At 46.3% G+C, this 144,179-nt stretch overlaps 1 protein-coding gene and 2 long non-coding RNA genes across 4 annotated transcripts; all 3 read right to left on the bottom strand.

The window, feature by feature from the left end:
- Nucleotides 1–33,900: 33,900 nt before the first annotated feature.
- On the bottom strand, nucleotides 33,901–40,820 carry LOC140217175 (uncharacterized). Its single transcript, XR_011893691.1, has 3 exons — nucleotides 40,772–40,820; nucleotides 36,822–36,855; nucleotides 33,901–34,028 (listed from the first exon to the last, which is right to left on the bottom strand). It is a non-coding gene; the product is annotated as an uncharacterized lncRNA (long non-coding RNA).
- An 8,790-nt stretch (nucleotides 40,821–49,610) lies between these two features.
- Nucleotides 49,611–130,435, bottom strand: LOC126530673 (sialin-like). Its single transcript, XM_050177936.3, has 10 exons — nucleotides 128,613–130,435; nucleotides 97,139–97,458; nucleotides 72,509–72,775; nucleotides 71,834–72,008; nucleotides 69,044–69,180; nucleotides 67,891–68,094; nucleotides 65,719–65,851; nucleotides 62,903–63,058; nucleotides 53,383–53,468; nucleotides 49,611–51,600 (listed from the first exon to the last, which is right to left on the bottom strand). Exons 1-10 carry the CDS (start codon nucleotides 128,653–128,655, stop codon nucleotides 51,379–51,381), a joined length of 1,743 nt encoding a protein of 580 aa, XP_050033893.2. The 5' UTR covers nucleotides 128,656–130,435; the 3' UTR covers nucleotides 49,611–51,378.
- On the bottom strand, nucleotides 110,866–118,776 carry LOC126542420 (uncharacterized). Of its 2 annotated transcripts, XR_007601809.3 has the most exons (3): nucleotides 118,204–118,647; nucleotides 116,996–117,086; nucleotides 110,866–111,112 (listed from the first exon to the last, which is right to left on the bottom strand). It is a non-coding gene; the product is annotated as an uncharacterized lncRNA (long non-coding RNA). The 2 variants fall into 2 exon arrangements; XR_008614925.2 differs by lacking the exon at nucleotides 116,996–117,086 and having other exon boundaries at nucleotides 118,204–118,776.
- Nucleotides 130,436–144,179: the final 13,744 nt, after the last annotated feature.

Here is a 144,179-nt window from a genome sequence, read left to right as displayed (position 1 = left end):
GTGGTCAAAATCAATGCGGAGTCCCCCACTACGGCGTACCTCATAATCAAGCCTTAATTCTCGACCGTAAAACCTCAGAATTCGTTCGTTCGTTCGTTCGTTCGTTCGTTCGTTCGTTCGTTCGTTCGTTCGTTCGTTCGTCCGTCCGTCCGTCCGTCCGTCCGTCCGTCCGTCCGTTCGTTCGTTCGTTCGTTCGTTCGTTCGTTCGTTCGTTCGTTCGTTCGTTCGTTCGTTCGTTCCTTCGTTCGTTCCTTCCTTCGTTCCTTCCTTCGTTCCTTCGTTCGTTCCTTCGTTCGTTCCTTCGTTCGTTCCTTCGTTCGTTCCTTCGTTCGTTCCTTCGTTCGTTCGTTTCGTCCGATGCCTGAGCACTCATTGCCGATTCGGCCGTTCAAATATTTTGTGCACCAGGTAGTAACACGAAATGTTCATGCGTACGAGGGCATGCTATTGGTGATATGTCGGCCAAGTTTAAAGTGTGTAGGCTGATTGTGAGATTTTTTTTAGAAAATTACTATTACTTGTAAGCTTCACACGCGCGCGCTTTACGTACAATCACGTACGTACAATCACGTATCACGAATTACGAATCACGTACAATCTTTGCCCAGTGCCCCGGAAAAACAATATGTGGCGCCACGTTCAAGACTTTCAAATGGTATTTAACGCATGGAATCGGGGTAAAATTTGTGGGTTAATTACGGGTTTCAAAAATTGCCAATAAAAGTGCTCGAAAGCACCAGCTTTGCTAGAAATTGCATTGTTGTTAGGCAAGGTCCCTACGCTTTCTGTGCTTTTCGCAATCGGGAAAAAAGCTGCGATCATGTCAGACAAGATGTACTATCTGGGGACAGCTGTGTTGTACTTGTGTTGACAAGCCAAAATGAACAATAACCAAGCAACCATGGCGTAATTGAATACCAGAACGGGGCAACACTTGGTCGTTGGTTCGATACCACGCGGGATATCTCTTTTTCTATTAAGGCGTGACGCACCTGACCAAACGCGAGATGAAAGACTGAACACAGTTGGGTTATGTTATCGAACAATCTTTGTGTTGACGGTAAAATGGGATGCTCACCTGAGCTGCCGCCATGGCTGCGTTGGCGTCCCACATGCGGAAGATGGCCTTCATGCGGCTAGAGTTGATGGGCACCGCGCGATTAACCTCGACTGGCAGGCTCCCCTTGGCCTCATCCTTGCCTTCGAGACAGACCGAAGGATCAGAACTGTAGACCACTGGGTGCGCCGGGGTTCCCGATTCCACCAAATTCACTGCGCCGAGACGTTTGCACGCGGTTGCGTTGAGGCAAAGCGGTCTATTGGGAAGCACTGTCCTTATCTTTCATTCATCAAGCTGTGTTACTGGGTGCTTATGATGATGATTGTTGGCCGAGGTTTTCATATGTTGCGTTTTTTACTTGAATTTCAACGTCTAGAAGGTGTAGATATTCTATGCTCAAAGGAAGCCGGTGCGAGCAATTACAGCGCTACTACAACGGCAGTAGATATAGCTGCAGAGACAGTTCACTACACTTTTATGGCATAAATAATGCGCTTGAAAACTTTAATTCTGAAATTTTGCAACTTTAAGTTCCAGTGGGAGATGGCAAATTAGTACAGAAGCAGTCCAGTTGAGCCTTTCCAGCGTTGGCAGCCATCACATTGCACCTGCGAATGTCTAATCTCAGTCGAAATCATTTGAATCTGGAAGTTACCACAGCCGGCTGAGTGCGCGCAGGCAACACTGTGCTGCTGTTGCCAGATTGGATTGTTGCCAGCTTAGCAGCGTTGCTTGGATTACGACAGCGTGTACTGTCGTCAAACAATGAATTTCTGCGTCACTCGGATGAAATATGAGGTGCTGCATCGACGATGCGTGTTACGAAGTATTACAGGAAACTGAAATTGTAAGAACTGGCGATCAAGTTTAATGCAGCGAGACGGGTGATAGGACGGCCACTCGAGTTCGCGTCCTTTCATTTATTCTCCCTCCCATGAGTTTTGTGTTCGCTTCGGAACTATCAGAGGAGTGTATTAAGTTAGTCAACAACGGGCTTAACCAAGCAGCTTTACTCATGTTTGACGTATCTTCTAATAGCCGACCTGCGGCAGCCTCGCTTTTACGGCGAACGCCCGCCGAAATATCAGAAGTTACTTGGCACATTGCGCAAAGCGTGAAAACTCATTTTCGCAATCTGTAGCCGTGTTTCCTTGAAGAAGGACGTGATAGTTACAAGAACGTACGATATTGAAGTGTTCAACTCGGCCCCATAGGATCTAAAACGTGAAGCGAAACGGGTCAGCGCGTCATACAGGCACTCCTCGCTCACTAAGAATCAAGCTTTGCTGGCGCTCAAAACGCTTTATAATGATCCACTTCAGCAACGATAGTAACAACCCGTGGTTTGTAAATGGCGCAATAAAACTAATGCCCAATGAAAACTATCGGGACAATGCTCACTTTATTTTAGGTAAGAATAAACTGGCCACGCACGATCCGTTTAATCTTGCACCGATTGACACGACATGTGGCTATATGGTAAATATGACTGCTTGGTCACAGCAATGTGATATTACGCCTGAAGTGTGGAAACAATTCCTGCCACGCTGGTCAACTTCGGCTTAATTCTAAACTGATCATTTACAAGATAAAAAGGAGTGTAAACAGCACTCGAAGAAACACATATGTACTGCTATAGTCTTCCGAATAGACCGGCAATTTGGTGCTCAACAAGCTGTCACAGATTTCTCTGCTACCACGGCTTTTGAACGCTTATGACACGCGTTACCTCTTCTCCTTACATCGTGCTATTGCGAAAAGAAGTTTCCCAAATTCGTGGTGGCTTCTGTACGCGAGAGTGCAATACACGGCCCATCGTTTTCGTTTTTTGGGTAAGTCCCAAGAACGTGTGCGCCTTAAGGAACCAAAATACAAAATTTACCCACGTCGAACGCTGGCGTATGCGCGGATTGTGAGCTGTTGCTTTGTCCACGCGTTCGCTCCGTTGCTGCGAAGAGCATTTATGACGGCAAGCGATCGTGTGACCGCGACTGCCCAATCTGCAGAATTTCGGTGAAGCAAAAGGCCGCGGTACTTTGGTAAGTTCCAAATTATTAATTTTAGTAATTCATCTGGCCCTCAGCTGGTGCTGACCTCGTATTACAACGTTTAATGTCATCTCTATTTGAGGCCCGTGACATTAGCGCATGCCAGTAAGGCGTGACATCTAAAGGCATAACCGAGCTAACGTCCTCTCTATTTCTGCTAGAATATATCGCTATAGCGCTATATGCTACATCGCCAGGTTTGGGTTTGTCCTATATTGCCGGGTTTACTCGCTTCAGTCTCGTAACCACAACGTTGACCGGCATGTTGGCTTCATGAGCCATATCATATACTGTAACGCTTCGGTTTTCGAAGAATTCGCTTTGCGAGCAGCGACTGGCCGCCACCTTGGTGACGCCATCGCCGCGGAGCGCGCAGACATATGTTGACGTCACGCACACTTCACTGATGCGGAAACCGAATCCGTCGTCTGCTACGAAGCTACACTGTTAACGAAGCGAAGTGGCGCGAGGTGATCTTGTTTGATCCGAAGGCGCCGTGTGCCGTGTGCAGAGCCTCTGCATGCCGGGTGAACGGGCGAGATCAGCGTTGGCGGCGGTGGTGAGCGATCCCTGTGGCGCCTGTGTTAGTGCTTTTAGTGAGCCTCCATGAGAGACGACGACGACGTCGGCATCAACAAGACGCACTTGAGATGGGAGACGAAGAATTCAGAAGGCAATTCGGGCTCTTCATAGAGACACTGCGCCGCCTGGGCGAGGAGCTTGAGGTTGTTTTGGGGCCGCAACGCACTAGCAGCATTGATACTGTGGCCAAGGTGCTGTGCGCATTGCGATTTTCGGCGACTCTTAAGTTTCCAACAGAGCGTGGCCAATGAGGAAACTGTCCCTGTCCCAGGTGTCAGTCTGCCGCATACTTCTTTTCTGTTGCTGAAGCCATAACAACCGTCGGCAAAGAAAAGGGATAGGTGAAATTTCCGAAGATGACAAATGAGAAGGTGGCGGTGAAGCAACGGTTCTTCGAACGCGGCACGCCAAGTTAGCGTACGACGTCCCACCTGGCGGCATAAATGGGTCAACCGCAGTAAAAAAAAAGTATGCGAGAACGCTCACCGCCGGCATGTGAAACACAAGTTTCATAATGAAGAACATAAACTTCCTCGATAAGATCAACAAATTATTTTTGTATACCAAGAAGAGTTCCTAATTTGCTCTATTTTTCTGCGGTTTGTGACGTTCACTTCTAGTAAAAAAAAGAAAACATGCCAGCTGATTGGCCTCTGTCCTCACTCTGGTTCTCATTACGTCAGCGTACCCCACGGAGGTGACGCCACCGCAATAACTTATTTCTGCGGAAACCAAATCGTTACAGAATAAGGCTCCAGGACGTGGGATAAAGAAGAATTACAGAGAACACAGGGAATAACTGAATTTCCTGCATGAAAAAGTGTTGCACCTATTTTTGTTTTTCACTACTCCTCGAATAACAAAATAAGGCGGTGGTCTCTGCCTGACACCAATCCAACTGAACGCAGATATTCGGCTCATGTCAATTCTCATGATTTGCTGCTATGGGCTGGATGTTCCACCGGGATATGACAACATTTCAAGCCACATTTTACCCTGTGGCCGCTTTGCCTATTAAACGCGCGTTCTTGGCTGAAGAAAGAGCTTCAATGGGACAAGATAAGATGACAGACATGATCGAGCACAGACAAGCAAACATAATGCGATCAAATTTGTATAAAGGCACTGTTTCTTCGCCAAAGTATGCACCAACCGACCGAAATGAGCACACTGTTAATACGCGCCCCGGCCTATTTGTGACCCAGAATCACAGCCTGCTAAGTAATTGTCGCTGTTAGATTGTGCCACTCTTTTCTCAAAAGCCGCGGCCAGTACAGTTGGTCATGCTGTGCAGCGATAACGCTGCGGTAACGCATGACTACCCGTGTGAACGCGTTCTCTGTCACTGCGTAAAGAATGAAATTGGTGATGGCTTTATGTATGTACATTCTTTCTGTCTAGAGGCTTTGTCGTCTTCTGCTATAATGCTGCCGGTGTATACCTAACAAAGCACTGTGGGCCATGCCATAGGAAAGGGGCGGGGGTGTTGGTGTTGGTCTGCAATTGTACGCTGAATTAACCTAACCTCTTCATGCTTGCTTCGGCAAGACTGATTTGTTGTAAGCAGAAATACTGTGAAACGCTTGACGTCACCGTTACGTAATGTGCATTGTGGCTTGTTGCACATGATTAAAGGCGCAAATTCTGAGCATTGCCTCTTCTGGAATCAACTTCTTTTTTGCGCCAGACTGCTGAAAATAGATTTTATAGAATACGCTAACCGCAAATACCAATCTTATGACTGTCTTATGCTTTAGCTCTGGCGAAACCTCGAGGTAAAAGAAAGGCTCAGAAGAAACAATGTTTCCTAGCTAACACATGGAAACGGAGAAATCGTTTTTCTCGGCACCCATAGCAACGAATTTGACGAGGTTTGTTGCATTTAAAAGAAAACTTTAGATCTAGTGATTGTGGCAAGCCTACTTTTCATTGATGCCGTGAATGCTTTAATAAACATTGCTGCAAATTTCGAATTTCAATAAAGAGGCTATCAAGTTTACAACGTTCACTTTCAGCAATAAAGTTGATGTTGCAATTCTTCAAAGTGCACATCATAATACGTCTAAAGCGAACGAGATTGCTGTAATATACACCACATTGAAATGTAGTACTAGTTTGCTAGCAAGACGTTTGCGAATACCTCATAAACATTGTAAGAAATCGCGTGAGCTGTAAATTTGTCCTCTTTGGATGCCCTAACGGATATATCTTAACTGCAATACCTGTTCTCAGTGCATGGTTACGGATGCGTAAAGATCGTGCTGCTATTTTTTTTATGCTTAGCAATTTTTGGCAACTTGTGTAAAACATTCCATAGACTAAATTAAAATTCTGCCTAGTGAAGTTATTAGAGGTTATCTTTCTTTCTCAAATTCAACAAATTTCATTGAAGTCGGTCCAGCAGTTGTCTCAAATGCCTTTTACATCCATTGAATAGGCGGCGTCGCAGTTCGGAGAGAAGTTGAGCTTCCTCTTAAGTATTCCTCTAATATAGAAGTACTCACGGGAAGAAGTGCCAGCCTGAGACTGGGTGATGACGTATTTGGCGAGGTTGGTAGTGGAGTAGCTCGTCGACTCCGGGAAGGTTTGCTGCACGTGCACTCGGGTTCCCAATCTCTCGTAGGTCGTATTCCGCTGCAGGCGTCATGATTTTGCCTTTTTAGTTTTTCGTTGGAATCGTCAGGGGGTTTCGAACATGCTTCGAGCAATATCGACAGGTTCCAAAATCATAACTCGCTCGCCACGCCAACTCCTGTGACATTACATGCTGACCTTCGTAATACAGAGAAGTATAACTCGACTTTCAACTTCAGGTGGAGGCAACGGTTGGGTAGAATCAAATACTGCTGATAAGTGAGCTAAAAATCTTTTACTAAATTTTTTTTACCCGAAGAAGGCTGAGAGTGACGTGACGGACCAACGTATAGAAGGGAAGAGGTAATTAGGTTCAGAAGTGATATAAGTTTACGCTAGGTTTCACCTTACGTAGAAGCACTGTAAGTTTGTCGTAGCATTTTGAAACAATAATGGCTGAACTAAGTCAATCCCAGGTATAATCGTGGTTATAAGGGGAAATGAGACGTCCACCCAAACGTAGCAAAGTGTTACAAAGGAAAACCATACGGGTTTCTCGAAAGAAAAGCCTCGCAGGTGAAGAAAAATTCGTCCTGGTCCGGGACTCGAACCTAGGACCACCGCCTTTCCGGGGCAGCCGCTCTATCATCTGAGCTAATCAGGCCGCTAGCACATGGCAGGGCAAAGTCCACCCGAACGGGCGAAGCTACGTTTGGGGGGACGTCTCATTTCCCCTTATTAATTACTTCTCTCCACCTTGCGGGTTTGTGCAGAACTATTAGGTCAAACTCTTGCCTTTGCCTCGAGTTGTTGACAAATTCAACTTCGCCTTGCCATATTCTAGCGGTCTGCTTAGCTCAGGTGGTAGAGCGGCTGCCCCGGAAAGGCGGTTGTCCCGGGTTCGAGTCCCGGACCAGGACGGATTTTTCTTCAAATGCGAGGCTTTTCTTTCGAGGAACCCGTATGGGTTTCTTTTGTAGCCCTCAGCCACGTTTGGGTGGACGTCTCATTTCCCCTTATTAATTACTTCTCTCCCCCTTGTGGTGTTTCCGCAGAACTATTGCGTCATAATCATGGTTAGTCAAGTCAGCACTAAAACAATGAAGTCAATTCGGCGGCCAGTAATAGCCGTTGTTTATGACCATTATATCTTAAGCGTTGTTGACAGTCAAGGACAAACACACTTTACGGGACATTGTATATGTGGCCACATAAATATTTATGCATACACACTTTGCTTGCCAGCATGAACAATGACTGTCTGAAGGCGGCACTGTCGCGCCCAAACTTTTCATGCGTTGCCTATGAACACTGCGCTACAGTGGGCGCGTCACCTTTTAGTGGGTAGGCAAGATAATTACGTACGCGTTTAGCAGAGGGCACATACCGATCGCCATTGCTTATGTGACGCGAGCTTGGTAGCGCACGAAGCCAATATAGCGAAAGCAAAGTACACTGCAGCTGCTGCAAGAGTCTAGAGAAATCAATTTCGTTCAACTAACTTTTACGATGTGGCACCCATTTTGCACCATAATGTTATAGCCGAAGCCATTCACCCAGACAACGCCGGCCGAAACTTATTAGCACGCGTCCTTTGGCAGCGTGGCCTATTTTGCAAAATGATCATTGCAGATCGTGTCTTCTAAAATATTTTGCAAAAACATCGAGGGGCAAAACACGCAGCTAAAAAAAAATCATGTTGCGTACTCCGGCACTACCTGCGCTTGTGGTGCGAAGTGGGCGATTTCGTTGAACGAAGCCATTATGACCGCCTGCCCTGTTGTGCGCAATTGTCCTGAGTGAGAAAAAATGCACCTAAAACTACCTGTATAAGCTTAGAAGTTCCAACAGTTAGTGTCAAATGATTTGCGAACCCATATGGTGAAAGTTGTGGGCTTGAAGCAATAAAGCAGAAACCAGATTCTGGTGTTCAGTAATGCTACTTTTGCCGTTCGTTTTTTTTTCTTTGAAGGCCCTTCACACTCGGAGGGCGAAGCGTCTTGCATTCTCTGGCAGCATGTAAAAACAGTTGTCATTCAATGACGACGACTGCAACATGTGCACCTGAATGGATGCGATCGTAGAGGTTTCTCGTAGCGTTCCGCCTCGTTGAGAACTCCCTATGCAGAGTATCGTTTTCTATTTCAGAGATGAGGAATCATTGGTTGTTGATTCAAGATTCTGTCTTTCTCTAGCATAAGCATTCTGTTCCTGTGGAAGATCTCGAGAACAGGTATGCCATAATGTCGCGTGAACCAGCTATAGAAAAGTTCATGGCAGTTCGAAAAGAAAGTACGTGTCTTTTTCACGTTCTGCGAAAATGTGTCTGCCAGTAACATTCAGTTATGTGAAATTAGGGAATTCTCAGCTCTGGATGCAGCATAGTGCGCGATGCTAACGGAGTCGTACCCTTGTTCGAAGGGCACTCCCAGACTTTGGAGGGCACTCCGGCACTCCGAATTAGAGCATCGTTTGTTGCATAGACTTTGTGACAGTGGTTTATCACTCGAACTGCCGCGCGACTGGCCGCTCGAGGCACATTACGTGTATTTACGGGCTTCTTTCACACTCGGAAAGAACCCTGTTATGTAGCTTGTATTGAGCAACGTAAAGCTGCATCGGGAGTTTTTCATGTTTCATTGACGCTGTTAATCTAATTATAATATTAGAGAAGTTGAATAATTATTGAAGTCTAATTAAGTAGTTAGGTGGAATGCAAGAAAAAACCTGAGTATATCAATGCGATGGCAAACAACATTACCTTGATTTTGTCCAGCTACGTGGCATTTGCACATTTTTAAATCTTTGTGCATGATAGCTGGGACCCCTGTATAAGCCCATTTGTTGGTACTTGTACTCGGCGAACATGAGTATATATATTCACTAATATATCCATCAAGAAGCAGCAGAAGCCGGGTAGGCAAAGAGTGCTTCCTTTTATTAGTGAACGTTATTGATTGAAGATGACACTTAGCCTTATTCACGAAGGACAGAATAATGGGTGGTTACAGTTCGTAACTCGTGGAGAATATCAATCTCCTGGATGAAACTCCGCAAGCTCAGGAGGCACCTGCGCACAATGGCGGCAGACAGCCTGATTCACTCTTGGAACTCGCAGGGGTCCGACCGCAAATATCCAAACCGGGGCAGTTCGCGATCAGGTGCCGCGCATTTGGAGGCAAGTCACTACTGCTGCGGTATTTTTAATTCTCTCTCTCAGATTCGATCCCTGCATGTGCTCCCAACACATCTACTAACGCGGCCCGCCCTTCAGTGGTCAGCTGTCCTTCTCATGCTTTCTTTTTCTCTTTGACGTATACATACGCATCCACGAGTCTCGTCCTCGCGCAGACCGTATTTCCTGTTTCAAATGATACTTCGCGAGTTGCTGGTTTGATTTATGATGCAGTGCACACGGTTCTCAGGCGTTGGACCGACGTTCAAATAACGAGGAAACCCAGACTTCAGGGGTAGAGTTCACGATGCATCTCGTATTTTAGCGCTCTTTATCACGGACCAACCACTTTCGCTAATATGTCCCGCATTGAGATGGACTGAAATTCTCTGTTGAGAAGAAATGTGGCGTAAGTGCTTCTTGTGAGCGTGGGACCAGCGCTGCTCTGAATTACCATCTCGACTTCACAAGTAGGAATAAAACCGGAATTCGTGAAACCACTGGTAAGGCTTGAACGTACATTTTGTCCCTTCATCGCTCCTGGCGTCGGCGGCACGTCTTCGCTTGCGAAACCGGCTCTCACGGCCGTGCTGACCGGAGTGCCCTGGAAGAAATGCATGTGTCGCACTACGGCCTCGGCCAGAGGCCACAGAAGCAGCAAACACAGGGCCTCGTCCAGGAACAGCGTCATCTGCGGGAGAAGGCGGCGTCGAGTTGTTCGAGTCGGTTCGTGGCTGGACGCTTCGGTAACGGAACCAATGAACGGATGTTTTAACATCACGCAAGTCAATCTTGAGTGATAGATAACGTTTCTGCAAGCCCTTCCTGGGCCCTTAAGTCGCGATATATTGCTTAATCGTAGACTATTAAAAAACGCATTTTAAAATTTTCATGCATTTGCGGTGAAACATATCTCTTCCCTTGAGATCGCATCAATCGGGGCTGCGAGTGAATAGTTTTGATGTTTCGTACACTGGCGCATTGCAACGCTGTACCCGATTATGTCGGGATGTGTTTCGGGATTTATTTTTGACAATGACTACTGCTTCATGAATGAGTTGAGCATAGCTATCTTGTCGCCGCCGCGCTTCACAATCACCCGAACTGTTCTTACAACTGTTGCGCCGTGTCGCACTAATCCTCCTAAGCATAGCCACAGTGGTGTTAGAGGTAGGTAATGCGCATGCGGTATTACTGCGTGTCGCACAACGCTTTTGCTGTAACCTGCTTGCTTGCCAGGCGAGTCAGTTTATACGAGTTTTATAGGTTCAATAGGACGTGAGACAATATGAACTAAAAATGGGGCAGGAAAGTGTGTTCCTACCGCGTGGGGTACCTTGCAGAAGTCAAATGCACTACCAACGGAAAAGGCGCCGTTCAGAACCGAGCAGGAGAGAAAGCAGGGTACACTATACAAGACACGCACCATGTCAATATTTGGTGTACTAGTTGGTTCATACTTGTTATGGCATAATAGGATGTGAAGCAAGATGATGAGCAGTACTCTTGTTAATAGTTCATATTGTATCGCGTATTATGACACCGCAATAAATATTCCTATACATATTCTTTGTTGTCTACGTAACGCCTGAGCAGACATGTTATCATCGTGCAAGCTCACGTAGTTTTGGGTTTCATTTGAGGCAGTTTTTCTTCTTTTGTGTTTGACATTTCGCAATTTACTAAACATTGGTTAATGCGTACCTGTAAGCTCTGGAAGCACTCGCAAGACGTGTAAGAAAATTACCTATGTCCACGAAGTCCGTAGCTGCGGTGGGTGCCTCCGTGGAGGCTGTTCAAATGATTTTACAGTGAAGCCGTTGTTGGTAGTATAACCACTAAAAGATGATATACGTCAGCTTTCATAGTTTTATTTAAAAACTAAATCACTCGCGAAGTCTCTGTATTGAAAATATGTGGAGGTTGTTAAATTCGATGAGAAGGCAAATGCTGAAATATGCGTGTCAGTTAGCGGTCGAATGAAAATAGGTAAGCACTCTTTTTTGGCCCATATAAAAACATTGTATGAAACGCATAAATTTTTCTGGAATCTCTGTGGGCGGACTATAAATAGCATAGATTTCGTATTTTGAAGAAATGAGAGAAATTTCGTGTGTGACGGGTGTCGAAAGTTTCAAGTGTCTAAGGCATCATTATGTGCTTTAAACATAATTACGGAATACCCGACTTTTCTCAATTTTTATACTTTGTACAAGGCACGTAGTTGCTGTTCCCCGGTCTCATTTGTGAACTTTGCGAAGCACGAGGTTTATATTTTGTAGAAGTAGCTAGCGTGCTGAACGCGACAAACGATAAATGTTTATTCTCCAGCTTAATTACAGCCTTTGTAGAAAGATCCTTGTCTAAGCGTCCCAGAGGGACATACTGCAGCAATTCATTAAGACAACTGCACAAGCCACAGACTTCAAATTCGATTAAATTATTTGGAATGTTAAGTGCAGTGCGTTCAAAACTATGGTTTTTCTACTTAAATAGAAACGTTACAAAGAACTGCAGAACGCTCGTTTATTTTTAGGTTTATGTGTCATACCAAGTTTGCATTTGGTTTTTCTGTTGCCCTCTGTAAAACAGACAACTTGCTTAATTCTTGTGGAAATAAAAGGCAAGCTATGGCCAATGGGTTCGCGAAATTGGAAATATGTGGATCAGTTGCGGTGTTTGGACAAACTTGCGCATGTAAGTGCTGCCGAGGGTGAGGAGTTTTTTACGAGCGGTGAAAAACTTTGCCTCTGTCGTCACGTAACTACGTGGTCCATTGAGATAAAGCTTAGCAAACATATGTAGACCATTATGCAAACTCTGTGTGCGAGGTTAAACGCGTATGCATCAAATAAAGCTCTTGTAAAAAAAGTTATGAGAAAACTGTTCCGAAATATCATGCTCCCGTTAGTACTTACGTTTCACAATGCACTGAAAGAACAATGTGCTCCACAATCTTTATCTTTGCTATAAATTTGGGGCATCCTAAATGCAATGTGTCCCGAAATTTTATCTTGACTGATCTAATCAGCAGCGTTACGAATTATTCATGAACCTTCGTCTTTTTCTGGATTTTGATACCTTGTACGAAGGTCGCCTAGTCTCCTCGGAGAACTAAGTGTGCCACCTTGTCTCTGCTTCGTGAAAGTAAGGGCCTGACAAAGGGTGACGATAGGCAATGTTCAAAGTGGATTGGTTTATTGCAGTTGCTGCAATCAATTACGAATGCAAGCGATCTAGAGCATTATGCATGTATTGCACGAGCGGAGCAACATTTAGCCCACCGCCTTGACATAACTGCAAACGCTACCAAAATTTAATTTATCAAAGATGTAGGGAAAGCTTTGGCGTACTTTTGTGCGAAGTGGAACGTCTGTGGATAAAATAGAAGAAATTATAAAAATATTTTTGAAACATTTGTTTTAAACTGTTATGTAAACTCTTCATGATATGTTTCTCAGTGTCCCAAGGGAACCCTATGCTACACAAAGATTACATTTAGTGAAGATAAGGGGCAAGCTATGGGCAACGGGAACGTAACATTCATGGTGTTTCCGCTTGGTTGTGTCTTCTGCAATAAATTGCGTAATCGGGCGTTGCAGAGCATATATATAATGAAATTTTATGAGCGGCCCAAAATTTTTCAAGCAGACGTTGCATAACTGCAAGTGCTAGCAACATAAAGTTAGCAATAATATGCGGAGTTCAATGGTAAACTTGTGTGCGACGTTCAATGTGCGTGCATCAAATACAACATTTGCAATAAAAGCATTAAAAAAGTGTCACGAAATGTCACTTCGCCGTTATTAGCTACGCTTCCAGATGCGCGGAAAGAACATTGTGTTGTACAATCTTCATATTTGAAAGTGATGAGGGGAATTTTATTATGCAGTGCGTCCCGAAATTTTAAAGTTACGTGCTTAAGTTAGAACGTTACAAAAAATGAACGAATCTTCCTTCTCAAGCTATTTCGATGTGTGATACCACGTTCGCTCGATGTCTTCGGTGAACTAGAAGAGACACCGTGTATCTTTTCAGTGAGAATAAGAGCCAGGTAATGGATAATCTGTCGGCGAAGCTTTAAAGCGGGTGGGCTTATTGGGAATATTGCAATGAATTATGTATGCATGCACTCCGTCCCGTTGTAACTGCATTACGAAAGCGCAGAATTTAGCCCTTTTGACGCGCAAAATGATAGACGGCACCAAAGTTAAATTTAGCGAAAATGGGGGAAAGGCTATGGCAAATATTTGTGTGAAACTGAATGCGTGTCAAATAAGTACCTTTGCTGAACATTTGAACAATTATCCGAAAGTGTCCTACTGCCGTTATGAGTTAAATATTAAATGAAATTAGGGGCAAGCCGTAGTGGCACGCCGTAATAATTTGGACAATCTGGAGTCCTTTAACGTGCACCTAAATCTAAGTACACTGCTGTTTCCGCATTTAGCCCTCGCCGAAATGCGGCCGTCGTGGCCGGGATCCGGTCTCGCGACCCCGTGCTTAGCAGCCCAACACCAGCCATTATGAGCTATTCTCCCTAATACTCCGAGATAACTCTACTTGTCACTAAGGTTATCTGGAAATGGGTGTCGTGTTGAGCGCAATGCGTGGCGAAACTTTCCTGGGAATATTAGAAGTGTTGCGAATACTTACTGAACACTCCCGTTCTTTCGCTTATTTTTCCATTAAACCAGGTTAGAAGTAGATTTCTCGGTTGCCTCGATAAACTACTGTGGTGGGCACGGCTACGTTCGTCCGCGGCGTCAGCCGCTCAGGCCAGTCCGTGGTAGCAGGGTGTGTGATGGCGATCACTGCTACTGCAAGGTGCGATGGCGAGCGGCTACGAGTAAGGCTGGATGTGACGCTCCATTGGATATCGTCGCCGCTGACACTGGTGGCACGACTTCCCCGTGACGATGGCCCCTCTTGTTGTTGGTGGAACGAAAGCGTGACAAAAAAAAAAAAAAAAACCTAGTGCCGCGCAAGGCGGGCTGTGCTGAAACGATGGCTAATATATGGCTTCAGAGTAGAGCTCGTCGTCTATATGGAAACAAAGCGCTGCATCAGCACAGACCTGTCTGCGGCAGCTGCTGTGAATCGCACCCACGCCTCACCCATGCGCTGCCTCTCGCTATCTCCCGGTGACCACTTTTTCACCGACTAACAAAAGGTAAACGTTATCGCACGGGGCACGATGCGCCTGAATGTATCGGAAGGTTCTCGAATGTTGGGGATGATTCTATCCGTTGTCTGTTGCCACCAAACCTTGTGTAACCTGATCGCATGCACGACGTGAATTGTGGAGTACTTTCTGGAAGACACGCGGGCACCAGCAACTGCGCTGGAACATTCTACGGGTCATGTATAGAAGCCGACCGGCTTGACCCGCTGATCATATTTTGTGCTTTCAGTTTCACTGGCTTTTGTGGGCACACGTTCGCCTAGTAAACGGTTCGTTTCGTTATTCATAGTTTTGCTACTGTGTCCCTGTCACTACGAGGTGACAATATCAAGGTAGGTTAGAATCAGAGCAGTCATACAGGAGCAACGTTTTAGAACGCAACTCTTGGGCGCCGTTCCTGCGGCGAGCGTCGGCTTCGACGCCCCTCGCAACCGAGCGAACGAGCACAGCGAACGATGAAAGAGCGAACGCGAAGCGCAGCGGGGGTACAAGAGGGCGATAGCGAAGAGAGCGCGAGGAATAAAGCGGAGGAGGAGGGTATGGGGAAAGCGTGAGAAGAAAAGCGTAGTGCCGCGCAAGGCAGGCTCTGCGGCGTCAATAACGACGAGATGGCGCCAGAGTAGCGCGCGTCGTCTGCTCACTGATGACGGCACCGATACAAAATGTGGAAACAAAGCACTGCATGAACGGAGGTCTGTCCGCGGCAGCTGCTGAGAATCGCACGCACGCGTCACGCACGCGCTGCCTCTCATGATCTCCCGATTAGCGAGGCAGTTCCACACTTCGCTCTGTTTGCAACGTGTCGCACGAGACTGACTGTCCGTACTAGCCAATATATTGCGAAATATTAGCACGCATAAAGCTGCACTTTCAAGTTTCGCATTAAGGAGCATCGTATACGTTAGTGAACATTAAAATTTATGATTTAATTACAAGCAGCTGGTATTTTTAATGCAAAGGCTGGAAATAGAGAGAGAGCTTTGCTGGAAATTGAGTTGCGATTCTGCAGGGTTTCACAGGTCTTCAGTATTTTAATGCCTTAGTATTCTATTGGTACTTCACGTACATTATGGAATCTATCTATCTATCTATCTATCTATCTATCTATCTATCTATCTATCTATCTATCTATCTATCTATCTATCTATCTATCTATCTATCTATCTATCTATCTATCTATCTATCTATCTATCTATCTATCTATCTATCTATCTATCTATCTATCTATCTATCTATCTATCTATCTATCTATCTATCTATCTATTCTTGTATCATGCATGTTTGTCTCTAACCGTTTTCTCGCATACGTGGGTCGCTGGGCAGTCTGTGATCTAGTGAGTAGTGCAACGGGCTGTGGTCCTGAGTAAACAGGATTCGAAACCATTAATCTGACTAACCTGGGTTACTGAGTACGCGCTAATGTGTACAAGCGTGCCGCTCTCTAGCGAACCTGCTTCAGGCCGACATGGGTCACTGAAGATGTGGAACCAGTGTTACGTCTCGATGCCACAAAGGAGTTTATGGGACGTTTGCTACAATGCAAACACCCACGCATCGATCAGCGCCTATCCGAACGCCAAAAGCAGCGTGAACACCGTAAAGTGTCGCGAACGGCCAGTCGCGCGGCAATTCTGCGTTCATTTGCGGGCTTCTTTCACGCTCGACAAAAAAAAAAAAAACACTTTTATGAAGCACGTCTTGAGCAAGAGATGACTGTATCGGTAGTTTTTGATGTCGCTCTGCAATGTTCTCATTGACGCTTTTTATCTAATTATAATATTTTAGAAGTTGATTAATTAAGACTATTTATCTAATTATGCGGAATGAATACAAATTTGAGTATCTCCAAGCGACGGGAAACAACGTTACCTTTTCTGTGTCCAGGTATGTGGCATTTGCGTATTTTTAAGTTTGGCTAAAGTTAGCTGGGACACCCTGTATATGTGGATGCGTTAATGCAATCAGCAATTTTAGGCTGCTTGTACGTTATTAATTCGAGGTTATGATACATCCTTCGTTAATCAATATGAAACATTAGGAACACCTAAGCAGTTCTCAAACTCCCTTCAGAGAGCGTTAAAACTTCCTAACCGATCTATAGTGAGCTCCACTACGGAAAAGTTATCGTCTTCAATGTCAATACGCGTACTATGCCCAAGGGAATGAATTTTATTGTAGTTTTGTTTGTTTTCCATCTTTAATTGCGCTCAATGGCCGCTTCGAAGTATTCAAAAGTTATTCGAAAAGCTTACGTGTTCACGAATAGTGACTATTCGATTCAAAGTCTGAACCCAACAAGACACTATTCAATGCGTCATCCGAAACTTTGAAATATTCACACACCACCAGTATAAAAGTTCTCTGCACTGTTCTACAACACCTAGAAACGCCAAGGCCGACGTACGCGCATGCATGAAGATTCTCCACAGTTTACATGGGGACGTATTGTGAAACGATCACTTTCGGCGACAGTGTCGCATCGGCGATGCTAACGCCGTCATGCCCGCGCTGAATGTCTGGTTGAGCAAACTCGCATGTTGTAGCGCTCAGTCAGCTTATCCGCTTTTGCTCGAACAGTCAATCAGCGCGCGCCGATGGCGGAGTGGCCAAGGTGATAGTATTGCCGAAAGTGATCGTCGCAGAATACAACCCTTGGTTCGTGGACCCTTGCATGAGTTCTTATGAGCGCGAAGGTAGCCACAACGGAATATTCTGTATACCTACTTCACATGCTTACCCGCCGTGGTTGCTGTATACTTACTTCACCCGCCGTGGTTGCTCATTGGCTATGGTGTTTGGCTTCTGAGCACGAGGTCGTGGAATCAAATCCCGGCCACGGCGGCCGCATTTCGATGGAGGCGAAATGCGCAAACACCCGTGTACTTAAATTTAGGTGCACGTTAAAGAATTCCAGGTGGTCAAAATTTCCGGAGTCCTCCACTACGGCGTTCCTCATAATCAGAAAGTTGTTTTGGCACGTAAAACACCATAGTTTCTTGCTTGTTATTATATTGAAGAAGGAATTCAAATAAAGAGCTCAGGTGGCGACAAACTTTCTGAACATTGGTGCAGGCGTTTTAAATGCACTTGAAGATCTTAAGAAATACTCGAAAAAAAAAAGCAGCTGACAGTTACAACAATGGTGGTCTTAAAGACTAGTAAACCGATGCTGTTGCAATTAGTGGCGGGGCCAGTTGTCAACTGTGCGTGAGCGACCGTTCTGAGTAAATATTTGAGGACGCTTAATGATTGGCCTTTAAGGGTGAAACGCAATAGCATCCAAAAATCCCTGGCTGCTTCGCACGCTTCCCAGCAAGAGTAGCTTCAACGCTGGCGGCGAACGCTTTGAACGAAGGCGAGCTTTCCTGCAGAAACACGGCCTCTTGCGTGGGCTGATCCCGTAGGCATTGCATAACCGCGCCGAAAAACCAAAATCATTTTGAGGTTTCTCTTGTTTCGCACTTTTAATATTTCAGTCGGAGAAGATTTAACATAAAAGTCAAGCACTGTCGGTGTTTTGTTTCATGACATTTGTTTGAGGGTTCTCAGTCACAAAATTCCGCGGTATACAATTTAATTTTCTCGAGAATGTAAGACAGCGTATGAGCGACTTTAGTGATGGTGTGGCAATATAACCCGCATATACCGCATGTCATATACATATACCTAAATATATATACGGGAATTTTCGCTCACGGGGAAGCAGCCACTGGACGCCGACGCCAGATTTTCTGCCACACGGTGCCCTTATAACGCTATCGCATTCATAGACGTATCTACCGGCGTGGGAGGCAAGGGGGGCTCTTGCCCCCGCCCTTGTCAGAAGTGTATTGGGGGGGGGAGGCAAAGCATTTTACTTGCCCCTCCCCCACTTTTGAAAGCGGCCACTTCCGGCTGCGTACTGGAAAGTCCAACGAATGTACAGCTGAAGAGCAATTTCCTTTCTTAATAAACAGCGAGAGAGAGGGAGATACAGAAGTCGTAAGTGAAAAGCAGAGTCGCCACATAAGTAATGCTTTTGTTTACTACGCTTGGAAAGCGAGGATTGCCTATTGCGCTTTCTTGAAAGGCCCAATGGGAACGCCCTATAGCGGACGACGCGCAGGATTCGCCATACAGGCGTCGCGCTGGGCAGTTCCCGCCCCAACAAGTGTCAACTTGCGCAACTTACATCACGCCCACTTCTTCGGGGCCGCCCTATCCGTATTAGAAACAGCTTGCTAAACTCAAACTGCGAGCGAAGGGGAGGTTCGGATAAAGCATTATAATCAGTTGCGCCCAACGATTGAGTGCCTTACGGCATGAAATCATTGGATTATCAAATGCTGGAACTATTTATCTGTGTCCAGAGATAGCCTACATAGCGTTGCAGTCTCAGTACTTTATCATCAAAAATCTAAACAAACTCTTGCAGGTGTAAATGTCGAATTTCATTGTGCTATCGCGATTTATCCTAGATATGTTCGTGAAAATGACCTTGATCTAACGTGCAGAGGCATTCAATGCCAATAGAACACTGACTTGATTTTTTTTTCTAAAGGCACGTGTCACTTCTGGCTTTCATGATTTCATAAGGGCTACACTATTACGTGTTTTCAGACAGGAGGAAAAACAGCAGATATCTCGTATCTTCAAAAAAAAAAAATAATGAAGGCCACTTTTTGGTGACGTGTACTCAAACTTTGTAAATTACTTACGTGCTCTGAAAGCAGTGACTGAATTGTCGCTTTTTCCCAATTTTTATGCGGTATACATGTCAGTTAGTTTTCTCCCTCGGTATCCTCAGTAAAATATACAGGCCACAATGTATATATTGATTCAAAGTACGCAACAGTGTTCTGAGCGACCAGCGAGATATGCTTATCTATGTAGGTTCATTACAGCCTTCATAGAAAGTTACTCATTGATGCGTTCTAGGGTGTCATACTGCCGCTAATCGAAATGTTTCCCAGACTCCTAAAACAACAGCGCAAAAGACGATTGAACTCCCGTAAAAATAGGGATAATTTTAGGCGCAGTGCGTTGCGAAACTTTCATTTTCCTGCTTTAAATGCAAGTGTTGCAGATAATTACTAAGCCCCCGATTTTCCATGTGCTTTTTGCGTCATGCGAAATTCATTGTTCGCTCCTCCAGTGACCTCGATGAGCTAAACAAGGCACCTTGTTTATATGTGGCGAAAATTATGGCCATGCTACCGTCAATGTGTAGGCAATATGTTCCAAATCAGTGGGTTAAATGCACATCTTCCGGCACAATATGTATGCAAGTGGTCCACAGCGTTATTAGTTTGTTTTACGAAAGGTGTAAAACAATCTTACCCGCGCTGACATAACTGCAGCTACAATTGAGGTCGAATTTGCGAACATAAGGGGAACAATCCGCCAAGTTCATGGGCGATGGTAAATGCGTATTGATCAAGTAGAGCGTTAGAAAAATTGCAAGCAAGCGTTCGAAAGTATCACGCTGTTGCTACTAGCTAGGTTTCCAATGTCCCAAGAAAACTCCACGTCCCAGATATTTTATACTTCGAAGGAATAGCCAGTATATTAAGGGCAATGTGTCGTGTAGATTTAACGTTTCTGGATCATATAGAAGCGATGCGAATAACTATTGAACCATTAGTTTACCATGCACTAGTTTCGTCTGGTGCCCTCACTGAACTAAAGGAGGCCGCTTCCTTATGTTTGGTGACTGTAAGAACAAGTTAGTGAGTGGTGCGCAGGTGAGGTTTAAAATAGATGGGTAATTGGCGCTTTCCCTATAAATTACGTATGCAAGAACACTAGTGTGTCACAAGCGTGTCAAACGAAGCAGGAAGAATTGAGCCCGCTGCCTTGGCAGAACTGTAAAAACCATCAAGAAACAATTTATTGAAAATTGGTAGTACGCTATGGAAACTCTGTCCGAAGTTAAATGCGCTTAGATCAAACATAGCCTTTGTAAAAAAATCTTATTCAAGTGTTAGAGTGTGTGATATGGCCATTATCAGCTACTCTACTCAACTCAATGTCCCGACATAGCTGTTGGTTACACCTGGTTTCGATATTGTGCTGAAAGGATGGCGGACATGGTAACTGCAGTGTGTGAAAAAATGTTTATGTTCCGGGTCTTAGAAGCGTTGCAAACAATTTCTAAGCGGTCGTTTTTCCCTCCCTACTTTCAGGTGTCATAACACGTTCCGACTTGGTTTTAGCGATGTCCTCGGAGAACTAAACAATGCATTTTGTTTATATTTGTCGAAAATAAAGGGCGCCTTATGATAAAAATGTAAGTAAAGTTCAAAGACAGGACACTAATTGACATTTGCAGTAACTGATGCATGCAAGCGACCTAGGACATCAATTATGAATGTTTTGTGAACAATTTTATGCCGTTGCCTTGAAGAACTCTGAATTCAACCGATATCAAATCTAGCCGGAAGTACGTGAGGTCCGGGCACGGAGGGAGGGAGCGAGGAGACTATGGTAAATGATCAAGCCAGCAACGAACTATCCCATGTTATAACCTAAACATGGCAAATGCTGTGGCGAGGTAACATATGTGTTGATGATTTAGTGTTTTTTTTTTAAATTATATATATATATATATATACATATATATATATATATATATATATATATATATATATATATATATTGCGTATATTATAAATTTGATGTTCACAAGTGGTACGTTACCAGATGAATTGAAGATTGCTCGTGTTTGTCCTATATATAAAGGAGGAAATAGAAATGTAATCACAAACTATCGTCTCATCTCCGTGTTACCAGTGTTATCGAAGGTATTTGAAGGAGCCATTAATAGTAGATTAGAAAAGTTCTTTAGCGTACTTAACATTATTAATCCTTCTCAGTATGGTTTTTTTGAAACATAAATCTTCTGAGCAAGCATTACTCGCCGTTAAAGAAAAAAATCATTGACAACATTGAATCCAGAGCATACACTCTCGGTCTGTTCTTAGACCTCCGGAAAGCTTTTGACTGCGTACAGCATGAAATTCTTTTGAGTAAACTGAACAGTTACGGGATACGCGGAATAGCTCTAAACCTGCTGAAAAGCTACTTAAATAACAGAATACAATACGTTAAATGGAATAATGTTGTTTCGAACCGTTTGCGCATTACCCAAGAGGTTCCGCAGGGGTCTATATTAGGTCCACTTTTGTTTTTATTGTATATAAACGACATCTGTAACATACCTGATTCTCCAGCTTTGGTTATGTACGCTGACGATACAAATATTTTTTCACATCACGTACGCTGCCGGAATTAGAAACTATCGTGAACGCTTATTTGGTAAAATTATACGCTTGGATGCAGGCGAATAAGTTTAGCTTAAACTTGTCAAAAACGAGGTGCATAATTTTCAGACCTATTAATTCCTCTGTTCATTACACACTTAACCTAATATACGCCAACACAAAACTGCAACAGGTAACAACTCAGAAATTTCTTGGTGTCTGGTTTAATGAGCACTTATCATGGAACACACATATTTCAAAATTCTTACGGACCTTAGTAAAACTGTAGGTTGTCTTTACCGGATCAGCGATCTCTTGCCCGTTTCCCTAAAGGTGTCCATATACTATGCACTATTTTTTTCCAAATTGTCCTATTGTGCACTGGTCTGGGGCACTACAACAATAAGTAATTTGCAGAAGTTATTGCTTTTGCAAAAGAAGGCATTGCGGGCTATTGAGGGTTACCATGGTAGGCCCGAAAACCTACCAACATTACCACTCTATCATAAGCATAATTTACTTAAAGCAAACCATGTTTACATATATCGCCTGTTACAGCACATCCATCGTAATCGTTTGTATTCCATTGCTCCAAACCGCCCTCCTTCTAAATATCCCCTTCGGCAACACAGAAACTTGGTCCCTAAAACGAGGACAAATTACGGCAAACAAAAGCTCGATTACCAGATTACAGTTGTTCTCAATAACCCATCTTTAAGCGTCATGTTTGATCTCCCTAAGAACAAATTTAAAAAAGACATATAAAGGTTACTAATTAGCACTGACTCAATATAATTTCAGTTTTTTACTTAGCGAAGCATCTCTTGTTTTCGTATCAATAACCCATCTTTAAGCGTCATGTTTCATCTCCCTAAGAACAAATTAAAAAAGACATAAAAAAGTTGCTAATTAGCACTGACTCAATATAATTTCAGTTTTTTACTTAGCGAAGCATCTCTTGTTTTCGTATCAAGTTGTTTATGTGTGTGTTTTCTTTATCGACCTCATGCCATGTTTATACACTGCCTTTGATTTATGGTGCACTGTCTTTGTATTAAAAGTAATATTTTTCACGGTAATACTGTCGTTTCATGAAATCTAGTTTGTTCACTATCATACTATGATGCAATGTACTTGATGCAATGTAAATTAAAATTAGGGGGTTTTACGTGCCAAAACCACTTTCTGATTATGAGGCACGCCGTAGTGGAGGACTCCGGAAATTTCGACCACCTGGGGTTCTTTAACGTGCACCTAAATCTAAGTAGACGGGTGTTTTCGCATTTCGCCCCCATCGAAATGCGGCCGCCGTGGCCGGGATTCGATCCCACGACCTTGTGCTCAGCAGCCTAACACCATAGCCACTGAGCAACCACGGCGGGTTTGATGCAATGTATTTTTCACTATCATACTATGTTAATATTTATTTCTGTGTTGCTCACAGCTGTATCGGCTGTTTTGGGGAACTGTGACCACGTCATGCTTTACCGCCATTTGTCGCAGTTCCCTCTTTCATCTTTCAAGGAAAATAAACCTCAACTTCAACTTCATATATATATATACATATATATATATATATATATATATATATATATATATATATATATATAGCAGCTGTATATGTTATATAACTGCTACACAACAGTATATAACAGCTGTAGTGTGTAACAGCTGTGTCTTACCAGTACTCTCGTACGGGGCAGAAACCTGGATGCTTACGAAGAGGGTTCTACTTAAATTGAGGACGACGCAGCGAGCTGTGGAAAGAAGAATGATGGGTGTAACGTTAAGGGATAAGAAAAGAGCAGATTGGGTGAGGGAACAAATGCGAGTTAATGACATCGTAGCTGAAATAAAGAAAAAGAAATGGGCAAGGGCAAGACATGTAATGAGGAGGGAAGATAACCGATGGTCGTTAGGGGTTACGGATTGAATTCCAAGGGAAGGGAAGCGTAGCAGCGGTTGGCAGAAAGTTAGGTGGGCGGATGAGATTAAGAAGTTGGCAGGGACAACATGGCCACAATTAGCACATGACCGGGGAAGTTGGAGAAGTATGGGAGAGGCCTTTGCCCTGCAGTGGGCGCAACCAGGCTGATGATGATGATTATGATTATTATGATGATGATGATGATGGATATTAATGCTTCGTAGAGTCAATATTGCTAAGAGAAAGAAATATTTATAATATTTGATGCATGTTTTGCCGCTCAGAAGTAGTCTTCCACTCGGATGAGCATGCAGCCTGTAAGTGAGAAACAATTAGTTATCTAGAGTTTTGTGTCGCAAAAGCAACTACGACCATGACGCGCGGAGACTGAAATGTGATTGTATAGCTGATGCGTCATGAGAGTTAGAGTAATGTATCTCTAGTGGAGACGTACGCCAGACGTTGCGACCACGCTGGCATCCCTGCGCCGAGAAAAAAGGTCGTGGTGTAACAGCCTCGACATGTTTTGCGGAAACGCTGCTCTCCACGGTTGTTCGCTAGCCTAACAAAACGAAGGATCATGACAAAGCGTGACGTGTAGACACAAAAACGGATAAAAAATAGAGAGGCAGAGAAAGAAAATAAGTGACAGATATTCGACACCTCTTTTCTTTTTTTTATTCGTGTCTCTGCGCTACGGTTCGTATTTGGTGTCGATCTACAAGCCCAAAGAAAAGAACCTCGGAAACAAAGTAACCATGCATGAATAGATAAACGTAGTGTGTTGTGTTCGTTAAAGGAGCAAAATGTGATACTACAGCACCGCAGTCTTATCTATGGTTATGTATAGGGAGGTATTTCGAAAGTGATAAATCACTCGGCCTAAACCAAACTACATCTCTGTAGCCTGCCTAAGGACAGAGCATCCTTGAGCATAACTTATTGAGCAGCACTTACTAGCTGCATGGACTCGCTCAAAAACTAGGGCACTGCGCAAAGCTTGTGATGCTCCTATAGACCCTTTCCACGGGGATCCCGTGGACGCCGCCTTATTTGAGCACGTGGGGATGCGTCCATAGTTTGTCTCAGCTGCCTTTATTACCTTCTGGTTTACGATGGATGTGTATGACGCCAGTGCGGCTAGGGAAATCTCTGATTCGGCGGATATTGTAGAGGGTGACTGAGTGGACGGCAAGAAGCCCTGGCCCCAGCTTCAGATGGTGTGTAAGCGATCCCGGGACTCATTACGCCTTCTTCAAGCAGCGCGAGCAGCGTATGCGTTTCTTGTACTGAAAGCGGGGCTACAAATGTATTTTAAGCTGTCCATACTTTCTAATTATGAATTAAATCAGGATCAGCGCGTTTTGTTCTTCGTGTTTCATTTGGCAAACACACTGAACCAGTGCCTTGTCGTGTTTCTGACTCAGTACTAAGTTCCTCGGTGCGGTCACTATCTGACAGTTTATTTTGTGCCTGATCGCTCGCGGGTGTGCTTAGTTGCGATAGATTTCTTCCTGCTGCGCACAAGGCTTGGAATGTAGATACTCTGTACATTGTAGTAGCTTGTAGCGAAGGGATATTATCGTTAGTCACTCGCTTACTCTGTGGACCGTCACGAAACGTCAAGCTTCGAACACTCGTGTGTTGTCAGTGCAGTCGCTGCGTACCCATGTTTCGGCGCATTAGTTCAAGAGTGCACCCGTTCACGTATTCTTGATACGCTGGCTCTAGAATGGGCGTAAGTTTGCATGTGCGTTCGGATAGATGCGTGTAGATAACGTGCGAGAAACTTGCTATGCCAGGAAGTGTGCGGCTACTCAATTTGTCACTGTGTAACGAGCTGTACTCGCGCTTCACGATGCTCCGAGTTTGCAGTCCATTCTTTGAAGGATAGCGATACAGAGCTGACGGATCAGTTATTTTCTTTATTCTGGAGGAAAACCGTGAATCGCCAAGGGCCGGCCAGAGGCAGTGTTTATGGAGCAGCGGGCCGCACAGGTTCATTCCGTTTCTGAATATGCCAGTTGCTATTTTTGTAGCGAACTACTACAGATATCTTCCCTTTACCGCTCCCCATTTTGTAGCATGAATGGAGGAGAACGCGTCAGCGAACACTCAGTTGCGTTTCCGACAGCTGATTGCACAGTAGCAGGGCAGAAGAGGTAATGGTTTTGTATTCGTGCGTTTTCGCTGAGGCAACATGCGGTGCGCCGCCGAAAGCGCCATCTCGTTCTACTGCAGCACACTGGTCTGCGAAAAGTGCCTATAGCCAAATCGTTCGAAACAGTCTCTACTTGCACCAACTTCATCCCTGTAGACTCTTATGTGTTATTAGGTCTTGTATTCGAAAAAAAATATAAATTTAATTAAATAATGGGGATTTATACGTCCCAGAACCACGATCTGATTATGAGTCCCGCCGTGGTGGGGAACTTCAGAAGTATGGACCAGTTGGGGTTCTTTAATGTGCACCTAAATCTTAAGTACACGGATGTTTTCGCATTTCGCCCCCATCGAAATGCGGCCACCGTGGCTTGGATTCGGCCTCGCGACCTCGTGCTAAGCTTCCCAACACCATAGCCTCTAAGCAACCACGGCGGGTCGAAAAAAAATTGAATATTTGATATCTTGAATACAGTACTGTAAAATTGATTACGACTTAAATAGCAATTACACTTTGATTCATAAGAAACATTTTGCATGTTCGCATATCCCTAACTATTAGTATTGCTGTCAGTTCAGTTATGTATACGGGCGTGCGAATGTTCGAAATTTTCAAGTAACGAATCGAATAGTCTCTATTCTTATGTGCGAATATTTTTCGAATATTTCAAAACGTCAAGTGCACCCAAATGAACTTAAACCCGGACCAAACGTGCGGGTACTTTTAACCCACGCGGGCATAATATAGACATCGTACATGGTAACTTGCGTAGTGGAGCACGCTACGTCATTTAGGTTGCCTTACTTTTCAGGCTGTATAGCAATCATTCGCACTCTCTGAAGAGGCCTGTGCACGCGAAGAAACTACGTGTTGTTTCTGGTCGTCCATTTGTGCCTTTAATAAACAACGCTTCGTAACATATTATATAATGACAGAAACTTGCTAACCTTAAGAATACTCGGATACGAACATAATTTTATATTAATTGTGATAACGGCTATTCATTATTAAAAAATCGAAAAATATTAGATATTAGATGCGATTCGATTCGCTTAGGGCCCTACTCGAATTGCATTTGATTCGACCTAAAAAATCTCTATTCGCGCGCCCCTATAGTTATGTATATTACCTCGAAGGTGAAGAGCACGATGACGGCTAGCAGGTTGCGGAAGCTCCCTCCGAACAGCTCGACGACGCGGCTGGCAGCCCTCAGGGTCAGCGCTGACGTGTCCACCACACTGACGGCCAGGTGCAGGCAGAGTAGCCATAGGAATCGGGGCTGCGCCACCGAGGAAATGAAGTCGTGAAACGAGGGAGGCGGTCAAGACGGGCAGCGTCTCCCGGTTGATTTGTTATTAAGCACGTTTGTTGACCTCTGCATCAGACAGCAACTGATTTTGAGGGAGGGACAAAGGATGGCCACGCGTGGACGTGAGAACTTAGAACTACAATATAGACATTCTGGCCTGGCCTGCCTCCCGATGTTCATTAGCTGTGAGGTATCCCGTATTCTGTAATGTTTTACTTCACTTTCATATATTTTATTCTGATCATTATGGCTGGTTGCGGTGATACACGGTGGTGACGCGGCCAATTACGCAAGAGGAAAACAGCTATAAGTGGAATGGCTGATCGTGAAATACGACCATAGACCCATTTTTCAAGAATGTCCGGCTAATACTATGTAGCGCACTACTACGTGTAAAAATGTTACGGTCACAAAACACGACGAGGACAGACCCAGCCCGCTGACGGTGCACGAGCCGTGCTGGGTTAAAAATATAACTTGTTGACACCAGGCACCAGCGTCTGTCTGGTTTTTCTCCACCCACAAATTGGTGACTCCAGACTTCGCGTCATCGCTCTCAGAGCCAGGTGCATCAGCCGCTTCGCTGGGCCTACAGCCGCAACGAGCTCGAGCCCGGCTGTCTTCGCCGTCCACCTTCAACCCAGTCAGTCATGGCCTCGGATTCTCCCGATCAAGGAGTTCCTCCAAACGCCACTACCCCGCAATCTCGAGGTCTCCGCTCTCAAGCTCCCGGAGTTCTTGTCGTCGGATTCGGAACTTTGGTTCCTTAACATCGAATCCTTGTTCCATCTCCACTGCCTCAACTGACAGTTGACCATGTTCGACCACGTCGATGGAGCGCTTGCACCTACTACTGCTGCGATTGTTCGCGATGTTCTACGCTACCTGCCCGTCGACCGTTCCTATGACCACCTTAAGGCGACGCTCATGCAGCGTACCACTGGGAGCGGAATTGATTACAGCAACTTCTTACATTGGAGGAGCTCGGCGATCGCAAGCCTACCGACTCATTGCGTCGCATGCAAGCCTTGGCTGGAGACCTGGTTCCTTCAACCGACCGCGCACTTCTCCGGGAACTTTTGCTGCAGTGCCTTCCACCGCAGGTGCGCATGATCCTGACCACGTCTTCGTTCTCTACGCTGGAATCTCTTACTCAGTTGGCCGACAAGATTATGGATGTCGATTTTTCCTCCGCGTCCAAAGTTCATCGTCACCTGACCCTCCATCCCACGGCACAGCCGCTGGCGACAGCTATGCGCGTCTCCTCGAAGCTAACGAAGAGCTTACACGGCAAGCTCACCCTCCATCCCACGGCACAGCCGCTGGCGACAGCTATGCGCGTCTCCTCGAAGCTAACGAAGAGCTTACGCGGCAAGTAGTGCTACTAACAGTTGAGGTCGCGGCCACCTGAACACGCCAGCCGCGTTCTTCGTGACGACCTCACCGCCCCAGCCCCGGTCACTCTGGAAGCAGTTCTCCTCCTCCCGCTACGCTTTGCTGGTAACAAACCAGGGCCAGCGGCCTTGTTCCTACGCGGAAACGGTGGGGCCGAACACTGATGGAAACCGCTGTTTGCGGCCCCAGGTCCAGTCGCCTTTTCCACGTCACCAACCGTGTCACCAAAGTCCGCTATCTCGTCGACAATGGCGCCGAGATTTTCGTCCTTCCTCCTACGTTGGCTGAGCGCCGCCGTCCTCTCGACTCGCCTCCTCTCATCGCGGCCAGTGGATCGACCATCCCGAACTACGGCTCAAAGTCGGTGACTCTTGATATCGGCTTCAGACGTACCTTTCACTGGATCTTTGTCATCGTGGCCGTGCACCAGCCCATCATAAGAGCCGACTTTCTCTGACACAACAAGCTCGTCGTCGACATGCTGCACAGCGACATCTTGGATTCCGAGACGAGCTTGACCGTCCAAAGTGGTTCCTGTCGCGCTCCACCACTCCGGCTTCTCCAGTCGCACATGGCCGTTCCCGACCCTTGGCCAGCCGTCATTGCCGAGTTTCCAGACGTCTTCCGACCCCCTCCTTTTTGCCCTCGGTCGCTCACAGCATCGCACTTGATATCGTCACGACTGGCCCTCCCGTGTTTGCGCCGGATCGTCTAGCTGTCGCCAAAAAGGAGTTTGAGCACATGCTTGACCTTGGCTTCATTCGTCCCTCCTCCAGTCCTTGGGCCTCGCCACTCCATGTGGGGCTCAAGAAGATCGGTGACTTGCCCTCCTGCGGCGATTGCCGTGCTCCCAACAAGACCACTCAGCCGGGACCGTACCCAATATCTCACATTCACGATTTTACATTGCCACTGTACGGCTGCACCATTCTTAGCAAGGTCGACATGGTGAAAGCTTACCACCATATTCCTGTGGAACCCTCAGATATTCTTAAGACAGCCATTATAAAACCGTTCGGCCTGTTCGAATATCTGCGCATACCTTTCGGTATTCGTAATGCGGCCGAGACCTTTCAACGTTTCGTTGACCAGGTATTACGTGGCTTGACGTGCTTCTTTGCCTATCTTGAAGGCATCTTCGTTTACAGCACCACCGCCGAGGCTCATTAGCTCCATCTACGTCAAGTGCTCGCAAGACTTAGCAAGTTTGGTCTTGTCGGTAACGCTCTGAAGAGCGAGTTAGGCTTTACGGAGTTGTATTTCCTTGGCCATCGCGTCAACGCACACGGCTTTCGTTCATTGCCGACCCGCGTCACAGCCATTCGCGAATTTCCTCAGGCATTCACTACTCTAACTGCGCGAATTTCGTAGCCTCGCCAACTATTACCGAAGCTTCATTCCTCGCTGCGCCAATATACTACAGCCTCTCCACGACCTTCTCTCGGGCATCAAGACACGGAATGCACCCGTGGCTTAGAACGACAACGTTGACCGCGCGTTTATAGAGGCATCAAAGAAGCCATTGGCTGTGCGACGCTCCTCGTCCACCGCACATGCAACGCCCCGACATCTGTCATGGTTGACGCATCAGACACAGCTGTCGGCGCTCTCTTCCAGCAGTTCGTTGCTGGTGCTTGGCAGCCCATCTCATTCTTTTACAAGCAGCTTATGCCTCCTGAGCGCCGCTACAGAACGTTGGGCCGATAGCTCCTCGTCATCTATTTGGCTGTGAAGCACTTTCAGCATTTTCTCGAGGGACGCTCCTTCCAATGTCCTTACCGACCATAAACCACTTACTTCCGCCCCAGTGTCCAGCAGCACCTCCTACGTGCCCCGCGAAATCAGACAGCTCGCCTAATATACTAGCGACGTTCGTCAAGTCAGCGGAAAATCCAATGGCGCTGCCGACGCACTTTCTCGCTCCGCCATCCCTGCAACAGACCACGTCCAACCGGTCATCGACTTCACGGCCATGGCTACCGCCCAGAGTCTGGACGCCGAGCTGCAGCTGCTTCGCTCACGCGGTACCTCGCTGGTGTTTGAAGACATATTGCTTCCTCACTATGGCGTGCCCCTAGTTTGTGATACGTCGACAGGACGTTCTCGTCATTACGTGCCTCGCCCATATCGACAGGTTGTCTTTGATGCCCTCCATTCTTTGGGTTATCCTGGCATTCGTGCAACACAGCGACTCCTCATTTCTCGTTAAGTGTGGCCCAGTATGAACGTAGACGTTCGCCGCTGGTCACGCGCCTGCCTCAACTGCCGACAGACTAAAGTGCATCGCCACACTGCGACTCCTCTTGGCACATTACCATCCCCGGACCTCGCTTCAGCCATCTGCACGTCCCCCTTTCCATGGGCCCCCTTTCGTCCCTGCTGGAACCATCGCTATCTGCTAACCTGCATTGACAGGTTCACCAGATGGCCTGAAGTGATGCCCTTCCTGGACATAACGACGGAGTTGGTAGCTCGAGCACTTATCACACTCTGGATTAGCCGCTAGAGTGTTCCTTCCACGATTACGACTGACCGTGGTCGCCAATGAGATTCAACATTGTTTGCCAATCTACCTCGGTGACTCGGCGTCAATCGCATCAAGACTACCTCTTACCACCCGATATAAAGTGGAATCGTCGAACGTTTTCATCACCTACTGAAATATTCACTTTATGGCTTGGACTTTTCTTTCATCATAGATCGAGCGCCTTCCTTTCGTTATGCTTGGCGTCCGCACCACTCTTCGCAGTTACTCTTCCACCAGGGCAGCCAAGCTTACGTTTGACACCACTGTACGGGTCCCTGGCGAATTCTTCAATGACTCGCCCACCATACCTGCTGACGTTTCCGACTATGTCTACCGTCTACGCAGCGCTATGCGTAGTGTCGTTGCTCCCCAATAACGACGTTCTGGCCGGCGTGTATACGTCAACCCTTGCCTTGAGAACTTCACGGACGTATTTGTACGCCACGACACTGTGCGCCCTGATGGTCCGTTCAATGACTCAAGCGTGCACCTGAACACTTTCTACTGCTCATCAACGGGCGGCGAAGATACGGTCTACGTCGACCGTCTGAAGCCTCTTACTTGGACTCTGACGCTTTTGCCACTTCTGTTGGCAAATTCCCTCCCGACCAGGCCATTCCTATTCACCGCGTGCGTTTCGCACCACCGCCGTCCGTGCTTCGCCATTCGTCCAGGTCACGGCTTCTTCGCTAGAAGAGGGGATCTTTAGCGCACTACTACGTGCAACAATGGCCCGGTCACAAAACGCGACGAGTGCACACCCAGTACGCTGATGGTGCGCGAGCAATGGAATCGGCGGATTCAGGCTTGCGCCTGACTGAGCGGCCTGTGCTAAAAATATAGTTTGTGGACACCCGGCACCAGCGCCTGTCTCATTGTTCTTCCCACACAGCTACCCTCCTTAATGCGATATTTCAGCGCAGCTGTATATGTGTTTTCATTTCGCGATGCATTGAGGCAAAGAATTTGAGACCGAAATCACCGCACCGACTGACAGTGGCCAGTAGCGTCAACGCCTTCGCAGGAGGAGGAGTCGTTTAGGAATCCTGGCATGATGAGTGGCGCGAGCTGTGGCATGAGCGCGAGGGTCAGTACGAGAACGCTGGCACGACGAATGGAATCGGAGCCAGCTGCGGAAGAAGACGATGAGGAACGCGCGAGCAGTGCAGCGGCTCGAGCGCGTTCGCGCAGTTACACCGAGAAGCGCCGATGCTCAACCCAGGGACGGCCGCCTAAGAACTGCGCTCTAACGGAATCGATTGTTAGACTAATGGTTTTGCATTTCTGTTGAAAAATTAGTGCAACAAAAAGACAAGGCACATAGGAAGGGAAGACAATGAAACCCTTGTCTTTATCTTCCCTTCCCGTGTGTCTTGGGTGTTTGTTAACCAACTTCCTGTGCAGCATGATTGCGGTAATATATATATATATATATATATATATATATATATATATATATATATATATATATATATATATAAATATATATATATATATGCAAGAACGCAACTAGCGCAGAGTCGTCCGAGCACGTGCAGCGACGTGATACCCGCGGTGGCTGCGGAACTAGGACGTAATTCCCAATATTCATCAATAGTTTTTTTATGCCAAGCATAAGGTCCTGTGGAACCGGGAAGTTCTCTGTGCTTGAAGGTTGTTACAAACCCCACCGGCAAACTCGAAAGCGCCGAAAGTATCGCGAACTCACACTCAGGAACCAGAAGGCCAGCTGGTCGCAGTCAGCGAGGCCGAGCAGAGGCTGAACCACCAGCGGCAGCGAAGCTGTCACCGCCAACGGCAGCGTGTCCAGTATCCACAGGCACGTCATCAGTGCGATGCAGAACACGTGCTTCGCGTCCTGCGCACCGCGCAGCCAAGGATATCGGTCAGCTGTTCTTGCTGAGACCAAGACTGCATGTGGAAGAGCGGCCTATAGCCACCAATTCTGGCACCATGATCGCTCAGCTGTATCATGTAGACTATGGGTGGTACATGGATTTGTCTAATCTGGGTGCTTGTGGCCTCAGATTCGTTCGTGGCCTTATTACGCTTGATCCGTTCAAATCACGAAGGGATCGCATTTTTTCCCTAAACACGTGATGACAATAAGTTTCAGGACACACGCATAGTCATAGCAATTTGACGCAATTCACACGCTATATTTTGTTGAAGATGATCGATTTACAAGGTTACAAAGCCGTTCGAAGCCAGGAGGACGGAGCCTGAGCAAGTCACTGCAGTGCCCACCATTACCCTGCTGCCCGAATGGCCACACTTGCGATTCCTGTAGACATAGTCACCGGAATAGTCCTTCGGTAAATTTTGTAGGAAACATCTTATGATACCACCAGCAACCCGTGTACCGCACGTAACGGCGCCCATGAAAGACAGGGCTATTGCTGATGTTGTCTCTTACCAAGTTTACGCTGGTTCCGATGCCAGGTTTAGGCATTGGTCTCGGGTCGTGCCATGGGTGTTTACAACACTCCAGCTAAGGAAATCTATAATCAGTACTCGGGCACTTCCTTCGCGAAGCTTGCCAAACGGTTTCAAACAGTTGCTCACAGTCGCGCCAGTAAGCCACGAGCATGCGTGCGTTCCGAGCGCACATTCGTTCAACGTGCAGCTGACACGCTAAGGTGAGAGCAGCTCGGTAGTAATCTCGCATCGTTATCAGCCACACTTGTCTTCGTTCTTGACACACTACCTGGATGAACAGCGCCATGAATGTTGCTGCGATGAGGGTGCCGTCGGCGGCGCATTTTCTGGCTCGCAGCGACGGGACACCCGGTTGGGGGCAACGACATCGGATCCGTCTGGCTAGAGATCCTAGCTTTCCGCCTTCATCATGCAAACAAGGGGAAAAAAGAGATGCGGTCTAAGCGCGTTTTAAGACACTTTGGATAATTTTCATAAAAGTGTAGACGATTTAAACATTGTTGGTCACGAAGAACAATTTTTTCGCATTACGCATCACATGCGTTACTCGAAGACGTGGGACGTTCCCCATCTGCGGCAAGTTGTTTTTTCATCTACTTTCATTGCCAATAATTTAACATTTCTTTAATTCACTTAGTAAGTACATGTAATTTCCCCTATGTTTTCCTTGGTGTCTTTGTTCGTTGGCTTTTCACAATATAAGACACAATACAGGTAGTAAATAATGCTCCTGTTTAAAAAGCAATAATAAGTACTTTGAACAGCTCTATAGCTGAACAAAGATATTATAGGTCGACAATTCCGATTATTTGCCTTGGGCCCTTAATTAGACGTTACACTTACCACTAATATTACCATGAACGGTTCCCAGCCTGGTATTGACAAGTACAGCGACATCTTGAATAGAGCAGTGATTCAAAATTGCTGAACAGACTGAATTCCTAGCTTATTGACAGAACATCTATATAGAAGCATTTTTATAGCGATACGCATTTTTACAGTTTATAATAACCTACAATATAATGCATCATTTACTGCAACGTACACTGAATATTTGCAATCTGATATGACGGTGAGTGAATATGAGACCTACAGTAATGTGAGTTCTAAAGAAGGCAGTCGAAGCAGAGTATAGCATCCATTATATATGGGATGTTTCTGCGAAGATTTTAACCAATCTAAAAATTAGGCATGACAAATAGCACGATTCTAATCCTTGAGCAGGACTGCTAAAAAAGGGTCGTTGTTTTAACAAAAAAGTTCAAAAGCAGAACTGAATGACCAACAAAAATTCAATACTTAGGCGTATAATTAATAATCTTACGGCAAATGTTGCAATTTACAAATTGTAGCCGAGAGTTCACAAAGTGGATCTGCTTAGAACGAATTTTCAGAATGACACCAGTTTCCAGGTATTAATTCCCTAACTTTACGAGCAGATACATTGGCACCACAGTTACATTCGCGCTTCTGCGCATAAAATGGTGCTTTGTTAAAAAAGTAAGTGGGATAATTGTGCCTTCTCACCGTACGTTTGATGACGCATATCTTGTAGATGGTGTCATCTAGAAAATTCTATTCAAATGCGTTTGCCTTGCCGTCTCACCAGCTGCAATTCGTAATTGCAATGCATGCTGTAAAATTATAAGTTAAAAGTTAATTCGTGACTTTGTTGTTAATTAGCCAATTACACATTTTCATTTCCCGTGCAATTAATATCCGCCTCACCGAGTGCATCAGCTCAAGGACCATAATTTTGCTACCACAGGCGGTTCTTAAAAATTGCCTGAAGTCCTCGCAGAAACAACTCGTATGACTGCGGCGCGATAAACGATGCTTCAGCATGTATAGCATATGCTGTACATGCTAAAAAACGGTACTTCGTGCCTTGCGTTGATGTTTAGTGTATTTTCGCGGCGCGATTTTTCGTAACTGCGAGACTGCATTAACGTTTATTCAAAAATAACGAAGGCGTCTAAGACTGCGCCTTTTCTGTCAATACTTCAAGGAAAATAGCTTCGCTTACATGCACAAAGTTAACTGGGCTCTTCTAGTAGAAGGCCCTATAACGTAGTATTATTCCGATATGTTTTTATTCCAATCTCCTGACGTCAAATTTGCGTAACCGCAGACGCAAGTATCGGGCGGTGATCCGCAGGGTTTTCTGTACAGACCAATCAAACGCCCTCCTTGTTTATAGGAGGTCACTTCTATTTGTTTAAAAACGAATAGCATTGCCTACAGTGAGTGGCTTGTCTTATCTAATTGGCTGACAAGAGGCGAGGAGCACGCTCAAGGGGAGAGGAATTCGATGGGGCCGAGCCAGGGCACTGAAAATCGATAACCGCATGCAGAGCGTGGTGCCGGCGTCAGCGATTGGTCCCCTTTCCCTTACTTGGCTTGAGGTGATTGGTCGAAAATTGCTGTGGCATGCAATGAAAGGTTACGTAAACGGGCCGAAAGTGCTTGAAAACGTTACACGGCCACGCAAAAAGGTTTATTGTATGCAAATAAACCCATTCTCTCCGGCAGGTGTGAGTAGCCAGTGCCTGAGGGATCGGCGGACGCCATCTTTTATTCCTTTCGGAACGGGGCAGCCTGCGGCTATTCAGAAAAAAATATTTCTTGTTCGGCATATTAATGTATCTTTAACGCGTACACGTCACCTTGACGCGCTGAGCTTTCACGGTTTTATGACGTAGCGTGACAAGTAGGTTTAGTGGGTGCAGCCCGAAAATTTTTGACCAATACCGGAGGGTTAATGGCGAAAAGGCGTCGAATCAGAAATAACTTTTTTCTTTTGTTCGGTCCAATCATGCATAATCAGTGTGTGCACGTCATATCAAATGGGGAGCTACCACCGTTTTCGTGACGTCGCGTGACAGACAGGCGAAGTGGGGGTGGTCCAAAAAAGCTTTTGACCAATCGCGGAGGGCTGATTGCGCAATTGGAATAGAACAGTTTGGAATAGCTTTACGTTATAGCGCCCATAGACACGCTCCCAGTGAAAATTTACATACAACTTTTACAAGTTCTTCCTGTATGAAAATTTTCGTAATTTTTATTTCTATTTCCACGACCCGAGTGTTCCGACCTCCCTTCTGTGTCACAGTCAACGCAGTCAACGCCTTACAAGAACGCCGAACAAGGCTTAAAAGAAAAACCTCGGTGAGCAGTAAAGCCTGCAGGACTTACCGCCTCGTCGAATCACGGCCGCCACGCGCTTCATCTGTGGGAAAGAGAAACGTAAATGGCAGTCGACGATTACGCTTCTTAGCACGACTCGCATGTGGTGCCATATGGAGCAACTACATTCTTGTGGTCCGTTTTCTCAGATATGACCTATACGGGGTCATCATTAACACTGACGTGGCCTCGGTGCTGAATAAACGGACATTTCTAGCTTTCTGACATACCACAACTAATACGACACACGCTGCCATTTATTCCACAAACAGTACTCCAATCTGACGGAAAAGTCTTACCAGACGGCGACCTGCCCTCTCACGACAGGCACATGCACGGACACCGTCCACACACACTTCCGTCTTGAGTGGATCATAGACACCCACACGCTGACGTGTCACGATCGTGAAACCGCACAAAATTACATTGACCTAGTTCTTAAATGTTACCCCCACATCCATCCATCCATCCATCCATCCATCCATCCATCCATCCATCCATCCATCCATCCATCCATCCATCCATCCATCCATCCATCCATCCATCCATCCATCCATCCATCCATCCATCCATCCATCCATCCATCCATCCATCCATCCATCCATCCATTCATCCATTCATCTATCCATCCAGCCTGTCCTGTTGGTCCTGTGCTCTTTCGTCGGGCTGTCTGTGATTCCTGTTCGGCCATGTCGGTCTTGTAGTCTGTATTTTCTTTCCTGTACTGTGTCTCTCTGTTTCTATGTCTATCCTTTCTCTTCTGTTCTGCCCTGTCTGTCCTGTCCTCTCCTTTCTGGCTGTCCGTCATTTCTGGGCTGTCCTGTCTGTCTTTTAGTCTGTGTTTCCTGTTCTCTCTTGTCTGTCTGTCTGTCTGTCTGTCTGTCTGTCTGTCTGTCTGTCTGTCTGTCTGTCTGTCTGTCTGTCTGTCTGTCTGTCTGTCTGTCTGTCTGTCTGTCTGTCTGTCTGTCTGTCTGTCTGTCTGTCTGTCTGTCTGTGAATGCTTGACCTCCACAAAAGGCTCTTTCGCTAGAGTTGTATGAAGCGCGAATTCCTGCTATTCCTAATGCTGGACATATTAGCACGTCGCTTCAACACATTTCTTCTGGTCACAAAACTCAGCGCAATGCCACATAAAGCGCCCACAGTGGACGCACGGTGTCGCTGCCGCAAGTTGAAGGTCATCGGAGCAGACGCCCGACCATGGATGAAGGAAAAAGGTAGGATAGAGCAACACGTCACGCAGCCAGCCTTGGCAAGGGAACAACGCTCCGTGACGCCAGCCCATTTGCTCAGTACATTGCTCGCTTGTGCAATGCTGGCCCAACACGTGACCTGTTGCGTCGAGATCACGGAATCGAGATTTGCCGAGACGTTTGGCGCCCGGTAATGGGTTCCTTATTCTATGGCTAGTTTTGATCGACGTGTGCTCGGTCACTAGCTGCTTGGCTGCTCTGCTTCTATCTCTCGCCACATTTTGCCTTTATCTCTGGCCACGTGTCGGGATGACACCATTGGTTTCAATAGCTTCGTGCGATATGCTTCCGCCTATCTTTTTCTTTCCTCCATGTGCCCGACGGACGCCACAGGCGTTCAACGCGTGCGACCGCTGTTGGGCAGGGGTACACTACCATTATTAGCGTGTGAATATTGTCGTGACAACGTGTAAATCGCCGCCCTGGTTTTTCTCAGTGTTTAAACATTTAAACATGAATAATTTGAAAACAACTACAATGGCGTGTTTCATTTCCAGCCTCACCTGCATTTGTAAAGGTGACCCACTTCGTAATTGAAAAGGTACAGTTTGAACCTCTCCACCGTTAACTGGTGACAGAGCAATTTCACGCCACCCTTTTATGTAATTACACGTAAGAGGTTTGCGTTGCTGCTGTTAGCCGCTGTTGTTTCAGTTATTTCACAGTCCATCTCTCTCCGTGAAGAAACAGCATGCATCATGATAGTGACAATGCCTACCATTTCTTCTGTTCCTGCGTGTGGCCAAGTTACAAGGGCAGAAGTAACCTTACAAAGCACACTAATTAATAAGGTACACGTACTACTCAACTAAATAAGGGTATATATATTATAAAACAGCTAATTAAACTAGGTTTTTAATCGACTAAACTCACTAACAGCGAACTTAATTAACGCAAGTAGACAATTCACAACAAAGCTAACTGAACTAATTAACTGATTATCCAGCTAATAACTGACTAAGCTAACTAAACTAATAGGCCAACTAAACTAGCTAAGCTAATCAACCAATAACTATCTTAACTAACCAAACTTACAACTAAAGGAATAACTAACCTAATTAAAATACCTATAAATAACTGACTTATGCAACTATAACTAAAATAAAGCAACCAAACTAAAACTAATTACATAACTAACTAATAATCAAACTGATTGCTAAACTAACATAAATTTCCAACCAATTTAATAGCTACATTAACTAACTAAAGTCAATAAAAAATCATGTATCAAAGTACAGCAAAAAAAATAACCGAATAAAGTAAACAATATTGCTAAATGACTAACTAAATAAATAAGTAACAAACTAACTGAACTAATTACCCGACTAGCAAACTAGAAGTACAGTTTTTGGAACTAATAAAAGCAATTATCAATAACAATAACAATAACTATCAATAACAAAGCTAAGCAACTAATTGATTATGTTATGTAACTAAACTAATAACCTAACTATATTTACTAACGGAATGTAATTAACTAATTTTACTAATGAATCAACTAATAGCTAACTTACTAAACAAGCTAACCAAATATAAATAAACTATATAACTAACTAGACAAAGTCCAAATATAGACAACCGACTCAACGGCTTGTGCAAGGAAAGCCGCAAATTACAGAGGAGGCCGTCTGTAATTTAAGCACAAACGCATCACAAATAAATTATTTTGCGAAATCTTGTCACTTCATGTTTACTCTGGAAACAAGCTGAAATAAATGTTGCAGAGACGCCTCTCTTCGTGAAAGATTTGCATGATCGTGTAGCCCGGCCATTCCCCTTTCTACTTAAACCAGCGCCTCTGGTGCCCCCTCCGGTCCATATATAAACCTTTCGGGGAAGTTTCGTGACCAGAAGGAAAATATAGAAGGCCCCTGGTATTAGCGAAAGAGGGTAGCCAATGGCAAAATCACCTAATAAAGAAATCCTTCTTATATTCGCCTTTGAACGCGACCATCATTTGATTCCTTTAGCACCAGAAATTACTTTGGAAGTAACATAGTACAAGAATCGCCTGACGTTCACCTAAGCCTTTTCCGATTACATGCAACTTCAACTTGCGTTCCAGAACAATTCAAGGAGCGCATCTTGCAAGCCCCAAGCAAGAAATGCATTGTGCGATAAAAATATTCTCGAGAATATCATTCAGATAGATAGAAAACGGAAAGGTGAAATTTCCGGCATTTTCAACCGCGTAATTTTTATGCTGCCTGCAATACAAAACACTTAGGGGAAACGCAGCCTAACTAGTTTCAGAAGTGCCAAGCTTACATGCGTTCCAAAGTTATCAAGAACTTGTGGCCGTTGAACGTGATGCTAGTTTGTGCTATGCCAGACTTACTTTTGCACCACAAAACTAAAATCTACTCGACACTATAGCGGTCGCTCGCGATGGCCACCAAGAAAAGGACCATCGGCTATGGGCGTGAGTTGACTGAGGACGGGAACCCTCAAGGCTACCGGGCGAGAAGGGCTGCAGTAACTAAAGGTAGAGGGCCTGCGTGCACAGGCCGCCTGCAGCACTGCTGCTGTACTCCGTGTTATGGATACTACGAAATAACGGGAAAATTGCTTTACAGTTGGTATGCCCAGGAAGGCCTATAGCTGCATAAACTAGTGCGCTAAAGCACAACTCGGGACAAAGCCAGGGCCTATGATGTGAGGTTAACAAGTTTACCAGCGGCAAAATAGTCACCGCATTCTATTTACCTTGTTAACGTGCAAAGGCTGAACTCGAGGTGTAGAAAGAGGGCCGCACACTTTGACCCCGGGCAGGTGAAATGGAAGCCGCTGGACCTCGATGATCTTCTTCTTGTTCTTCTTCTATAGAGCGTGAGCAAAATGGCCGGAATGGGGCATAGAGTTTCCGACTAACGTTTGTAAATTTGGCGCGGCGATTGTTCACATACTTAAATGACGGCTAGTCATTTACAAGTACGGGAACTATAGGCTAGTTTTCGCCTATAGTTTTCGTGCTTGTGGCTTTAGACGTTATTAGGGCTTTATTTATCAAGCTTGATCTGCTTTAATTAGGTTAATTTCGACGTAGACCTACTTTTCTAAATGTTTAAGGTAATAAGGTTCTGCACTTACCTAATCACTCTGAATTGTGGCGCTTATAACCGAATATATAGGTGAAAATTAAACATCAAGATCACGAAGTTCTTTGAAGTTAAAAGGACGAAGTTTAGGGAAATCCATGCACTAACCATCATTTCCATCTTGGCCATCCGTGTTACTCTACACTGACTATCTTATTACACACTGTTTTATTTCATTTATTATCGGTGTCTTTCACCCAATCGACATTTTTTTTTTCGTATGACCACCTACTTCGTTGGCCATCTCCTACTGTGGGTTTGTGCCATTATATAAGGAATCATCAGCATTGTCATGTTGCCCGTACCACAGAGCTTGCGGCTCGCATAGACACTAGGGCTAGAGTTGCCTCTGGCGATTTTTTGTAGGAAACTCAATGCAGTCAGGTAAGTAACTGTTTACTGCAGCATTTAGCTAATCACGTAGCGATTTGGCAGTTTTCTATGAAGACGTTGATGACGATGAAAAAACCTAAGGTAAGAGAGAAGCCAATGGTCATCCAGTACAGAGTGGAAAAAAAGTCTTAACAAGGTTAAGCGGCCCAGTACCATCTGACCGGAGCTTCGATAAGTGCAGCCAAATTTCATCAAATTACTTAGTGGCGTGAGCGATGATGTTCAGTTAATGGAGGCGCTGGTGTTGTAGCGTCGGAGACACGGAGCGAGAGGGACAGAGTAGGAGAAAAGAAACATTTTATGGAAAGCCTTCGAATTGCAAAGGCGCTAAGTGCTTACTTAGCCTTGCTGGCGAATTTCTTGAAAGACGACTCCGTGATCTTCGCCAGGTTCCCTTGATGTTCCGATAATGTGCTTGAGGTAGCCACTCGGTGTTGGGGGCAAAGTGAAGTGAGAGCTGGGAAAAACGCGCTAAATCGCTGCAATGGGCGCCATGCCAACGTATGGCCTACCAAGCTTCCAAGTGAGGTTGCGCATTCATCAATGCTGTTCCTGGAATAAACTGGTGTTCACGAGGCAGCAAACGCCATTGCGGCCCCAGCTTTTTCGTACAAAAATAACGCCAGCGTCGAGGAAAGCTCTTAAAAGTATTGAAGTGGTTGGCTTTTTTTTTCTGGAAGGTGATTTGGCGGATGCATCACGTTTGTGGTTTTCTTCTCCTTTCCGACCTTTGATCGCTTTTCGCCTACACTAGCCTCAAGAAACAGAGAGATTGTATTGGGAGGTGGTTTCTCGAAGGCCGCCGAATGTTTAAAATCGTCTCGACGGTGTCACAACCTTTTTTGCATCAAAATATGCTCCTATGTATTTATAAAATGCCTATAAGAGTAAGTGCAGCACCGTTTAGATTGGCTGCTGTGACGCACTATTTGCTTCTCTCCACGGCCGTCGAACAGCAACCTCTCCCGACGCTCCACCCCGGAAATGTGTAGATGTAGGTAGATGTAAAGCCTAGTGGTTATTGACACATGCCTACTAATATGCCCACTACTCCGGGTGCCACCTGAAACCCACAGGTTTTCTAATGGGCAGAGATGGGCCACGACCTTGAGCTCGATTGTTTATATGAGTTGTCATTTAGAAAGGTAATCCTATAGAGATTGTGTGCGCGGTCTCTGGGCGCCAAATGTCCAACCACAGATGGCCTCTTTGAAGAGCATCCGCCACACCTGTGAGTGGCAGACAAGAGCTGCCACCCGGTTCCGAGTGGTGACATAGGTAGAAGTGCGCACCCGGCCAGGTGTGTGGCCATTATGGGAACTTGACGCTTTAAATGAGGTTTTTGTCCTCCGCCAGAGAGCGTCCCCACCCAATAGGTGCATTGGGACGCCACATGGTAAATGGCCGCCATCAGAGAGGCCCAAATTACGCTTTCTTTAGGTGGTCCTGAGGGCTTCGACGGGACTTTATGGCACAGGCTACTTTGCCAAGCGTATCACCCGTGAAGAAAACCGAGCGCTAGGCCGGAGTATACGCATTTTTGAACGAACCAATGGGTGCCCGGCAGCAGTAAGAATCGTACCTACGACATCTCGAAGCCGAGGCGTGTGCTCTACCGCTAGGCCATATTTGCGGTGTACTTTATCCTCATACAGACTGGCAAGTGCGTGACAAGGTGCACGTTTTTCTGATATGGTAGGCTTCTGCTAATTCTCGAGTTAGCTGATTGTTACTTTCGAAGGCAATCTCCTTTGCAGTTAACAAGGGACAGCACCCACAATCTCTACAGTTAGCGGCCAGATGAGACGCCCCCGATGATTTGATTGACGTGTGGTGCACTCATAGATGCATGTTGGTACAGTGCCAAGATTGGTCTACATCAACGTTTGGTCACGGTGCTTCAAGTGTCCTGTGGCGTCGTTTATAGAAAGTAATTTTGTTCACCTCGGCGAAGGAATTAAATACCATTGTTGCTAGTAGTCTGTGCGTGTCAATGTGCCTTCCTGTATTGCCTTCTTTTCTTCAAGCTCTTTGAAGACAATACATTCTTTGGCGAGTTAGGACTATTTTCCCTTTTATAATTTGTCTGTTGCTAAGGTCTGTTTCTAGCCGCGTTCATCGGCCGATCCCGAAATTGTGCTGTTAAATTATTGTGATGATGTTGACAATGACAATCACAAGGTTGACAATGTTGTTGATGATCACTGATGACAAACGTTGGCAGACCATTCAACCTCTAGGTTATGTCGATGAAACTTCGCTCCAGCACGGCTGTCAATTAATTATACGGTTCACAAGGCACCCTATTCACGCCCCAACTCGCCCAGGAAGGCATGGTCTTTCATCGACTTCAAGTATGGGCTGAATCGGCTTGCAACTATTTTTTTTTATACGGGCACATGCCACATTCTCCCGTCTTCCTTTGCAGAATTATATGGCGCCAGCGTCTCCCTGACAGCCATTGTTTCGCCAGCTAGAGTGAGGAACGACCTAGACATATGCTGCTATTGTTCTCGCTAGCTTCATAACAGTGTTTACTCGTTATAACAACGATAAAATTAATAAAAACTATTTGTGCAAAAAGAAGTTTGTCCCACTTTTATTTCACTGCAAAGTTAATGCCGCTTCTTGACGCCGACATACGTGAAACTGCTCTGACGTAAAGTCCCATTCGGCGCCCCTTACCACTCCGCGCCAACTTACGTTTTGGTCCCCAGAATTTAGGTGCCGATAATGTGAGTTCATAATCACCGTGATTATCGCTCCTTTACCTTTCATGTAGGAACCTTTCGTTTCGAAAATTCACGCTTCCAGCAACAGTGCTACAGCGAAATCTACGAAGCGCGAAGTGTAAAAATAGGAAGTTTACGGGACACTCGCTGTGGTTCTTGTCACATTACAGGTGACTACGTGCTAGGAGAGAACCATGCAGTAAAGCGTCGCTATTAGAAACCCGGCATAGAGAGAGAGGGAGAGAATATTTATTTCTAATGAGGCGTGGAGACTTCCTCGTATAGTTGGAGCCACAAGTTCAGGGCCCCATTGGCTCGCGCCACTCCGCGTGCCGGCCGGATCAGTCATCGCTGCTCTTGCGTTTCTATGCTGGTCAGCGCAGTCTCCCGGGAGGAAGGTGAAGATGAAGAAATAGGGGAGTCTACTGAACCGTTTCGATTTTCCCTCGCCTAAATTCATGTAACAAAATTTTAGATTTTTACCTCCATTTTCTGAACACATAAGCAAAGTCTGCCCGAGTTTGCAGGATTGTTTAGAATGAAGTCACGTAAGACGATTTCAAAGGTCCCTTTGAGATCCAACGCTAGAATTGCTTTTGTTTCAGCTGTACTCGGACAATCCACGACATCCTCCTTAGGTTGTAGGAGTATGTCCTGCGCAGACAGGCCTGGTCAATACCAGAATAAGGTATTGGGGAAGGATTGGTTCACTTCGAGGTCAGGCTGGAAGTGCATAAGAACTACGTACTGGAAGAGTTCGGCGATGCACGAAGTCAGGGAAATGGGTCGGTGATTTTGGAGAAACAATGGTTTCCCGGATTCGTAATTACGGTAATAACGGCGTGTCGTCATTCCTAGGGAAGCGCTCCGTTAATCCAATTGTCTTTATGGTATGCAGTGAGTTGCCATACGACCTGATCGTCGAGATTGTGTAGCAGTGCGTGGTGAATGCCATCTGCTCTGTTATATGATGTGTAAGACTGCGCTCACTTCTGTCTCTGTAATATCGCTGTTTAATTTTGTTGTTTCCTGGAGTGTATAGCCTTTGTACTATGAACGGTGACCTGCAGCAATGTATCTCTGTGTCAGTGTTTGGAGGAGAGCGCCATCACCCATTCGTTCTTTGTGGATGATAGCTCAGACGGTGTTGGTTGTGTGCGCTTTTGTGTGCGTTGTGTTAAGTAGTGGTCTGAGGAGGGACAACGTTTTGGATGTACTTAGTGTGCAAGTAAGGCGGTCGCAGACGTTGTGCCAATGATTACTAGTGAGGTTGGTGGGGTATTCTTCCGCTTCTGCTGGGCGATTCTTTGTTTCAGCCTACGGTTGTGCCGCTGCCCCTTCCATCGTTTGGTCAGGACTCTTCGAGCATCCCAGAGGTGGAGCAGATCTCCGTTCACATACAGTGTCTATGTTCTTGCAGCGAGTTTCTTGGTGGTAGCTTTAAAATCTGCTTGAAGCTGTTTTGTCCACTCGTGTAGAGATAGCGTGTCGTGTTGATGAGACTTGATTCCGTTGCGCCGAAAAGCGTCCATGTTCGTTATTTTAATTGCACGTTCTGGGGGCGCGTATGAACCCAATTGGACTTCTGTGGTTAGAATGCTGTGGTCACTGCCCAGGTTCTCCATTAGGTTGTTCCAGCTACATTGAGTAAACTCCTTGAGCATTGTTAGGTCGGTGCACGTATCCCTGCATACGCTGTTCCCAATTCTGGTTGATGTGGCAGGTTCTGTCAGCAGAGTGAATCGATGAAGGCTTATGGCGTGGGGTATACGGCGGCGTCTTGTAGCTTCTGTTTGGTACGCCCGGGATGAGTTGGACGCATTGAAATCTCCCAGAGTAATGAATTTTTGTCTTGTTTTCTGGCGGCCGAATAAAAGATGTCCGAATTCGTCTCTTCGTCATTTAGGTTCACTGTATATATTAGGTAGAAGCAAGCTGGCTTGATATCGATTCCCGGCCACGGCGGCCGCATTTGGATGGGGGCGAAATGCTAAACCCTCGTGTACTTTGATTTAGATGCACGTTAAAGAACCCCAGGTGGTCCAAACTTCCGGTGTCCCCCACTATGGCGTGCCTCATAATCAAAAAGTGATTTTGGCGCGTAAAACGCCATAATTTATTTTTAATAATATTGATTCCTGGGTAAAATTTTTAACAGCACATGCGGAATATGGGAACTGTCGAGCGTATGCTCGATCACTGGGGTTTGTTTGGACACAAGTGTGGCAGTTAGTGGTGCTTTGGTGGTGTCGCACTTGTCTCTGTAGGCATTGTATCCAGTGAGTGTGGGTTTGTAATGTACTGCAAGGCACAGAGCTTCTCAGTGAGTCAGGCACGGCCCCATTGTGACCATGCTTACTGTACGCCATCATGTCGCACAATTGCAAGAGCTACAAAGGTGGTCAGGCGGGATAGTTGGTTGCTGGAACTCGCATGATTAGTTCGACCGGCACGAGTGATTTCTTTTTATTTTCTTGTGTGCATGTTCTGTTCCTAATTGCTCCCTCTATGCCTTGCTTTACTTTCGTCTTTGTGGCCTTTCCCCCCATCTCGCTGTTTCTCCTTTACTTCCCTGCTCCTCATTTTCAACTTCCTTTTCTATCCTTTCCTAAGAGTACGCAGGCTCTGTGCCCCTCTCGGTCGCAGTTGCCAGCCTGCTCCTTCCCTATCTCCCTCTTCTGTGTGTGTATGTGCGTTTTCATGTTTAATAATAATAATAATAATAATAATAATAACAATAATAATATTTGCAGCAACAATTGAAGATACGCACACAATAGAGCGAAATAGGCAGGATGACCGCTTCACATGCATTACAATGCGCCTGACTACACCACATGCCGTACAAAAATACGGAAAGTTGTAAGACATAGGACAAATCATAGCAAAGAGATAATTGAAAATATTTACCGAGCTTATGAAATTATATAAATGAAATGGACACTGATATTCGAAAAGCGAACTCTCCAGAATTTAGGGCTTGTCTATGTTCTTACATTTCGGAGTTGTTATATGAAATGTCTCATATTTCTCCTTCAATATTTTTTTGAAATCACTTAGCTCTTAAAACTGATTTGGAAACCTTACATTGATTTGTTTACGGGGTTCTGTTATCTTTTTTTGTGTTTTGTTACGAGTGCTTTGCCAAGTGTATAGGATGCAGGGCCGGTCAAGCCTTCTGACAGCTTTTTACCTGCCGTCCTCAACAATGCATTTACCTTGTTATGTTGGAATTAATACTTCGACTTTGACATCAACTGAATTTATTGTACTTTAAAAACAGGCGCACAGGCGCCATATAATAAACTAAGTTGATATACAGCTCTGCTGCCATCAATATTATTTATTTGATTATTAGGTCTTGTTGAATTTCAATCTGTTAATACGAATGTGAACTGCAACAAGCAATTGCAATAGTCTTCATTCGCCGGTCAGTGAGTACGTTTAAAGTACAGCGTGCAGCGCACAAATGGTTAGTCATCAATTTTTACACTCATAACATACAGCACCGTTCTAATACGCTGCGTCATTTACTTTGCGTAGGTGGCAGCAGTCACGTTTCTTGAGACGAGGATTACATTCTGGACAGCGGTGGCTGCGACAAGCTTAAGCCATTCGCATGGCCGAATACCCCCTAAAAATGCGAGGCCGCACCTCTGTCTCGATCGTTCTAGATGACCGTGCAGGGTGGCTACACCGCTACATAAGGCATCACAGCATGGAGCGCGCGCTTCCTAATTTGCCCCCTTCTTTTCGGTGTAGCTCACTCTGATGGACTCCGGCATGACCTTAGACTCGACGAAGGAGTTGTAGCTGCGGCAGTCAAGGCCGTCGCCGCTCCCGGTGTCCATTTTCACTGTGTAGTAGCGAGCGACGTGTTCCTATGCAAATGTCGGGACACGCCAATATCGCTTTGCGGGGAAACCCGGCTTGTGTTCGCACGGCCGGGATATACCGCGAGCACGATATGTCTACGTGAGAACAACACAGCAAACTCAATGTAACACGCATCCGAGCACGCGCGACCCACGCCTGCTTCAATGCGTGTACTGAGCTCGCACGCAAGTCTATCCTTCACGATGGCGGCGAAAATCCAATCTAGCTTAGTTTACGCACAGGGCTTTTGCCATTATTAAAAAAAGATGCACATGCGAGCTTTCTACATCGAAACGCGCCCGCACGCTTCACTTCGGCAATGTCGGTACTGTCATCTAGAATGCGGGGAGGCAAACCGCTCCTACGGCCATATAGCGGTTCATCGCTGCAGACCGAGGGAGAGAGAGACAGGAAGCTCTTTCATGAGAAGCAGAGTGGTTAGCCAGAGTATATTCACCTATATGCTGGGGATGAGAAATTGGGGAAGAAATAACCTGGGAGAAGGAGGGCAGTATAGAATGGAGAGTGCAGATACAAGCGTTGTGATTTAATTGGCAGCAGAGTAAGTGTCATACGCGATGAAGCTTGCCACTGAGCCATCAAGCAACTGACCCACAAGAGTTACGTCAGTGCTTTACGTAGCAAACGGCACGTGTGGTACAGGTCTGCCAGCCACGGTTGTCGGTAGTAAAGCACTCGCTTCACACTTACCTGACCTACAAACGTTTTGTGAGAAAACACTCTTTATTTGCTGGAAGCGTGTTTTTTTTTTTTTTCACTCGTTCTGGGAGATTGGTGGCGACGGGTGTATTCGAAATTATAATTTCTAGAGGGGAACAGCCCTTACGGGCTGCATGCGCCGATAACTTTCACCTTATTGCAGAGTACCTTTGTAATGTCGTGTTTTAACAGCACTAGAATTTGAAAAGGAAATGAGCGTGTTGAATTGGTGCATATCAACTCAATAAAAAGAGAGGACACGCGGAAGAAAGAGGACCAGCTCCTGTACTGACTTTTTGGTTTTTCTTTTTTGGATGTGTGATTACTCAATATATATTCATTTCGCCATCCCAGCTCCTCACCAACCGTTTTGTTCTATATGGTGCCGCCAACTAACGTCATATTCAATGACATGAAGAGTTCCTCGAGTGTCCCGCGGCGTTTTCCCCAGATGGCTTTCCACACGCGCGCGCGTTTTCCTCGCTTCCACAAGGAACGTTTGAACGCGTCAGGAATAGAGAATCGTGTCGCGATTGCCACTTCCGGCATTTCGCTGTTAGATGTCTATCTTCTACTTCGCGTTGCTTCGGTCGCTTTTCACGGGAAGCGGGCTTGCTGCGACAGGCTAAATTTGGCAAATTGCGAAATCCGTTTGGGCACGTCACTATGCTTCGTACTTTGTATATTTAGAAACCGCGTTATTAATTCAAACAAAGAATAAGGTCATAGCATTTGAATGAATGTTTTATTGCACATACGCTTATTGTCGACGTTCGGCTTAGAGGCGCCACAAACAAACAAACGAACAAGAAATACGGAATACATAAGCCCCTCGAATAGGGAGAACAAAGTAAGTTGTAATGATTGCTACATGAAGGAAAAGTGAGTAGAGGCCTGCACAATACAGATGTGAACAAGTGACATTTGAGAGTATGAGACATGATGCTCGAGTATTTTCGTGATCAGTGACGGAATAAGCGCGGCACAAGAGGCTTCATCAACGTTATTTGCTCTAGCAGGCGAGATAGATCGAAAATATTTCTTGGAAAATTGCCAGACTTCGTTTAATACACTTTAGTGTGATTCACGTTCCTTGCTCGAGTGTGACAGCCCGCTGGGCGGGCTCTAACGCCACAAGCACAAGGAATAAGCTAAATGAGGAGATTCCAATGTCAGCATAAATAAAGTCAACACATGGCGGTCAGTTAACCACCAAGGCGATTATAGCATGCGCGGTATGATGATAGTGAGTGAGTAGATGAGGTGATTGGTTCGGACATGTCAGAGGTGACAAACACATCGGAGGGGGGGGGGGGGGGGGGCAACGAGCAGCTTTGACGACCGCGATTGATCTCCACAGTGGTGCTAAAATACGGAGGAAAGCTCCAGTCTATCTTGGCATTCGAACGCAACTGTGGCCGATGAAAGACCTTGGTTGGACTCAAGTCGAATTTTGCGCGAGAGCGTCCCCTAGTGTTTTTAAAGTTAGACAAAAGGACAAGTCGGTGGAAGAAACGAGCAGTTAACGTCAACGCAGCGAGAAGGTCGTCGTCAAGCAAGCGACGGACGTCGAAGTCGAACTTCTGCGTGCGCTGCGACCGCGGGGCGTGCGAAACTGTCACGTGCTTTGTCTTCCGGTGTTCACGGTCTTCCTGCGCACGCTCATTGACAGATGCTTTTCGCGTCATCACTAGCCTGGAAGACTTCTACAAGACACGAATAATAACCACGTAGGTACGTCCTCCAGGACATGTTTCATGCCCTCTCGTATGACCGCTCCTAATGCAACACGGATTTCTTCACATGCTGGGTCCGTCGGGTACGGAGCACGGCACACAGCAAGCGGCACTTTCAAGTTGCCATTGGATTTCCTCCTGGATGCCTGCGTGCGAATCGTACAATTTGCACCAGTACTTTAGTGATCCCAGATGCCAGCAATTGTGGTGGCTTACGGTAATGTCGAGTGCCAAACAGAACGTGCATCCGTCACAGCTATCAACAGAAGTTGATCTATCATCTTCATCACGGCACAGTGGATAACAGCAGCAGTACTTTCTCATCACATGCTAAATCAGTGATCATACGACTGCTAATATTACGCGAAGAACTAAAAGTATCGAAACTAGCTTGAAGAATATTTTGACTGTAACGCTGCGGTCACTTCACCGTTCACCGAATATTCCGGCTGAAGCGTCATTCTAAAAAGAACGAGAAGAAGTTGGTATCGACCGGTAGTGTGCCTTTGACGATAATGAAACCGCGAGTCTCCGACGACATCGAGAAAATTGTAAGGTTGTTGAGGTGCTTAAATGGAAAATGTGTTGGCAGTGCTCTTGGCGCCGGTGGTGCCTATCCACTTCTGCGGTGGTCAGATGTCGCAACGCGATAGCCGTCTGTTGTGAACGGGGGGCAGCGCCGTCGCCTGCATAGCGAGGTGCTTCCCCTGGCGCAACTATGCAACTGGCCCGCTCGCGTCAGCGCCAGTGACGTTCTCTTAGAACATGTGGAAGCTCTCGGCGAAGCTGGTGGTGAGGTCGAAGCGGTGTGCGCCGTCGGCGTGCTGGTGCTCGGCGTGTGTCGCGACGGCCTCCGGGGGCGGCGAAGGCTGCGCCCAGGGCTGCAGCTCTGCCGAACCGAAGACCAGAAAGGCCAGCGCGCCCAGCAGGAAGATGCCGCACGTCAGGTAGAACACCATGGCCCAGTTGTCCAGAGTGGGCTGCGCACAGGCAAAACAGCGCGTTGCATACTGGGTGCACGGCGACCGTGCGTACTCCGACGGGGTACGTTTTGCTGCGCTTATGACAGTGTATACAAGTATGGCACGGTATCCTCGATGAAAACCGAGTAAACTACCAGAATGGTTTATGGCGAGCTTAGTTTCAGAGATTTAGTTTCGATCAATCAATCAATCAATCAATCAATCAATCAATCAATCAATCAATCAATCAATCAATCAATCAAACAATCAATCAATCAATCAATCAAATTAATGCTTATTTCTCCTTTGGAGAAAGTCTTAACAGAAAAATAAACGGGCTGAATGCACCGCAGTACAGCAAGATATGGCCAGGGGATTATTCGCGGGAATTCCGAAATTTTGCTGTATAACAGTTTGAGGGAATTACAGCTTCGGCACATAATTGGTACGCCTTTAGATGACTAACGCTCAAGAATTATAGCCACGCTCTTGGTTTGCATACATTTGGCGTGATCGAAATTCATGCAGTTATCGATTACTTGAAGCTCATTGGGGCAATACAAATAACGCCCTTCGGTTGAAGCGGCGTATTTGGGGGTCAAATAACAATGAGACGTGACGTCCCTACTGTCGAACATGTTGCACTAGAACTTGCTTACTCCCTTCCATCGCTCAGATGTGTATTACAAACACCTTGCTTCGTGGTTACGGTGTTCCTGTCAGCTCGGGGAGTTTTAGTGGTGGTTCAGCATTGCTGCTCCATTTGGGATCATATAATATGTCCGAGTAAATCAGCTATAAGCCGACTCCGAGCCGCTATTCAATAACGCCTAAACAGTTATTATTCTCGGCCAGGACGACGCACAGTGGCTTAAGCAGTATAATATCCATGGATCACCCTTTCGTAACCTGCAGCTTCCATGCTATGGAAGGAGCGCGATCATCGCGCGGTGATTCAAGGGTAATCTTTGATTACTCATAAATTTCATCGTGCTTAACGCATTCAAATACTTATTTGCGGATGTTCTTTGTGAAGTGATGTCTCTTAAACGCAGTCCGCAACTTTCATAAAATAATTGTTGCGATGTCATTTTAAGAGTTAGCATTACCTCGGTAGCACGTATGCACGGGAACAAAAAGAAAAAAAATTGTTCCCCTTGGCATTCAGTGTAGCGAACTTGACGGGGCTTGTTAAACCGCTCTAAAAACTTAAACTGTACCAAATATCAGAAGTAGGTTCCTCACTTTAGCCATAAACGTCTTCGGTAAATTTCCCTGAAATCTCAAAAATAGAAAGCTTTTGCGTGAAGCTCGAACATTTGTTTACGTAGCGATCAAAGAAGACATCATAATACCTAAAATTGCATAATTTGGTATTTCTGAACGATACACCGCCCTAATAGCATCATTCTAGAATCGGATTTATGCCAAACCCACATCAGCAACGTAACAATTTGTCCGCTTCCGACAATATAAAACATTAGGTTCACATAATTGTCATCCCTCTTATTGATGCCGTCACGGAGTTGTTAGTTGTTAAATCGGCGGTTGAATTTGTTTGATATTTATCGATAGCTTTTTTAAAATAAATCTGGTCATAAATCAAGAATCTACTTTCTACATTCGGCAGAATTGGAGTTCTCATCTAAACTAAACAAATGGCGCTCAAACCCGTACTGCACTTGGTTTATCACAATATTTATGCATTAATTCACGTGTTTCTGAATAGGCAAATCGTAGTTGGTCCCAAACTAAAGCTTAACAACTGCCGCTGACAAAGAAACAGGATGATATGCTTACCATTGGTGAAGTGACCACGCCAACGACCATGGGAGCTAGAAAGCCTGACACGTTGGATACGGTGCCCGCGATGCCGTACAAGATACCTGCAACGTGACGGCACCGTGGGCATAATGTGAGCACTTGTTTCGGCATAGGCGACAAGGCATCGTTAAATGTAAAGATTTACGTGAATGACAAAACAGCACACCTACGTGGCCAAGTGAGGTTAACAGTGAATAAATAATTCATTAGCTTAAGCTCGGAAGTACAAGGAAACAGGGTTCTCCTGATAGTAGAACATGTAACGTGACGTCACGATCACTTCATGAACTTAGAGTGGCCGTCATGAGCGAATGGGAAGGCGTACAAAATATATATAACTGCGGGAGGGGGGGGGGGGGGGTAGAGGACAGAAGTAGTCAGAATCTGCAAGGACATGGAAAAAATCTTCATTGATATATTTCTGTCATATCTACGTTCTGAAGATGTAATTCAAAGGGCCTGCGATTAAAGAAACGCTAAGAGAGGATTGATGTTCGAGCAGCTCACAGCGCTCCGCATCATCATCATCATCATCATCATCATCTTTTATGTCCACTGCAGGACGAAGGCCGCTCCCTGCGATCTCCAATTCCCCTGTCCTGCGCCAACCAACTAGCGTCCGCGACTAGCGCCCGCGAATTTCCTAATTTCATGGCCCCACCTAGTCTTCTGCCGTCCTCGACTGCGCTTCTCTTGGTACCCATTCTGTCACCCTAATGGTCTAACGGTTATCTAATCTACGCATTACATGACCTGCCCAGCTCCATTTCTTTCTCTTAATGTCAGAATATCGGCTATACCTGTTTTCTCTCTGATCCAAAACGCTCTCTTTCTGCCTCTTAACGTTATGCCCAGCATTCTTCGTTCGATCGCTCTTTGCGCGGTCGTTAACTTGTTCTCGAGCTTCTTTGTCAGTCTCCAAGCCTGTGCCCGATATGTCAGCCGCGGTAAAGTCCACTGAGTGTACACCTTCCTTTTCAGTGATAATGGTAAGCTTCCAGTCAGGAGCTGACAATGTCTGCCGTATGCGATCCAACCCATTTTTATTCGTCTCTCAATTTCCTTCTCATGATCAGTGTTCCCTGTGATTAATTGACCTAGGTAAACGTACTCCTTCGCAGGCTCTATAGGCGGACAGCCAATCCTAAGCTCTTGCTGCCTTGCCCAGCTATATCTTTGTCTTCTGCATATTAAGCTTTAACCCCGCTCTTACACTCTCTTTGTTAAGGTCCTCAATCATTTGTTGTAACTTGTCTGCAGTGTTGCTGAATAGAACACTGTCATCGAAAAACCGAAGGTTGCTGAGATATTCACCGTTGGTCCTTACTTCTAAGTCTTCCCAGTTTAATAGCTTGAATACTTCTTCCATGAACACGTTGAAGAGCATTGGAGAGATCTTGTCTCCTTGTCGGACTTTATAGGTATCTTCCTACTTTTCTTGTGTAGAATTAAGGTAGCTGTGGCATTTCTGTAGATATTTTCCAAGATATTTACCTAACTGGTGTGTACTCCTTGATTACATAATGCCTCTGTGACTGCTGGTATCTCTACTGAATCAATTGTCTTTTCATAATCTATGAAAGCCATATAGAGAGGCTGATTGTACTCCGCAGACTACAATCAGCGCTCCGCAGACGCCAGTGTAAAGACGAAGCCTGTGCAGGAGGCGTGACAGAAGCGAAGCAATGGATAACAAGCTCTTCAAGATTGGTGCGCATCGCGCTGAATTATTCGAAGCGGCAAAGAGTGATATTGAAGTTATCGAAAGCAGCTAGATGCGTAGTGGTACAGTTACAGATAGCCTGCTTCTATGTCCTCTTCGCCCGCCGCTCCGTGCAAGGTGGAGACATTCTTTGAAGGGGTCGTCGTTGCCGCGTCCGCCAACGAGTTTTAGCACCACCGTTAAGGTGCTGCTTACTGCGGCCAGGCAGGTGCGCGTGTTGCAACAAGTTCTCACAGTCAGGGGGAGGAAGACGACGACGACGGTGCAGTGCGGACGTGCGTCGCATGGGCTCCGCCGAGTTTTGACCAACCCGGACCTTTTCGACCCATTGGACCTCCAAAATTTTGGTTGGAGCCTAAAGAGGACCAGAAGCGGACCACCAGGGCACCGAATTCAAGACGGTGGGACGATTTTTCGTTTTTTTTACCGGACTTTGAATTTGCCAGGTGGTCGGGCGAGCGCTAAGCCTCGTTGTGCCTAGCACGACTACGGGCGCTCGTGGGCACCCCGGCCTCGTCCCGTGGGACGATGCAGCCTGGAACGGACCTCTGCCCCGACAACCGACCCGATTCTAGACGGACAATGGATGGACAACCCAGGGACTTATTAGACGCTCAAGAAATGGAGGAAGATTACCTCGACGCCGCCGAACCCGAGCTTTTAGCGGGCAGGGGCAACGAGGAGGCCGCCATGCAAGACCCACAACGCGGACCACAACGCGAAGAAAACCAAAACTGGGAATTAGCCATGAGTAAACGCCAGAGGAAACGCCATAGAGAAAACGAACGGAACAACCCCGGAAATTCTCCACCGGCCGCTCAGGGGGACCTCGGCGGAAAAAACCTGGCCAACACTCCGATAAAAGCTGGCACGCCAGCTGCGTCAAAGCAGTGCGAGAAGGAGACGATGCGGCAGCCCAGACTGAGGCTGCCTCCGCTCCCGAAAGACGACTTTAAGATAATTTTGAGACCGAAAGGACTCATTGTGAGATCGCTGCAAACCCACCAAGTCGCCCGGGCCGTAGTGGCGGCAACCAACTCGAAATGTAAAGGTGAAGACTTGATTATCAGACTTCGCAACGGCTCGAACATCATTATTGTAAGCACAGATAACGAGGAAGCGGCCCAATACGTGAGACGCATCACTTATCTCACGTTCGGGGAACGCACCCATGAAGTAAACGCTTACGTGGCAGTCCCCTAGGACACCCAACGAGGGGTAATTCACGGCGTAGACCCCGGAACATCGCCGGAGGAACCCAAGGCCAACCTACGGGTGCGGACTCAAGGAGCCACGATCCACAGCGCCCGCATGCTGGGAAAATCAAAATCCGCCGTCATCACCTTCGACGGCCCCATAACCCCAAGGCAAGTCCTATACTGCGGAGGAGAGATGTGGTGCTACCCGTACCGTCCAACGCGGCAGATTTGCTACATTTGCTGCCAGCAAGGACATCGATCGGACGTTTGTCCGTACCCGGAGACCAAGGCCTGCAGACTATGCGGGACGCAGAATCCGGCAGAAGGACACCAATGCACACTCAGGTGCCTGGTTTGCGACGGCGATCACGCAACCGGCACGAAAGATTGCAAGCTGCGACTCAAGACGGCCGGAGAGCTGCGAGGGCGACCCCCTCAGAAAGGCCAGCGGCAGAGCCGGAGCCGGAGCCGATGGCGACGCCCGAGATGGTTCAGCTCGGAGGGCGACAGGGGCCGATCCCAGAGCCACAACGGGGCCGGGTACGAGGACCAGTCGCGGAGCCGAAGTAGGGGCCGGAGCCGAGGACGGAGTCGAAGCCGTGGCGGACCCAGGGACGAGTCCTTCCCACCCCTGGGGAAGCAGAACGGCAGCCCGGGGCAGCAGAAGCAACAACAACAGAAGAAAGGCGGAGTCCAGGTGAGCTGGGGAGCAGGCCCTCCCAAATCATTGTTTCCGCACTCGGATCAAAACAACCAAACAAACAACGAAAAGAAACTAGCTGAGGAAAATAGAGCACTCAAAAACGAACTTGAGCTCTGCCGAGAAGAAACGCGGCAGCTAAAAAAGAGAATAGACGACCTAATAAGGGAAATGCAGTTGCAGAGGCAAGGCGGGAACTCACCGAGGCGAACGCCGAGCCCACCAGTAGAGCAGACCACACAACAATCAGAAGAACAGAGTCTTAGAAACGAACTAAAAAGCTTCATGCATACAATGGAGAATCAAATGTTACAAATGCAACAGAAAATAGCCTTGCAAGAGCAAAACTTCCGCAGTTACGTAAAAAACCAAAACACACAGAGAACCACTAATGACGCCAGAGACAGGCTCTTTAACGAGAGAAGATTTGGACCAGAAAGCCAAAGTAACAACAACAATACATCATGGCAGGACAAAACAAACTAGAAATATGGCAATGGAACTGTAGGGGATACCGGCGAAAGCAGGGACTCCTACAGCAGTACATAAACACTAGAGACAAACCACCAGACATTATTATGTTACAAGAAACTAATACAACACCCACCCTAAAAGGATACACGTGCCGGCAGAGCGGACGCACCGCAACCCTCATTAGCAACAAGATAGTCACCATAGCACACAAAGGAATTGAGAACACGAAAATCGAACACATAATAACCGAGATAATACCCAAAAAGAAGCACAAAGCTAAAGCACATTTATAGTCAATCTATACAGTCCCCCCAGGCAGAAAGACGGCGACTTCGGCAAACTCTTTGCAGAAGCAAACATGCTAGCCAAGTCAAACACCCTAATAATTGCGGGGGATTTCAATGCTAAAAGCCCGAGCTGGGGATACCAGAAAATCGAAAAGAAGGGGCAGCAAATATGCATTGCGGCAGAAAACACAGGCTGCGACCTCTTAACGGACGAAAATCAGCCAACGCGCCAGGGTAATAGCGTTAGCCCAGACACCTGCCCAAGGAGCAAAGCAGGCCGAGTGGGAGAACCTGCTAGAGAACCTAGACAGCGATCATTATGTACTGAAAACTACAATCGAAGCGAAGAACGTAAAAAGAAAAATCGGCACAGCCCATATCACAGATTGGCACGCCTTCCGTAAGCACAGCGAACAACTAAAAAGGGAAATACCTCGATAGAGGAATGGAGCCAACAACTAAAACAGATACAAGAACTCTACACACGGGAAATAGATAGAACAGAACAAACACCGGAGGTGGACCCGCGGCTACTCGGGCTATGGGAGGCGAGACGCGGGCTCACAAAACGCTGGAAAAGACAAAAGCTAAACAGGAAACTCAAGAAGAAGATAGCAGAGATCACTAAGAAGGCAGAAGAGTACGCAACACAGCTAGCCAGGCAAGGGTGGCAGCAGTTCTGCAGCTCACTGAACGGCACGCTTAGCACAGCCAAGACGTGGCGCATACTAAAAGCCCTCATGAACCCAACCAAAACGAAAACAGAAAGCGGCAAAGCAATCCAGAAACTGGTCCACCAGCCCGAAGGCTCCGACGAGGAACTGTTGGAGGCAGTGCGTGTAAAATGTTACGGCAAAGACAATCTCAAAGGCTACGACGGGGAGTATCTGGGGACAGAGAACCCCCACATGGACAGACCGATTACAAGAGAGGAAGTTTACGCGGCAATTAGAGCGACAACCAAAAACACAGCCGCGGGCGCCGACAAGATCAGAAACTCCCTAATACGCAACCTCAGCGACGAGGCGATATATCAGCACACAGCATACCTCAACACACTGTGGGCACAGGGCACGATACCGAAGGAATGGAAGCACGCTGTCGTGGTGATGATACCTAAACCCGGCAAAAAGCTTCAGATTGAAAACCTGAGGCCCATCTCCCTCACCTCGTGCCTCGGTAAACTCTACGAAAGGATAGTCACCAGAAGAATCCAACACCACCTGGAGGACAAGGAGCTATATCCGCACAGCATGTTTGGCTTCCGGGCGAACCTGTCAACACAGGACATCCTGCTACAGATAAAAGAAGAAGTCATAAACACGTCACCCAGAGCAGGCGAAAACGTTATCATGGCCCTAGATATCAAAGGGGCCTTCGACAACGTTAGCCACGAAGCCATCATGGAAGGACTGAACCTCGCCAACTGCGGCAAGAGAATCCACGACTACGTGAGGGCCTTTCTGACCAAACGCACGGCAACGGTGGGATTGGGGGATCTGCGAAGTGACATCTTTACCACCCCACGCAAAGGCACGCCGCAGGGCTCCGTGATCTCACCAATACTCTTCAACATCGCAATGATCGGACTGGCTCGACGACTCAGCAAGATTGATGGCATCCAGGATGCAATATATGCTGACGACATCACGGTCTGGGTCAATCGAGGCTCCCTGGGGCATAAGCAAGAAAAATTGCAGGAAGCGGCCGAGTGCGTGGAAGAATACGTCAGAGCAAGGGGCCTGGCGTGCTCCACCGAAAAATCAGGAATCCTGAGAGTGGGAAGAAACCCCACCAAGGAAGAACTAATGGTAAAACTAGACGGACAAAACATACCTGAAAGGAGCATGATACGCGTCCTAGGCATGTGGATTCAAGGAAGCAAGAAATGCAGCCACACAATCAGCTTACTAAAAAAATCGACAGAACAAGTAAGCCGAATGATAACGAGGGTATCTCAAAGAAGAAGCGGAATGAGAGAAGAAGACACAATCAAGCTGGTCAGAAGCCTAGTGGTCAGCAGAGTCACGTACTCGCTCCCGTACCACAACATGACCAAGCACGAAAAAGAACAGACGGAAACGCTACTAAGGAAAGCGGATAAGACGGCGCTACATCTGCCTAGAAACACGCCCAACGATAAGCTGTTACAGATGGGCCTAAGCAACACTTTCGAAGAACTCGCGGAAGCGCAGCTCATTGCACAGATCGCCAGGCTCCAGCAGACTGCCACCGGCCGCAAGCTCCTAAAAAGAATAGGGCATAACACAGACGGAATAGAGGATCGGGCTGCTAGCATCCCAGACAGCGTTCGCCAGACACTGGAGGTTAGCCCCCTACCGAGAAACATGGACCCGAATCTCCACGCCGCCAGAAGGCAGGCACGAGCAGATTTCGTGGAACGAAACCTAGCCGCACTAGAAAACACAGTATACACAGACGCGGCCGTATACCCATGGGACCGCAACACTAGAATGTTTAGAGTCGCGGCAGCAGTGGTAAACCACACGGGAGAACCAATTAGCTGCGCGACCCTGAGAAACTGCACGGTAACGGAGGGGGAGGAAGTCGCCGTAGCTCTAGCGGCGGTTGATGGTTACCGCAGGAACAAATCTCTGATAATTCTATCGGACTCCAAAGCAACATGCAGGAACTACACACAAGGCAGAGTTAGTAAGGAAGCACTGAGAATCCTCCTCAAAACAGAGCCTCCTAACAAAAAGATAAAACATAGGATCTTCTGGATACCGGCACACCCGGGATAGAGGGCAACTCAAGGGTGGACCGCCTAGTTCGCGAACTCACGCACCGAGCAGGGCAGTCGGAAACCCTAGAGGCCCCCTTAACGGTGGAGCCGACGTATGCAGAAATACTTAACTACTACAGAGGAAGGAGACTTAAATACCCCCCACCTCCATCGCTCACACAACATGAGGCAGTAAGCTGGCGAAGACTGCAAGCAGGTACGTTCTTCAACCTGCACACATTACACAAAATGTTCCCTACCCAGTACAGGGATACATGTCCGTGGTGCGGAACAACCCCCACGTTATACCACATCACGTGGGAATGCAAGCGTAATTTCGCATTCCATAAAGTAAATAACCCAAGTGCGGAACAATGGGAGGGTCTGCTCACCAGCAGCGAGCTCGCAGCCCAACGGGCAATTGTGCAGCACGCCTGCGAGGCAGCAAGACTCAGCGGTGCCCTGGAATAGGGGCGCCGACCTTGTGAAGCGGCCAGGACTCAAAACATGGACACCGGCCCACCGCCAATCTCTCTGAGATATAGAGAAATAAAGTTTTTCCATTCCATTCTCACAGTCAGTCGGTCTCTGGCGTCCGAGAAAGATGCCTTGATGGAGCGTGCACCAGTTCATCAACTAGTTCATCAGGAATGGCTGAAATGCGTTTCCGTTTTCCAAAAAAGGCCGAAAGGAAGGCTCTGGTGGGTGGTGCAAATCAAGAGGGACATGTGCTAACCAATGAAAGGTGGAAGTACTAGAGGTGGAACAAGAAATCTCAACGTGGTTCTTTCTTAGTACTTATTGAAAGTGGTACTTATGAAACCCTTCAGTCGTGCTCAGTTTCTAAGACATGGAAAAACAGGTGGCTTTGGACACACTGCGCCTGACTCCAGAAGCCATTCAGGAAATGAACAAGGGAAGTACTTCCCAATGAAAACTATCGCAGTCTGGCTTGCCGACTGCCGCAGTTGTCGTTTTTCGTTGGCGAGCTATTCCGTTAAACACTGAAAGTTATAGGTTTTTCCTCACAGTTGCTGATGCATGATTGTCTGTAAAACCTGCTTCAAGTGGTCCGGCTGAGGAAGCCCGTAACCAATGCCTTTCAAACGAAGTGCGCCCTGAAGCTGGAGCGTGTACGTCCGTTCTTTCACACATCAACGACTTCAAGGCTGATATCTTATCGGAAGCCATGCAAATAAAATGTATGCACAGACTAAATAGGACTGAGAGATGACTCGGTGGTGGCCATTCCGTTTCACATAGGCGGATTTCTTTTGGAGGGAGCCCTGAAGAGGATTGATCAGTGTGACCAGTGCACGGCTTCGCTGAGCAAGCTGGTTTGTACAGTCGTAAAAGTTTGCTAGCTATGCAGAGACAGACGATAAGCTTGTTATCTGTGGTTACGGCAGTCAGGCTGCACATAAATGCATGCGGCAAATGATGTCGAGATCTGTTGTCAGGCACGGCAATAAGAATTGCCCTTGGCTAGTCTCCAATGAACTGTTGTCTGTTGCATATAACTACGTCTTCAGCACTTGTGCACACTGAGCTGTTGCATCGAGCACCTTACGACAGATTAAACGGTGCACGGTGACGGGTGTGCCATAAAATTACTTAGGCGCTGTTGGTGGGTCACGTGTTTCAGAAATATCTTCAAAAAGTGTTTCATAACGAACGCCGCCTTCGTTACACGCAAAAGAGCGGTAAAAAATATTAACTTATGAGATGTATTTGCTGTCTTATCTATAGGCTAAATGTTCTGTTAGGAAGGATGCCAACCCTTAGTACAGTGCAAAAACTACATGCGTGATTTCCAGTCCTCCACTCCCGCCAAATAAAACGAAAGTAAAAATGTTCATTTCGCATGAAAAAAGTTTTATGCTTTAGTCTCACTATTCGTGATATAAATTCCGAAGAGCACGATTGAGATGTTGCAATCGTCCAACAAGCTACGTCGCACTGCATTCAAATGCCGCCACACGAAAAAAAAAGAAATGAATGTGTGTGTGTGTGTGTGTGTGTGCATGTGCGTGTGTGCGTGTGTGTGTGTGTAGAGGGGCGATGGGCTGTCATTACGCAGATTTCAGATGAGTATGTATTAAAAGAAATATTAGAGCTGGTATTTGGTTGTAATATAGAATTGCAAATTGGCCGCCAGTTGAACATCTTTACTGCTAACGCTTAACGCTGATATTGCGTGCATTGATTTGGGCACAAAATCGTTCTTTTTTTTTTTCTGAACAGCTTGTTGCACCACTGCATGAGCCGTGCGCTGCCGAGGAATGGGCACAGACATGGCGGGCGCTGTAGTAGACAGCGTGGTTATTGCTGTACCCCGAGTGCCAGACGCACGAAGAGTACACCTACCGGCGTGTGCGGGCGCCATGTCTACGAGTGCAGGCGTGGCTCCGCCTGCGGCCAATCCGTAGACTCCCATGGCCAGCACCAGGAGGCAGGCGACCGGCGCATGGTTGCACCCAGCCCACGGCACCAGCGCCAGCAGAAGACCCGAACCAGTCAGGGCTGCAGCAGGCGTCGCGTCGAACAAGGACACGTTATGTCTACACTTTATGGGGGAAAGAGTGTTCTAGCAGAAAATTAGAAGCTTAACTTCGTTTCAACATCAAATGACGAAAAGAGTGAATATGGAAATGCTTTAAAAAAAGAAGCGACAAAGGCATCTTTGGCAACATGGCTTTAGGAAGTTCCCTGAACAACACATAATTCAGTGTGTATTCTTTAAAAAAAAGAAAGCAGCGCAAATCGGCCCACAATTCGCAAACTGTGTCCTGAAGCTAAGAGGAAAAAGCTCACTAATAATAAATACAACGTTATATTTAGTCTTCGGGTTAGTGTTTTCAGATCCAAGCTGAATCAGGAGGAAATTTATCAGAATGTAAGCTCTTAGGAAGTGTTTGATAAGAAGCTAGCAGCGTTCATTCACTACATTATGTTCGCGATTACATTGCGATAAGGTCTGTAACTCAACAAATAAGTCTAAGTTTCAAACTATCTTGCCCTCCCCCCCCCTCCCCCCTCCTTGAGCACGTACCACAGGCGAATTACAGAGCTATTCGTTCGTGAGACATGATTTTATTTAGGCGGCTGCTTTCGCTTGAATGACTCTTCTTGCAACTTACTCTTGCGAGCGTAATATTGTGTGAATGCATACCTAAGGCCCATTCTAAAAATCGTTTCCCTTGGTGATCTTCCTATAGCCTTGATGTGTTTGTAACGTCATGCGCCTGGCTATTATATACAATTTAATAGCTCGGTATATTATGCCAAAAGTACACGAAGCAGCATAAGCGAGTTTGATTACCCTCATCACCTGCATAATCTTAAGATATTTTTGGCTAACACGAATCATCCAGAAGTCTCTGCTAACCGGGTTTAAAAGCACGCGTCCGATAGTCAAGCTGAAGCAGGATAAAACCAGAGTGAAAGCACCCCTCTAGAGCCTGCACACTAAAATGCGTCAACGCACTCGCAAACATCCATATTTCACGGAAATGCTATTAACAATGTTGATCCATGAGCACCTTAAGAAAAAGCTCCAGGAGGTAACGCTTTTACACACTTATTACACACCGCTTACACACTTATTAGAAACCTTAAATTTGCCTTAATACACGCGAAAGCAAATCCTCCGGGTCCAGCCCACTTAGCACTTAGCACAGCACTTAGCAGCCGAATAACGGCCGTGTACTTCGAAGCCTCTTAATAGTGGCATCAAAATTTAAAGCATTTGTAATTACTATATCCGCGAAATTGAACCCTTGTTTACGTGCACTAGCTCAGACGTCACGCATGTGCTCCATAGTTTATTCTACCAACACAGGACGTTTTACAAAACGCGTTCAAAAGTCGTAAAAACAGAGAACATGCGACAATTGAATGGTTTTCTGGTCATTCAAGGTGATTGAAGGCATTTTCTTCATATAATTGCGCCGCACGTCTTGTAAAACTCGTTAGTCGCGGTCTCTAGGTTATTGAACATAAACAAACGAATAAATAAATAAATAAATAAGTAAATAAATAAATAAATACGTTTGACAGACACTGGAAGCAGACAATGAAGCGTACAGCCTTTTTCCGATCCGCTCGATCTTGATGTTTCCTGTAACGTGATGCTCTGCTAAACCAGAACAGTGACAGCTAGGCCACAAAGCCTGGGCTTTGACTCATGATGGTGACTCACATGTGCCGTCTCATATAAATAAATACCTCTACTGAAAGTTTACCGCGACTCTAAGCCGAACACTACTGTTAGTAGCAGGGAGATGAGATTGTGTTTGATTAGGCGGAAAAAAGGCTTGCGTTGCGCCAGCGTGCTCGCTCGGTTCGCTTGGGTGCCAGCACTATTCAAACAGACTCTGGCTAATTGAAGGGCTACTCGGCACAGAGTCGAAGCGTATATCGGCGAGTGGTTGCTAACGAGCAGGTGGCGCGTTGACGCCTGGAGGGTTCAAAATTGAGGGGTCGTAAGCGTCGTTCAAGCCTGCAGTTACGCAACACTTTCTGGTGTAGCTGCGAACTAATGTTTTTCCTCGGACTCCCTGTTATTGTTTCCTTTTGTATTTACATTGTACCCACCCCCTCTGTAAGGCGCTCTGAGTCATGAGGGCATACTAATAAATAAAAATAAATGATGATGTTAGTTTCAAAAACGCCGTCAGTGGATTGGAAGGAATGGCTCCGCATTTTACACCGCGCGTGCATTCTATGTGTGTGTGTGCGTGAGTGTGTGTGTGTGTTTTGCGGGGCACACTCTATTACCGGATTGTCACTGTTGTCAAGTTATCACATAGGCGCAAGACGCGCCTATGCTGCATTCGAAACTACCTGGATGTTGCCGCCGATTCTACAGCGAAACAGACTCGTCAATTCGGATTGCGCTCTCAAAGCAAACAATGTTGTCCATTCTAGAATGCACGCGAGTACCAGCGATCACTCTGGAATGTACTTCGGTGCATGCATAAATAGCGTACAGACTTGGCCCGTGGGATCAGTTTCGACGACTGTGCTCGCCGACATAAAAACGATTTGATGTTTACTGGTCTTTCTGCGCGCAAGTTCGCCAAATAAGAAGGTAGATTCCCAACAAACCTTTTTCCTAGTGTGCAATTGTTTATCGTCAAGACGGCCTAACAATGCACGTTCTGCAAAGGATGAGTCTTTACCTGCAGTCTGGAAGAGTTTTCTAATAAGCGTGGTGGAGAGGCGCCCTTTCCTCCGCAGGCGGTCGCTTAGCAGGCCCCCTGCCAGCATGCCCACACTTTGGGCCCCGAACATGGCCGCGTTGATCAGGCCGCTCTGCGAAGTAGAGGAGTGAGCAAGATACCAAGCGAAGAAAAAATTAAATAGACAGAAGGTTTTGGTTGCACGAACAGTGTTGCCAACTAGAAATAAAAAAAACACACACACATTATAGTCGAGACTCTAGAAAACTCTAAAACTCGCGATACGAGCACCCAAAATTCGTTAAGTGTACACAACAATCAGAATCACGTTCAACAAGAACAAGAAGAAACTTTATTGAAAAGAATGGTCCGGCAGTTTTTGTTGTGGTGGCCTCAGGTGGCGGCTCGAAGTCCCTAACGCAAAATTTAGACGCAGCTCTATACGCGTTTTCATTTCGCGATATATAGGCTGGTGCGGACAACCTGTCTCATGCGGCACCCCGCAAACGGAGCGAAGTGTGGCACGACATGCCTCTCTAATTGGGAGATCGCGAGAGGTCCCCACGCATTCCCCACGCGTGGGGGACGCTTATATATCGCGAAATGAAAACACGGATAGAGCTGCGTCTAACTTTTGCGTTACGGACTTCGAGCCGCCACCTGAGGCCACCACAACAACTGCTGGACCATTCTTTTTAATAAAGTTTTTTCTTGTTCTTCTCGAACGTGATTCTGATTGTTGTCTAGAGGCCCCCACACGTCCCCCACGCGTGGAGGACGCGTGGGCTTCATTCACAGCAGCCGCTGCAGACAGCGCTCATGCAGCGCTTTGCTTCCATATGTCTGACGCGCTACTCTGGCACATATCCTAGCCTTCGTCGCAGCAGAGCCCGTATTGCGCGGGAATACTTTTCTTCTCGCACTTTCGCCACAGCCTCCTTCTCCGCTTTCCGCCTCGTGGTTCTACTGCACCCTCTTCCTTCCTCTTCCGCATCGCGCTCTCTTTGCTAACGCCGTCTGTCGTCCTTCGCTGTGGTCGTTCGCCCGGTGACGAGGGATGCCGACGTAGATTCTCGCCGCAGGAACGGGCGCCTAAAAATGGCGCTCTAAACGAAGACTACATTACATGAAGGCCGCAACCCGCAAGACAATGGCCCTCTAGACAGCGAAAATAACCGCTAAATCAAGCCCAAAAAACCGCTAAATTGACAATTCTGCGCTTCTAAGGCTGATCCTAAAGGAAAACGAAAGATAAATATCTAAATGAGTTTGGACTCATTAAGCATTCATTCCGAGTTCTGTTTTTGTTGGTTTCGCGGTAATTGACTGATTATTACCAGAGAAAATGGTGGTCAAACTTCAATTTTTTTTAATCTCGTTTCTAAACCCCATTTTCGGTACGTCTGTGGGACGACGCGGAATTCGAAGTATATTTTTCGTATTTGGGTCGCCGTGGCTCAGTGAAAGTTCTCGGAACTTACTGATTATTCGGCTCATTTAGAATACAATGCCGTTCGTATCTTTGCCGCTAAAAAATGAGCTAGGCTCGACTAGATGTAGTCAAAGTCTCTCGCGTCACTGTGAGCTGCTGCGAAAACTGAAAGTGACGTCACCTGTTATGCGTATTTTTGACTTACTGAAGGCTACTGACACGGTAATAGGGGAGTTTTCTGGTAGTGGTAGGAAGCTAATTTACTAATACAGCTCAATTTATTTTTCTCTCTAGTATTTATTAAATGCATAGTGCTTGCAACCTTCCACAGAAGATGATCGGCAATCTGTGTTTTTTTTTGGGAGGGGGGGGGGGGGGCTTGTATTGGTAAACAAACGAACTGAGAAATGCCAGCCGAATGCACGCACACGTCACATAATACCCGCCAAAGTGCGCAAGTCACTGCATTGTGCGGCATGGGAGCAAGCATGTGATTAAATTTAAGAGCAGCAGTGGAGTCTGCCTTTACTCATCGCAGCTTGAGTCTTAATGTGCCTTCACGCCATATTTTTGAATGTTTAAGGATTCTAGGGCTACTTCACTTGGAAATATTTCCGGCCATCCGTCTGTAACACATGACACTATAAGCTCTATAGGTATACATGGGGCTCTATGGGTGCATATGAAGATTAAAGCGAATGGCTTGTTGGTCCCATATCGTGCTATCATGGTGTAGTCACCTTGGCCAGTGGCATGCGTAGTACGGCGGACAGGTAGGTGGGCAGGCTCGTGAGCACGGTGAACTGTCCCCAGAGGCAGGCGAACCGGGACGCCGTAAGCGCCCACAGAGGTACAGAGGTCAGCAGTTGGAACCACGGTGTGTCGCATTTCGCTCCGTCCTTGGCGTTCAGTAGGTCCGCGCTGCCTGCTTCCATAGCCTTGGCCTGCGGTGCAGAACAACGGTCCATGTAGAGTGAGAACGCTATAACTAGTGCATTGCTATTATATGACATATTCCTAAGCACAGATTGCAGTACAGATTCCACAGATTGGAGCATGGGAGTTTCGTGAGTGAATGTGGTATTTAGTAGCTGTGGGTCAAACTGAAAAGAAAGGGGAAAAAATCGGGCGCTTCAGGAGTATATCGTAGTGTTCGGGGGAATTCGCTTTCTCCAACCGAGCATGTAACTGCACGAATACCACGTAGGCGATCGCCGTAATTCAAGAAGGCAATAACCCACTTTCCAAACTTACAGAGCCCTTAATTACCGAGCAGCTGGCTGAGAGCACGCTTGTACCTCTGCTACCTGTGCACTCCAGGCAAAAGCAAGAGCGCGCGTCAGAGCTGTAGTAGATGCTATTATCCCGGGCGATGCTCACATTCTGTGGCATTCCGTACAGCTAAAAGATAGGCTATTCTTTCTCTGACTTAGAATGCGTTGATTACAACTGGCACCCACGAAAAAGACATACCAGGCGAGGACGACAAAGCGCAAGGATTGTTCGGGCTATATAGGCGAGCCTAGTTAAACTCGCACCCGTCCGCAGTACAGCGACACCTTTGAGCAGCGAGTGGCGGATTCCTTCCTGACTGCGCAGTACCATGGCCTAGCTGATTCAGCACCTCAAATGCTAGGACCAAAAATTGCGAACCTGTACCGGACATTTTAAAATAAAGTTTACACCGACCCTCTCTCAGTTCTGTTCCATAGCTAGACCAAATATTTTGCTGTGCACTCATTGTCTAGGTGTGTCGAGAATTCACAGTTAGCCCAGGCCACCAAGTATTATGACGAAGTTTCGGTGCTTGGCGGATTGTATTCTCATATGTGTTGATGAAGAGATTCAGCTCTACCCGCCACCATTTCCATTGTGTGCAGCAGCAGCACGCACCTGCAGTGGCGGCAGAGGCCTGGCTGTCCGTCCGAGGGCGATGTAGTCGTACTCTGCGTCGCTGATCCACGGGTCCTCCTCAGGCGTGCTGCGCACTCTCCACGAGTACAGCCCGAAATAAGCGCATCCCACTAGCCCTGCGCACAGAGGCGATACCATTGGTGAGAGAAGTTGAATATAGAATTGATTTTACGAATAATGAACTTTTGCGATCGGATTGGCAGACGGGCGATGAACAAAGTTTACTTCAGAGGACAAGCCATGCGTAAACAAAAACAAGCCTCACGATGCTGCGGTTACTGCCTACATCGTGCTTGACCTGATAACGTAAGGCCCACGCGTTTATAATATCACTTCTCTGCGCAAAAGGTTAAGACGTAGGCTAATGTGAACAACGCGAAAATCGCAAACAGCGAAGAGGACGACACGACCATTACCCGCTCATGACGTCATTAACGCTTTTTGGAACGTGCCACACAGTGACCTAATTTGTCAAGGCAAGTTCCATACGAGGTATGGCGTACTGACAGGCTCTTGTTTCTACTGACGGTGCTACTTTGAGTTTACGTTACCTCCTCCGAAGTCATGTCAACGAATGCAGCCAAAGGTATTGATATATGCACATTGTTCATGGTTTTCCGGAGACCGCTTATCACCGACTAACAATTGTCGCAAGTTATCTTTCGGCGTAAGACGCGCTTTCACGTATCGGAACTTTCTCGAGTGTTCTCGCCGATCCTATAGCAAAATAATCTTGTTTATAATCAGATAGCATGTGCTACGCTAACGGTGGTGTATATTCTAGAAGCTGCGCGAGCGTCAGCGATTACGCTGGAATTATTGTACAGTGACTCATGTATAAATAGCGGAGGCTTTCCAGCCGGAGATTAGGTTTTCGACGGTCGACGACTTTGCTCGCTGCTATAGTTGTGCTTTAAGTATCACTTGTTATTCCGGGTTCAAGTTCACCCAACAGGAAGTTACTTTTGTGACTCGCAGTTTTCACTACTATGTGGTTCTTCACCGATACTACAACGTGACAATATTCATCGAGGACAGGAAAACCTGCATTTCATACAGTGAGCTGTGAGGATGACATCGTGCACAAAGAAAACAGAAGGCGCTGACTCTATCACTTGTCGACTGGGACAAGAGGGACGAGTACTGTTACCAGCTGATGCCTATAATGTTTAAGAAATACGTGCAAGATGACGTTGATGAAGGTCGTGAAGTCATGAAGCTGGGGAAGAAGTGGGCGAGTGGCCGGGATATTCCCAAGAAATCTTATCATCAGAGGGACAACCTGTATAATTTATGGACTGCTAATTGTAGAACAAGTGTGACTAACTTTTCATAAGTGCTTTACGACCGCTTGAGGGAACAACAAAGAGAACAGACAATATCGCCTTTGTGGAAGAATGACCAACTTCTACCGGTTCCTATAGATAAATTCTAGACTTGTGACCACAAAGGCAATTGAACTGATTGGCTCCTCCACAAAATACCTTTGTCATATTATCAGAGAGAAATGATGCAAGGAAACGGTGAAATGAGAAAACATACATTGACGAGCATTTTGGCATCGACTTGCTAGAATCGAAAACGGTTGTAGAAGAAGGGTTAAGACCATTCGTACAAGCACTACGCACCGGACAGCACACCTAAAAATTCAAGAACAAATTGGCAAATGGACACTACACTACAACAAAACCAAATATAGAAACCAGAGAAATATAAAAAGATACACGTAAATAATCAGACACAATTCCACTGCTCGTTAAGGGAGGTAATGAAGCTTTGAGAGCTCCGCCTTGTGTGTTGAATTGTTTCGCTGCCCAATCACTTTTCTGACAGTTAACGGACAGCCGTCATCAAGGACATTCAATGTTGCCTCAAAGCAGTCCTTAGGATTCATAAAGTTGGCAGTTAATACAAGCGTTCTCACTGAGTTGCTAGCGTAACCTAAACATGCATTAAGACTCTTCGATGAAATTTGCAAAGGTTTTTGCACATATAGTTTTTGTACATTGACGGGTCACCTTTGCTAGTATATTGACACGCGTACTTGTTTACCTTTTTCCTCGGAGCGCATTTCACCTGCTAACATATGTTAAAATTTATCCCCCAGTGGAAGACACGTCTTCATGCATCCGAGAACATTTCCTATCGTTCTTGCCGATTCTATCTGCTATATACCTTCTAGCAAAACCCTGCGTAATCAGATTGCATGCGCGAGGCGAATAGTGTTGTACATTCTGGGAGGCACGCGATCACTAGTGGTAAGGCTGGATTCGTCGAAAGGTCATGCATAAATAGCCGATGCGCCTGAATCGCAGGTCAGATTTTCGATGATAGCCGACTGTGCTCGCCCCTGTGGTTGTTCTTTAGTGTAATTTGTTTTTCTGGGCACAGGTTCGTCCAATAAAGCGTTAAGGTAATTGGTTGCTCATAGTTGCGCTACTGTCTGGTTCTTCACCGTCACTACAGCGTTTCAATATCGTAGGTTCGTTATCGTTATCTGACGGTTCTTAGGCGTGCACAGTCGGGAAAAAGTATGCTTTGTCCATTTGGCCCCACATGCAAAGGGAAGAAAAACACAGTAGAGGACGGCAGGTAATGAGGTGGTGTGATGACACGAGGAAATTCGCAGGCACAGGGTGGAGACGGTTGGCAGAGAACAGATATGGACAATTGAAGGTCGTTGGTAGAGGCATTTCGTATTGTACTGAAGGCAAAACACGCTATGGTGATTACGGCAAGGACGGCTAAGAAACAAGGTACAGCACTCACCGAACACGTAAAATGCAGCCTCCCAACCAATGGTGTCGCACAACATGGCCGTCAGGGGCATGGCCAGGATGGCACCCACATTGGCGCCCACGTATGCCACGGCGAGCAGAGATCCACGCTCGTGCGGAGGTGCCCACTCGGCCACCATGCTGAACATGGCCGGGTACGTGACGCCCTGTGTGCACCGTCAGATTCACTGCGTCAGCGAGGTGCCGAGGCTACAGTTCCAGACTGCACTTGTACTGTGGATGGCTTCCACTGGATTACCTTACAACACACATACACACTCAGATATATATATATATATATATAATACACAGTGAATTATGAAAGACGACGTGTGTGTTTTGATGTGTGAAAGCTTGAAGTTGCAACCAAATAGCAACTATGCATGCTTGAAAGAAAGTAGAGACTGTACGTGCAGTCGGCTTCAGATATTATGCAACAGGGGATCTGAGAGGAAGCTGGATAGTTTCGCAGCGGGGAAACGCAGCACGGTATTCGGGGGGGGGGGGGGGGGGGGGGGGCTTTCTAGCCTGCACTACTAGCATGCGGAAAAGAACATCGCTGTGCGGTTTTACCCGCTATACGCTCGCAAACTGCTCGGAATTCCAACCGTCTGTCAGATTTGACGCCCCGCACACTTTCGACGTAGGCTGCACTCGGCCACGTTACCTCGCCGAGTCCCTCGAGCACCCGCACGGCGACCAGGGCTGCCGCCCCGGTGTCGCGAGAGGAGGACGAGTAGGCGCGTGCGGCGGCGGGTGTGACGAGGGAGCCCAGGGCCGTGCCCAGCAGTCCGAGTCCGAAGGGCCACTTTCCCCCTGCGCGTCCGGCCAGCCACCCGCCGGGCATCTGGGTGGCCGCGTAGCCGTAGAAGAAGGCGCCCAGCACAACGCCCTGCGTCCAGGGGCTCCACGGGAACTCGCCTTCACCGGCCCTCTGCGGCAAGAGAAGGACGCATGAGTGAAGAGAAGGGAAACGTGCATTAAAAAAAAATATTTGGCGGAACTCCGCAAATTAGACTGAGTTTTCTGCTCAATCTGACAGCATAGCAGAGTGCTGCAAGGGGACCAATCTATAAGTGCGCATTTTAAGGAACTTTCGTTGTTGAAGCCATAACACAGAGCTGAAATGAATGACTCATTACCAGAAATTTTGCAGCACTTCGAATGCTCCACCTATTCGGATTACTAGCCTTTTGGTTAGGTGGCAGCGCACGAGCCGGCCGAAAAAAATAAAAGAGAACTTTGCTGGTTCGATTCGCATATGAGGACATACTTTTTTAAGAATCTTAGCTATTATCAGCTCAGTCTTGTAGATGTCTGTCGCCGCTGATGCGTATCGATGGAATTCCAGAGTCCTTTTCCCGAATTCTATAAGGAAATAACGAAGAAATTGGTGCGCTCCGCAAAGATTAGATCTGTGGTCGCACAGATGGCCAGTCGGACATTTTACCTCTCAGACACCTTTGTGTGTCGTGCATTGTATTTGTTGCAGCAAGCACACGAGTAGTATGCAAGCAAAAGGGAATACATCACACTTCAATTACTTTAAAAGATTGGGAAAGCACGGTGCAAGTTTACTTACAACATCTAAACAACAAAATAAGTAAATGACACAATTTCACCTAAAAGAGAGTCAACGACAGACTACTACTATTCGAGAGATGCCACGGGTTCTTTTGATAGCCTCTTTGGTCATAAGCTTTCGTAAGACCAATACTGTTTCAGCTGTTGGCGCGTTGCCGAAAAAACACGCGCGCTGTCATCACCGCTGCTGTGCAGGCCAGTAACGTATCAGCAGCTTGCTTTCCCACTGTGTACTGTTGATGGCTCTGCTACCCACGAAGAGGAGCGCGCAGTCCATTGGTACTTTTCATAGTTCGCCGGCTTCCTCTATTTGCCAGAAGCACGGGACGTATGCCTTTCTGAAAACACCTTCTTTTGACGTGCCTTATGATTATATCCAGCTGCCTAATTGACATCTTGCCAATTAAAACATCAAGGAAAAGTTAGACAGTTACGCCTTTAAACAAATAATTTGATTTCGGGGCCTACATTTACTGACGGCTTCGCAACAAGGCTCTAAACAGCATGCGCATGGTCTTATTCACGTATCACAATCCGCATTTTTTTTTCAAAAACTCGGCGCATGATAGCCAGGACACCACGTACGCACGATCTGTGTGGCAAGAAGTGAGGGGCAAGAAATAGCCGCGTCCGTGGTTAGGTGACTAACTACATGGTCGTGTTTTTCTGTTTCTCCACTACATAGGAGCGCCACCTACCCAAACGAAATCAACTAGGCCTAGAGGTATCACTGACTTAAAAGCTTTCTTCTCGAAAAGAAATAGCTTGCGTGCACCTGCGAATACTAGCCGGCCCAGCACAAAAGAATGCCCAACTCGCTGTGCATAATATCGCGCAACTTTCGCGTCACTGCTTCTCATTATCAAGAAAGGTTTATATTATCATTATCAACAAAGGTGCAACTTTATTAATTTTTTATTACGAAGCATTTACAGCCATGCTCCTCAGGTTTTCTTACGGCGTCGTCTGTCCCAGTAGTCGCCGCGTTATTCAGCGCTGCGGGTATGTGTTGCGGGTTTCCTCGTTTCCTTCGTTGTACTAAAGATGGCGTTAGGTGCTCTATTTCAACTACTGTCCCTGCATGCGGCTCCCGGAGCTACAGTGAACTAGAAGCAATTCTAAGTATTCTAGAAGTATTCTAGTACACTGTACCGGAGCTATGTACAGAAACAATATCAACCCTTTGAGCGAAGCAGTTTCCTCTAGAGAAATGAGATGGCGCTTTCGGCGGCTACAGCACGTCGCCTCAACGATAGCGTCGGAAATGCAACTGGGTTTTCGCTAACGCACTGTGCTCCATTTATGCTGCAGCATACGGAGCGGTGGAGTGAAGAGGTGTGCAGCAGTCAGCTGTAAAAATTGTGAGTGGCGTATTCAGGCATGGAATGAATCTGTATGTCCAAGTTCACGGTCCGCTGCTACATAAGGACTGCCTGTGTAGCCGGCTTTTCGAGGTGCACGGCGTCCCTTGTCCATAAAAAAAATTTCACTCATCCGCCAACGTTGTAGCACTATAGCCTTCTAGGAAAGGACATAAACCCCGGCTCGTCTGCAAGAGCGAGAACCACTAGTTATACGCTGACAAATGGAGTAGCGCCGCTTCTTAATTGGCATGTAGCAAGTTTGTCGCACGCTTTCTACGCACACGCACACACACACACACACACACACCGCAACTCACAGGCAAACTTAAAGTATAAACCCCATGCAAGCGATCTTGCGCGAGACAGCGACAAGCGGGGGTAAAAGTCGTACCCCATGCGAGCGATGACTTCGAGCGACGTCTCCCCAGTGTTGCCGGTACGAGGGCAGCAATATAGGCGCCGAAACTAGCGTGACGCGTGCTTAATTAACTTAAGGTAATGTGTTTTGCTATAAAAAGTAGCATAAAATATTTCTCAAGGTCTTCCAGTATGTTCTTATCTCTGCACTATAAGAATTCAATAGCTTTCTCGTTCCGTGTCACAATCGGTAGTACTTGAGTGATGTACATCCAGTTCCGGCTTCGCGCTATTGGCTAGTCGTTCATAGCACTTCCGGGCGACAAGCGACGAATTCTAGATTTGCAGAATCGAGCGATCGCGCGACAAGACCGAGCGATCTGTTCAAGCGACGGCCCGATCCTTCGCTCGAAGCCGTCGCTCGTCGCTGTCGCGCACAAGATCGCGCTCATGGGGTTTAGCCTTAAGCCCTCTCTATCACCAACGTGTCAAGAATAAGTGAACGCGCGTCGAAACATGGGTGACAGCAGCTATACCGACAGCACACTAATGTTTGGAGCTGAAATGGCTGAATGTTTCGTAACGGTCCACGCGGTAAGCGAGTGACTAGCGACAGTACGCATTTGCTACAAGCTTTTACAACGTATATAACAGTTACGTTACAAGCATTGTGCCAAGCAAGAACAAATCTATCGCAACTGAGCACACCCGTGAGTGATCAGGCAGAAAATAAACAATCAGATAGTGACCGCCCGGTTACCTTTACTGAGTCAGAAATTTGACAACCCGCTGCTTAAATGTATTTGCTGAATATAGAACGGAGATCTAAACACACTGATACTGCTTCTATTCATAAGCGGGAAGTTAGGATAGCTTGGAATACATCTTTCGCCCCACATTTTATTAAAAGCTGCGTATACGCTCCTCGCGCCAATTGGACAAAGCGTAATGCGCTCCGAAAGCGCTTACATGCTCTTTAAAGCTGTAGCCAAAGCTTTGCGTGTCGTCCACCCAGTCACCGTCTTCGACATCCGCCGAAACAGAGGCTTGCTGAGATGCACCGCGACGTCATGCACATCCATTGTAAACACCGGACGCGTCACCACGTGATCAAACTGGGTGGCACCCACGGGATCAACGCGGATATAGTATATGAGCGCTTTAAACCGTTTCATTGTGAGCTTGAGATGGGAGCTTGCGGCGTGTTCATTATTGTTAATAAACATGACCTCCTCTTCGCGCCGACGGCATCTTAAGGTAAGAATCTTTTAAAGCGCTTTTTTGAGAGCTGCTCCTGCTCCTGCGTTCTGAACTTGTTTGCAAAACGTTGCGTCAAAGCTGCAGAAGTCGCGTTCAAGCATTTCATATATACCGGGTATTTATGCCTAGATTTTAGGTCATTTGTAAAAATCATCTGTGGCAGGTACCGCAACTATAGTCCTTGAGCTCGATTGCCCAAACAGGCGAACATTATTTGCATAAGAAATCGAAATGCATAAACGACTAATTAAGAAAATTTCACTGATTAAGCTCTTAACTGCTTAATTTACAGCGCATATTGTAATTTACTAATTGTAGCCTGGTAGTTCGTAAGGTACACCCAACTATAGAATGAATTCTCAGCATGACATCAATTTCAAGATATTAATTTCCTAACTTTGCGAAGAAATACCTTGGCGGTACAGTTACTTTTCTGCTTCCGTGCATAAAACAGTGTTTTGTTAGAAAAAAAGTAAGTCGTACGACAGTGAACCTTTACAGCAAGACTGATGGTGCTTATCTCGAATATGATGTCATCCACATAATTATTTGAGGTGGATATGCCTTGCAGTATCACGATCTGCAATTCGCAGATTGCAATATCTGACGTCAGATAGTTACTTTATAATTTAATTAGTGTTTTGTGTTCATTAGTAGATTAGGCATTTCGATTTCGCATGCAACCAATGTCCGCCTCTTCGAGTAGAACGGCTCAAGGAGAAGATATGTGCTATCTGCCACGGGAGATTTTTTTTTTCAATTACTTAAATGTCTTCGCAGAAACACCTAGCTATAAAGCGGTACTGCCGCTGGTATTTCATGTACAGAAAAAGCTCGGGAGGACATTACATAGGCGGCTTTAAAATGAAATGACGAGTTGCCATCTCTTCTTACCATAGTGGCAGGCATGATCAAGAGAAAGAAATGGTGTCACAAAATTCATCGCAGCTGATCAAATATTCATAATGAATGCGCAAGTAAGAGCAGCAGATATAAAATGCATTTGAGACTGTTTACAAGGGCTGCGCCATAGTATTACATGCGATATCAGCTGCGAGTATATTCGAATGTGAGATAGCGTGATAGGGGAAATCAGATTGTTATGGGAGAAAAATGGGTTTTATCTTGAGTTGGACATGGACTGGGCAAAGTCAAACAATTGAATATTTCGGTATGTAACGTGGCACGTGAAAAGGAATCTGGTATGGTCATCGAATAATTTTAAGAAGGCCTCCGGTAAAAGGCAAGTGGTTATTGTACAAACGAAAAGTTCAGGGATGCCTGAGCTATACTGGAGCAGTTTCAGTTCGTAATATTTATTCTTGCGACATTCAGTTTAATTACATGCCTTTGTAAGGTGTCCCGGCGCACCAGGAAGCACATTATTAATTTCGTGCGCTCCCGATAACCGATCCACGTGGTTGAAAATTTCCTTGTGGTTAGAACTGCGACTGAAGGCTTCCGAGATATAAAACATGCAACAGGCTGAAGTGATGACGCCCGTCAACAGCTTTTCCTATAAGGATGCACAGTGGAAGGACCAGCAGCAAGAGATGCCTGTCAAAACAGATCCCAGTGGCACTTCAAAAGTACAAGAAATAAATCCGCGGAATATGCGTTTTTTCTTCATCTTCTAGAGTCAGCTTGGATTAGCGCGTTCTTCCGCGAACGCCAATCAGACAACGGGCGTCTGCCATCTTCTGCGCCCTGGATGGTGCGACAAGCCAGCTTCTATTTTTCGAGGAACTAGAAGTTCCTGCTCCCCACAGATATGTGAACGGGGCCTCCATTTAGAGGCCACCGTTTTTCGAGGGACGCTAAGACTCATCTGCATGCAATGGAGCTGTGTGTGTGTGTGTGTGTGTGTGTGTTTCTCTTTAAATCCATTTGTTTCTTAACGTTGGCCTTTGTGTATATGTGTCGTCGTCCTCGCTCTTGTTGTCGTTCGTGTTGACTGCAGGTATAGTGTTCGCATGCTTCCCCCCCCCCCCTTTCTTTATTTTTTTGCAGCGTCGGAGCCCAAGAGCGTCGAAGATGAAAAGAGAGCGCGCGCCGCTGCGCGGACAACTTCCGGTCTGCGCGGTTCTCAAAGGCGGATCACATGCGACCTCTCCGAACGAGGAAGGAAAAGCTTCCCTTCCGGCGAGCGATCGAGAGCGCGTCGTTTTCTTTTCCGGCTACATCGCCGAGCGGCGAAAACAGGCGCGCGCCTTGGTCGTTTCTCTCCGTTGCAGGCGCATGCGCTTGATACGGCGGCACCAAGCAGGCGAGACGGAGGGATGCATACACGCATTTCGAGAGCGTAGGCTGGTGGTGAGGAAAGGAGGGGACGACAGGTCAGGCTGAGAAGTTTCATTAACCGAGATTTTTTTTTTGACGTATTTGAATTTTATGAGTTTTGATTTGTTCTCGGTACTCTAGGTGCATTGTTCTAAAATTTAATTAGTCATTATTGTTTGCATTACAATAGATCATTGCGCACGTTCAACATTGCGTAAACAACCACAACTTTGAAAGACACATCTATTGTTATTGTTTTGTTCTGCAGTCCCGTTTTTTATTACTGAAAAAAAAAGAAAGAAAGAGACTTAGTCACCTTATAGGGTGACGGCTACTCTTTTTCGCATAGTGGAAACAACAATATGAAAAATATATGTAAGAAAATGAAAAGAATCCACGTCATGGGGTCAGAAATCCACAGCACACAATCTTATACTGCCATGAACATATCAATAAAAATGTCATATGCAGCTTTGATAGTTACGTTATCTTTGTCTAATTTACCGAAATTGCTACCTATACAGATTATTGTGTAATGATAAAACTTTTTTGTAATGTACTCTACCCTTTGTCATCATTTATACTATATTTTTGTACTGTGTTCTTTTCCAGTTCTATATTAATGACAATATGTTATAACAACTGCCTCATCACGGTCGGTGTAGTGCCTAGTCAAACTGCTTAAACGAGCTTTTTGCCTCATCATTAGTTTACGCACTATACGTTGGAATAAAGAAATCTTATTTGAGTCACTGCCCCATTTTTCCACATAAATAAGGTACATGTCTAAAGCAAAGCAATGAATCACTTTAGACGGGTAAAGTATTTGAAAATTATCGTGCTGCTAGTTTCACGATAATAGATCCATTATAGGACAAAAAATCAAGCTCAAAAATGTCGTTTTTTGAAGTTGGCGCCGAAACCCCTATGCTAGTACGTCAGTGTGACGTCACATATTCAAAAGTATTTTTTTTCGTATTTGAGCCACGCCGCCTGAGCAAAAGTTCGCGCAACTTGCCATAGGCTCCTCTAGGACACAATGCAGTCGATCCTTACCGCTAAAGAATTAACTGGGTCTTAGCAGGCGCTGTCAGTATCTGTGACGTCATGGTGAGGTAGTCCGAGAACTTCAAGGCGGCTTCGCCAACAGTTTTTTGTGTTTTTCTTTCTTTCCCAGGCTTATCAGCCGTCTTCTCGCGGTAAGAGTGGTATTTTTGGTATTGGGGAAAGGTAATTTACTGATACAAAAGAGACAATGTTTCTCTTTAGCGTCCCTTTCAGATATAACAGGTGGCTGTAAATCCCCGTAAGAGTGCTTAGCAGCTCTACACACAATGTCGTAGCATAGCACGGCCAATTTGGCTTCTTTCGACCCGGCCGCTATGCCCCTAAGCAGGCCTTGAGGATCGAACGTACTCGCAAAGGTATTTAAAAGGAACCTACATGGAAGAAGGACTGGAAGAACCACCCTGATGTAGACAGCGAGAGAGAGAAACAAAGCACACGCACACAATCACTTCTGTTCACAGAACAGAATCACAGTTAACAACACTCGCTAGTGCTAGTGTCACTCGTGCAGATTTGTTGTCTCTAAGAACTACAGCAATACATTAGCAGTCTTGTAAAGCGACGGATCGTGAGGTCGGAATTCAAAGCGATTTGTTCGAGAGAAGCAGAAGCTGTACTTGTAGTCATAGGAGAAAAACCTAAATAAATAAATTGCAGCAGAACAAATCTCACGATGAACGTCGACGTTAATGCGATTAGCAACGTAGCGAAGTAGCGAGACAGCGTATTGCCACCGCACATACACGCTATGTATGAGCCGTGCCTGCAGGCGGGCTCTTCCCTCGCGCTTCCCTGCGGACATGATGGATCATGCAGCGGCGCCACCATGAAATCCAGGCTGGGGCGCTTGTGTGAATATATTACGCATAGAGGTTTGTCTGGATATGTATGACGCGGGCCCGATTGCGCCCAAGCATCGGATAAGGGTTGAGTGAATAGTTTTTTTTTTTTTTTGTCGTTGATAAGCGCGCACTCACACAGTAGCACATGCCCAATGATGCTTATTGGTGTCAAGGAGGTTCACATAAGAGCGACATATAAACGTGCGGCGCATCCAGAGTAGCGCAAGTTGGCGTGTAATGGTTGAACTGTTGAGCGTCGCTTGCCTGGTGTCACGTTCCCAGTGACCCAAGATATTCCGATAGTCGGTTTCAAACTCGGTTCCCTCAGCACAGCAGCCTGACGCTCTGACCGTTCGACCATGGACTATACATGAGACCGAGATTGGTGGGAAAAACGGTTACATACATACATACATACATACATACATACATACATACATACATACATACATACATACATACATACATACATACATACATACATACATACATACATACATACATACATACATACATACATACATACATGCTAGTCAGCTCATCGGAAAGCCGGTGAATTTCGCCAAGAATGATGATCGCATTAAATATTACGAAGAACCAACCCCTGTGGCCATACAAGAGTGCGTTTAGGATGCTGAGGGGTGGATATTTGTGGCACTGTGTTGTGCTGCGTGTTATGGGAGATGCGCTTCCCTTACAGTCATGCCTTACCCGTGCGCGGGAGCCAACCTGTACTTCCACGGGCCAGTCTGGAACGTCACGCAGCGTTTTAAACAACAGCACGCGCCGCCTGCGTCTTTGAAAAAAAGCGCCGCGTCTCACGACAACATTTGAAAGCACTAGATGTCATGGGGGAAGAATGCAAGACGACTGTTCATACCACCGGGACTACGGGTACCGCCTGGCGGTGGTAGCGTACCAGCGTGCTTTTTTTACTGCTGTATTATTCTTCGCTATCTTGCAGACGCAAATAGTTAGACAGCCACAAGAAATTGCGATTAAATTCCCAAGAAAGCTAAACGCATTAAAAATAAAACTGAAAGAATGCGCCGCTCAGTATCGCAATTTCGTTTAACACGACAGCTTCGCGGCAGTGAACGAGTGTGCCTAGCCGCGGTGGCTTAGCGGCTATGTAGTCTTATGCTGCTACAACCACGATGTCGTGGGATCAAACCACGGTGGCCGCATTTCTACCGGGGCGACATGCGAAAATCGCCCGTGTGCCGTGCATTGGGGGCACGTTAAGGCTCTGGTGGTCAAAATTAATCCGGAAGTCCTCCACTAGGGCGTGTTGCATAATCGTAAAACCCCGCAATAAAACTGCGTAAAACCCCGGAATTCAATTCAACGAATGTGCCAAGGGTGCATTGCTTGAAATTGTGGCCTCGCATTCTCACAGCCAAGTCTTTTACGAAACTCTGTGCTGACTCGGCAGCTGCGACACCTTGCTGCTTAGCACGCACGAGGTTGCTGCTTTCAGGCATCGGCAGTCCCGATGTGGGCTTTGGCAGCCCCATTGCGATGTGAGCGGCATGCTCTTACGCTGGGATTTTTCCTCGATCGGTCGAAAGTAATTCATTCTTGCTACGGGTGGTCCCCGAGTTGCTGCATTAAGTCAAATTAGTTATTGAAGCGTTGCGGTGGCTGTTTTGCGGCGGACGTGTGCAAGTGAGTGTGCGCGTTCGTCGAACTGAGGTCGCAAAGGGATCAGCAAAACCGGCAACAGGATCGTGACTCCAGTGCGTTCACTCAGTCGAATTTCCGGTTGGCCGGTGCGATGCACATACTTTCGACACGGGTCGTATAAGAAACACGGCAGGTGGGAAAGGGTTATGCCTCGTTCAGCGAAGCTACATACAATGCAAAACAACAAAGGCGCCAACACGGTCAATGAGGGTAAAAAAATAAACAGCGCGAGCAAAAAAAGAAAAAGAGACAATTGCGGAGCTCGTTCCGTCCGGCCAGAGCCGGCACCGGCTGTTTACGTCAGGCATCACGCGACCCGAGTTCCAGGGTCTCGTGACCGCGGATATGTTGGCTCTCTGCACCAGAGAAAGTGAAGTGTCCACACGTGCGGCGCCCCGCGGGACTTCCACCCTCACGTGCCCGTCAGATACAGCGCCGTGTGGCAGTCCGCTTGCTTTGTCGCCAGGCAAGAACACTGTTGCTCGAAACGTGCGTATACGCACACGTGAACGTGTGTGTGTGTGTAGTGCAAACAGGGCTCTCGTCGAGAAACAACGGGCAATCCACGCGCTCGTTAAGCGCAGCCACTATCGTGCGCTGCACATCGCGATAACGCCCAGACGGGCGGTTCGGCCGCGTCTCGGTCCGCACATGGGATGACGCTGGCTGATTTCTTTTGTTTTTCTATTCTGGCTGGCTGCGCCAATGCCTGGCCGCCCGCTGCGGCCTTCTGCTTTGCTTATCAATCGTGCTGGAAAACGTGGGACGCGCTGCGGGTATCGGCCTCCTCGGTTGCGCAACAACAGCACTCGATCTCGCAGCGCAAACAAAGACCAGGAAGGAACGTGGAAGCCGGACTCCTGCGGTTGCGACCTAGAACGGTGTTTTGGAAGCTTGCTGTCGCTTGCTCTCACCTCTACGGCGAGCCTCGATTCGGTCAGAGTTGAAAGTTGATGCCTTCTTTCTGAGCCGTTTTTAAAGTCGATAAACGTGCACATATACAGTAACTCGGAATCCAAGGAATTCCGCTTAGAACCCAATGAAGTCGTTTGGAATTCAACGAATCTGGCTGCATGGATGTTAACATGCATGTTCAAAGCGTTGCCCGCAAAAGACCTTAGCTTGTGTTTTCTATTGCTCCTTCAAAAAATATATATATAGCTTTAGGGCGCTGCAGCTCATAGCCTAAGCAAAGCAAGAAGAAATAATGGCTCGTTATACTAAAACAGTGACGAAAAGGACTGGCGAGAGCAAGTGCAGGTCTCTCTTGCGCACTGTTCCGCTTTACGGACGTACTGTCGTTCATCCATCACGGCTTAGTTAGGTACAGCTAATTAAGGCAGAGTTATACAGGTAACTCGAACCCACGGCCTTTGCTGGGAGTCGAACCCACTGCATTTGGTGCTAATGAAGGCGCAGTTAATTAAGGTAGAGGTAATGAAGGCATTCGAACCCAGGACCTTTGCTGGGAGTCGGACCCAGGACATTGCGTTGTGCGCACTTTGTGACGAACAGCGTTAGTCACATGACGTCGCCACGTTTCTTCTGACATGGCCGCCCGAGTGACGTGGTCGCAATGTTTTCGCATTCATCCACGTACGATAACTAAGTGTCCCGTGAATTTTTTTTGCATTGAGACATATCACACAAGATGGGCTTTCGAAAAGATTACGCAACCGGCTGTAAAAACTAATATAAGTCGTTATGACAAGTAAACCACCTGCTTAGCACACATCTCAGAGGCGCATATGACACACGAGAGCCTTTAAACAAGAAGTTTCACAAGCGTTTCGAAATGCAAGGTTTAACTTGTCTCCGCATTAATAAAATTCCAGCAGAGACTCATTGTTTTCTAAGATGTGCAGTTTGCTAAATATTTCTGCAGGTGTGGACGAGATTTCTACCTCGTTGCCTCAATCTACGAAAGTATGGCTACACACTCTCACCATGTTAGCGAAGTATAAAACCATGCATGCATGTACGGTCTGAAAAATTGGGAGAGAAAACAACTAGTGTCGTATTGCGGGCTTGTTGGTATGTACACCCTGCCGCCTGTACTAGAATATGCTAACAACACCGTCGTATACAGCGTTACTGGCTGCTGCTACAAGCTGCTCGGGAATTGAACGTTTTCCGAGATCCCGTTGCCCGTAAACTTCCGCGGCCGTGTGTACGTCATCTTGAAACACCGGTGTAGACCACGCACACGATGCCATTAGAAGGCACACGAACACGCAGGCACGGCACCGTGTCTGTGTGTTCATGTGCTTTGTAATGGCATCGTCGTTATGCGCTGCGCTAGCGTTGTACTGTATGGAAACGAATAGATTGAGACAAGACAATGACGAGGACAAGCCTCTGGCACGAAAGGCCGCTGCTCACACAATGGCACAAATCTTACGACTACTCGAGTAGTCTCCTCTCTAAAGAAAGACCAGCGACCGCAAGGCGCTTCACCCGGCCCTCCGGCGATAATACTGATAATCCGCAAATAGCTGCACGCGCACTTGTACGGCGGCTCAGTCGACAGCTGGGGGACGATTCGTCGCCAATGTGGCTGCGACAACACATACTGCGTGGTCCTGAGGCGAGCGCTACGGGCACTGGGAGAGGTCGGAGCGCAGTAGATTAAACTTGGTATTTCTTCTCACGGCGGAACATTTAAAAAAAAAAAAACCTCATATCGAAGTTTCTGCTGCTTCTACGGACGTTCTCCTTGGTGATTAACAACTAGAAAATTTGTAACGCCAATTTTGCTAATTAACTAGACTATGCGAATAATCTTTTGATTAGTACCTTTAGGACATATGTTGTCAATGCGAAATTGAAGCCGAGGAAAAACGAGGTCATGTGTGCTTAGCAGAAGCCCCAAATTCTAGCACTATTTTCGTGATTTCAGTCCCCACAAATCTGCTAAAAGAGGCCTCGACGTTCCATTTGAGATCGTCCCAAAATGCTAGACGCACTCTTTTTTTGTGGGGGGGGGGGGAGGGGGAGGGAGGACGGTTTACCAGATTGCAAATGCATTTCGTTGCGCATTTCAGCGCTGAATTTCTGAAAAGCGGTGCTAGTGAAGATTTTTGCTAAGCAGAAATGACTTCGCTTCTCCTCAGCTTCAGTATCGCAATTACATATCCCCTAAAACTAGTAATCTTAAAGTTATTAGCATATTCTAGTTAATAAACGAAAATATGGTTCAAACGTTTTCTGACTACTAGTGTCTGCCTATATAGCCACTTAGCCCTCAGCAACAGCAGCAGGGGCCTAGATAAGACAGTTTTTTTATTTTACCGTGTTACGCTCGAAGAGGTACTCGTAATTTATAGTGAATATAACGGTTGGTCCGTATAACGTGCGACAAGCCAAAAAGAAAAAAAGCACGATGACAAGCAACGCTGTATTGCTAACGGTTGTCAGCAGTAACCCAAAGTACATATTTTTGCGATGACCCTAAGTCATTACTTAAGCATTAGAATCAACTTTACAGTGTTGACCTAAACGCAAAATCTAAGTATTACAGCGCATTGAGAAATATCCCGTTGAACTCTTCCCCGAGAGTGATCTATTGTGATTTTATTTTTTGTGAGCTCCAAAGAAAGCGCGCAAAATCTGGAAATGTATCATGCGACTACTATGCACTTAATTTTTTGGTTAGGGAAAGTTATACATTGCCTTAACCAACACAGCCGAGCACCCATTAGCACTGTTCAAAGCTGAGCCCCACGTTATGCAGCCCTGCACACTAATGACTTACTAGCCACTCCTAAAAACGACCACACGGTAAAAATATTTACACCCTTAAAAGCGAAAAAGAGTGCAAATGTGACCATAACTCACGCCCTTAGGGTGTGATTTATATAACTGACACCCTGAGGGTGTGAGTTATAGACACATTTACACCCTTTTTCACTTTTAAGGGTGTAAATTATTTTAAAGTGCACCCCGCCGCATAATATAGCTTGAGGCTAGCGGTTTTGGGTAGTTGCAGGTATTCGACATCCTATAAGACGTTGTGCTTTCACTTCTTCCTGCGCCACCGAGGTTCGACAGGCTGCGTCAATTGTGAATTTTAGTGCGTCTAAGATATAAACGATAATGAATGCACACAAAAAAAGAAGTGTGCGATTTTGATTCACAGTAGACGAACATATTTTACTTTATTTTTACATATTTTTTTTAATGCCCGCACACACGATTAGTGTGTGGCCGTTGGATGGAAATGGAGGAAAATACGTCGCAGCTGCCATTGGAGACCCTCTGACCGGGGAGCCGATTGCTATTTTCGCTAGCCACAGCACAGTGAAGCAGTGTGCCTGTGTACGAGGGTGAGATAGTCGCGGCACTAGTGCTGCAATAGGCACAGCCACGTGAGAGCAACATCACAATGTTTTACAGTTTGAGCATGCGCGTCCTATAGGGCCACGCGTCTAGCGTGGGCGCCGAAGGGGGTGCTCAAATTGTCACCATTTCTCACTTTTCGAAAGCAACTTTGTCCACGGGTAGCGGGAAGGAATCTACAGAAATTATTTAATTGATATTTTTTATTGTAAAAAATAAATAAGGGCGGCTAAAGTGTCAAAGCCACTCACGCCACGATCACCTTGCTGCAACGGCAAAGCCAAAGCGAGATGATGTCTAAGAATACGTACTTTCTTTAAATGTAGTCGAAGACCATTTGGCAAAAAAAGAAAGCGCTAATGAAGGCTCCCTTCATGAAAGTGCATTACGGTACACAATACCATGCTCAACATGAATGCGTTATAGTTAAACAAAATATCTCTTGTCTTCAAAGTCAGCGCACAGGAAGTCGAGCACCACGCATGAAGTGTCCTACAATTATTGGTAGCTTCAAGTTTAGCGCCGGGTTTTCGGGTCAAATTTTCAGTTCCTGATCCTATTTGCCAACTAAGCTGAGGTTGTATAACATTTACATTTTGAACTAGGTGGTAAAGGGAGTCAAGTGAGTGCCCAGGTGACGACGAGCAGCGTACGATGCATCGTCAGGTGAACCTTTGTGGTGCACGTGCAAGAGCAGAAGGCTCTCTCCAACTGTTTAGGTCGTGCGTTGTTCCGTGCGAGAAACACCTGGGGCGCTATAACGTAAAACTATTCCAAACTTTTCTATTCCAATTCTGCTATCAGCCCTCCACGATTGGTCAAAAACTTTTTTCGACCACCCCCACTTCACCTGTCTGTCACGCGACGTCACGATAACCTCGATACCTCCCCACCTGATATGATGTGTACACACTGATTATGCATGGTTTCACAGAGAAAAGAAAAACAGTTATTTCTGATTCGACCCCTTTTCGCTATTAGCCCTCGGCTATTCGTAAAAAGTTTTCGGGCTGCACCCACTTCACCTGCCTGTCACGCGACGTCACAAAACCGCAAGAACTCAGCGCGTCAAAGTGACGTGTACGCGGTAAAGATGCAATAATATGCCGAACAAAACTGAATTTTCTTCGGAATAGCCGCAGGCTGCCCTGTTCCAAAAGGAATAGAAGATGGCTGCCGCCGATCGCTGAGACGCTGGCTACTCGCACCTGCTGGAGAGCATGGGTGTATTTGCTTATAATACAACTTCTTGCATGGCCGTGTAACGTTTTAGAGCACTTTCGGCACGTTTACCCCCTCATTCTGCCAACTCTTCTTTGCTGAGGGTCCGTTTTAGCGTCATTCTTGAGCTTCCGTAGCATGCCGTCGCGATTTTCGACCAGCCACCACAAGCTAAGTAAGGGAAAGCCGGCCAATCGTAAACGCCGGCACCACCCTCTTCATCCGGTTATAGACTCAGTGCAGTGGCTCGGCCCCATCGAATCCCTCTCCACTTGAGCGTTCTCCTCGCCTCTTGTCAGCCAATTAGATACGACAAGCCGCTCAGTGTAGGCAATGTTATTCGTTTTTCAAGCAAACAAAAGTGATCTCCTATGAACGAGGAGAGCGTTTGATTGGTCTGTTCAGACAATCCTGCGGATGAACGCCCCATGCTTACGTCGGCGGTTACGCAAATTTGACGTCAGGAGATTGGAATAGAAAAATATTGGAATGGGTTTACGTTATAGGGCCCCTGTTCGCAGTTTTTGACGTAGAAGAAGGTGATTACCTTTCTACGTGACAATAATTACGGCACCGTCGAAAAACTCCTCAAAGTCGTTCCTGCAGGCATCTGCTGTCTTGCCGACTGTGGAAAAATGTAGTTAAATATGTGTAGCAGAAAAAAAAATTATGTTTTTTTTAATCCGCATATTATTGTTGAAACAAGTGGAAGCCGCATGCACGTTCGCGACGTGCAGTCACCAGTATAAAATTGAACAGGAAATAGAAGCACCTGTCTCCCCGCTCTGCTCATGATTTCAGAAACTATGCTGAAAGATGAGCTTCTCGTTTGCTTCGTCGTGAAAAAACTGATATTTCTAGCGGCACGTGCACGTCTCGTGCCGAGCTCTAGCCCTGGTAAAAAACGGAATCACGCTGAATAGAACAATTGTTTTAAAAACAAAGAAGAAAAGAAAACAACTTCTTAAATGTTCATGTGTAAGTATAGCTACTCTACGCCGACGCACCGCCATCTAAAGACCGGCAGTGAACGTGAAGAACACGTCAAGGTCGGAAACTAGTTACTTCGCAACACATTACAGGGTTAACGGGGCGCGGTCTATCACTGTTTCGCGATCAGAGGTTCACCGCACGCAGGCGGCGTCCGGCAAGCGGGAAAAAAGCGCGCGAGTGAAAACGTGAGCTGCGGGGCGACTTCCGCCTTTCCGCGGATCGCCATGCGTGCGCGTAATCGCCGGCGCGAACCCGAGCGGGCGTCCAGCGGGCATCGCCCAGGGCACGTACCACACGCGCGGTGCAGAGGCGGCGGGCCGCTTCGTGCCGACCCAAATAGCAGCGGCGCGAGGGATGTGTCCCACCGGTCCCGCGTGTCATTGACCCGCCCGTGGTATAGCCCGCCGTTATGAACGCAGAAATTAGTGCATCCAATGGTTCCACATCTGAAGGGGAAAATGAAAAGTCGGTGGTGTATCCCACACTGGGGATTAGGCGTAGCCAATTGCTCTCTGAATAGGTGACTGTGAACGCTATAGTGTTGTACCGGATTGCAGAGCTCCTTCTGCAGACCTGCAGGGGGGTCTCCGTGCCGCTAAACCACCGAGCATATTTAAGCGCAACCACCGATTGTTCGTTTAGAAGAACTTTTTGTTAGGCGAGTTGGTGCATGCAAAGGATGTAAAGGTTGTACACCACTGTTCAATAATATTAAGATTCTAGGCAAAAGCAATAATAAAATAGCCCGCGAGCTTTTAGAAGCTTTTCCTATCAACGAAAAAGGGCGATGACTGTGTAAGTGATACTTCTGTTGCCTTATATCGCGCTCAACACAATATCCTGCGAAGCTTGCGTTTACATGAGGCAGGCTGGATTTGCCCTCGCCTCCTCATTCCCTTTCCTTTTGCAGTCCCGTGTGAACACTGCCTATATACGTAGATTCGACCCATATAAACCCAGTTCATACTTCGCGCTATTTTCGGTCAACCTCTCTTTTTTTTCCGTGTTTGTTCTTACGCGCAACTCTTCCTAAAACATCGACCGTTTCCCACAGCCAGGCCTTGAGCGTAGCGGCGCTTTTCAAGCGTTTCGTGTTTTTAGAGAATCTACGCCACGAGCTCGTATTGAATTGTTTCCTTTTCACCATCTTGGTTTATTTCCTTCCTCCAGGCTTTTCCCGTGCAACGAGGGTTGCACGTCACGTGATGTGTCAAGCTTTGGAGGCGTCGCAGAGTGAAGTGGTAAAGCGAGCGGCAGCATGGAACGTTCGCCTGCGCAGGGCAACTGCATGACGTCACGCTGCTTCCTGTCGTTGCTCTCCTCAACCCTTCGAACGAGCACGCGCGCTCCTCGTCGTGCCAGCGTTCTGATTGGGCCGGCATGGATTCGAGAGCGCCGTATCTGCTGCGCATCGACAGCTACCTCGCGTGCTGCGAATGCTTACTGTAATTTAAGCTGCGCAGAAATATACAGAGCCTGTTTGCCCCATGTCTAATACCTAGTCATCGCGTAAAATTCGTCACTGTTCGGGTGAAATTCCGATTTTTTTTGTGATAGACCGAATTTTACGGCGACATCAGTAACGAACTCTTCACTGGCTCACATTCATTCGCGTTAGTCTAAACGGCATCATGCGAAGGCTAAAGGGACGATGCCGCATTGCCTCAGCACTTCATTCCTGGGTCGCCGTTGACCATTCGAGCGCTCTACCGCTTGATCATTGCGTCGAGGTGGCTCTTTCGTCAAATACTAGGTCTTTGTATGCCGTGACAAAAGTGACTGTAGTGCATCGTAATAAAGAAGGATGCTGATAACCACGAAACCTGTCCGCAATAGAAAGACAAATGGAATGAAATAAATAAATAAAGGAAGAAAGGGCTGATAGCATTTTCATCGTTGTTTTTTCACAGCACTTATGAACGACAGGTTACGTGCTAGTTGTCACTGACCCTGTTCACTATACTGATAACATTCTCACCACTTCTCGTTTTGCATCTGTGCCAGTTTGCAAACAAGTGTGTAGGAAGGCTCCGCTTCGAAACACGTTGGCGAGATCTCGGCGTCTATGTTTATCATAGTTGCCAGTTACGCTGTTGTCTAGTTTAGTTTCTTCTATGCTGGCGCTCTTTCCGTGTCGCTATGCTATTACGGCGAACGAAGCGTGAGACGGTAAGCCCTTGGTCTACGTTGGCCCTCCCCCCCTAAAAAAGAAGCCGCAGTATCTACCTCAGTGATCTCTCGCGCTCGTTCACGAGTGCCATAGGACCAACCGGCGCAGCATATCGACGATAACACGAAGCCTCCACGGAGAAAAGAGACGATATGTGCATTGTGCTACAGCACGGTGTGCAAAAGCCGCTCGCCGACGAGCGCGAACAGAGCGATAAGCTCGGCTCGAAAGCGAGTTTGTATAGTGCATTGCACGCTTGAGATATACGAGCAGTTGAAGTGGATGGATCTTCCCGAAAAAAAAAAATGAAAGAAAAAGCGGAGGCAACGGTGTTGGCTCGTGAATGGAGAAGAGGGCCGTGTTTTCTGACAATTAATTTTGTTTTCCATTAGGTCGGCTCTTCCCATCGGTCCGTTTCATGAACTGTAGCGTGCACTCAAAAGAAGTCCGAAATTGTCCATTCTTGTTTATCTGCGGTAAACAGTGTAGCACTGTTCCGTTGCCAGAGGCCCGCTCATATTTGTCCTTTCAGGCTGCATTGCCAGTACTGTTCACTGTTTCTATATTTAGCGAACATGCCTTTAAGTGAGCAGGCAAGATAGACACACGGACAAGATGGCCAAACAAACAACAAAACAAGGGATGAATGGTGAAGAGAATACTTGTTCGTCAATGAAAAAGAAGAGAGGCAATTGAGGAGAGGTTACAGGGGTAGGCGTAGAGGGGAAAACGCAAAATGAAACGAGTGGCCGCAGGAGAGAGTGTACAAAGAAGAGAGGAATGATCGCGAGGGATCAAGCAAACGAGTGAACCGTCACGAACGTGCTCAGCGAGCGAACTGATAAGAAAATGGGAAAGCTGCTCAACGACATCATAGTGACAACAAATGAAAAAAAAAACATGCAAAGAAAGCGTCCGAAAAAATAACCGCAACGAAACAATAGAAGCGAATGAAACGTCCAAAGCGATCTCACTGACAGCGAGGCGCTGACTCATTTTGCGACGTACTCTTCTAGAACAGCATTGTGCACAGCGGCTGTTCTGGTATTTTAAAGTACCGCGTAGAAGCTCGTTATCGTGTTCCAGTGGACGTGGTGCTTTAATAGCGATAAAGGAGTTTCGGGTTCCGCTTCCGGTTGCAAGTGGAAGAAGAACAACAACACAGGAAAACAACGATCCTGAGATTAGGCTGTGGGTCGAAAGAGCCCTGTGTTGTCAACGTTAATCCCGGGGAAGTCCACTGTGGCATCAGCTGTAGCGGAGATTTACACATTTTTCAAATATTTTCACACATGGAAAGACCGGGCACTTTGTACATCTTGAACATCTACGCGGTGTATGTCAGCGAGGCGTATACGATGGGGCGTTTGTAAAGAAGTCCGCGGTGCCCGTTGCTGCTTCTTTTATGGATAAGCACAGTTTGTTTGAGATACCAGCCAGAAAGCTCTCCTGATATGGACAGAGTTCTTGTACCAGGACTACTGCAGTATCTTTGATAGCATTTGGCGACAGGAATAATGCTTGGTACAATGCGGCAAGTGTCCCGCTTATGACAGAAGGGCACAGCAAAAGACATTGGGTAACCCTTATTTTTGGAACGAAGGCACGACATTCGCTGACAGCGTACATAAAACCTTTTAATTCATGGGTCCTCACCGACTATATAGCCGTGATAAAATTCACTGCAGAAACTCCCTAGTGGGACTTCTCAGATAACGCATAAGTGTTCCTTCTGCTCGCTCACATAGTAAGTTATTATATTATATATATATATATATATATGTATATATATATATATAATAAGAAGCCAACGCACAAAGACAGCGCTGACAACATTGGGGAAATTACTTGTGGTTTCTAATTGAATTAAAGAAAATATAAATCAATGAAAATGAAAGTGGATGAAAAATCTAATGGCCGCAAGTGGGACACGAATCCACGTCTTCTATTGACGCGTGCGATGCTCTTACCAACTGAGCTACCACGGCGCCGTTTTCTTTCTGGGGTATTTTACTATAGAACTAACCCTGGGAGCATTATATATATATATATATATATATATATATATATATATATATATATATATATATATATATATATATATCGCGACAAGCAAGGGATTACGAGGAATTTTTGTCCTGATAGGGTACGTCTGTGCATTCGCGTGTTTATTGTATTTCTTTTCTTCCACTCCCCCACCCCCCAGGTGTTGAGGTTCTTTCTCAAAACGCAAGGCTAACGGTAAAATAGGAAGCAATTTTTCACTGTCTTTGTAGCTCCAGTAATTTCTTTCTTCATTTTTCTTCCCCGTAGACGCATGGTCAGCTGGTCTTCACGGGTGAAAAACTCGGGCCTCGGCCAAGAAAACTGCCCTGCCCCCCCCCCCCCCCCCAAAAAAAAAAAATGATATGGCGTGCGAAGCGGCGGAGCGCAATTTCGTCTCATGCGTTCAAGCGGCCCGGTCGCTGGAAACTCCCCCCTTCTGCCGTTCTCCCGACTCGCCGCCTTTCGAAGCGTTCGCGCGTTTTACGGCGGTTCTCACGCAACTCCGACGGCCGCGTGCGCGTTCGCCTGCGCTGGCACACAGCGGCAGCTATGCAGAACAGCCCACGGAGAAAAAAAACTATACACGCGTGCTTTGGAGCACCGAAAGCACATTTGTTTGGAGAATAAGGAAGCGGCTACGGCCGAAGAGCCTCGGAGACGCGCCTGGTACGTGGATGAATGCACTGCGTGGACACTCACGAACTGCGATTCGCGCGCCCAAGAAAAGAAAGAAATTGAACAAACTATTTGCCCGTGCGTGTAAACACGGCTCAGCGCCTCCGCGTGTAAAACGCGAAATAATCTTCTCAGAACAGAGTGTAACGTCGACGGTTATAGTTTGTCGCGCTTTGTATAAATAAGGGATGAGGCACATACCCAGGTGGGGGGGTGGGGGGGGGGCTCAGATGTGCCCGGGACCCCCCCCCCCCCCCGAAGTTAATCGGCATATCCGCCCTCTCCACCCACGCCACGACTCCCCACACACATTCCTAAATCAAATCAAATCAGATCTTTATTTCCACCATGTATATTACAGATAGAGGACAACGGAAAAAAGCTGCCAGTAGGCGGCTTGACGAGTCCGCAGCCCCACGTAATGAGCGGCGTTTGGGCACCAGCAAAGAAAGACAGTCAATAAACAAATGTAAACACTTGATCAGTGCAGAACAAAAGTAAATCACAATGATACGAAAACATTGAAATAAATAAATAAATAAATAAATAAATGAATAAATAAATAAATAAATGCCAGGATAAGTAAAGCAGTTTTCTTCTTCTGCAAACATGGATCTAAGTTTAGCAGCGGAACACATAAATAAGTCAAAATTAGTAGATCGATAATAGTTTAACAGTGATGGCAAAGAATAACATAGACATTCCATGCCAGAGGTCAAGCGGGGTGCAACAATGTTCCAATATTCTCCATGTGTAGTAGCATAATAGTGCTCATTTTTTTCTAATTGTGCCAGTTTACCTAGGTTAGGTATGTTATATCTCTCTTCATATTTAAATCTAGTACTTAAACGATAGAGGTATAATTTATGAGCCGTGATAATATGCGCTCTATGGAAAAAACCTGCAGTTGTTGCATTAAAATCAGCATTGTACCCGTGGCGTAGGTATCGTTTCTGCGTTAAGCGCTGCCAAATCAATCTTGAGACTTGACAGCTATTCAGCGGTCCACATTTTGCTGCCTTCTTCACTGCTTTTGCATGGCGGTAGTTTCGGCATCTCCCGGGGCGTGGAGGCCAGTTTTCTCATCGATTCGGGGCCCGCGCGATTAAGTTGAGATGCGTTCAGTTGTCACCATGTATTCAACGGCCACGCGCATCGCTATTGCTTCGTTAGTTCAACCTCCTTTGTTTAGACTGATCCAGGGACCAGCAAATGGATTCGATTCGCAGTGAGCTGGTCTGTATGCTCGTGGAACGATTCGCGGCTGGAGAAAACGCCAGTTTCTTTTAACTTTTCCTTTCGCTTCATTATTTCCTTTATATTATAGTGACGGTTGGACCGCGACGCTGGCAGATCCCCTGAGCCATATACATGTGATATGGGTTGGATAAAGTGGAAAATAAAATCGTGAGAAATAGCGTCTTTCATGAAATTCTGCAATAACCGTTAAACCCATAATCAATATGAATTTCGCCCGTTGCCTTGTCTGTTTTTTTCCTGAATGCACGGCGCTTTTCGTACAAAATTAGCCACGGGAAACAAGGGCCGCAAGGAGTTGAGAAATTAAGTGACCTACTAAGGGAGAGAGCAGAGGCAACAGCCAAACAAGAATGAAAATCGAAAATTAAGAAATTTAGCCGTTGTTTGCGAAAATATTTATGGACCAACATCTTTTTATTTAAAAAGGAAGTAGAGAGAATGGCGCCGGAAGCGGAGAATAATTCCGTGTATTTTGAACGACGCTTCTACAATTATCAGTCGGAGCCGCCTGACGTAACCACTTCTCTGCTGTGCCTATGTGGGTGTTTTCCTAAGCTTCCGCGGTGGGCGCAGTGCGTCTAAAACCGCAGCGTCCTGCGCTCTACGCGGTTGTACGGGACTGGCGGCCACGCATCGTTACGCAACTTTTAAAATAACAATAAGAACCGGTTTTCGCACTTAACTTGGTAGAGCAGTAAACGATGGATCAAAAAAAAAAAAAAACCTGTGACTGTTCCGCAAATATATATTTCTCTATAATTCCTCCACAGCTAATTCAAAAAACGCTACTAGAAATCCTTATTTTACACTTTCGCTTGTTTACTTCTTCTTGGCAGTGTTCTTCCTGCGCTTCTTTCCGGCGCGAGTCCATTTGATGTGGTTCCTTGTTTGCCGAGTAATGGGGAGGTGTATCTCACAGGCGTACCTGTGAAATGAACCTTATTTGGTTTTTGTTTTGTGGGTTTACGCCTTTTTATGGTGAGTGGTGGGCATTATTCACATTTATACTAGTAAAGCGCCCCTCCTAAAAAATCCTGGCTACGTGCCTGCAAGGGATTATTCATTCGCAGCAGTCATGGAAATGTAGTGCAGTTAACCAGTGGCATAGCAGCAATAAATGTCTCGGTGCTCGTGTAGAGAATGAACTCAATCGCGGGATGAAATTCCGGCCAAGGCGGCCGTGTTTAGATGCGTGCGGACGAAATGGAAGAACCCATCTGTGCTTTGCATTGGTTACGTGTGAACATCAAGAGCAGTATAACGTAAAGCTATTCCAATCTGTTTCTATTCCATTCTTGCAAGAAGTCCTCCACGATTGGACAAATGTTTTCGTTTTTTTTTGTTTGCCCAACCCCAGTTTTTCTGTCTGTCTTACCACCTCGCGAAAACCTCGACAGGACGTGTATACAACTGATCACGCAGATTAGGCCGAACAAAGCAAATATAATTATTTCCTATTCTAGGCAATTTATGCCATTAGCCCTCTGCTATTGGTAAAAAAAATTCGGGTTTTGCGTAGTTCGTGGCTGTGGTGGTTATGTACCATACCTAACACTGACAGGGTGGATGAATGATTGCAGCGCCAAAGGCTGCAATTGATTTTTGCAGGAATACACATGCATTGGGCTCAAGCGTTCCCAGGCCAAGCGGCTGGCTTTCTTCAGAGATGGTCGCTTGGGCAAGCTTCCGGTAGCCCCGTTGTTCCTATCGTGGGATTAGTTTCGAAAGACAGCAACCTGCGAAGGTGGTATCGCTATGCGAGTGGTTCAGGCAGCCCTTCCTTATCGGCGCACACCGGGCCTAGCTGCTGTAAATTCTAACGCACGACCAGTTCAAGCGCTCAATGGTGCTGGGGCTAGAGTGTTCGGTGCTGGGTCCTGCGAAGCTTGAAAGCTCGTTTAACCACGTAACGAAGCTTTATCGTGAAAATAAGCATGCCCTATAAAATAGTGTCCACGAATCCGGAATATGGCTACTAAGCTAATTTGTCTTCGTGATACAGCTTCCTTACCTTTTTAGACGGCCATTCGAGCGCTTTGAAAGCGCTCTCACAAGATAACTCGAATGCTCTCGAAGATCACTCGAAAAGAACACTCGTTTGACCGTCGCCCCTCCGACGACCAGACTGGCGACACATTGAAGCGAGTACTCACCTTGTGGACGTCTTGGTGCTGGATAGGTGGGGGACACTGGCCGAAGCCGGTGACTCGACCGTACTGAGGCGCTGCTGTGGCGGCGACGACGGTGACGTCGGCGGCGGTGGTGGTGTCGTTAGTGTGTGCCCCGACAGGCTCCTGCGCTGCGACAGCGACGACGGCGGGGGTGGGCTGGACGGCGAACACCGGGCCCACGTCGTGCGCGTTCGCCGTCTGGTTGACCATGGCGACCAGCGCGACGCTCAGGGAGAAGCGCAACGCGTAGGCGAGCAGCAGGCCACTGAACAGGAACGCCGTGAGCACCCAGCGGCAGGGCACTGCGCACCGACATCGAAGACGTGGAGCGAGAACACGACCGATTGCAAATAAACATGTGACGTCAGAACATCCGCTGAAGCATTTCTTTTGAGCTCTAGAGCCTCTTCACGCTCGGCTTTTGCGGGTAAACCTGACGCATTACATGAGAGCAACGCGTTGACGAGCCTTCGTATAAAGCCACTAGCCGAACGGATGGTTCCCCTTTGTTTTCCCCTTTCCAACGACGGGTAACACAAGGGCTCTGAACGCAGGGTTCCGTGCTCCACCTACGCATTTGGGACCAGAAAAAAATGTATTTATCTCTTTCTGTGCGAAGAGTCCAGTAAATAAGGTATGTAATGGCGCGCTTAACGCGGCTTTGTCACAGGCTCCAGATATTCAACTACCTACCACCTACTAACAGGTAACTACATACTAACAGGTAACTAACAACTAGCAAGGACGAAGACAGGGGTAACAAAAGAACACATTGTAGACTTCTAATCGATGTTTCAATCCGGAAAGAGTACTCCAACAGCCGGTGGTTTAGCGCACTTTCTCACGCTTTTTGTAATGACACCGACGGTGTATATGATGTATACATTCGTGATCCTTTTCGGCATGCGGCAATTGTGCAACTTCGGACAAGTTTTGTAATAAATCTGGGCGTTAATTTTTAGTTTTTAACTGCAAGTTCTAATTCGAGCCCTATAAATTTATTTCATGCGCAGGAACGTAGAAAGCAATAGCTAACGGAAACGAATAAATAAACGAGCAGCTCTGCTAGAAGTAGCGCGCAATACGACAGGATACACACGTCTCGCTCCATTTTACTCATTAAATGCTGTCGTCCAGGATCAATACCGCAATAACGCTTAGAACTGTGGTCCAGAAAGGAGTGCTTTTGAAAGGACCGTAAATGGAGTTTACCTAAACCAGTAACTTAGCCTTGCGGACTACAAAATAGAAAATGCCATTCTTACTGCGAGAAATTGTGTGGTAAGCAAAGGAAATACATGTAAAATGCGTAAAAGCCTACTGCAGTTGGCGATGCGCCGTCTGTAAGTTCAATCATCGTCTCGACGGGACTTCATGAGTTTTCACGGTGTGTACTCGAACTTTTTATTGATAAAGTTTAATTACATAGTAGACAATTCAAAAGAGCCAAAGACTTGCCATGTAAAGTTTTTGGAGCTTTTATTGAGCCATAACGCCCCAGATAGAAAAACGTTCGGGACACTCTTCTGCTTCCACCTCTCCCAACATCACGCCGTCTCTTCAACTCCATGAGCATTCTACGTCTGCACGGCTCCTCTAACGCATTTAACAAGTCATTCCTGCATCTTGCAATTGAAGAATGGAATTCATTACCAGACCATATTGTAATAGAACGCGATCCATATAAGTTCCGGCAGTTGCTGACATCCTATTTGAAAACATGATGTGGAGAATCCTTGCCTGCTTCTGTTTTGCCTCTGTTTACTTTACTGTTGCTGTTTTTATACTTGTTAATGCTTATTTAAAGGGTTTTTTGTACTTCTTTTCTTCTTCTGTATAAATCCTAATGATCACTGATTGGTGACAATGTTGGACAGTGACCTACGTTATTGTGTTCGATGTTCCGCCCCCCCCCCCCCCCTTTAAGTAATGCCCCTTCCAGGGGTCTTTAAAGGCCAATAAATGATGGTGATGATGATAACCTGGCATACCGGCAATTGGGTTTCGGCAGAACTTTGAGACTTATTTCCTCCTCTAATACAACCTATTAGCAGATAATTAAGTAAATTAGACTTTTGTGAGAATACATTGCGAGCGTAAGCTGATTTAGTGCTTCTCTTTAGTGTTTTTTCAACAGGCGAAGTTGTTCCTACTGGTTTTAAACAAGTATCTGAAAACTGCCAGGGCGTTCGAGATAGAAACCACGTATAATTTATTGTTCGCGCTGTGTGAGCTGTAAGAAAAGTTGAAGCTGACTATAACGTGCCGCAAGGCAGCGGTAACCACCTTTTGCTTTCATTGTAAGCAGAAGAATAGCACAAAATAAGAACAAGGGACATGAGCGAGATTTCCGTGTATTGTGGTCGTTCTTGCCTCCACGCGTTATCAACAGAAAATGCGTACTTCGTGGCATTGAAAACGGGGCTCTGACGAATGAGCCAGCGTGCATACGTTAGCAACTCAATTCGCTGGCGACGAAGCTGTGCCGTCGAGCTTCGTACTCGCACTAAGGCTCATTTGGTGCGCATCTGGCCACTGCATAGCTGCGATGTCACAAAGTGATCACTGTCAGCGTGTATGCGGCTGTCACCGAGGCGAGCCGGTTTTTTCAAGGGTCGTAACAGCGGGGGGATGGGGGGAGGGGATGTTGTGACCTTCACTCCTCGCCTCCGAAATAGGGTACTTCGGTGCGTCGTCTTACTGCTTTGAACTACTTATATTCTCTAGAAAGCTAGACACTGCTTCTACCCCAACGCAAAATTTTCTACGATTAAAAGAGTAAGGCTAAGCTAAATTAGTTATTATGCATAAAACACAAATTTACATTGGGAACTTTTATTTCTTGCCCTACCAGGATTTGAATTTCGAGTACCAAAAATATAAAACTTCGGCAGAGCTCATCTCACGCTGAAATTTGACGTTAGTGTGAATATTGTTGGAACAATGCGGCGACACACCGCATTGACTACTGAAACGCGTCGTGTATGAGGCGTGAATGTAGGTTCCTCTCTTGCGCATCTTCCCGGACAAGCTGCGACATCTGGCGGCGCCGCGGCGAAGTCCACACGTGGCGCAAGTGGGGATATATACTCAGTCAAGATTCTCTGAGTACATATATGACGCGGGTTCCGTTCTGCTGACCACGAGAGAAATACTAAAGAATTTTTCTTTTGTCGTTAAAGAGCGGCACGTATACCCCCGTAGCACATACCCACCGACCCAGGTTGGCGTCAGACCGGGTTACTGAAATTCGGCACATTCTCGGTGGCACGTACTCTGAGACTCAGGTTTGTCCAACTGTTCGTTTCGAACACGGTTTTTCTCAGCACAGCAGTGCGGTGCTCTAGATGTAAGACCATGAACAACTCGACGACGCAAGTTGGCCGCAAGAAAACGTGGACACAGACATACCAACATCCCGGAATCCAAAGAAAGCATCCAAAGAAAGCTGATCGCTTTAAAAGTGCGTTTTTGTTTTCTAAGCAAAACTAAATTTAAAGTTTGCATTACACACGGCGTAAGTAGGCCCGCACGCACATCGCCTAAATATACGGCTCGCCAGACCGTGTGCCAGGGCGGAAAGTTGTTTCGCTTACCGCGCGTGGTCGAGTGTAGCATCTACATTGCATCAAAGGGAACGTTCCAACACCACCTAGATTAGTAAAATCTAGGTGGTGTTGAACGTTCCCGCGCATCTCAGTGACGTCGCGCGGAACGAGGATCTCGCCGGGTGAGCGCGAGGCGCTTTCTAGTGCAACGAGAACAGATTGCGCGCGCACTCCGTTCGCGCTAAGTGATTGAAAGAGTAACCCTCACGGAGAGGCCTGAAACCAGGACTAGTCAAATACTAATACAGCTTGTGTCGCCGGTGTTAAAGAATGGACAACCGCCGCTTCGCAGTATCAATTGACGTGACAAGTGGTGGGGTTATAACCATCCTAGTACCGAATCCCGGAGTGGATTTCGAAGTGTGTCCCCACTATACTTCGGTACTGTAGCGATGGTGACGAGAACGTTCGTCTCCAATTCGAGCTGTCGGCTGTCAGCAAAGCCGCAAGGATCCCTACAGCACTCACCCGAGATCCACATGCCCACATGGTAATCATGTAATAGTCACGAGCAGGCGCGACATAGGTAAACAAACTTTTCATGACCAGTACTTGTTACAAGCGGAGAAACGAAGAGAGCCACTCAACTGCACTGTACAAGTCATTCTCACGAGGGCTCTGCCATTTTCAAAAAAGGGGCGATATCTATTGAGCTCACTCGCTGTGCTGGTATGTGCGACCACCTGCAGCGGTGCTGGGCTGTGCGAGAAGCATCAGTCTCCTTCACGCTGCATAATTCCTTTTGTTGGTGCGTGTGTGTCCACATGTCTGCTTGCGGAGGCTGTGTTGCCAAAAGCAATAAATATATTGCTTATTGTTGCCTCTGGTGACATTTGTTTCGTTCGCCCTGCCATACAAATTTCCGCAATGAACTGTACTGCAGCAAGTTAATATCGTACAAAATTGGTAGATAGCTGGAAAGGTGCATTGCCAAACACTTTTTTATTCTGTATTGCCAACCAAATTTTCAGGCATGTATTTGAGGGGCACGCTATCCAAAATAGGAGAAATAAATGCTGCATATCAACGCAATCGCACAGCGTATCAGCCTAGTGGTAGCCCGTTAAACTTGAACGGCCCGAAAACAGAGTGATCACACATGAAATACGGTAGAACAACAGCAACTTGCAATGACAACTACCACTCAAAGCGGCCACTTCGACACGAAGGTCCGCACATAACACCGCGAGGAGGAACAATGCCCGGCGGTGAAGTTGCGTCGAGTATGAGGCTGCATTCTTCGTCGACACGAAAGCGATTTATAGCCGGTGTTTAGACAGGAGCAATACGAGCGTGAACCTCGGGATCTAAGCGATACTGAAATGCGCAATTGGTTCATACACTATTAATACATGCGCACGCTGCACTGATAACCCCTGGCGAAAGAGTTAGGCGGAAATCAATGGGCTCATTCAAGCCAACCCACTCACAGACTTCAATTTTGACTAGCTAATAAATTCTTGATTAAATTGCACGCTACACAGACCAGCTGTCTAGTCGGGAGGAAGAGTAAAGTGCAAAGCCAAGGACGCATTACCGAAGATCCACTCACGGCTCCTAATTTAGACCTGGCAAACTTCGTTTCCTGCATGTGAACTGAAACTGCGTTTCAGCTACGTTGCCTTTTTCTTCCTCAGTCACTTCCAAGAAACCTCTCCAGCTGCCGTGAGTTCTACGCGAACACGACGCCGAGTTTGCAATGGAGTGCGAATTTCCGGAGCGGGTCATCGACCCTCAAGGCCGGCAGGTCCCGAACGCAGGCCACGGCTATTCCGCGAACCCAGGTGGCCGGTCGCGTATGCCCCGCGCGGCTTTTCTAAACTATCCTTTGTGCGAGTCCGCGTCTTTCCCTCTGCCGCCGGCACTCCGAATGCGTAAACGCGGCCGCTGCTCACCCACGGCATACCTTCGGCCACATTCCCCAAGCGTTGCCGCCGAAAGCTAAGGACGGCCCTTGCAACGTTCTTGCTTTTCCGCAGTGCTTGTGCGCCGTGAATGCAAGTACATAGCGTGAGAGAAACGAGTCCAAAAGAAGGCAGAAGTATCAGCTGTATGCACCAGAAGACTTTTCTTTTGTTTGGGCAGGCTACCTGGTTCATCGCTGTGGAAACTACGCTCGGTCCGTGTCAGGTTTTCTTTTTTTTCTGCGTCTATGTGTTTTAACCCAGCAAGCTTTATATTTCTCATTCCTTCTATTGTCCGCTTTTCGGGTGACGGTTATCCCTTTCGGTTTATGTGTTGTCCTAACGCAGTTTAATAATAATAGGAAAGGGGTCGTCGTCGCTGGTCTGCACTGTGAGTGTGACCGTACTCCCGAATTAATTTGCACCGACATTGTAATGGCGTCATCGCTCACGTTCGCGCGTCGCAGCGTGTGAACGCCTGTGTGTATAGGTGCAATTAGCCGTTTGTAGCATTGCAGACTGTGCGACACGCACCCAGTAGTTCTCTTTTCTGAAGACATATGCTAACGCTAAGAGGCATTCGCAAGGACCCCAGCGAACGTCTGTTCGACAAGCGCTGACACAACTGACGCCACCCGCTTTGCCTCGAGCTATCGGTGAACCATTGAGAGCGACACTACGAGGGCCAACGCAGCTTCTTTTGGCGCGCCCTCTTTCGAGCTCCTTTGTTCTTTACCGTCGCACTCTCTTTCTCGTCATAATCTTCTCGCTCCTTTCAGAGTAGAGTCAATGGGCGTGTGGTAATAGCCGTCGCCGCGTCGCGGATGACAAAGTGGCTGACCACGACTGTCGCTGAGCGTCCCACAACGCCGGCAGGAACAACGTCATCAGTTCCCGGAATGGCTTAGCACCGCTCGGAGCGGACGACCCACTTTGCCCGTGCTCCGCTCTGGGGTGCACCAATAAAGGCGCGGAAGAGGAACCAGGAATTCGAGCGGCGCTGAAAAGAATGCGCGGCCCTTTCTCCTAATTGCGACGACGCTACGTTCTCGGACGCGGCCGGCGCTCTTCGGCGTCCACACTGGACCTGAATTTGCGCCAAAGTGGGTGCATTCAAATTCACGTATGGCGCGCGCGCTTGACCGCAGCAGAAGAATTGACAGTCACTTCAGTATTCTTACGTGGTTATGATGCCACCTTAATCCACCTAGATACGCCTTGCTCTAGGTTGCACGAACTTTTATTCACCTTAATCAACGTTAATCCACCTTTATTCCACCTTAATTCACCTGCGCTCACTTTACCTCGCCATAATTCACTTTACTCCACCTTAAGTAACCTTAATATAACTCCTTGTAACTTTTATTTACTTCACTGTAATTTACCTTAAGTCAATTTAATTCACACAAGTTAGCCATGATTGCTACTAATTAACGTTGTTATAACATTTGATATCTTCTACATTGCTACTGAGGTCGCACAAGACGCTGATGACGTCACTTCCTCTCCATTGGATGCACCGTCACGTGCCCAGCGACGCACGCACTATACTCGTGGACAATTTTTCTTGGCTATAAAGATAAGGCCACGGAACCAAAGCGCGCATCTTCCAGCACTGCTGGAAGTAGTCCCGTGGTTTCGTTCACGTTTTCTTGAGTGAGAAATAGAGAAGAATTTTAAATGTTGTATGGTTACCTAACGAAAAAACTGTCCGTGCGTCCTTCCGTCCCTCCTCCGCGTAAGACGATAGAGCCAGCCAGCTGTAAAAGAAGACGACGACGAACGAGCGAGCAGTACCATTAGCGCGTCTTTGTGACGTGACCACGTCACAGAGACCATCTCTGTGATGTGACCACGTGACGTGTGCAATCATGGACACACTAGGCACACCTTTAGTAAGCCAGAACTGTGTAGCAGCCGTATCTTCGGATCTAAACTCCATCAGCGCACCTGGCGCCTTCAGTTGTGGTAGTTTGCTTGCCTCATCAGTTCACGTTGCACCGCCTTCCGCAGCGGTTCGTGTCACCGCATCCCATTTACCGCAATGGCGCAAAGACGACCGCAGCTATTTAACCGCAGCCGCTGAGCAGTCCTAGGATTACCAGCAGTGTTGAGTGTGAACACTCAACACAACGGCGTTACCACAAAATGTTTATGCCTTATTCGGATAACTCCCCGAGGAGACTATACGTAAAGCTTTGTTTTGTTTTTTACAGCACCTAATTTGAAGCTATGCATGACATTTACCCGTCATGTACTCATATTTTATTGTAATTTTAGCTTGCCCTTTAGAGTTTTCGCACACCCGAGGTCGCCGCACTTTTCATGCATTCCTCAAGAACCAAAATGGCGCCCACGTCTTCTTGCGAGTGTTCGTCTCTTGCTGTCCCGCCAGTCAAGTTCACTGAGAGGCTGCTGACGAACTTCAGCAAAAAAGAAACCATCGAAGCACACAAAACAAGTGTTTGCAGCGTCTGCACAGCAAACCCTGCAAACCCATCTGGAAATCGCAACCGTGGGCAGCTACAAATGAGCGAGCGAGTTGACCACTTTGATGGCTCTACCGACTCCAGCTAACCGATGCCGACGTGTTAGGGCCACATCGAGACTCTGACGCAGGATGCATTGCTAGAGCTCGGTACATATCGTATGTGCATAAACATTCATTAATTAACGCCGAGTTATTTGTCTCTGCCAGCACTAAAGCAAGAAAGTTGTGAGAGCATGGAGAAATCGAAACCGGTACTGAGCTCGCACGGACATAGCGAACGAATACATTCATGTGCAGAAGCTCCGCCCCCGTAGCTTTCGCTTCGTAGCCAAGAAAAATTGTCCCGCTAGTTTAGGCCACAGGATTAACACGACAGCGTTAAGGAGCCCGTGTCGCAGGAAACCCGGTGTCGGCGTTGGCATCCCGCGTCGGCTTCCAGCGTCCGGCATCGGACGTCGTTTCAGCAAAAGGATTTTCTATCCACCCATTCCCAAGCCTTCCATGTGATGCAAGTAATTCACTGAAGTAATTGAATTTCTTGAGCTAAAATATATGGGAATATAGTAAACTACGACACACACGCAACCTATAGAAATTACAGCTCTCGGATTGTTATTTGACTATACGAGGAAACATAAGTTTGTTGCGCAAAACTTCAAAGAAACCCATTTTCTAGCGTTTCCACAAATCACAGACCGAACGCGGCGTCAGCCGTTTGCGCACGCCGGCGCGTGGGTGTTTTGGGGGTAGTACACTCTGCTCGGGGGCCACGAAGCGGTGCACCCGGTTCCTTGCAATACCTACAGCTGGCGCTCGCCTCCGCCGCATCGCGGCCCACCGAAGAGGCCGCGTTTCTACCGCAAAGCCCGGCTTCGTGCATGGCGTTCGCAGCGAGCGTTTCCCGGTAAACATTACGGTTACATACGCTCCAGTTGCCGGGAAGCGTGAGAAACAGTCAGGGATCTTTGAATGCTATCGCGTTCCACTCTTAAAGGAGAAGTTTAAGCGTCCTCAAAGTTTCTACTCAGCCAGATGGCTGCGACATGACGTGTACGATGACATATACTCACTAGGCAGTGGCGTAGCCAGAAATTTCGTCCGGGGGGGGGGGGGGGGGGGGTGAGTGCTCACCCTGCAGCTCGGCCTCCTCCTTAAGAGGAAGCTTTAGCTCGGCTGCTCTTGCTTAAATACATGTAGAAGGGGAATTCGTTTTTCTAGGCAACCACTGCACCAAATTTTACGAGGTTTCTTGCATTTAAAGGAAAAACTGAAATTCTAGTGACTTCTGGTTTCGGATTTTTCATTTAGGTTGTCAATTCTTTATCGAAAATTGGCCGACATCGCAATCTTTCAGAAAACGAAGCTATCTAGTTTATAAATCTGTAACTCAACAATGAAAATTGGCATCACAATTCTGTGAATTGCACCTAATAGTGCATCTAAAGTGAACAAAAGTGAGTGTTACACAAAAATCTAAAAAAAAAGTTAATATTGTCGAAATACTGCTTTTGCAGAACCCTTGTGCACAACATGACCAATTCACGTAAGCTTCAAATTGACATACCAAATTTGTCCGCTTTGACTGTTATAATAGATGCCGTTTACAGAACAGCGATATCTCTTCTTGATGCAACGCTATTAGTTTGTGAACGTTGTGCTTATAATTTTTTCGAACTTTCAAATTTTTTTGAAATGTTTTAAGCAATATTCAAGCTCTAAATCGAAATTCCGCTTCCAAAAGACACTAGAACTTAACTTTCTCTCTCAAATACAAATCTCATTAAAAGCGATCCAGGGGTTGTCACAGAAAAGCATTTATGCGTTTTACATGTATATGAATAAGCCGCGTCGGAGTTGGGCCCGAGCTAAAGCTTCCTCTTAAACATTTTGTCGAGGGATGAAATACATGAATAATAATTGCATTGCCATTGCCAAAGATGTTGCAAACGAATTCTTGAACGCTACGCACTGTTAAAACAAGTCAAATATGTATTTTTCATAAAACATACTCGTATGTGCCAAAAATTGTGCACAAGATAACTAGTATCAATGCTTCCATTTTTTTGTGTATTTAACAAGTAAAGAAAATATCACACGGACTTTAGAAGTATATCAGTCCGCAACCAGCAAAGCAGTGCATACCGTTGATATGAAAAATGTAAAGGCCATGAAATGAACAAGTTGAGGGCAAATACGTTAATGAAACTGTCATTCAAGAACTGTGTTTATATTCTTGTGCGTATGCAACGGCCAGTGAAAAATCTAGATGACGCTCTCATTTGTTCTAATGTATTACGCAGGAGCAGATGTCACCGGTTGTGTATTGTGAGTAAATGCACCGAAATTATAGTCTCAACAGAGAGCACATATAAAAAGCAGGAGTTCTGCAAAACCTGCGAGGGCGAGTCAAATGAAAGTGAGCCAATGCGAATATATGAGAAATGGAGAACTATGACAAATGGGGTACTTTATTTAAAGGTAGTCTCCATGAGCATTTAGACATCTGTCCCATTGACTAACGAGTCGCGTCCTTTTTTGAACCGTTTGCTCCAACGCTTCACAGTGGCCTATAAAATGCAATGTTCAACGTACACGGCAGCCATGCGGCGAATAATTTCTTTTTGTAAAATACCTTCAGCTGTCAAAAACTTTATGGCACCACGCTGTTCAACTTTTGGAGTGTCCATTATGTCACGCAACCATGTTCAACCCAGTGCATGAAACATTAAAGAACATTTATCCTCACACCTGTCTGTCACTTTTGTAAATGAGAGATGCCTGTGTGCTACGCCCATTCCTCGCAGATAAAAAACCAAACCATTGTTGCGCGGAGTGGGTTGGCTCACTTTTATTTGACTCGCCCTCGTACATTAGGAATACGGATCTACAATGGAATACGCAAATACGAAGATACGGCTTGATAAAAGCCAAAAAAATTGTCACTGTAAACAAAGTTCACTGCACGTATACACAAAACATCGCAACAAAATATTTAAATATACATATAAGTCTCCAATAAATCTACGTATCTAAGAAAACGTCACGGTATATAGTTCGTCAAACAAGACAAACATCTTGCACAATCACAGATTCACAGATCACAGAATCCGAAGGCCCGACCCTCCTCCCTTGACTCCCCCTGATGTATCGCGCGCGGCGGAAGGCGGCGCGCTTGCTCCCCGCTTTTCTCCTTTGCGCACCCAAGACTGAGTCACCATCGTCAGCTCACCCATTCCGCCCCCCACCCCCCTACGCTTTCACTCGCACATACAGCATGCAGCGCCCGGTCACGATGTTATCGCCCTTAGACTTTGTACAAAACATGAGAGCGACGGCAACGGCAGGAATACGCCTGGAGTGTCCATATAATTGCTATCGCAATAATATAATAAGAGTAGCGGGCAACTGAAGCGCCTCGTGGCCCGTGGAAGGAAATGAAGCGTCTCGTGGATGGTAATGACCTTCCGCAAAAGAAGAGGTAATAAAATCGAACTTTCACCATACGACTATTCGCTGTCCCACAACAATCTTTTTCCTTTTGTGGGGCGTGGGCACCGAAATGAAAAAAACGCAAAGGAAAGTATGTTGGCTATAATCGAATGCCTACTTCGGGCACCTAATGTGACTACCGAAAGAATATCGAAGAAAACGTGAGACGCTTGGTCCACCGAGAACCATACGCATACTGCTCGGTATCCTACACCAGCGAGACAGGACTTTCCGGAGAGGTTGCGCTCAAGCGAACGCGGTGCAGTCCGTCGAGTCCCCATAGTGACAGCGGCGAGTAACCATTGTTTCTTTTTGTCGTCTGCTAGCCAGAAAGCGTCCAAAACTCTGCCAGGCGAAAATCCACTCCGCCAGAGCAAACCGAACGCGCACCAAAGTGTAGCGCGTGGTGGTCGGAGTAAGACGAGAAAAATGTATGCGCTCTGGCTAGCTCTCGCAGCCCACGGTTAGGGTAGCGAGAACAAAAAAATTTAAAAGGCTCAATGTGCCCTTGCGAATAATAATAATAATAATAATAATAATAATAATAATAATAATAATAATAATAATAATAATAATAATAATAATAATAATAATACTTTATTGCGCAAAGTATTGAAAAAATGTACAAACATCCGGCCTGCCAAAGCCTCATCGGGCTTGAGTGGCAGAGCCCGACAGGCAGCGGAACGACGCAGATAAACACACAGGCATGAACGCACATTAAAAATTACGGAACATCAAATTAGTAGACTGGCAAAATAAAAATATACATGGAACCCAAGTTACATATAAAAAACACATTCGAATAAAGAGCGAGGAAGGAAAACAAAATGCATGACAATACTCAGATCAGTGCAACAAATACTGCAGTAACCAGTGAATTCACAGGATTCATTGGACAAGTGGTGGAGCATGCGTGTACAACGTGGTACACCCACTAAGTAGCGTATTGCAGCATCTTTATTTTATATTTAGTTTTTGCCCGGCGAACACTTGGAGGCAACCTATTGAAGTAAAAGGGAACGTAAAAATCTCTCACTCGCTTTCCATATCTTGTAAACCGTCGGGGAATACAAAAAGCTTCCTTCGGTCGAAGAGACCGTGTGGGAACATACAGAATCTTATAGTCACTAAACCAAAAATGTTTCAGGACAACAGTTTCCATCAAAAGGCGATCAAAATCAGGTAGCGAAAATACCTTAAAAACATCAGAATTGGGGCGCAGGCCTAAATCATAGCCAATATTTTTTAACAAAGATCTTAGGAGAGAATTGATCCTATTCTTCCATCGAACTGCACAGTGACCATAGATCGTTATGCCATAACGCAGTACGCTATAACCGAGAGCGTTTACGTATTGAAAGTGGCATATAGTATCTAATGTTGTACAGCACACAGGAGACGGTTCGGAGCTTTTTACAAACGTGGGATAAGTGGTCATTCCAAGAAAGAGCACTGTCAAAGTATAATCCTAGGTATTTCACTGTAGTTTTATAGCTCAGGGGTAGACATTGACATTGACAACAATTAGATCCGTGCAAGAGCAGCTGCTGGTTCAAATCTACTTTCTTCATCAGGCTGTGAAAACATATAAGTTGAGTCTTAGAGCTGTTTACTTTGATTAGGTTGCGTGAGAACCAGTCCATAGCAATAGTTGCTGCAGCTTGAAGAGAAGAAAGGGAGTCAGAGTAGTTCGGTGACTGGGATGTGAGGACAGTATCGTCAGCGTACTGATACAGGCCTACACTGTAAAATAATTTACACCCCTAAGGGTTTTTTTGAGTGTCTATAACTAACCCCCTAGCACCCTAGAAAAAGCTGGGTTTTATAGGCAATTACACCCTTATGATGGTTATTCTATATTCCAATAACACCCTATCCCTTGAGGGTGTTTTGAACAACATATTACCCTTCGACCCATGGGGTGTAAGGGTGTGATCAGGAATATATTACCCCTTCACCTATCGGGTGTAATGAGCAATATAATAGCCCTTGCTTAAGGGTGTTGAAGTACGGCATGTTGAAGCGGGTACACATGCACTTCATTGTTTGTTTCCTAAGTCTACAGTCAGGCTAGCACACAGAAATGTTATGTATGGTGTGCATACAATAGGTAATGTGTTTCCAAATGCATGGCATAGCAACTTTGAAGAAAACACATAATCACGTGTGAGTGTTCTGCGTGAAATAGTCCATTTACCACAGATACAGGAAGAGTGACTGCATGGAGGGTCATTTATTCTAGCCACCTGTACAATATTTAGAGCTTGCACTACGCCTTGTATGTGGTGACAAGTCTTGTGGTCGTTCTACAATGAAGAACAGTCTTATTCAAACCAATGTTCCAGGGCACAGGCGAGGCTGGTGATGCCTTTGTGTAGCTCCATTCCAATGTCCTAAGGCGAGCCATCATAGATGAAGCCATTTCTTCATTGATCGCTGTAGCCATCTGCTTGTTTTCTACCTGCAAAATGATTTGTTGCAATTTAATGTCAGGAAAAGTACATGAAACATGACAAGCAGCGCTTCCCTGCATCATTAACTTAAATATTTCAAGATCACATCAAGACCAGGATAAAGAAAACAAGCACAGATGGTGCTTACTTTCAAGAAATCGTTATTTCGAAAGAATAAGGCATTTATTCTGCCACATCATGAATGTAGGAGAGAGAGGCTACACAATTATATGAGGGCAATTCAGAAATTACTGCCTCCAAGCCCACTACTTTGCCAATATTACTGCAAACATTTTGAACTCTTTATCATTGATGCGCTTATGTTTATGCTATTGAATGTCGCCTCACCATCCTATCTCTTCTCGTTCCAGAGTAATCGAGCAATTCATGGCATCCAGTGGTGAAGTCCAGTTCAAACAGCAGGCTGTAATTGAATTTCTGACTGCGGAAGGTTGTGCGCATATCAACATTCATCGCCATCTGACTGCAGTTTACGGGGATGCCTGTGTTGACGTCAGCACTGTGCAGAGGCGGGCAAGGACTGTGAAAGACCAAAATCCTGCCGCATCAAATCTCCAGGATCAGCACCGAAATGGACGGCCCACAATGGCTTCTGATGAGGGTCATGAACATCAGGCAGATAATTTGACTCGGGGCAATCGCAGGATCAAGCAACACCAGATTGCAACAACACTCGCCATTTCCATTGGCTCAGTGAACCACATCATTAAAGACCTGCGTTACAAGAAGACTTGCGCTTGTTGGGTGCCACGGCAACTGAAGATTGACATGAAAAAGTTCAAGCATAGCCAACAAGTTAAAATCTTCTTGTAACCCAGGAGTTTCTTAATTATCTGGTTCACTGAACCAATGGAAATGGCGAGTATTTTTGCAATCTGGTGTTGCTTGATCCTGCGATTGACCCGATTCAACTCGCCTGCCTGATGTTGATGATCCTCATCAGAAGCCGTTGCAGGCCGTCCAGTTCGGTGCTGATCCTGGACGTTTGATGCGGCTGGATTTTGATGTTTCACAGTCCTTGCCCACCTCCGCACAATGCTGACTTCAATACAGGCATCCCCGTAAAGTGCTTTCAGACGGCAATGAATGTTGAAGGGCGTAGAACCTTCCGCAGTGAGAAATTCAATTACAGCCCACTGTTTCAAGAGGACATCATCACTGGATGCCATGCATTGATCGATTACGTTGGAACGCGAAGAGATAGGAAGATGGGGCAAGTGACATTCTATAGCATAAACATCAGTGCATTAATGATAAAGAGCCAAAATGTTTGCAGTACTACTGGCAAAGTAGTGTGTTTGGAGACATTATTTCCTTAACCGCCCTCATATTACAGCAATAACGCTGGGCAGTTTGTTTTTGTGTGTGACATCTGACCCAAAACTACAATTTGGAATGTGCACAAATAAAGATGCTCGTGTTGAGTCCAATAAATTGCTTACAAATATATCAATCCTTTCTTATGCAATAAGTTTACAATGAGAAGCCACATCATCTCACTGCAACTTTTCCCTACAAGCAAGTTATATTGAAAATAAGGTGTAGCCATATGCTTCGCTATGCATTGCAGGGTAACCATCAAGAGGTACTTTGACATTAATGCCTTGTTCCCAAAACCAATAGTGTAAATGCCAACCATTATTTCACAGGAGGTGGTGGCCACAAGGCAAAAACAAATTCGCAGGGTTTACGTGCCTAAACAATGACCTTACATTCATCGGTTAGTATAACACATGGCATTGTTGTTTTGCCTGCCTCCTCAGGAATATACATTATTTATGGGAGTAGAAATCAGCATTTTCACAGAAGCTTGCTCCTTTAACAAGAGACACAAACGATGCTGTTCTTCAGATTTCCCAGGCAAACAATGCAAGCATCACTATACTCACTATCACAAACAATGCAAGCATCACTATACTAAGCATCACTAAGCTGACCTTTATTTTTTTTCTTAATATATGACCTACACAGTGGCTGGTAACAACCCCTCTCTCAGAACTATTTGGCATCTCTACTAGAAGCCCTACCTACACTTTTTAACATCATCTTAGACATCTCCACTAAGCAAGCACATAATCCTGCTGGTATTTCTATTACAGAGGTTTTCACGAAAGATCTTCCAAGCAAGAACTTTTTAGCATCTGATCATTTAGATGCTTTGAACTGGAACAACACAGTTAATGCATCTTGCTTAACAGAAGTTTAGCTATTTTAATCAAAGCACAGTTAAAGCCTTTCATGTATGAAGTTCGTCATCTGCTTTCACTTGATCTTCCTGGTTATCTGATTGTGAGTTACACTAAGATCAAACATTCTAATGGCCAACATCTTTCATCTGTGAAGCGCAGAAAACTTTAGTGCACTTGTCAGTGTTGTTACGGCATTCTTAAATGTGATGATTAGGCTGCTGGCTGTTTAGCACTGTAGTGGCATTGTACAGGGTGATCATTTTTAAGTTTTATCGAATTTTTAAAAATTTCCTGTGGCAGATGGCATAATTCTTGTCCTTGAGCTAGATTATTTGAAGAGGTGGACATCACTAGCATAAGAAATCGAAACACATGTCCGACTAATTAAAAAAAGTTCACTATTCCCTTTGTCACTAATTATTTTACTGCACATATTGCAATTTACGAATTGTAGCCAGTGAGCTTGGAAGACGTGTGCACTTGAACTTCCAAGATGACACCAGATTAGGAATAATTCCCTGATAAAGAACACTACACAAGGGTGTTCCAGTTACTTTTGTGCATCAGTGCATAAAAGCACATTTTGTTAAAAAAGTAAGTGGAACAACAGTGCATTTTTACGGCAAGTTTGATGGTACATATCTCCAAACTGGCGCAATTCTGGAAATCAATTCCAGAGTGGATGCATCTTGTAATCTCACTGGCTATGATTCGTAAATTACAATATGTGCTTCATATATGTGGTGGCACTGGCAAACACTCCTAGAGTTCTACTAGGAAACATAAATACCGAAGTGGATGGGGAAAAGGCACCTGTTGTAGTTCAATTGGTAAAGCATCGCACGCGTAATGCGAAGACGTGGGTTTGTTCCCCACCTGTGGGAAGTTGTTTTTTCATCCACTTTCATTTTCAGTAACTTATAATTTCTTTATTTCATTTACTAATCACAAGTAATTTACCCTAAGTTGTCCTTGGTGTTAGTGTTTGCTGGCTTCTTAGGATAAGATTAATAAACATCGGCCCCTCAGTTAAGCCACTTTCGTTTTGTTTATATGTGCCATAAAGTAATTAATTGAAAAGCTAATTAATAGATTTTCGTTAATTAGTTGAACATGTGTTTCGATTTCTCGTGCAAGATATGTCTGCCTGTTTGAATATTCCTGCTCAAGGACTAGAATTATGCTATATGCAACAGGTTATACTTAAAAATTCCACAAAACTTAAAATCATCACCCTGTATAAAGACACTGAATTTTAAAACAAGCTTCAGTGAACCTTACTGAATTAGCAAATGGCCAGTGTAACTAGCATGATTATCCTGGTAATCTCTTGTAGCTTATAAGCATAGAGCATTTCACTTACACATTTAGGAATGCGAAATTTTCTTGAAATCAGCCCTTTCTTTTTAACAGCTAGCATCCCTGCCAGTTTGGTTAGACATAATGTTGCATGACTTCAATAGTACTGCAAAATCAGATTTTCTTTCTGCTCCAGTGTCTAGTGATATATCTTTACCAGTGCTCTTAGCAGCTGAGATAAATAATGTTCCTGCAGGTAAACATCAGAAAACATTGCGATAACTGCCAAGTAAATGCAATCATGCGTCTTGTTTACAATACAGCATGTGCTCTACCTCCTGCCAGGTTTGTTCTCCATATCAGGCCAGCATGCGACTTGTACAAGAGGCACCTTTCGCATGCATGAAGATATTTTATGAGGTTATGGTGGTGTCAAAATATGACATCAACCATAATGCCTTAAACTATTATATGAAACACTTGTAGAAAGATAGAAAAGGCACCAATCTTGAATTTATCACGTTCGGTTTACAGTACCATAGTAGAAATGGCTCAACTAGTACAGGTACGCAAATGGGCTAGTTGGTATTGGTCGATGACGTTCGACAATGTGAACTCGACAAAGGATGGAGAAAGAGGCGATAGCATTTGTCTCCATTTCTCGCCACTTTCGACGTCCTTTGTACAAGTCCGCACTGTTCAACATCATGGGTCAACTAGTACAACCTGAAAAAAATGTCATGAAAGAAAACTTGGCTCTCAACCTCGACAATTCTGCCTGTCAGGTATTATGGTTTCTTCAGAACTTATTTCTTTATAAAAAGTCATGCCCATCAAGTAAAGCTTACTGAAAGAAATGAAGAACAACATCAACACCTCTCAAGGCACATGCATCAAAGGAGTTAGAGCATCATACACATTACCTTTAAGTGCAAAAGTATTCTTTTTCTTAGGCAAACTGCATTTCTAGTTTCTTAAAGCCTATATATTCATTTGTCACAGCTATGGGAAAATCACAAGGTGGAAAAAGATGTGTTGGTGCAATTTCAACATTTATGTACAACAACAAAAGGTAAAGCACAGGAAGTCTCACTGCTCCTCTGTCTAAATGACACTCAGTTTCATTTGTCATGTCCACTCCCATCCTGATGGCAGCAGAAACAGGAAGAGAGCAGCGTGGTTCAGAAAGCAGACGAAGGTGCTGATATCCTAGCTGACATAACGAGTAAAGAAGGCAGCTGGTCAGGCCATGTAGTGCAGACTTGAGACATCGTTAACTAGCGCGAAAAAAACAACGGACGACAGCTAGAAGCACACACGACAGAGCTCTAGGCTTCAACTGAAATTTTGGCTACACAGAAACATAGGATCCAGGGGATGTGACCTCGACGGATGGAAGCAACATTCATCTTTCCCTTTCCCTGTCTGACAAAGGAGGTATCGGAGCAAATTGATGGATAGGTTCATTTCAAGATACAAACACTCTTTTCGGTGAGAGCCAGGGAAGGGGTGCTTACACACCTATCACCCACTTTTTGATGCAAAGTGCTTCGAATATTTTCATGTCGACCTGCCTCTAGAGCCGCATGGGCAGATGAGCACTTTGAAACTGCTCAGTGCATGAGCACCTACAGCAATGATTGGCCAGATGGCCACCAGCCACTGACAGCTGCCCTATCTTGGTTCCCCGAAGCAGTCTTTTAAACACCGACCTGCTTGACTTGAGGGAACACAGGGCTGCTTTCAGTGCCTTAGTGGCTAGTGGCCACCTGGCCAATTATCGCCATACGTGCACCGAGCAGTTTCAAAGCAATTGTGCACTCAGGCAGCTCCAGAAGCAGGTTCATAGGGAAATATACGAACCACTTTGCATAAAGTGGGGAACAGGTGTGTGAGCAGCCGTCCCTGGCTCTTACCAAGAGTGTTCGTATGTGAAATTAACCTGTTCATCAATTTGTTCCGATAGCTCCTGTGTTGTTTCCAACGGTCGACATTCTGTGCATCCCATGTTTCTGTGCAGCAAAAATTTCAGTTGAAGTCTAGAGTTCTGTCTTATGTGCTTCTTGATGTTGTCGTCTTTTTCACGCTAGATATTGATGTCTCAAGTCTGCAATGAGCACCAACTAGCCCAAGTGCCTTCTTCAACCATGTAATGCATAGGGCAGATAACCGGTGGCACATTCGAGTTACAGAACTGATGCCAAGGGAAGAGAAGGGTAGTCAAGGACGGTAGAGAATTAGACTGTATGATGAAGTCGGGAAATTTGCAGGCTTCACTTCGAATCAGCTAGCGCAAGACGGAGGTAATTGGAGCTCACTGGGAGAGGTCTTCATCCTCCAGTGGAAAAAATATGTAGGCCAATCGTGATGAAAAAAGTATACCTGTGGGCTCAGACACCTTCACTGTCTTTTGAGCAATGTGTAGGCCCAAGACAATCGGCCGGTTCCCATGCAATTGCTTCATGCTGACTAACTGCATGGGCACAAGAAAACAACTCACCATTAATACCACCCGAGATTGACCACTTAATAAAAGAACCTCTCAAAACTGCAAACACAATTAAGCATTTACCAGCTTAATACATACATATATACAAGCCAAGAATAGTTACAATAACCATACGCTTTATAACTAGACATTAGAATAAGGTAGTGAAACGTAGAATAGCCGTAGGATGTTCAGTGCAGTTCATTTCAGAAATACTGTCGACCACTGACAGGACGCCTTAGGCAGGGTTCAGTCGTACAACAAGAAAACAAATAGTAGTAGTAATAAGCATGCGTGCGTGGAATCAAAAAACGAGTTCAAGGTCGAGAAAAAAATGATTAGGCTCGATGTACTTATTTACACAAAGATAAATTCTTAAACAAATAGCGCAACCACGCGTTCATCCGCAACGGCACGAAAGCTTCTAGAACAAACGAGTACAACTGAAAACGAAGGATAACCACATAGCCGGGATGGTTGTGGTTCTTTTGTATTAGTTCTAGCGATGAAAGCACAAGCATTGCAAGCTACCAGCGTCATTACCTACCACGTGACCTGGGACAAAAAATAAAAACAAAACGAGTGCAAGTACACAAGCGACATTTAATACGGTTGTCACACTGCACACTTTTGGCCGCGATCGATCCTGACTGGGATCGAATTTCTGGTCACGTTTGGCTTCCTTGCTGAATCTGCGGACGGGAGCCAATCGCGGTCGAAAATTTCGATCCGGAACAGGCTCAATCGTGATCGAAAGTGGCCGTGTGACACCGGTATAAGTATGCGCCCATCTTTAGCAACAGAATGAATTAGCCAAACCAAAGTATTATTTACCTGCCTGCGCCGTATACTGACGCGTAGCAGTACTTAATTCTCTACAATTCAATGTTCTGTCACAATTAGTTGAGGACACACGAACAATGAAACATCCGATATATTTTCATTTCTTTTTCACGTTCGGTGCCCGTAGGCTCCGCCTGAAGTACACATACTACACTCGCATCCAACACACCTTGTGCTGTCCTTTAAAGAAATTACGCGAAAATTACTACCACAATGACGCACCATAAAAACGCGACGCTGAATGTGACCACGTACGTACCTTTTATATGAGCCGTCCATGCGCCTTGCAAAAGGCCCTCGGTTTGAAGGCGGAGCGCTGTCACGATGTGTACTCTGGGCACGCCATTTCGTTTACGTAGTGGATGGACGATGTTGACGATAGATTCCGCCAAAAAAAAAAGTCGACTTCATCCCTGGTCAGGCCGAATGGAAGGTGTTTTCTCGTTGGCCACGAATGACGGCCGTCGTAGGCATAGTAAACACACCGTCACAAAGAAACACCGATGTCGTAGGCCGCTACTGCCTTTCTTTCTCACGCATAATCACGTCGCCTTCAGTCCGGATGCTCCCTTCGCGTCGATGAGCACAAAAGTACACGAAAACAACGAGGTGGTGCAACCTAAACGTAGCGAAAAACAATCTAATTACTCACAAGTTCAAGACTATCACGGAGAACACACACATGTGCACCCGGCGGCCCGCCGCGAGACTCAGTAGCGATCGCGGCGACACCCGTCGGTGGAAGTTATTTCAATTTCGGTTTCGTTTTCAAGGCATAAATACATATATTCTTTTAAACTACGTGTGTATATTACTTTCGAGGCTATTTATTTTACGCTACCTCTAAGCAATTATTATTATTATTATTAGTATTATTATTATTATTATTATTATAAATAACAGAGGCAGATCCCACGCACTGTGGGAATCGACATAAGCGCAGCTTGCTGTTCTATTTGCGTTCACTGACGATATTTGGCGATGATGTTGACGGCCTACAACAGTCGCGATGTGATGTTGAATGTTATAATACAGAAAGACGTGCTTGCTCGAGGCGCTGTTGCACGCCATTTTTCTTAGCTTACGTGAAAGTTAACGCTCTAATTCCCTTACACGAGCGCATCGCATCGGGGCTGAAGCGTTGATTTGCCGAACAGCCGTTTGCGTGTTGTCGTCTTGACGCTGCGGTGCTTTAGTGCGGCTTTGCGTCTCTGCATGCCCTGAGTCAGTGATCCACGTGCACAAAACTGCGCGGTGCTTACTTTTTAGAAATAGCAGAAACGTGCCCTTTCATACCTTGAAGTAAAATTATTACTGTTTGCCCGCAACTGTTGCCATGTTTAGTAGTAGTGCTCCTTTTATTGAGGAGACCCCAAACGAAGCATGTTTTGTGTTTGTAGAGTGTGAGACCGGACTAGTTGGTATTCCATGCTGAAGTGACTAGCGCTGGAGGGGACACGGGGCACAAAAGGGCGACCACGGCGACAGCGCCCATACCTTCTCCGGCGATCATTCCATGTATGCGAGCTGCCACGTGCGAAAAGTGGCATTATTTACCCAGTTCGTCTGGGTGTTGGCTTTAAACTTCTCTTGTCTCGTCGTTAGTCTTTCAGATGGCATTGTGTCGATGACTAGGGTGTTTCAGTGGGCATTATGACGGCCAAAGGGGTCCAGAGAGTATTGTAGCGATGCCCACAAAGTTCTCGCTAAAAGGGCTCGCACACGCCTTCCCCGAGTCCCTCTCATGTACATTATGCACGCTCTAAAACCACCCACCGCCGCAGCTGGCAAGGCAGTGACAGCAGCAGCAGCAGAATTGGAAATTATAAGGGAGGAGGCATAGAAAGCTTCGCTTTAAAATCTAGCAGAACGCCTCTGTGCACACTGTAACCTGTCATCCAGAGCTCTGGTGTTTTGACAGAGTTCTATTTCATTCTACAAAGTATTTCCCGTATTCAGCATGTGCACCTGTCCTACCCGTCTCGCGAGGGGAGACGGGCGAGTCTCGCGCAGGTCTGCATATGCCAAGACATCTCGAACGTACTTTGCAGGTGGGCAATCGCGCGCACACTTGAAAAATGCCTCGCCACTGTTCCGTGAACAAAGATGGGTCTGCAAATGGCCCGCCAATTTCTGGAATCTCATTCTATGTATAATGATTGGCTTAATGTCCTATCCATGCAGGCAATAATACTGTCTCCAATTTGGGAGGGGAAATATTTGAGTAAATAGCGCTGTTAGTCGGTGTGGCAAATACTGTATGCATCGCAAATTGTACGTTGGTTCTCTATACTTTCTCACATTTCCCTCCCTTTCTTTTTCAGCACTCTGTTCTGGCAGCTGTTTGTAAGCCAGTAGAACTTTCCTTTCCTATACAACTACAAACTTAATAGTTTCTTTTTGTACAGCGAGCTTCGTAAATTGACGCAGACGCGAAGCCATGAGCGTTTTGCACGGCTCTTTCTGTAGAGGCTGCTTGATCAAAGCATTGTGGTGGGTGAGAAGGCTCAAGTTTGCCTACGAAGCTACCTTGTTTTTAAACGTCAGAGAAGCAGAACGAATTGGGGTTATTGATTCCGCGAAAGAATCTCAGGTGGGGTCAAATCTTCCCGAATCGGCGTATCTTTTGTCCGAGTATGGTTCGTCGCCCCCTTTTCTGCCTGTTTCGTTGTGCTTGAAAGAAACCTAGACGACCGCATTGCTTTGGAGCAATTGTGGCGCGCCCAGCTACATGCTGTCACGTGGCCTATTCATTTTGCTGGATTGCTGGCGTCCCACAAGCAAGAACTGCACTTGTTCTGCCTTGCTGAAAACGTTTTGAACATTTTTCTTTTTGGTTAAATATTCAATGCTAAAAAAAGTATGTGCGCGCTTTTGGATTCCGCGGAATTTGTGCGTGACGAGATTTGAGAACTGTGTGCCACCTAGCCCACTATGACATAATAGTAGTGCTTCAGCAACAGGTTTTTCGCAGGACATATTTAAAATGGCTCATCAAAACAGACAGTGAAACGGTGGGGAATCCTCTTCAGGCGTTTTGTCGGCATTGAAAGTCCGACATGTCTCGGGGGGAAGGGGTTGGGGTAGGGGAGGGCCCGCTTCTGGATCCGCCACTGGTTTGTAGTGCCGTGGGACACGCTGTCTCTTTGTACAACTGTATGTTTGTGAATGTAATAAAAATAAACAAAAACACCCTTGCACCCACCCCCAATATTCTTAGTCAGTGCACCCTTTTGGTGGGTAAAAGGGTGTTATGACATCTAAAACTGCCCTACGCTTCGCAAGAAGTCATGATGATGGGATATTTCTAGAATGGAAACACCCTTCAAGGGTGTTATGACTCGCAATTCTCACCATCAAGGGTGTAAATTATTTTACTGTGTACAGGCACGGCGTTTGAAAGGTTGTTCACGTAAACGCTAAATAACAGGGGACTAATTTTGGAACCTTGAAGAACGCCAGCTTTTATTAGCAAAGAAGCACTCTTTGCCCGCCCAATCGAGACGTACTGCGTTCTCTGCTGCAAAAAATTTTTCAAAAGCGAAAGAAACACTCCACGGAAGCCTAACCTGGATAGTTTACACAATAACAGAGTGTGACAAACGCTGTAAAAAGCCTTGCTGACATCCAGAAACAGTGCACACACCACTTGGTTACATTCAAATGAACGATTTAACATGTCACAAAAGTCCTCCAAAAGCATTTCCCTCCCCTTACCTTGTACAAAGCCATACTGACGCGGTGACAGGGTTTTGTGCTTATCTAAGAAACTTGTCATTGTAAAGCGCAGATGTTTTTCTAATATTTGAGTCAAACAGGGAAAGACTGAAATGGGGCGACAATTTTCATATCTATTATGTGCACCACCTTTGTGAATTGGGGTAATAATTGCCGCTTTCATGTTCGGCGGGATCATGCCACTTGAGGTAATGCTGTTGAACAGCGACAGCAACACGCTTTTAAGTATGTCGAACAAGGTTCTCAGATCATCTACTGAAATTCCATCTATTCCCATAGACCTATTTCGCTTAAGACCAAAAATAATTGAACTTAAATCATCCTCATTTAGCAAAGGTAGGTGTGCCGATTCGACTGTGCTGTTCTTAAGGGTACAAAATAAGGGATGCTGTTGCGCACTACTCGAAACTTGCGAGAAAAACTTGTTGAATTCATTAGCTATGTTTTCTTCATCAGTGCCAAAATACGACACGAAATCTTTTCCTTCATTGCCACGCCTTTTGACACCCCTTAGATTATTAATCAAACACCACGTTTTTCTAGTATCTGAGCCTGCTTTCTTAAACTTGTTACGGAAATGTACTCGTTTAGCCTGACGAATCATTGCATTCACTTTATTTCTCGCAACCTTAAATTTTGACCGTAGCAGGATAGAAGCAGGTGCCCTTTTCGACTAGACACAGAGCAAATCCTTTTCTTTTATAGTTGATAGTATTTTGGAGGTCATCCACGAGTTTTCTTTATTGCGCTGCCTGATTTCAACCGCGCGAGTAGCCGCTTTCTTAAACTCTTGTACTAGTTCAACAAGTTTATCATAAATGTCTATCGGGGACACTTTTTCCAAGAACACTTCCCAGTCGTATTCCGATGCCAGTCTGTAGAAGATTTTGGGATAACAGATGGATATTTCTTTTTTTGCCGCGACCCGCTTTTGGAGGGTTCGATTTCCGGGCTAAAGAGCAACAAACAAAGTAATGGTCTGACAGTTTTGCTTCGACGATAGCAGATTGTAGGGCGAAATTCGGAGCTCTTATATTTATATGGTCGATGCAAGAGACGACTAGTTGCCCTGCCAGAATTTCTTCTCGCGTTGCTTTCTGGATAGTTGGTTGCAGTCCCCATCTTGATAACAGATCAAGGTAATCTGCGACCAGAGCCATAGAAGGGCGAAACGTATCTATGTTAATATCGCCTATTACACAGATATAGTCTTCATGCGAGTGAGGTGAGAGGGCGGTGTCAAGTTCGGCCAAAAAGAGCCTGCCATTAAAGCAGGGGGGTCGGTACACTGCAAAGAGTACCAAAGAGAGAGCTGGCGTGCTTATACGCAAAGCTACAACTTCTGCTTGCTGGAAGCCAAAATTTAGCTCTGTAATAGTCCAACTGTCTCTCACAAAAACTGCGACGCCGGCCACTTTTTTTGCAGGTCGTGTGCATGAAATTGCTTGGTAACCCGGTATTGCATACTGGTTAAAAATAGCAGCTGAAATGTTAATTTCCGTCAGCACAAATACGTCAAATGTAGAACGAAAAGGTGAAGTTACGGCCATGAATTCATCCCAGTGCTTTCGGATACTACGGATATTAACGTGCGTTGCGTGAAATGCAAGTTGCGTGTCACTTGTGAAATATTTTGTTGCTTCAGAAAAAGTTGCACACGTAAGGAATTCGAGATTGCTCATGCTTAGCAGATTTTATCTAGGTCAGACAACTTCTCAATGGGGATGACAGACTTCACTTCTTCCGATTTCTTCGCCAGAACTCTGCCGTTACGTGTCCACACAAATCTGTACTGGTTTTCTTTTCCCTTGGACCTGGCCAATCGGAAAAGCTCCTTGTTTGTCCTTGTCAAATTTTCATTGAAATACAACCGAGGATGAGACTCATCAGTAGGCAAATTGCCAAGCTTTGTCCGTAGCGCAAGCCATTTTTCCTTAGACGCCACGTCACGCATCTGCACAAGGATAGGGGGAGTCGAACTGTCTCTGTTCGGCATTCGATGTATTGAAGCAATAGTATTTGCTTCAAATTCCGAAAAATCAAGTTTTTGAGCTAGATCAGCCATGAAAGAAACCAAATTCTCGTTAGGGTTGGTTCGAAGGCCATGTATTTCAAAGTTGCATCGCCTGCTGTACTGTTCAAGATCATTAACTGCGCACCTTGATTTATCCAGTAGCTCAGCTTGAGCGTCGACAGTCTCAGAATATGATTCCACTCGGGCATGTAGCTGAGTTAACTCTGTTTGGTTAGCTTCCAGACCAGACTTTACAGATTCATATTTATTAGAAAGGAACTCAATTGACTTTGGATTTCAGTAACAGTTTCGGCCACTTTTTCAACTGTGTCCTTAAATTGAAGTAGTTCCGCCACTTTAGTTGTGAGTGCTTCAACCGTAACTCTCAGTTGGTCAAGCTTGCTGTTAACAGCAGAGAATTCATGACCGAAAGAAGCATCACAATCATCCGAGTCGGAGTGATTGCTTGTACTGGATTCGCGTGATGGACATGTCCAGGTTTCACGCTTAGCAGTCGACATTTTTGAAAACGCATTTTTCGAGATAGTAGAACAGCTCTTTCTAAAGTGGTAACATCTTTTGCAACGAGAACAACTCAAACACTTCCCGTCCACGGGTTTGTTGCAAGTAGAGCATGTATCAGGCATTTTTGCAGTCAGCGGCTCTCTCTTAGTTACGATGGTATGAACCAATGCTTAAGATGGCTGTGAGCCCTTCATTGTCTTACATGGCGGGCCCATTCAATAACAGAGGTGATACGAGAATGTGCGTGCATACCTATCGTCACGATGACCACCGATCAGGACAACAAGTATGCTCGTACCTTTGTTAAAAAGTCTATGTCACTCCTGTGTCGTGTGCTAAACAGCTTCGCTGGTCATCTACCTTAACAAGTGGAATGGCTCATAATTTTTGGTGCCACCGCTTTGATCACGCCAGATTTTCCGCCTTATGGGACATAATTTTTCGCATTAATAATGGGCTGCATTCACAGGGAGCGGGAACATGCCCACCGTGTGCACTTATTTACAACGAAGCTGCCGTTTTCGTGCGGCGAAGGCCGACATCAATCGAGAACGCAACCTGCGTTGGAGTCTGGACATCTCACTTTGAGAGGAAATTTCGAATGACAGCCAAATAAAGGTTGCTTTACGTTCATCTAAAATAGAGGATGCCTTCTTTGCGGTACTTTTTTTTCTAGCCAGTAATTTATGATCATTTTTTTTTCTCGCGTCGTAATTTACCAGTTACATTTTTGGGGTGAGCTAAGAATTTGTATGGTTACGGGAATAAAGAGCCTCTAGCGACGCATTCTCCCTAAGAGCCCCAAAGCGGCCTATTACCAAGGCGTCCGTGATTACTGATCGCTAAGAGCAGCCAGCAAACAGACCCTCTAGTACTCCCGAAGAAATGGTGTTATAGCTCGCTTATATGGCTTCGCTGTCTTTAGTGCATCAGCTGGTGAGATTGGCACACACCTGCAATGAATTTATTTCATGTGGTGTTATTCTCCTTAGCGTTTTGTTTTTCGTGCCGCTGTAGAGACAGAGACTGTTCTGGTATCGCATGTTCTCACTAGACATCCGCATCCGTCTGACACAGCGGGCTTTGACTATGCATATTCGATAGCACACTATGATTGAGTGAAGTGACGCTCTATTCTTCCGCTATTTGTTCTGTGTTTTTTTTTTTTATCTTTGCGATTTCGTTTTCGTTCGTCCTGCATTGCGGGTTGTCGAACTGAACCAGAACTGAACCGAGAACCGCAGATACACTGCTATATTCCGCTGAACCGGAACTTAACCAAGCCTTAATTTTTACGACAACTTGGAACCAAACCTCAACCGCAACATATTGGAGGGTCCCTTCCGAATCAGTTCGACAGACTGTTCAGATGGCCTGGTCGACCCTCTGCATGAGCACGTCAAGGGGGAAACGTTGGACAAGGGCTCGAAGCCTCCCGTTGATGGGACATGGTCCCACGCTACAGGCAATTAAGGGTCACATAATTTCATATAACCTCCACTCAGTTTTCAAAATGTCGTTAATCCTTGTGTAACCAAAGCTGCCCTTGAAGGGATTAAAAATGCGGCCGCTTTACGAGTTATCGCACGTATTCCTGTAAGAAAGGGGACGGGATAATTCTGTTCAACTTGCGGCTCTGTTTTGCTGCGGAACGCGATCGGCTGAACTGCAATAGTGGGCCAACTACTCACGAGCAACGTATACTCTTGAAACTTCTGACGTTTCCTTTTCGGTTCTGCTTGGCGCCCGACACGCTTAATGTCACAGTGACAGTGAAAGAACAAGGGAAGGAAGTCCCCTCGTTGAGTGTACAGACCACATACAGGGTGTCCCAACTACCATGCACCAAGATCTAAAATTATGCAAATGCCACGTAGCTGGACAGAACTAAGGTAATGCTGTTTGCCGTCGCTTGGAGATAATGTTATGATTGACCTGTTGGATGTGAGAGACTGAGGCGTACGTTCCCATGACAAGGTGATTGGCCTCGTCCCAGAAAAGGCTGCTCGGCAAGCCTGGACATCAACCTGTCAAGTATGAGAAGCGTTCAAGCGGGCGTCCTCATGTCAACATAATTGTCCTCTTCTACGAAACAGCGTCACCCTTTTTATTCCCCGAGCTGACACAAAGGGATGGACGAAGAGAAGGCAAACGGAAGGGCAGGTGGCCGTGGACGACAGAGCCTGACGAATGCACTAATACTTCCACGTGCTCCCGAAGAAGACAGCGACGACCACCGACCACAAGGGGTTATTTAAGGCTGTCATGGCCCCTGTGTTAAGCGGAGCCGCTCGAGACTCGGATGAGAGTCACAACCATGTACCAATTATGTGAATACAATCTTTTCTACTTTTTTTCATTATCACGATGCCCGGCTTAGTTGTCGTTTCCTCATTCCTGCGGTGAAGACCCACATCACCCGGTCGAGATCATATCAATACTCACACCGCTTTCTTGCACTCTGGCTAATTGCATAATTAGATTTCATAAGTAAGCAACTTCACAAATTGTATAATTAGATTGAAAGTGTCAATGAAGAAATTGTAGGGCAACATGAAAAACTGGCGATGCAGCTTTCTATTGCTCAGAACGTGCTATCTATGAGTGTTCTTCCGAGCGTAAAAGAAGCCCGCGAATACACAGAAGGTTGCCGCGCGACTGGATGCTCTAGGCACTTCCAGTGCATTCGCGGGCTTCTTTCACGCTCAGAAAAACACATTCATACAGCACGTATCGAGCAATAGAAAGCTGTAACTGCAGTATTTCATGTTCAACTATATTTTTCTCATTGACACTTTTCGTCCAATTATAATATTTCAGGAGTGGCTTATTTAGTTCAGAGCTAATTATGTAGTTAGGCGGAATGCGAAAAATAACTTGAGTATCCCCGAGCGACGGCAAACAAGATTACCTTGGTTCTGTTCAGCTACGTAGCATTTGCATATTTCTAAGCCTTCCTGCATTATAGTTGGGACACCTTAAATAAACACAAAATATTTTTATTTAGCAATCCAAGGAATTTTCAGGGCGATGTAAGTTGGCTCTGCTAGGCACATGCAATCCGAGCTAGATCTGGGGGGATATGCTGTAGGAGTCCACCTAGTGGACTGTCCGTTTCGGCCGCTGCTGATTGGATGCAGCTGCGCGAGCAAGGAGGAGACGAGCAGCCCCAGCCAATCAGCAGCGGCCGAAATTGACAGTCCACTAGGTAGACTCCTACAGAATACCTCCCCGGGTCATCGGCGTCGGTTGTCGTAACTATGCGAAACGAGACAATTAGGAGAAACACCAGCTCGGAAGGTGCTTCTTGAGCGCAGTGCCGCGTAGCTATAAATGAATTCATGTCCACGAACTGTGCAGCAAATTACAAAATGACACAAGAGACCGTAACTTGACACATGCGTTAATTCAAACCCTTGTGCCAGAAACGCCTGACAGTATCTAAACACCTACGAAATAATGAAACTTGCATGGGTGCGCCGTAAGAACTCGGTTGCAGGCGAGTGTACAGAACAAAGCATCCTTTGTAAGGGCAACACCTGTCACACGGGCCTGTGTCGTTGCCGAAACTTAATCTACTAGTCCCTGAACGGTTCCTCAACCTTACCGGCCGGGTCAAGTGTACGCAGGTGTAAGGCAGGGGAAATGTGCAACTAAGCGAAATTAAATTTGTGTCCACGGCGTTGGACACTGTGGCCTTCGAAAACAAGTCACATTACGCCTGGCACGTTCGTTCACAGTGTATCCAATTTCTTGCGTAATATTAAAGGCACTAGAGATAAATCGGCCCACGTCACGGGAGAGTAAAAATAAGCTGTCTTTCGCTCCAATATGCGGACCAAGGGAGGCTGAAAAACAGGTGAGGCTGAAAGACGTTCTTTTGTATATTTTTCATTAGACTTAATTCTAAACCGCTACGAATGCGTATGAACCAGTTTGAACTGGTTCGAGTCATTATTCGTTCGAGTCATTATTCGAATCTGAACCTGAACTCGAACTGAATCCGAAATGTTTTCAGCTCAACTCCCTGCTGCATTTATTAATCGCTGGAGTTGGCTTTTCTATAATGGTATAGTCAGCCCTCAGATGACTTATCTGGCCGTGGTCTCATCATGTTTTTTTGCTAAATTCAATTACATAAAGAATTAGCTTTTTAATATAAAAGAAAAACGAAGAAAAAGAAAAGATGGTATATAAAGGGAAAAAATAGCGAGCTCGTTTTAAATATGACTTAAAAGAATGGACACCTTTTCGCATAGTTGAGCAAATAAATTCTAATTGACTTAAAAACGTCTTTTTTTTTTAATTTTCACTACAGGAATTTCTTTTGATTTTTATAGTCACGCATACGTACAGTTTTCTATACCAAGATAATGTCATGCAACACTTACGAATTGAGTTGCCGCTTCGAGGGAGGATGGGCCTTTTCTCCATGTTCGACGGCAGTCAGTGGCCTTTCTTTGCACACTATTCCGCACACACTTGACGTCCTTTCTTAACGCTCGCTTTCAAGGTCTGGTATTGAATGGGCCCACAAACTTAAAAATAGCCTTGGCCCCTACCTTTCTGGTTAGTTCTAACAGAAGCAGGGCTCGCACTTTGCAACTGACCGCCCTTAGAAAGCTCGATCAGTGTCCAGTCCTATAGGTGAACTTAGTGGTTATAGCCTCAAACGATACAACGAGGATGATTCTCCGCGGCCAAGATGACGATTGAATGTAGAATATTTCTTACCAAATTGGACAAAGATATGCGATAACAATGTCAGCTGTGACGGAGACGATGCACGAAATTACTTGAAAGAAGATAACGTCAAGTGAAAACTATGGATGCGAGCTAGATATGCCTGTGCTGTTACTCGGAGTTCCTTGAAGATGGGGCCTGAGGGTGACCCAGCTAGTAGCGCCTTCAGCAGCTGCGTACAGTCGCGGGCCTTCGCTGGGCAACGCTAAGCACCAAATGCACGTCAGAATCCTCGTCCCTGGAGTGTTCCTTCCGGAGGTCCAGAGCTTCTAGGCGAGTCAACTCTCGACAAGGCCTGATTCGCAAGCCGTCAGTAGTTGTGAGATTCAGTGAGACTCAAATGTCGAGTCCTTCTATTCGCGATTACCCCCCAGTTTCTCGCTTGCGACTTCTCTCCCTGTTCTCGCCAGTGTCGCGAGGGGCCCTCTGCGGCTCTTGTCCTGTGTCGGCGTTGTTGTAATCGTCTTCACTCTGGTCCCCCGTAATGGCGGTTCCTAATGACGTCGGTTTCGAGAGCGAACGAACCGTCTTGAACCGAGGTGCTTCGCTTCGTGCGAAGCAACTGCCTTTATGCCTTGCACTTCCGCTGCTACGAGTCTCGCTTGCTCGCCGAAAGCGCTGCTATCGGCGCCTATGGATACAATAAGAAAAACTCACTTTAACTATGTTCGCATGCTATTTCGTCCGGGTAGTATGGATGTCCCCACTGTGGTTCGCTCCTGCCTGAAGAAGCACCGACGGGTTCGATAAAGAAACGATAACTATTCAAGGGATCGAGGTGACTGTTGAGAAATGAATCGGCATGAGATTTCACCGTCCGACAAACTTAACGAAAGGCCGCAGTTTGGTTACTTTTGCTTCACTGTGCTACAGTTGACTCAAACCTCTTCGATATCGAATCTCTCTGGGAGAACTTGATCACACGGCCAAAGGGATACATCCGCTGTCTAGGAACGTGTCCGTTTCGCTATGCAAAATACTCTGGGGATCTGAGGAAGTCTGACGGCGCAGTATCGTTGCAAGCGCTGACTGAGATGTCTAAAGGCCTGGATGGACTAGGATCCTTGAATTCACGTCGAGGGATTCACCTAAACGTAGAGACGAATACGACAACGCCTTACGGAGCACAGCGGGCGCAGCAGAGTAACAGCAGGAACTTGGAATTCAGTCACATCGAACAGCACTGCAACCGCACGCAGAAGGCAACGCGCTCGACGACTCCCTCGGGTGGTTCTGGCAGCCCGTCGGCGCACGCTACGATATATCAGACATCGGCGCTGCGCTCGTCAGTCGCCAGAGTTGCGCCCATTGAGACAATCGGGCGGAGGGCGAGGAGGTCGCTTTGCTTTCTTGTTTTCGATCGATAAGGATAATCTTGTTTTTCGGCACGTGCGTCACCGGTCTGCCGACGTCTGGTCCGGTGGCTGCGGCTGGCTCACGGAGGCGGCAGGGCCCAGCACAGAGTCGCGATTGCGATGGGCGAGACCCGCGGGCGAACTCACTTTGAAAGATGTGAAAGTCGCTCTGTTTGCGGTTCGCGTGGCGTGCAACGAGCCCCGTATCCCGCTTCCCGGGTCTGCCCGGCTATCAAGTGGAAGCGCTATCGTCTCGACTCCTTTTGTCTCGCCTTCAACCTCTCGAACTGTAATATGCGAGCTTGGGCACGTTCGCTATCGAGCGAACGGCCCGTTTCTTGAGCAGCGTTCACAACATGAGCTCCCCATTCACTTTGTCTTCGATATCTTCATCCCTTGAAGTCATACTCACGTTGCGAGACCTTCGCAGCTACTTTGAAGGTCGAAATATGTAACCACAATCACTAACAATCAGACCATTATTGAGAAAGTATTGCAAAATGTGTCAGCGAAATAGAGTGGTGCATTTTTGATATGGTATACGCCCGTGAGGAGATGAGATACTTGACGCTGACAACTTACATAAGTTATGCATCTGAAACACCAGCGAAAATTAGAGGATGCATATTGAGTTCATAGGACGTGTACCAATGAAATGACATTGAAGTATTGTCTCAATTTCTTTATCTTCGAGGAAAGTATTCCATCTGGAGAACAAGGTGGATCTTTGAACCACCGCTGCGGTAGCTGCGTGGCTAGGGCGTTGAGCTGCTGAGCATAAGGTCGCATGTTCGATCCTGGCTACGGTGGGTGCATTGCGAGGGGAGGCGGAACACAATAACACTCGTGTACTGTGCATTTGGTGCACTGTAGCGAAAGCCGGCCCGGCGCTCAAAATTCTTTCAGAATTAACCACTACGACTTGACTCATAGTCAGAGCCAGGTTTGGGCGCGTAAAACTCCAAAACCTATTTTTAAATTATTATTTCAAACAAAAGGTACGTGAAGCTCAACCAAGGCACCCAAAGGAAAATGAAACCAGGTGTGCACAAATATGCTTAGACGTAGCACCACGCCATCGGTGTCGTCTTACAGACGCTAAATATCGATCATGAGAAATAAGAGATTTCTATTTATGTGTACTCGAAAAAGCGAAAGAGCGTTTGCAATAGCGCACGCCGAGAATGCGTGGACAACGGGAATGTAGTAGTAGTGCGAAGAACCAAAACTTTTCCAGTTCCAGTTGAGTGCACAGAACGGCAGCCGAATAAGCCAGGGAAAGAGAACTTCAATGCTGAATTCTTCCCTAATACAAAGGGATATCTTTAAGCACACAAATACCGGAGCATTCGATAACGGACTGGCGTTTTGGAGCGAAACACATTGAAGTTGGCCTGAGGAGAATGGAGTCGAGCGGATATACCAGGGCACGAACGACGAGCTCCTAACATAGCTCAGAACCCGGTACATAGGCACAAATGCACAAATTCCCCAGAAGCCATGCACTGGTGCGGAGAATCTTAACCTAGGCGCACCCATCGTAGATGCTGAAGTACGAGCCGTCTTGCTGAAACTCCGAACTAAATCTGCACCAGGCCCCTATGGCATACCAAATAAGACCCTCCGAAGTCTAGACGACGTATTTATCACTGCTTTAACAGAGTGCTTCAACCGCTGTTGGGGAACAGGTTATATCCCCTCGCAATGGAAGCATGTACAAATAATATTCATACCTAAACATGGTAAGCGACTACAGCTCGAGAACTTACGCCCGATCTCTCTGACCTCATGCGTAGGAAAACTCATGGAGCACGTTATACTTAACCGCCTCCACAATTTTACGGAGGACAATAACTTATTCCCGAAATCCATAATTGGCTTTCGTCCAAAACTTTCCACGCAAGACATCATGCTTCAGCTTAAACATCAAGTTCTCGACCACATATCCAAGAATGGTACCCGGGCTGTCCTGGGCCTTGATCTTACAAAGGCCCTTGACAACGTAGCGCATCATGCTATACTAGACAATCTGCAGTACCTAGGTGTGGGCCAGAGGACCTACAACTACATCAAAGATTTCCTGAACCACCGCATGGCGGAACTAAGAATAGGAGAACTACAATCGGACAAGATCTCTCTTGGAAGTCGTGGCACACCGCAGGGATCAGTCTTATCCCCCTTCCTCTTTAATATAGCAATGATCTGATTACAGGAACAACTTAATCAGATTCCAGATCTACACCACAGTCTGTATGCCGACGACATCACCCTGTGGGTGGTTAAAGGTAGCGATGGAGATATAGAAACGACGCTACAACAAGCTGTAGATACGGTTGAAAAGTACGTGACCGACAAAGGCCTCGCCTGCTCCCCGCAAAAATCAGAACTCTTCCTACTCAGAGCCCCTACAAACCGCAAATCCGACACTGCACCACCCCCAGAAATCACTGTGCGAGCCAGAGGAGGCGCGATGCCGGTGGTGACCACCATCCGTGTACTAAGCCTCTTCATGCAAGCTCACGGGCTCAGCGGCAACACAATTCATAAACTGGAAGCATGCGTTCAGCAGACGATGCGACTCATTTCAAGAATTTCCAACCGACACTCTGGCATGAAATAAGGCAACCTCATAAGGTTGGTACAAGCTTTCGTTCTCAGCCGCATCACCTACATCACTCCGTACCTATGCTTCAAAGCGGCAGAGAGGGAAAATAGAGGAATTTATCCGGAGGGCCTATAAACAGGCTCTTGGGCTACCTATAAGAACGGCCAACGCTAAATTGCTAGCCCTAGGTGTGCGCAACACCATCGATGACCTTGTGGAAGCGCACCTTATATCTCAATACGAAAGGCTAGCTCAGAGTGCCGCCGGGCGAAACATCCTCCAGAATCTCGGCATCAACTACGAGTCGATGCAAAGCATTAAAGTAGACATTCCTCACGTTCAGAGGCGCCATCCCAAAATTAATCCACTCCCTAAAAACATGCGCCCCCAATTCCACAAGGAAAGGAGGGCCGAGCGGTCCAAAGCCCTACATCAGAAATTGCACGCCTTCAAAGACCTAGTCTATGTCGACGCAGCAGAATACATAGAGCGCAACTGTATGTCCCTTGCAGTGGTGGACTCCTCAGATCAAATACGCGCTGGTGTTTCAATTCGCGCCAGATGCTCCGAAACAGCGGAAGAGGCGGCTATCACTCTGGCAATAGCCTCCACAAATTGTCCTTACATTATTAGCGATTCCAGAGCAGCAGTACGCAATTTTGCGAAAGGTTGGGTCTCGGCTCCCGTAAAACACATAGTAGACACCAAACAACACCCACGACCAATCCAGATCATTTGGACACCAGCACACTACTCCCTGGCCGGCAACGATGCCGCCCACACCGCCGCTCGAGGACTCGCCAACCGAGCACCCGGATGGCTCACGCTAGGATCAGAGAGGGATCGAATGGTCAGTTATCAGGAAATAACTCAGCACTACAGGTTAGCCAGGGCAGTGTACCCGCCAGCACACAAATCGCTTAACAAGCGACAAGAAGTAGCTTGGAGACGACTTCAGACGAACACCTACCCCAACCCCGTAGCCTATCACTACTACTACCCGGACCAATACCCTAATACATGTAAGCATTGCAAGAAAAAAGCGGATCTGTTCCATATTATGTGGTCGTGCCCAGCCGAAAATCACACAACTCACGAAATAAGTAATACTGAGCAGTGGGAGGCCGTGTTGCTTAGCTCCGACCCTGACCTGCAGGCCAAAGTCATCAAGAGAGCTGAAGAAGCCGCCCAGGCCCAGGGGCTCGTGGCTGCCTAACAACAAGGTCATCCGTCAATACCTTGTTTTCAAATAAAGTCTTCACTCACTCACTCACTCACTCACTCACTCACTCACTCACTCACTCACTCACTCACTCACTCACTCACTCACTCACTCACTCACTCACTCACTCACTCACTCACTCACTCACTCACTCACTCACTCACTCACTCTCCGCCAAGCCATCCCGAAGCAATGCCTTAGTAAAGCTGTGGGAGAATTTCAGATAATAGATATGAACTAAATTATTTGATTAAATGCTAGAATTTTACGTGCCGAAACCACGATATGGTTTCGCCGTAGGCACGCCGTAGTGGGGGACTCCAGAGATTTCGACCACCTGGGGATCTTTAACGTTCCCCCAACGCATGGGACAGCGGCGTTTTTTTTTTGCATTTTGTGCCCATCGAAATGTGGCCGCCGCGGTCGGGATTCCATCCCGTGACCTCGTGCATAGCAGCGCAACACCATAGCCGCTAAGCCACCATGGCGGGTAGAAAGGAAGTGAGACGCAGAAATTGTGTGAATGCGGCGTCAGAGAAACTGAAGGCTATTTTGGGTTTTCTAAAAACTATTGACCTGTGCGAAAATCTTTGACATTCCCCTGAAGAATATAAATACCCGAATGGGTCCTTCCGCATTACTTAACTGTAATCGTTGTAAGGTGTTTTTTGTATTTTGCGTAGCTTGAAGCACTCTGAAACTCCGCAGTAAAGCTGTTATATTCACTGAAACATCGTGGGCTATGTTGCATAACTGGACAATATTCTAGTAGACTTCACAACACACTGAAGTAAGTTAAATGTTAAACTGAAGTAAGTTGTTGCAAAGGCCGTTCTTCCAGAGTGCTGAAAGTATATCTACACTAACAAGTAAAAAAAGTTTTTGTATTTAACTGGTTTCTCCCCGTTACAGTGGGGCCTACCATGTCAATGGTTATCCACGTGGCTTGAGCACACTTGACGCGTCTGATAATTTCTTCAAGAAGACGAAGCGATTGGCTGTCTACGTGCAAGAGTCCAGCTGGGGGCTGTCGGATGCCGGGTTCGGTTTGCTTAAGAGAGCGACCAGCCCGTGACTCAGCCTTCGGCGAAATTTCTTCGAGGCTGGACACGTGGCTTACGTGACGTCAGTAACTGGCACTTATCGGTAGGAAAGCAAAACGCAGTTGGCAAGATTGGCAACTTATAGTGTTAAGGTTTAGGCCGATAAAGGAGTTGGAAACGCTGTTTATTAAGATGAAAGAAGAAAAAGGGCAAAAGGAATGTGTGCGCAAGATTGCCATATAAACAAAAAGCAAGAGAAATACAAACACTAAAAGCAGTATATTTATGAAAACATGTTTGTACAATATGAATAACTCGTTCTCAACCGCTAAAGTGACATCCTTTTGGATACGTGTACGCAAGAGGGTATTTCTAAAGAATAAAGATATTGTAGGATTTAATGTGCCAGAAGCACAATTTGATTATGAGTGACACCGTAGGGGGCACTCCGGATTAATTTTGATGCCTTAGGACTTAGGGATCCGTAAGGTCTATTTAATGCACAACGCATGGGCGTTTTTGTATTCGGCGCCCGTCAACATGCGGCCGTCGTGGCAGGGATTTAAACCCGTGACCTCGTGCTTAGCAGTGCCGCGTCATATGCAGAAAAATATTTTATGTTTTGGAGGGTAACCTCTCTACATTTCCCACCTTATTTCTCTCTCTCTCTCTCTCTCTGAGTATGCTTTTGATCAAGCGCTACAGCAACCAAACATTCTGTTCTAGCTCTGTAATTGTGGTCACATTGATATAATCGCTATAGCATGGCACTCACAAGCTTACGGAACCTACGCACTCGCTTGAACTCGCGACGGAAATTTGCAGACCTTGTCAGTTCATTAGATAGCGCATGAAAGTGAAAATGCTGAAAAACAGTTTCGTGGGGAGTTTGTTCCTTGCTGCGGCGCTTTGGGTAGACGCAACAGTCCAAGGACGCTTACATAAAGACGGCCTAGCAAATTCAAATCTTGAAACCATAGGATGTTTCTGTGGTATTACCACGACTAAAAGAACTGAAATTAGGGCGCCTTCGTAAGAATTAGGTAAATTATGAATACCATGGCTAACCTGAAGTGATAGGGTTGCGACGTAAAACGTGTAAATTTAATTACCTTATATTTAAACACGCGCTTTGTGCCTTCGCGGTAAGTTTTGCTTACGACAGTTGATTCTTATTTGCTTCGTTTGTCATGTTTCAGTGTTAAAATGTCGTATAATTTAACTTCCGGCTTCATACAAATTCGACAATGTTAAACTTGCCTATCTCAAGCTCCAAATAAATCAGTCGTGGGGAGAATGCATCACTGCGATGGTTTTCTGCACATAATTTTTTTTTTCAGATTTTGTAAGACTGTACGCGCATCTTCCGTCTATAGAGCGTACTCGCGTGCAATAATAATAAAAAATGGACCTAACTAATTTGCTTTGAAACACATCACGCATTCCTGGCGTGCGAGTGTCAGTGTGAAAAAAGAAACATGCTACTTCATGTCATTTAACCAGGGTTTTAATGAGAGTTCTCACTTTCTTGTGAAGAAGTTGCATGAATGCTTAGTTTTATTTCTTTTATTTGTTTATGCCACCCCGACAAAGCAGATGCAGAGGGACGTGAAAACAAAAGTGAAAAACCTGACTTAGAGTCAAAACGTAATTTTCAATGTTGTCCTACTTGCTGCAGCAGTTATGGTTGGACGATGAAAACGATGCAAGAAAAATTACATGTGCCAAACGGCAAAAATGGCGAAAAGTGCATACGTAGGATGCATGGAAGAAGTCAGTGCCTACGTGTGACATACGATCTGGTGGCGATAATTTTAGCATCGCGACGGAATATTAATTGTTGGCCTGAAACAAAACAAATGCTTAACAGTACCAGATATGCACGTAACAGTAATGTTAGCGTCTGTAAAGCGACAAGCAGCAACGCATGTTCTTACAAAACTTGGGATTAAATAAGCGCTGTGTTTGCAGGCGAGATCGATTGGGCGTCTTCTCTGGGGCGCATTTAGATAAGCTTTGTCTTGAAAATGTAAGTCATTCCAGCCGATCGCAAACTGGAAATGTATTTATAATGTATTTTGTATGCAGAGACTGGTGCACGCTTTTGTAAGAGAGGCCGCCAAAATTTTTCGCTTGACACGGTGAATAGCCTTCCCACAAAACTGATGAACATTTTTCTTCGTGAACTTGCCCCTTAATATACAGTGATGTATCATTGCTTAGTTGTAATTTTATCTATGCGAACATTTCTTTATCTATAGCTATATAACGTCTGCTTTATCTAGCCACTTCTGCAAGTAAATCTGCCACTGATAAAAACTCTTTCCCAATTCTATGTAAATTTCGCTCAAGCGTCATAAAGCATATATATGCACATGCTCTTGAGCGAAATTGACAGTGCCGATGTTCTGCAAGATTATTTTGGCACGTGAATAGAAAATTGCCTTACGTGTTTTGTAGGAGTTTAGGCCTTTCGGTTATAGTTTTCGGATAGGCTACTGGGGGACGCACATGTTGATTATATCAGCCAGAAGGCTGTTCGCATTGTTTGGATTTTTTTATCACCACGCAAACTCTTTTCTGTTTCAGTCATTACTCATGTCGCACATTCATTTCGGTTATCTTGTTTGGCGAACTGCCAGTGGTACTAGCACTAACAATCTTTGATTAAAAAGGAGGCCCGGACAATTATATTTCATCTCCCTATTGACGGCCCCAGTTAATTTATTTTTCTGAATGACAACATACCTTGTACTATGTCCGTATTTCACATCATTTATGACACGAACTCAGACAGAAGACTTCAATTATTTCTGATATAGCTTCACTTGTCCTTCACACACCATCATACCCTCTAAGCAGTATATTATACTTTTGCACCAGCACACTGCGCACGAACTACGACTGACAGATGGTAAAAGACTGTTTACCTGTGTAGCTCAACAACGTTCCATTTGCAGGCTTTGATAAATGCACGTGTAGTGATGTTGAACTTCGTTGTGACTTCGTAAAATGGCTCTTTATTGTATAACATCCCTTTATTCCCGTTAATGGAAACATATATTTTGCTGCTTTTCACTTTACTATTTGATTACTTGTTCTTTGTCTTGGTAAGTCAGAAATGTTCGGTCTTCTGTCACATTGTATAGGTTCCTAGTCTGCCTCTTGTTTGCTTTCTGCTAAAAAAAGTTGCTTTCCTCTTAAATGTTGTTCGGCACACTTGTTGCCATCCCGCGTATAACCCTTATTGCGGTCACTTGTCGAACCTTCTTGTCTTGATTGTACACCACCGTCGAACTATGTTCGGGTCAGGAGCTCGTCAAGCTACGGCTTTTTCTCCTGTAGCCCTCTGCTGAGTGGAGCGGAAATTCAAAAAAGCTTACCTGACTAATTGATTCATTAATTGCTTCATTGACTGACTGATTGAAGGATGCAACTCGATGTCTCTATAATAATATTGCTGCATCACGTTCGTCCTGCCTAATTCCTCCATTGACGCTCCTCGCCAACACGAACCTAATTGAAGTAGACGTAGATGGTGTTCTGATGACGACATTAATTGATACTGGAGCCCAAGTGTCCACAATGAGCGTTAACTTATGTCGTCGCCTCAAAAAAGTTCTTACGCCTCCCATCACTCGAGCCGTACGCGTCACCTGTGGCGCCACTGTTGCCGTCAGGGCTATGTGCACTGCTCGCGTAGGAATTGCTGGCCGCCAATTTCCAGTCCTGTTCACCGTGCTGACAAATTGCCTTCATGACCTAATCTTCGGGCTCGACTTTCTGACGACGCATTCTACCCTCATCAACTGTGCCACCGGTACGCTGTGCCTCGAGCTTCCTCTACTTTCAGACGTTCGCCCCGAACAACCGAACACCCTCTTCTCTAGAGCGTTTGTTCGCTTACCTCCAAAGGCCCTAACTTTCGTCGAATTGGCCTCAACGGCAACCGTGCCTGGTGGCGACTATGTCGTCGCACCTATTCGTGATGTCTTCCTGGCGCTGCGATATCTTTGCCACACTCCGTCGTAACCCTTGCCGCTAATCTGATGTGTCTCCCCGTTATAAATTTTGGCTTGACGAAGCAAGTGTTACCTGAAGGCCTTCTAGTGACCATGCTCCAGTCAGTGACAGACGACCACGTCACTGCTTTTGCAGCCCACGCGTCTCCAGATACTCCGATAACCCGCAGGATGCCTTGAACCTCGACGGCCCATTACGCCCCATGGTCGCTCTGGACCTCGCACCTGACCAAGCAGCCGCCGTATATCGCCTTTTGCTTTCCTACCGCGATATATTTGACATTGACAATCGACCACTTGGTCAGACGTCCCTCGTTAAGCATCGGATAAACACTGGTGACGCTGTTCCCATTCACCGCCGACCGTGTCGCGTGTCCACGGCAGAGCAGCAAGTTATTCAGCAGGAAGTAAACATGATGCTCGCCAGAGGCATAGTTGAGCCCTTGTCAAGTCCTTGGGCATCGCCGGTTGCGCTCGTCAAAAATAAAGGTGACATGTGGCGTTTCTGCGTTGATTACCGCCACCTAAACCGAATGACTAAAAAGGACATTTGCCCTTTAGCACGAATCGACGACGCTCTTGATTGTCTTCACGGTGCCAAATACTTTTCGTCCATCGACCTTCGATCTGGTTAATGGCAGATTTCCGTCGATGAGCAAGACCAAGAAAAGACCTCTTTCGCCACTCCAGATGGCCTCTACCAATTCAAGGTTATGCCATTCGGTTTATGCAATGCCCCCGCCATGTTCGAACGGATGAACGACTCTCTGCTTCAAGGTTTCAAATGGTTAACTTGCCATTGTTACCTCGACGACGTCCCTGTGTTCTCTCCTATTTTGAGATGCACCTTGAGCGCATCTCAGCTATCCTTGACGCCTTCCGCAAGGCTGGGCTCCAATTAAACTCATCGAAGTGCCACTTTGGGCGCCGAAAGATTATAGTGCTAGGTCATCTCGCCGATGCTTCCGGAGTACAACCCGAGCCGGAGAAGGTTCGAGCAGTAACGGCTTTTCCTGTACCTCAGTCTGTCAAAGACGCCCGGAGTTTTTCGGGGTTCTGTTTTTATTTCCGACGGTTCGTGAAATATTTCGCAGCGATCGCTCGACCACTCACTGAACTTCTGAAGAAAGACGTGCCTTTTACGTGGGGTTCCCCTCAGGCTGCCGCATTTTCAAGCCTTATCACGATTCTCACCAATCCACCGGTCATGGCCCACTTTGACCGGTCCACACCTACAGAGGTCCAAACCGATGCTAGTGGTTATGGGATCGGCACCGTCTTATCGCAACGCCAACACGGACACGACCACGCTATAGCCTACGCTAGCCGGCTCCTGACAACTGCAGAGCGCAACTATTCGATTACCGAGCGCGAATGTCTTGCTATCGTCTGGGCTGTTTCAATGTTCCGCCCATATTTATATGGCAAGCCCTTCTCAGTAATCACAGACCATGATGCGCTCTGTTGGCTTTCGTCGCTCAAGGATCCTACTGGCCGGCTCGGTCGTTGGGCCCTCCGACTACAAGAATATCCCTACTTACAAGTCGGGGCGCCAACACTAGGACGCAGATTGCCTCTCTCGCTACCCAGTCGAAGACGCGACCTCTACGTCTGATACTGACACCGACGCCTGTGTTCTCTCTGTTTTTCCACTGCTCCATGTCGCCGACGAGCAGCGCCGTGACACGTCCTTGCGTATTATCATTGACCGCCTGGAATCGTCACTTGCCGACAGTTCCATTCTCTTATTCACACTTCAAGATGGCATAGTGTACCGCCACAACGTTCACCCCAACGGCCATGCATTACTCGTTGTGATCCCTAAACACCTTCGCTCGGCTGTTGTACACGAACTTCACGACCTCCCCGCCGCCGGTCACCTGGGTGTGTCATGTACCTACGACCGGATCCGCCGACGCTTATTTTGGCCAAGGCTTGCCCGCTCCGTTCGGAGATACGTAGCTGCGTGTGAGAAATGCCAGCGACGCCAGACAACATCAACGCTCCCTGCTGGGTACCTTCAACCACTCGACATTCCCGTGGAACCATTCTTTCGGGTTGGTTTGGACTTACTTGGCCCTTTTCCTCTTTCTACCTCTGGGAACAGGTGGATCGCTCCGGCCACGGATTGCTCCACGCGCTACGCCATCCTACAAGCTGCGCCACAGATCTCGCCGATTTTCTCCTACGCGGCGTGATTTTATTACATGGAGCTCCGCGACAACTTCTCGCAGACCGTAGCCAGACGTTCCTATCAAAAGCTATCGCGGACATCCTGCAGTCCTGTGCCACGAGGCGCAAGCTATCTAGGTCATACCACCCGCAAACAAATGGTCTCACGGAGCGCCTCAATCTCACTCTCACGGACATGCTCCCGAAATATGTATCTTCAGACCACACTGACTGGGACCTCGAATTACCGTTTGTCACATTTCCTTATAACTCATAGCACCACGACACAGCCTGTTATTCCCCATTTTCCCTTCTGTTCGACCGAGGACCAGCACTGCCCCTCGACACAACCTTCCCTGTTCAGGCGGCACCCACCACTGAATATGCATGTACTTGATGCCATCGCCTGCTGTGCACAGGCAAGGGAAATTGCCCGTGACCGTCTTCTGAAATACCAAGAGTGTCAAAGGCGTTTGTGCGACCAGCGACACCGAGACCTGCTCTTCCCGCCTGGTTCTTTGGTGCTTCTATGGTTTCCGTGTTCAACCCGCAAAGAGCAGTCCTCTCAGCCACCCTAGACAAACTGGACAAGCGCCCAATGACAGAAAACCAGATCCTTGGAAACTGGTCTACGCGAACATCAGCGCGATCGGCTATGAAGGCGCTGCTGCGGTATTTAAAAGACACTGGACTTTCTGACAGATTGTGACCTCACTGTGTGACGCAGGATTGTACGGTGACACTGCATAACACTAGGAACGCCTTTGCGGGCTGCGTGACAGTGCCCACAGAAACAGTTTGCGTGTATATGCGTGTGTGTGTAGGTTTTCTTTCTGATTTTTTTTTAGATCCTTCTCTCACTCCCCTATTGTATCACCTTGCCCCTTCTCCAGTACAGGGTAGCCAACCGGAGATAATCTCTGGTTAACCTTCCTGTCTTTCCTTTGCTTTCGCTCTCTCTCTATCTCTCTGTGGTTTCCGTCGCGTCAGGTTGGCCTGTCAGAAAAAACTGCTGTCTCATTACACAGGCCCATACCGAGTGCTTCGTGCCGTGACTCCCGTCACCTACGATATCGCCCCTGACGCCCCATCTGCTTCCCAGTCCAGTGATATCGTGCACGTTAAACGACTGAAGCAGTATCCCCCTCCCAGTGATGACATTTAGACGCTCCGGGACGTCGCTTCTGCCGCTGGGGGATTATGCTACACGTGTGTGGTATTTGATTGTTTGAACAAGGCGTGTGGGCGCCATCACTCGAGAAAAGAGGAGGACGAATGAACTGGGCTCGCGCTGTGAATCTAACCGGTCAGTGCTGCAACCGCTGTTCTAAAAATAACCTGTAAATAGTTGTTCGTCTCACTGACTCGTCCTTCGCGTAACAATGTTAGACGGTATTAAACTCTACTAAGCGGCAGTAAAAAGCTCCGTGCTTCGGCTTCTATAAATGCTACTAGTTCTGAGTTACGCTAAGAGAAAGAGAGAGTATAATTTATTGATAGGAAAGGCAGAGAGGTCGACCTGAGCTAGTGCGCTCTAGTCTGCTACTCTGCACTGGGGAAGAGGGAAGGGGAGTGAAAGTATTGGGATGGATCATGATGATAAGAGAAGTGGTGAGTGCTTATGTACATGAGACAGTTGTCTTGCTAGAGCCGCTCGTCGAGCTTAGTGTCCTGTAGAAACTTCAACAACACTTTAGTTGCACGCATTGAAGTTGCAGTGTCAGGCCATGGGCCGAGGATAGCTTCCTCCGACAGTGGTTGCCTGCCAACGCTGGCTAGGAATCTTTCTAACGTCCATCGCTCCAGCATATATGCTGGGCAAACGCACAGTATGTGTTCCAGTGTTTCAGGCATCTGGCAGTGTCATAATCAGGGCTGTTCGATTGGCCGATGAGGTGCGCGTAGCGACGGCTGAAAGCAACGCCGAGCCGAATCCTGTGTAGCAATGACGTTTTGCTCCGTGTAAGCTTCGGGGCAAACATAATTTACTGTCTGGGTCGATCATATGGAGGCATCTGTGAATATTGTCATCGTGGGCTCTGTATGCTGTTGTAAGGTCCTGCATGAGTGCCTTGATCATGAAGTTGGTGTCAGGTCGCGAGTAGGCAATCCGTACTTCATCAGAGGAAGAGAAAGCCGATCTTGCCTCACTGTCAGCAAGTTCTTTGCCAATCACACCACAATGACTAGGCACCCATTGAAAGGTGATCACGTGGCCACTTAACTCAGCACTGTGATGCAGTTCGGCGATTTCCAGCACGAGCAGGTAGTATGGTCCTTCGTTTAAAAAGAATCTTAGCGCCTGTAGCGCTGATTTGGCATCGCACAATACCGTCCATTTATGAGGTGTCTGCGTTCTCATAAAACGGACAGCCTCCCGTATTCCCGCAAGTTCCGCAGCCGTAGATGTCGTTTTGTGGTCTAATCGAAATAGTCGAGTAATATTCCAAGTTGTGGGATGACAAATGCAGCCGTTGTGGCAGACGGCGTGACCAAACCATCGGTATGTACTTGTACAGTCCCACTATATAATGTAAATATATGGGACAGGGTGAGCTGTTTCAAGCCAATGAAGGTAACGTCGGATTTTTTCATAATTCCCGGTATCTGAAGCCTCGCAAAGTGCATAACTAAAGCTGCCATTTACTATGCGTAGCTATTTTGTGGTTGCACTTGTAGGACCAGTTCGAAGTCGTATTATCTGCACATATGAATGGGAGTGTTCAACTGTCTGTGAAGATGGGACGATTTACCGAGCACGCGTTTATTGCTTTTTGACGAGTGCAGGTGTATCAT

This window comes from Dermacentor andersoni, chromosome 4, assembly GCF_023375885.2.
Source record: "Dermacentor andersoni chromosome 4, qqDerAnde1_hic_scaffold, whole genome shotgun sequence".
NCBI classification, from domain to species: Eukaryota; Metazoa; Arthropoda; class Arachnida; order Ixodida; family Ixodidae; genus Dermacentor; species Dermacentor andersoni.
Note: the sequence above shows the minus strand (reverse complement) of the source record. Positions and strands in the feature narration are given on the sequence as shown.

Excerpts from the sequence above, each read along its gene's own strand:
- LOC126530673 (XM_050177936.3), bottom strand. The coding sequence starts at position 128,655 with ATGGAGAAAAGGCCCATCCTCCCTCGAAGCGGCAACTCAATTC. Across the intron at positions 65,852-67,890 it reads TACGCATGCCACTGGCCAAG|AGCGGCCTGATCAACGCGGC; the intron begins GTGACTACACCA and ends TCTACTTCGCAG. Across the intron at positions 53,469-62,902 it reads CATGGCGCCCGCACACGCCG|GTATCTTGTACGGCATCGCG; the intron begins GTAGGTGTACTC and ends GTCACGTTGCAG.